The sequence below is a fragment of the Mus musculus genome, chromosome 9 (genome assembly GCF_000001635.26).
Source record: "Mus musculus strain C57BL/6J chromosome 9, GRCm38.p6 C57BL/6J".
NCBI lineage: Eukaryota > Metazoa > Chordata > Mammalia > Rodentia > Muridae > Mus > Mus musculus.
In genome coordinates, this window is record NC_000075.6 from 49045900 (window position 1) to 49189757 (window position 143858).

The following is a 143858-nucleotide window of genomic DNA, read 5'->3' on the forward strand; positions in this document are numbered from 1 at the left end:
GGGCTGCTTTGGCAACTGTGTTTATTCTACAGCGTTGGAGATCAAATCCAAGATCTTACATGCTAGGTAGATGCTCCAACCACTGAACCTCCCCAACCCTAAATAATAAAATAACAGTAAAGTTCCTCTCTCCCTACTCCACCTCCTCTGTGTTTCTGTCTCTGTCTGTCTGTCCGCCTTACTCCCCTCCTCTTTCTGTTTGACAAGGTTTTATGTGGCCTGGGCTGGCCTTGATCTTCTTGCCCCTACCTCCCAAGTACTAGGATCACAAGCATGTCCCACCACACCTGCTATTATGTAGTGTTGGAAATGGAATCCAGGACTTTGTACATGATAAGCAAGAGTGCTGAAATCCTCCGTAATAAAACATTTATAATAGGCTTTTTTTTTTTCATGTGGTAACAGACATTTTTGTGGAGCTGAGAATTCTTTGCACACACAAGCCTACCTTGGATGGTTAACAGGCACAACTGTTCTTGAGTAACCAGCTTGTCCCAGGGTAGTTAATTTGCTAGTTTTAGTAGTCAAAGTACAGAGTCCTGGACAAATCAAAAAGGTTGGGACCTTACTATTCACAGAGACCATTACCTTCAGTAAGAAACATAGGACCATTCACAGCCTCATGATGCAGCAGAAACAAATCAGTGCCCTTCTAGAACACTGGGGACCTAACAACAGCAGAGACTTGTGGTTCAAATCTCACACCTGAAGAGTCCATGCTAGAGCCTATTGTGGACCAATAACTAATTTTCCTTTGCCAACACATCAACATTTCTAGCTAGGCATACAATGCCTCTTCACACCAGATTATTTCTGGTGACTCCAATTTCTTTCTTTTTTTTTTGGTTTTTCGAGACAGGATTTCTCTGTGTAGCCCTGGCTGTCCTAGAACTCACTCTGTAGACCAGGCTGGCCTCGAAATCAGAAATCTGACTGCCTCGGCCTCTCAAGTGCTGGGATTAAAGACGTGTGCCATCACTGCCCGGTGACTCCAACTTCTTAAAACGTCTTCCTTGCCGGGCAGTGGTGGCGGCGAACACCTTTAATCCTAGAACTTGGGAGGCAGAGACAGGCGGATTTCTGAGTTCTGGTCTATAGAGTGAGTTCCAGGACAGCCAGGGCTATACAGAGAAACCCTGTCTCGGAAAAAAAACAAAAACAAAAACAAAAACCAAAAACAAACAAACAAACAAAACCCAAAAACTTCTTTAATAATAAAGTGATTAAGTATTTAAATAATACTGAGGGGTTATTATTATTATTTCAACAAAGTAACCTAGGCTGGCTTTGAATTTAGGGCAGTTCTCTTGGCTCAGCTTCCTGAATTATTGGCATTACAAGTGAGAGCCATGATCTCCTCCTCCCCACCCCCAAAGCTTGAGACAGGATCTCACCATATAGGCAAGGTTGGCTTTAAACTCTCAGTTCTATCAGCTTCTGTGTGTTGAAATTGTAAGCATGAAGCATAACCTTCAACTGGAAGGATTTCTATGTAAATAAAATTTCAAATGAGATAAACATGTTTGTAAGACACTGTCCTGACTTTTAATTCTCAACTGAAGTTCGCAGATCACCAAGATAATCAAACCTTTGCCAAATATGATAGTGGCCACTCCTTTCCAACAGAACTAGGAAGGGCAAGGAAGAGAAAGGAGACTACTGGCATTCCTTTATTATAGAGAGTCCTAGGCAGACTGTAGCTCTAGATGACCTGGTTCACCGGTCTTGGTGTGAGATGGAAGGAACCATCAAATTCTTCCTCTACTGGAGCACAGGCTTGTGGGGCCGTGGCATCAGCCATCCAGGAAGAAGATCCATCTTCATTTTCCAGGCAAGCTGAAAAGATGAGGAGGAGTCCACCCACAGCTAGGAAAAGCCCAGCAGCCCAGCCCAGGAACAAGGCGTCTCCAAACTCCCACCGGGGCACAATCTCAGGGATGCTGTCATCCCAGAAGTCTTGAAATGTGGCATAGGCCACCCAGGAGACTGGAAAGAGGGTAGTAGCTGAAGCTGATGCTTCCAGAGTCCCTCCCAGGAGGCACAGCCGAGTCTTGAAAACTCCTCCAGGCCTGTGAAACCGGAAGCATTCCAACCCGCAGCTAGACAGCAGAAGTCCCAATAGTCCCAGCCCATGGGAAGCCACCATGAGAATTCGGGCTACCTGTAGCTCTTGGGGCAGAGACAAAAACGACTCGAAGGCTTTGCATACAGTGCCAGCTTCCTCCTGATTCACGCATGCCTCCCAGAGTCCCGAGACCCAGGTTTCCATTTCATTCAGATCCAGAGTGAGAGTCTTCCACTGGGGAAGAACGGTGGTGACACAGGAGCACACCCAGCCAAGGACAGAGAGGAGCAGACCTCCAAGCTGGACTCTCCCACGGAAGCTACAGGCCATGGTTGTGCCCTCTGGAGGAGGGGATAATGAGCTCAGGGACTGGTCAGCTGGGGTGACTTTCTGGGAAGTTAGAGTGGATGGAAGTTGCAGAAAACGGTGGTGTTAATTTTCAATGCAACAGCTGAGACAGGTGTTAGGAATTTGGCAGTGTTTGGGCCTAGGGGTGTGGCCAAGATCAGATGTGAGGATGGATTCTGAAGGAGGGTCCCATGAGCCAGTCCGATAGCTAGAGATTAAGCTGTCACTGTGCTTGATAAATACTTTCATAAAGTCAAAAAAATCACTCCTTGACTCTGGGGTTACAAAATTGGTATTCTGGAAATACACCTTGGCACGATCTTTCCCAAGGACACTTTCATACTTTTAAATATATGGGGCAAGTGAAAACGCTCGGTGGATAAAGGTGCTTGCAGCCAAGTGAGACAACCTGAGTTCAAGACCAAGGTCTCACGTTGTAGAAGGAGAGAACTGACTTGTATACATGTGCTCATGCATCTGAATAAATGCGACTAAATATTTAAAATATGTATAGACTTTGACACAGAACGTATCTATAGGGATTTTATCTATGTTCTAGGTAACTATATCGAAAGATTTATTTTAAACATCCATTGAAGCTTGTTAATAATTATACATCTTGGTTAGTAGAAGTGATGTTAAGACCAGAGAGACGACTCAGCAATTAAGAGCACCGGCTCCTCTCCCAGAGGGCCTGGATTCAATTTCCAGCACCTGCATAGGGGCAACCAACCATCTCCAGCTCAAAGTTCCAGGGGACCCCAACATTCATTCCTCTGGCCTCTGTAGGCACCAGGCATACACATGGTGCACAGACACACACATACGCAGAAGAACTTTAAGTGATGTAGGGGCTTGGGAACTTAGCTAGGTAGAAGGCTTTGGAGTACAGGCCTTTGGCTGCATCCCTAGGACCACATAAAAGGGTGTGGTTGCATCACCTCTAATCTTAGCACTCAGGAGGCAGAGACCTGAGGTTTAGAAGGTCAAGGTCATTCTCAGCTACATAGTGCAAGTTCACTACATTAAACCCTCACTTTTTTTTAAAAAAGAGGTGACTTTTGTAGAAGGAAAAAACTTCTGAAAGACTTATGTGTGTGTTTTGCCTAATGCATGTATACACCCAAGTAGGCAGTAGGTCATTGAGTCCCCTGGAACTTAATTTATGGGTGGTTGGAGTTGCCATGTGGGTGCTGTAAATCAAACCTGGGTCCTGTGCAGGAACAAGTGTTCCTCGATGCTGAGCCAGCTCTTTAGCCTGCAGAAGATATTTTCATAAAGTGGGGGTGGGGTGGGTGGTGGTGGTGGGGAAGGAGCTGCTCTGTCACATAGCAGACAGGAAGCAGAGTGGAACCTGAAGTCCTTCACTGAGAAAGCAGGAGATCACGTGATGCAGAGCATTGCGAATGCCGTTTCATTCTCTTTGAAAGCTCTCTCTTAGGGCTGGAGGGATGGCTCAGAGGTTAGGTGACCGACTGGCTGCTCTTTTGGAGAACCAGGATTTGAGTCTCACCGACATGGCAGTTCACAACTGTTTATAACTCCAGTTCCAGGGGATCGGACACCTTCTTTTGGTCTCCTTGAGCACCAGGCATGCAAGTGGTATACAGGCATATACTCAAGGAAAGTACCCGGGCTGTTGGCTTCAGGGTGGAGGCCAAGAAAACTCACTTCAGATATGAAAGCTTAAAAGATGAGAGCCTCACGTGCTGAGACAAGACACGTGGTGAGGCAAGACCCGAGAAAGACTTGTGATGTTTGTCGGGAGTATAAATAGGATTCAATGGACAGCAACGGAGGCTTGAGGCTTGCTTATAGAGCTAGCTTTGTAAACCTTCTTAGTTTTGCATCTTAGCTGATCTTTGCTTCATTGAGAGAGGCACAGCAGAGAACTTTTCCTGGTGTTCCTGTTGGCCCTGGTCTCTTCCCATGATTTGTGCTGATTCAACTCAACTGAGGCCTGGCTAGTTCCTGCTAGGTCGTGCCACTGCTGCTGCTGTCCAGACACTACTGAGCTGCACTGCTGGTATATCCTTCAACTGGTATATCCTTCAACTGGTATATCCTTCAACTGGTAAATCCTTCAACTGGTATATCCTTCAACTGGTATATCCTTCAACTGGTATATCCTTCAACTGGTATATCCTTCAACTGGTATATCCTTCAACTGGTATATCCTTCAACTGGTATATCCTTCAACTGGTATATCCTTCAACTGGTATATCCTTCAACTGGTATATCCTTCAAGTGTTTGCGAGTGGACTGAGCTGCCACTGCTTACCCGTGAACTGAACTGCTGATTTCCTGACAATGCAGGTGGGATTTGCACCAAAGAACCTTTCTCAACAGGTCTACTTCCCCCATATCCTTTCTTTTCTACTACCTCTGGTGGGTGGTGGGCTAGAAGGGAGGTTAAGTGTTTTAAGAACCATCATTAGAAGTAGGCTTTGAAAAAAATTAAAGTTACAATACCTTGGCTTCAAGGTCCCTAATTCATTCTCCTAGACATTAGGTTCAGAACTGAGAGTGATATGGGGACAAAGGAGTGGATCAGCTGCATGGAGTTATTAGGGCATAGCAGGGAATTGGTTATATATTTACAACTTATGCACCTTGGTTTAGATGACAGCAGTTTCTATGTTCTTTACCAATTAACAGACAATTTAGAAAATGTTTGGAGACGTGGGATAGGAGTTTGTTCCTAGATTAGGAACAGGAACTTGTGTGACCCTGCCAGCAAGATGTCCTTGAGAGGGCGGGACTCCGACAACTGTCTCCTTACAAGCTGTCCCTGAGATGTCTGAACCCAGGGGATTGTTTACCACAGAAGCTGTTCAGCTATAGGGAAGTCCCCAGCCTCCCCAAGGCCTGGGATCTTGAATTTATTTTCTGAAAACAAAATGGTAGTACTTAGATTAAGTTTCTTTTGCTCGTTCCCAACAACACATTGTAAAATAATTTTTAACCCCTTCCATGTCCGAGTTTTGTTTTAAACAAAATGTTAATTTGTTGTTATCTTAATGTTAGGTTTGTGTTGGTGTTTTAATTTTCTTACTCATTTCTTTACACATTAGATAAGTTTGTCGTTTGATATTTTGTGATCAGAAAGCCCATTCATTTGAAGACTACTATTCCTCAGTCCAAGCGAATTTTCCTACCGCCTGGTAGACTCAGAACATCGCTGGAGAGAAGTGCTCCCTCTGCTGGTCCTCTGCTGATCCAAAGTCAGCTGCAAGTAGCTGTCAATCATACCAGCTTCCATTCTGTCTGTTGCTGCTTCTAAGCCACAGGATCTGATGGGAGAGGAAGTGATTTGCACTTTCTGATCATGGCTAAATGCCAGGCTTTGAGTTCGGTGCTTGGCACTGAATTTTTATTCTGACACTGTGTGAAACACTTTAGGGAAATTAGCAAGGTGTCCTGGCTGGTAGGGGACAGAAGTAACCTCAAGTTAAGTGACTTGGACTTGACCACTTCAGGTTCTTGTCCCCAGCCACAGCATTGACCCAGCATGTTGGCTAAGAGCTTGTCTCTATGGCAGAACACAAGAAACCTGGGATTTATTGCACCAAAGTCATAAAGGTCTGGCCAGTGTGTTCTCTTTTCATGCTTTTGGGTATGTGTGCGTAGCATGTGCATACATGTGCATGCGTATGTGTGTAGAGGCCAGAAGTCGATGTCCCGTGTTGTCTTATATTATTCATCATCTTACTTATTTAATTAATTTACTTATTTATAAAGGACACCATTATATCAGGTACATCTGATAGAGGGTTAGGTGTATAAAATATATAAAGAACCAGAAAAACTTGGCATCAAGAAAGCAAAGTTAGGGCTGGAGAGATGGCTCAGCAGTTAAGAGCTCTTCTGAAGGTCCTGAGTTCAAATCCCAGCAACCACATGGTGGCTTACAACCATCTGTAATGAGACCTGACGCCCTCTTCTGGTGTGTCTGGAGATAGTGACAGTGTACTTACATATAATAATAAATAAATCTTTTTAAAAAAAAAAAGAAAGTAAAGTTAAAAATGGGAATCAGAACTAAGCAGAGAGTTCTCAAAAGGTGAAACAGAAATGGCCGAGAAACACTTACAGAAATGTTTATCTTGGTGGTGGCGCACACCTTTAATCCCAGTAGTCGGGAGGCAGAGCCAGGTGGATTTCTCTGAGTTCATGGCTATCCTAGTCTACAGAGTGAGTTCCAAAACAGCCAGACTTACAAAGAGGAACTGTCTTGAAAAACAAAACAAACAAATAAAAAGATAAAAATAAAAATTTAATGTTCTTAGTTATCAGGGAAATGCAAATCAAAACTATTCTTTTTTTTTTTTTTTTTGGCTGGAGGTTAGCATAATCTCATTATATAGTCCTTGGCTGGCTTGGAACTCTTCATATAATCCAGGCTGGCCACAAACCATAGAGATCAGGCCTCTGCCTGCCACCAAGCCTGCCTATTTATTTATGTGTATGAGTAGAGTGTCCACAGAACAAGAAGGGAATATCCGATCCCCTGGGGCTGGAGTTGCACACAGTTGTAAGCTGCAATGTGAGTGCTGGGAATTGAATGTAGGTTCTCTGGAAGAGCAGTCAGTGCCTTAACTGCGGAGTCATCTCTCCCGCCCAGGATTTCCCGGGTCTTTGCATTTTCCTAAGAAATAATTAAGCATTGGGGCTTGTTATTTGTATGAGCTCCCTCCAAAAGCAAAATCACAAAATTATTTGTAATTTTGTAATTTCCCCTAATGAATCTTCCCCACTCTGTCTTTTCCCTCCCTTGCTTATTTTGAAAATAGCTACTGTGTTGTTTTTTGTGATCATTAAGTCACGTGACCGGGGCTCCAGACCTAGTACAGAACTCGCCACATAGTATTCCTCAGTGAAGGCACAGTGCAGGTTTTCAGAAATGTCATCTGTGGATTATTATTTTTTTTTTGTCATTGGGCATTTATTGTTTGCAACATTTCAAGTATTTAAAGTAAGGCTGAGAGGACTCCACGCAAAACTGCTTTCCAAGGACAGCCTGGCCACCTTAGAGCACAAGCTTTCTCAACCCAAGATTCTTTCTCTTCCCCCATGGAACAGGAACTACCTGTCCTATGCTCTATTAGGATGAGCTTGATTGGTTTAGGGACCCAATGTTGCAATGGACCTTGGGAGTCGGGATCTACCTAAGGTCCTCTCTCATAAGACTCCTTTTAAAGAATGAAAGATGCTTTCATCAAAGCAGTACATGTTTATTGCAGAACAACAGAAAGCAGAGAAAAGGATGCGAAGAAACAGCATAAGCCATTAAAGTCCACCCAGAGGACACCACACACACACACACACACACACACACACACACACACACACACACATCACACACCACACATACCCTAAACACACACTTTAGTTTTTGAGACAAGGTCTTTGTAGCCCTGCAGGCTTGGCACTCACTAGTAGACCAGGTTCACCTCAAACTCAGATATTCGCCTGTCTTTGCCTCCTCAGTGCTGAAAGCTTGAATCCAAAGTTGTGTGTGACCATGTATGGCCTGCACCTCTATTTTATTTTCTTAGAAAAAAAGGATCATACTATACTGTGTGAATATCTCCAAGTATGCAATACATACCAATAATGAGACGATTTTATTATTTTTAGTAATTCTTTTATATGTATGTGTCTCAGTGTATATATGTGCATCATATATGTACAGGAACCCTCAGAGGTCGAATGAAGACATTGGATTCCCTCGAATTGAAATTACAGGTGTTTTTGAGCTGCCTCACATAGGACTGGAACCCGGGTCCTCCACAAGGCTAGTTCTCTTAACTACTAAGTGATCTCTCAGTTGAAGAATGTTAAAGGTCAAGCTCTCAGTGCAAGAATTTTCCCTGCCATCAACGATAAAAAAGGACAAAGGGTAAATTAGCAAGAGAAAAGATGACATTTGTATAATAAACATCTTGTTTATTGGTTTTATTGCCTGCTCCAGGAAGGATGCTGGAGACAGATAACATCTGTTCTAAATCCCTACTGATTGAATTACCTGTATCTGCACCCTTGTCTCTGTTAATTTTATACTTTATGGTATTGCTGCACTAATGGCATTCCATTTGGCTATGTAAAACACTTGCTTGCTCTGCTGGTCAAGTAACAAAAAGTGTATAAAGGGGACAAGGATGCTCTTACAGCACGCATCCCTCTCCTACAAAGAGTGTCACGTTGGTAATAATGCCCAGTGGCTGTCTTTCAGGTCAGCCTGTTTTGCAAAGTGAACGAGTGATCTCATCTTCGCGGAACACTCTTTTGACCTTCAACAATGAAATAGTTCTAAAAAGCTATGGCTAGCTGGACATAGTGGAATAAGTGTATAATTCCTGTATACAGGAGGCTGAGGCAGGAAGATAGCTATGAATTTGATGCCTTCCAGGGCTACAGAAACCACGTCTCAAAACAGAGCCAAAAAAATCACTGAAAACTTTAAAATTAAACAACGATAAAAAGCCTTTGGTGAAATTTATTTGTAATCTCTGATAGGAAGTGATAAGAATCTTGTTCTAGGGGATTGCCCGGTGGCTAGAAGCACTCGTTGCCCTTACTCAGGACCAGGACTCAATTCCCAGCATCCACATGGTGGCTCATGTCATCTGTAAGTCCAGTTTCAGGGACTGGACTTACTTGCCTGCTTCTGACTTCCATGGACACAGCCAAAACATTCATACGTATCTTAGAAAGAAGGTTTTATAAAAGAATGTCTGTAGCACTTACAGGACCGTTACACTAAGTATAAATTTGTACCATATCCATGTATCAATATACTTAATATGAGGCACTATTAACAAACACTATTAGAAAGGTGCAATTGTGGGGATCCTTTCACTTATGTCACTCTCTCGCACAATTCCAGAGGGCAAAATTCGGGTAGACTTAGCTGCTGAGCCCAATGAATGAATAACAAAAAAGATCGAGATGATTCTGTAAGTATCGAGCTAGATAATCTCACAGGAAAACCTGAGATTACTGAGTATAGGGAGGGCCATAAAGGATTATTACCTGAAACATTCCGCAGTTTCTAGCGAAACCAACCCAACCCTACCCAAAATACAAGAAGAAAAAAACCGGCGGGAACAGACTGGCGTTTGAAAACCTGTAGGGAGCAGATGACGCCTGCGCACTTTGGTGCCTTCTAGACGCCACTGAAACAGCGGACGCCTGACGGCGCGAGGCCTCCTGGGAACTGTAGTGTGACCCTCTCCTGTGCGCGAGCGCCGGACCCCGTAGAACTCAGTTTCCCGGCAGGCCCTGCGGTGAGGCCGCTGGCGGGACCGGAGCTGCGGCGCTGGCAGCGGGGTTGACCTATCCTGTTTGTGTGGGTACGCTTCGTGGCGATGGCCTCTTTCGTGACAGAAGTCTTGGCCCACTCGGGGAGCCTGGAGAAGGAGGATCTGGGCACCAGGATCAGCCGCCTGACCCGGCGGGTGGAGGAGATCAAGGTGAGGGCGGGCCACAGGCTGCTGCCGCTGGGGAGAGCCGGGTGCGGAGCCTCCTGAGTTGGAGGCTCAGAAGTGTTGGGGGGCTGTTTGGAGCACGGCCGCAGAGCGGTTGGAGACCAGGGCCTGGGATTGTGAGGAGGAAAGGCCGTGGCTGTTTAGTGGTGGGGAGTGGGGCCAAGTTGGGCAAAAGTGAGCCGCTGATGGAGAAGACTGAAGAAACCTGCGGAGCCGGAGGTGGGACTGGAAGCCCGGATGTCCACTTAGGACAGGACAGCCGCCCTATCTGTCATCTCTACCCACTCCTTCATTTATGGATGGATGTAATAATTCTAGGAAAGTCGCGTCGTTCTCCTCGGATTTTCTTTTAACTGGTTGAATATGTTTATAAAAGTATTACTTCACGCACGGAACTTGAGGCATGCTGAGGGCTGATGAGCTGGTACCGGCATGAATATGCAACTCACAGCCATAGTTTTACTTCGTATTAGTGCTACCTGGCAAGCCAGGTCTTCAGTGGCTTTCTTTGAAAATGACGTGTACCTCACTAAGTCTGGACTTGGTAGGCGCTACCTAACAACTTTCTTCTTCTTCTTTTTTTCTTTCTTTCTTTTCTTTTCTTTTTTTTTTCCTAGACAGGGTTTCTCCGTGTAATAGCCCTCGTTGTCCTGGATTCAAGCTTTGTAGAACTGGCTGGTGTCGAACTCACAGAAATTCGCCTGCCTCTGCCTCCCGAGTGCTGAAATGGAAGGTCTCCACCATCCCACCCGCTCCTAACAATTTTTGATGTTAGAGTTCTTAATTTTATGTATTCATGCCACTGGCATTTCTGTAGTGTGGCTTACGGTTTTTTGTTTTTTAATGATCTAGGATGAGGACATTGCACTAGTATTTGTTTCATACATAAGTTTGAATCTTCAGTCAACTGAGAACTACTTTCTGTGCCTCAAGCAGGCATAGTCCTTGCACCTCCAGCTTTTTACCACTTTAAATGTATTTCTACACACACACACACACACACACATACACACACACACACCTCTTCCATCTCAGTTGTAGCCTCCTGCATAAAACAAATGCCTGACTTTTCTCCTGAGTCTTCTCTTTTGTACTGGGATGCTTTGTAACTGCTGAAGTATTACACTTCAGCCCCGTTTTTTGGCCAGTTTGGAGAATAGTATCTTTCCTACATAAAAGGAATTAGTTTATGGGCAAGCATAATTTACATCGTGCAGCGTGTTCAAGAAGATATTAAGTTGCTTTGAATTAAGGGAGATAACAAGACTCAATCCTTTATAAAAATTTATTTTATTCATGTGTGTATGTCTGTGGGCGCATGTGTGTGGTAGTGTGGGTGTGGAGGTCAGAGGACAGCTTGTGGGAGTCAGTTCTTTGGTTTTACAGTGTGGGTCCCGGGAGTTGAACTTCGGTCATCAAGCTTGGTGGCAAGCACCTTTACCATTGGAGGCATCTCCCTAGCCCTCTTATCATTTGAGAAGTTTTAAAATGAAAATTTTGTAACCCAGAAGATGGAAATTAGTAAATTAAGCTATATAAATTATGTATTTCTATGTGTAATTAGGTAGATGATTAAAATTTGTGGACAAAGTATGATACAGTTTACTGTGAAATGTTTGACTCCATCTTTCTCATTTCCGGAGTCTGTTCTGTACAAGATCTTGCCCATCCTTGGGGGTTGGGAATTGGCTTCCTACATTTTACAGATGAATGGAATGTTTTTAAAGGAAACCCATGGCTGTGGGTAACTTGATAAAGTTGTAACATTGGAAGAGGCTGTGTATTTTAATGAGGTTCCTGATTCATTTCATCGTCATGCACTTCCTGTCTTGTATTCTAGGGTGAAGTATGCAATATGATCAGCAAGAAGTACAGTGAGTTCCTGCCTACCATGCAGAGTGCGCAGGCCCTAGTTACCCAGGTGGACACTCTATCTAACGACATCGACCAGCTGAAATCCAGGATAGAGACTGAGGTAAGCAGAGATTGTTGTATCGGGTAAACTTAGGTTTCTTAGGGGAGGCATCATATTAATAACCTCTTGTTTTCCAAGGCTATCCTGTGAAACATTTCAGGATCTTCCTTTCCTTGTTGGTAAATTGAGGTTGAACTAAATGATGGTAGGGTGACTTCAGTTCTAAATTAGAAATATTTCTCAAACTCAGTCACACCACTTATTAACTTTTCTCCTAGTGAAGATAATAATGTCTTACATTTAGATGGATTATTTTTTTTTTTTAAAGATTTATTTATTGATTATATGTAAGTACACTGTAGCTGTCTTCAGACACTCCAGAAGAGGGAGTCAGATCTCGTTACGGATGGTTGTGAGCCACCATGTGGTTGCTGGGATTTGAACTCCGGACCTTCGGAAGAGCAGTCGGGTGCTCTTACCCACTGAGCCATCTCACCAGCCCGGATTATTTTTTTTTAAGATTTATTTATTTTATGTATGTGAATACATGGTCACTGTCTTCAGACACACCAGAAGAGGACATCGGATCCTATTACAGATGGTTGTGAGCCACCATGTGGTTGCTGGGACTTGAACTCAGGACCTTTGGAAGAGTGATAAGTGCTCTTAACTGCTGAGCCATCTCTCCAGGCTGAATGGAATTTTTTAAATTAAATTTTCAATATTTTCATATGAAAATGCTTAGAATTTGGTCTTTCATGTTAGAATGCTTCCCCCCCCCCCCCCCCAAGGCCTTTTTGTGCAACTCGGTCGCCCTGGAGTTCACCGTGTAGCCCATGCTGGCCTGCGTTTGCAATGCTCCAGCTTCCTCATCCCCAGAAGCTAAAATTAGAGACTGGAGGCTTGTGCCACTCGTTGCAACCACCCTTTCATCTTTTAATAGCATTCTCTTAGATCTGCAGTTGGTCCCGGACGTTTAAGTGTCAGAACAGTCTCTCTTGAATTCGGCTGTTTATGAAGTGGCTTGTGTTATTCACCATGGCTCTTCTGCTTAGCATGAACTTGCAGAGGACTCTCGCTCTCCCTGTCCTGCCATGCTCTGTGGCCTAGTGCTTTACATCTACAAGATGGAGATGTGGTATGCTTTAGGAGCCAAGGATAACTGAGGCTCAAGCTGTCTGGTCAATGGAACACATCTAGACCCTTGGCTCTTGAAATTTTAGGCTGAGTGATTCTGTCCTATACACTGTAGCTGCTCTTCTCCCTGGCTGTTATTCACTAGATGTCAGCCCTCCTTCAGTGTGGCGGCAATCAAAAACTGTCTCCAGACATGGCCAGGTATTTTAGAGAAGTAAGGAAAATCACTAGAGAATGGGACTGTGGAAGAGGGAGAGGGAGGAGGAAGGAGAGTAGGAGTGTTAGCTTGGTATTGGCGATAGGCTTTGATGGAGCAGAGAACTGCAGTGTTTTGACGAGGACGGTTTTGATAGACGGTGGGTGGGATGGGGATGGGGGGGACTAAAACCTTCCTAACAGTAAGATGTGGACTGACTGGCGTCAGGAGTTAAGACACTGTGTCACTGTTAGAAAAAGGTTATTGGGGCCTAGCAAACACAGAAGTGGATGTTCACAGTCAGCTATTGGATGGATCACAGGGCCCCCAATGGAGGAGCTAGAGAAAGTACCCAAGGAGCTGAAGGAATCTGCAACCCTATAGGTGGAACAACAATATGAACTAACCAGTACCCCGGAGCTCCTGTCTCTAGCTGCATATGTAGCAGAAGATGGCCTAGTCGGCCATCAGTGGAAAGAGAGTCCCATTGGTCTTGCAAACTTTATATGCCTCAGTACAGGGGAACGCCAGGGCCAAGAAGTGGGAGTGGGTGGGTAGGGAAGTGGGGGGGAGGGTATGGGGGACTTTTGGGATAGCATTGGAAATGTAATTGAGGAAAATACCTAATAAAAAACAAGAAAAAGAAAAAGCTTATTTGTGGGAAGGAGGAGGGAAGTCAGGTGCTTGCTCAAGTGGAGGGACTGTTTACCAAGGTGGGAAAGAGGAGGGAAGTCAGGTGCTTGCTCAAGTGGAGGGACTGTTTACCAAGGTGGGAAAAATTCAACATATTTAAATCTGGTGTGAGGCACCTTCCATGCCTGGGTGTCTAATTCCTTACTTCATGAATGAATAAAGAATGAGATACGGGGAGTGTAAGACACAGAAGGGAGAAAATGAATGATGCGTGGGCCTTGGGAGAGTAGAGTGAGAAGTGAGGTTTCCTTCAACATTAAAATAAGAATCACAATCACTTGCCGCTGTGGATGTCTCTCTAGTAATCCAAGTGACGAGCTCTACTTAAAAAGACAGCTGCTTGTGTTAGGGGAGGTGATGAGGCAGAGGCAGGCCCATCTCCTCGAGTTTGAGATCAGCCTGGTCTGTGTAGTGAGTGCCGGGCTAGCCAGGGCTGGATTGTCTCAAACAGAAAAAAGAAGAGAAGGTGACTTGACAGTTGGTGTTGATGAGATTGTTGATTTTTGTCTATTTGTTTTGTGTGTCAGATTCTTGCCACTAAAACTCAGGTCATCTGGCTTGGTGAGTGAATGGGTGAAAGAGCCTTACCCATTGAGCATCTGTCTCATTGACCTGAGAATGGCATTCTTGTATAGATAGGGTAAGACTTTGAACCAGGGTCCAGTCTCTCCTAGTCATCTTCTGTGCTTTTATTTCTGTCAGAACTGTGTTTAAATTTCAACATACATTCCACTGGGGAACTAAGGTTTAGTGATAGGCTATCCATGTTTTATTCCTTTGATGTGGTAATGCCTGAAAGTCCTTACCCTTTTGTTGTATAAATTAGGTCTGTCGGGATCTTCACATATCAACTGTTGAGTTTACAAACCTGAAGCAGCAGCTGGAAAGAGACTCTGTAGTCCTAACTCTGCTCAAACAACTCCAAGAGGTAATGAAGCCCAGCTGGCGCCGCCGTGTTAAGGTGGTGAGGAGGAGGAGGAGGAGGAGGAGGAGGAGGAGGAGGCTGTCTCTCTTCTAATTGTTCTGACGCTCCCTGACAGATCGGTGTTTTCACACTTACAAGCTGATGTTTAAAACAGACATAGACGTTTGGATGCCTGCTAACCGAGGGGTTTCCTTTTCAGTTTTCCTCTGCTATTGAAGAGTATAACAGTGCGTTAGCAGAGAAGAAGTACATCCCTGCTGCTCGGCACCTGGAGGAGGTAGGCACGCTCTGATGAGCCCCTTTTGCCCATTGCCATCCAACAGGTGGGTTCTAATGTTTTGTGACTCTAGAGGAGATGTTTAACAGTGATTTCATTTTACTACCAGGCTCAGGAGTGCTTGAAGTTATTAAAGTCCAGAAAATGCTTTGACTTAAAAATGTTGAAGTCTCTCAGCATGGAGCTCACCGTGCAGAAGCAGAACATACTGTACCACCTGGGAGAAGACTGGCAGAAGCTGGTTGTATGGAAGTTTCCGCCGGCAAAAGGTGCTGCTGGCCTCAGGTGGACGGCTTTGCTTCATCTGCCTGCACCACATGGACCTCTGAATACATCCTGAATGTTCAGTACTAACAAACAGGAATGTTTCACTTAGTCAGATATTAATCTATTCACTTTTCAGTATTTCATTTACCTGCTTCAGATCTCTTTTCAAGGGAACGTTTTTCATCTTTCTGATTAGTATATATTGTGCATAACAAAAGCATATATTGTGTATAGTAATAGACTTCATGATGATATTTCACAGAATAGATAATAGATTTTGGTCACATTTACCCCCATTCCCTTCTCCTCCTCCTCTCACTTCTGTGAGTGAGCTCACTTTGGTAATGATTTGTCTTCGAGTGAGACCTAGGAAGAGGTTTATGAAGGACATTCCTTTTCCTGTGTTGGATTTTGAAATTTAGTTCAGAGTAAACCCCATCCTGCTCTGTTTCCTGTTTCCATTTTGCCCTGACTTCCGTGTATTACATATGATATATCCCTTGGTATTTTGAAAGAAATGATACAGAAAGTTTTAGGTGCGAAGCTGTCAGGAGTGTTGAAATATTTCTTCTTCTTCATTAATTAATTAATTTATTTATTTTGGCTGTTCGAGACAGGGTTTCTCTGTATAGCCCTGGCTGTCCTGGAACTCACTTTGTAGACCAGGCTGGCCTCAAACTCAGAAATCCACCTGCCTCTGCCTCCCGAGTGCTGGGATTAAAGGTGTGCCCTACCACTGCCCGGCTAGGTACCATTTCATTTCTTACTGGCATATCTTTTTTTTGCACTTTGGACATACCAAAAAAAAAAAAAGAGCATTTTCTGTTTGGAAGCAGTACATAGGGCATGAATACCACAGTTAGCCACAGTTTAAGCGTATTGTAATGAAGCTGTTCTTAGGAATCTCAGGAGAGGAAATGCTGAGAGGAGATGATCACATTACATTGCTAAGACAGCTGATATTTTCCTCCTTTTCTTAGATACCAGCAGCTTAGAGTCTTGTCTACAAACAGAGCTTCATTTATGCACTGAGCAGCCGGAGAAAGAGGACATGACTCCTCTGCCGTCCATCAGTTCTGTCCTCTTGGCCTTTTCCATTCTTGGAGAATTACCCACCAAGCTGAAGTCATTTGGTAAGTGATTTGTTTCATTCACTTTAACTTTCAGAAGGCCTGGTGTTAAAGGGATGACTGAAGAGTTGATAAACTTCAGAGGGGACTATTAGTGACAGTGTTTGGCTTAATAATCCATCAAAGACAATGGTCACAAGTCTTTTTTTTTTTTTTTTTTTTTGTAATGCATGGGCTCTTTTTAAAAACTATTTCTTGGAGCCAGCCGTGGTGGCACATGTCTTTAATCCCAGTACTCGGGAGGCAGAAGCAGGCGGACTTTTGAGTTTGAGGCCAGCCTGGTCACAAAGTGAGTTCCAGGACAGCCAGGGCTACACAGAGAAACCCTGTCTTGAAAAACCAAATAAGTAAATAAATAAATAAATAAAAATAAAAACTATTTCTTGGGCTGGAGAGATGGCTCAGCAGCTGAGAGTACTGACTTCTCTTTTAGAGGTTCTGAGTTCAATTCCTAGCAACTATGTGGTGACTCAGAACCATCTGTAATGGGATCTGATGCCCTCTTCTGCTGTGTCTGAAGACAGTGACAGTGTGCTCATATACATAATATAAGTAAATAAATATTTAAAGAAAAAACCTAACTAGTTCTTAGTTTTTAACAGCTATTGGTTTTGAATAACTTAAAAGTTTTTAGGTAGGAAAGATACTCTGGGAAAACCTGTAATATGTAATTTCGTGGGTATATTTTGAGATTTTATTTTTATTTTTTTATTCTTTTAAAATATTTCATGTTATGTGTGTATACTGTCACTGTCTTCAGATACACCAGAAGGGGGCATCGGATGACCATTACAGATGGTTGTGAGCCACCATGTGGCTGCTGGAAATTGAACTCAGGACCTCTGGATCTCTCCAGCCCGGATATTTTTTGTTTTTGTTTTTTAAATTTACTCATTTTTATGTATATGGCTCATTTGCCTACTTATATATATATGGGAGCCCTATGTATGTTTGCTACCCATGGAAGATGTTAGATCCCTTGAAACTGGATTTATAGCCAATTTCGAGTTGTCATGTAGATGCTAAGAACTGAACCCAAGTCCTTTGTAAGAGTAGCCAGTGCTCTTACCTTGAGCCATCTCTTTATTCCTCATGATATATATTTTTGGCACATTTACTCCTTAGAGGTTTTCTTCTAGTGATGATTTTAAACAATTTTTATTTTTAGATTTATTTTATTTTTATATATATGGGGTTTTGATTGTGTGAATGTCTGCGTCAAGGGTACATTGGAAAAGAGGGCATCAGATCCTGTGGAACTGGAATTAGGAAGGTTTGTGAGCCTCATGTGGATGTTAAGAATCGAACCTGGGTACTATGCAGTAACAAGAAATTCTCTTAACCTTTGAACCATCTCTTCAGCCCCTAATATCTGTTTATTTGTTGTTTTTTTTTTTTTTTTTTTTTTTTTGTGTTCAAAACAGGATTTCTCTGGCTGTCCTAGAATTATTTTGTAGACCAGGCTGGCCTCAGACTCCCAGAGATTCACCTGCCTCTGCCTCCCAAGTGCTGGGATTAAAGGCAGCCCCCAATTTTTAAATTTTAATGTTTTTATGTTTTTGAGTCAATGTCTTACTCTTTTTCCTTTCTTTACGTTTGGGGATTTCGTATGTGAGTAGTGTGTTTCTGGTGGGTGTTGATGAGTGTCCCCATGGCCATGATTTCAGGTCAGATGCTGCTGAAGTATATCCTTAAGCCTCTGGTGACCTGCCCGTCGCTCCATGCTGTGATTGAAAGGCAGCCAAGTTCAGTTAGCATTTGTTTCGAGTCTCTGACGACGGACTTGGAACACCCATCACCACCCGAAGCTTTTGCAAAGATCCGATTGGTCCTGGAAGTGCTCCAGAAACAGCTTCTAGGTGTGTACACCAAGACAGCCGTTTACAATTAGGAAATGTGCATGCTGCGTTTACATGTGTTATTCTTAGAGCAAAAGGGCTGAAACCTGGGCTAAGTCTCGCCTTAGGAACACAGTAGACCCTATCTTCTTGCCTAATTTATAGTTTTCTCTTTGCCATCTTGGGTCATTAGTGACATCTCAGAGCCTGTATTTTAATGGTATTTTAGCTAGAGTCTAGGATGTACATCTCTTGGACATCTGATAACATATTTTGGGACACTTGCCTTAATAGTAAGAGAAATGAGCCAGGTCTGTTGTGTATGTTTCCATAGAAGAATCCCCATTAACCTGATGCAAACAAATGAGGAGGGATATCAGGAACAAATCACATTAACACTCGGCCCATTGGTAATTTTGATGTACTTGCATTAGAAATTGCCTGATTTGCTTTGAATCAGATATCCCTTCCCCCACCATCCACTTACAAAAGTTTCTTCTGAGCCAGATGGTGGTGATGCACAGCTTTGGTCCCAGCACTCGGGAGGCAGAAGCAGGTGAATCTCTGAGTTCAAGGCCAGCCTGGTCTACAGAGTGAGTTCCAGGACAACCAGGCTACACAGAGAAACCCTGACTTGAAAAAAAACCAACAAAAGAAGTTTCTTCTGGTGTTTTAAAACAGTACTGCTATTTCTAGTCTGTTTGATTTATGTTGTCCTTGCTTTCCTCAGCAGTCTTGGGGGATGTTCCAGCCAGCATTCTTCTGAGGAAAGGTTTTTTTAACACTTTAAAAACATTGCTATTCATGGGCCTTCCTAACAATCATAAATTACTGATTTTTTTGATTAGTGATTTAGATACAAAGCAAGGAATTCTTAGTGTAGCTTTGATAGGAGCACAACTCCTGCCTTAGCCTCCTAAGGCTAGATCACAGCTATGTTTTTCCATGTCCATCTCCTGATAGTTGGGAATAAATTCAATTTTGTTATTTTGTTTTGGTTTTCTTTGAGACAAGTGTCTCATTATCTGGCCTAGAACTTACTGTGATCCTGGACTGGGCCATTGGTCTCCCTGCCTTATACTGTCAGTTGCTGCTTGGCTTCAGCTAAAGAGTTTTATGGGGATACAAGTTCTTAGCAAGTGACAGGTGACAGCCACCCTCCCATCCTTTTAAAATGAGATCAGTGAGAAATACTGTGGTTGTTTATTCTTGTACTGTCAGTAGACAGTAGGCTGAGGCAGGAGGATCACAGTGACTTCCAGACTAGCCTAGACTACAGAGTAAGATCCTGTCTCATTCTGAATTACACAAATCCACATGTTCATTTTCTATTATTTGAATGTTTAGCAAGTGTTCCCTTATTTCAGTGAAACTATGACATGGTTTCAGTAGATTTTCTGAAACCCTGTAACTCATGAGCAGAGGCAAAGAGCCCATTTTTGTTGTCATTTGTAAATCAGGGATAATTGATGTTGGTATAAGAGTTTAAAAGAAAGCATCAACATCTTGGCTTTTTCTCCCCTTATTTCTTTTCACATTTATTTGGTTATTGGTTTTCTTCAAGATAGGGTTTCTCTGTATAGCTCTGGCTGTCCTGGAACTTACTCTTAAACCAGGCTAGCATCGAACTCAGAGTTCCTCCTGTCTCTGCTTCCTGAGTGCTGGGATTAAAGGTGTGCACCACCACTGCCTGGCTTTATATTTACTTGTTGAGTGTGACTGTTGGGGGACAACTTGGGTCAGTTCTTCTACCATGTACCTGTTCTGGGAATTGATGGTAGGTCATTAAGCTTGAGTGGTAAGCAGCTTTACCCACTGAGCCGTTCAGTTGGCCTTTAACTGTTACTTAAGTGGGAAGTATGCTATTCTAAACCTAATGGTCCCAAGGTACTTTGAAAAACACTAACCATGAAATAAACTGTAAAGGAGGCAGTAACTAAGACACTGCTTGGCAGACTAGGCAGTGTGATTTCATGTAACTTACTGATACTTTGCTTAGGATAAATTCCCAAATCATATACAGAGATGGAAAAGTAGAGTGTTCTTTCTTTTGTGTTTGCTTTTTTTATTATTAAAAAGAGAAGGAAGGTTTTGTAAGGCTTTATTAAAAGCTAGTTTTAACTTGGAACGCATACTTTCTGAGTATTTGCTACATAATCAGAGTAATGGCGTATGGTTAGATGATTGCAGTGTAGTGTGTATGGTGTGTATTGCCGCGGAGGGCCGGGGTGCTGTGGTGAGCAGGACCCACGTGAGCAGAGAGTACAGCAGTTCTAACTTTACACCGTGCATTGCCACGTACAGCCTGTCGAGGGACCTATCGCGCTGTCTGTGCTGCTTCTCTTGCCCACCACCCTTTCATTTTAATTTACATACATTCTTATTTTCTGTGTTACCCTGGCCATCTGGAAACCTGTTCTGCCTACCATCTTAAAACTGAGTCATTTTAGAAAACTAGGGATTACGAATTTGTCTAAAACTTTTTCCTTTGAATTCAGATTTGCCTCTTGATGCTGACCTAGAAATTGGAAAAGTCCCTGGGATCGTGTTGGCTGAGATGCTTGGTGAGGGGATCTGGGAGGACCTTTCTGAGTGCCTCATCAGAAACTGCTTGGTTTACTCTATTCCCACAAACAGCAGCAAGCTCCAGGAATACGAAGAGGTAAAGGGTGGAGAGAGAATACGCTTTCAGTCAGGAAAGTTCTATGCTCTGTTGGTTGGTTTATTTATTTATTTATTTATTTATCTTTTGTTCTCAAGTTATACCCTTAAGAAAACTGTTACTATTAAAAGTCAGGTGGTGCTGTCACACACCTTTAATTCCAGCACCTGAGAGGCAAAGGTAGGTGGATCCCTATGAGTTCAAGGCTAAACTGGTCTACTGAGTGAGTTCCAGAACAGCCAGGGCTACTCACAGAAACCCTATCTGGAAAAACGAAAACCAAAAATTATTAATGAGTGAAAATAACAAATAACTTCATTTCTCTTCTGGCTTCCTGCCTCTTTGATGAAGAAAGCCTGCTTTTTTGTGCCTTTTTAAAAAATTTGATAATTTTATCAGCTGTAATAGCTATTTTGTGGGATCCCCTTTTTAGTGCTTGCTGGAATGCTAAAATAAAGGTGTTTATAAGATCTTGACACCATTATTAGAGTCTTCAAATTCTATTGAAGAGTCTCTTCCAAATGAATCTAGGGTTGGAAGGATGTATAATTAAAATTTATTTTTAATTTTAATTCTTTAAAAGATGTACAAGAGTGTTTTGCCTGAGTGTATGTATGTATGTGGATCATGTGCCTGGTGCCTGTGGAGATTAGAAGAAGGCATCAGATTCTCTGAAACTGGAGTTACAGATGGTTGGGCGCTACCACATGAGTGCTGCCAATCAAACCCCAGCTTTCCACACAAGCAGCCAGTGCTCCTAACTGCTGAGCCACCTCTCCAGCTCTGAGGATGTATATTTTTAAACCAAGTAATTGATGACTTGAATAAATGGCCATCTTGTGTTGGCTTAGATTTTTCAGAACCTACTTTAATAATGGTTCTTAAATGCTTCAATCTCCCTTCTAGCCCACTGACCAAAGGTAGGGGAAAGAGATGGTTAATAAGACAAAAGGAATGTGGGCCTGTTTAGAAGTAGTTCTTTGGGCCAATTCCAATCTTCCTTGTCAGGATATCAGCAGCTCAGTCCAAAACACTAAACATGAATCAGTAGCAGCGGCTCAGCCCAGAAGAAACGGAGAGGCTCTGCCTAACTGGCACCAGTCCATCAGCAAGAAGCAGCCAGAATACCAGGAGATCTTAGGCTCCTTTCTCTCTGCAAAGTCACAACAAGCAAAGATCAGTGATGACCAAGGAGTGTTGCAAGGGGAACCAGTGCAAGAGTGTTGTTCATTGTCTGTGGGGCTCTATTAATATAATGCTCTTTCTAACTGTCATGCATCCTCTCAAGTGACTGCCTCAGAGAATATCCTGTCATGTGACTGCCTCAGCAAAGCGTCCTCTTCAGGCAGCTTCCAGAAAAGCGTCACATGACACAACTGAGTTCCAAAGAAACCAGAAATTTCCACTTCAGTCTTGGTTCTTATTCTTTTCATTACAGTGGGTTTGAAATTTTCATTTTGATAATGTATGCACAGTTGATCTGCATTATCTATAGGCTCAGCCTGACTGTTGACGGACAATACTTGGGGAAAATTTGTATTTTTACTAGATTTATATGACAGTTCTTCTTGTCATTTTTTATGAAACTGGAGTTTCAGAGGATGATGGTTACATAACATTTACAGTCTACTAAGGACTGTAAGCTAGGGATGATGTAAGGATATCAAGAGAGGGTGGACAGTGTGCTTGCTTATGCAGAGGACTGAACATCCATGGATTGTAATTTCTGAGGGGTATTCTGGAGCTAATTCCCAAAATGTACCAAGGGAGAACTGTAGATAATTCCTTTCTCTTTTTCTTATGTTTGTCTTTGTCAGATTATACAGTCCACAGAAGAATTTGAAAAGTTCCTAAAGGAGATGAGGTTTTTAAAAGGCGATACTACTGACTTGCTGAAATATGCTCGCAATATCAATTCTCATTTTGCTAATAAGAAGTGCCAGGATGTGATTGTGGCGGCTAGAAATCTCATGACCTCTGAGATTCACAACACTGTCAAGGTACTTGGGGTTGACCGCATCTTGTATGGGAAGCAGCTTCGTTCTGAGACATGTATCGTGAAGTAGGGAAGAGTGGCAGTTGCCAAGCTCTCGGAGACAAATGGTCCTCTTCAAGTGCTCCTGTTGTCTCCCTTTTCTTTGAGTACGAACGCCTTTAATCCCAGTACTTGGGAGACAGAGGCAGGCGGATTTCTGTGTTCAAGGCTAGCCTGGTCTACAAAGTGAGTTCCAGGACAGCCAGGGCTACAGAGAAACCTTGTCTTGAAAAACCAAAAAAAAAAAAAAAAAAAAAAAAAAAAAAAAAAAGAAGAATCTCGGGGGGCCTGGAGTGATGACACAGAAGTTAAGAGCACTGGCTGATCTTCCGGTGCTTCTGAGTTTAATTCCCAGCAACCGCATGGTAGCTCATGATCATCAATAATGAGATCTGGTGCCCTCTTCTGCCATGGAGGCATACATTCAGGCAGAACATTATATATATATATATATATAAATAAATAAATCTTAAAAAAAAAAAAGAATCCCACAGTACACATGATTGTTTCTTTCTTCCGGTGTGCTATCAGTCAAGACCAGTCAGTCCTTAGGCCACTTGTGTGAGGATCTTCTAGTCACCTGTAGGGCCATGCCTCCATCAACACGCAAGCCTTGAGTGTCTTCAGCTTTTGTTGTGTGCTTGAGTTTGCATTTTCCCAGAAACAGTCTTTTCTGCTGCTGTGTTTGAATTTTAGATTGGTCCCGATTGTAAGGAAGCCTTACCAGACTTACCCAGTCCTGATGCTGATCACAAGCTACAAGTACAGACGGTCTGCAAAGCGCAGTTCACCGACGCCGGGAACCTAGAGCCTGAGACTTCTCTGGACCCTCAGTCCTTTTCTTTACCCACGTGCCGCATCAGCGAGGCTGTGAAGAAGTTAATGGAGCTCGCTTATCAGACTTTACTTGAGGCAACAACAAGTAGCGACCAATGGTAACACAGATAACTTGATCCCTGTCATTTCCTTACAGTAACACAGGCATAAAAGCAGATGCTAGTTGGGCGTGCTGGTTCATGTTCATGACGCAGCACTTGGAAGGCTGAGGCAGGAGTGTGAAGTTGAAGCCAGCTTGGCCTACAAAGCGAGGTCTAGGCCTACTAAGGTAACTTGGTTACCTAGTACAAATCAAGTATGAAATAAGAAGCAAAGACATAGATGCAGGTGTAGATTGCTATGCCGGCTTATCTGGCATTAAAAATTGTTTTCACTTTTTAGTAAGTGACACTTTAATTTTTGCCGCACTTTGGTTGTCTGTGATCAAAGGATGTTACATAAGAAAGCACAGGCAGAAAAGGGCTAATACTGAAATGCTCCTTGCTGGATAACTGTGGTAGTTATGCCACACGCGGCAGCATCACCTGAGCCTGGGGAGCCAGAGGGACCTGGGAATGTCCCCTTTCAACTCCACATAGTGGCAGCTTGCCAGGGAGGAAGAGTCAGTTGTCTTTGGAGGTAGAACACACTGCAGATTTGCTTTCACCCTTTCAAGATGGCTCCTCTTATCCACAGTGTGTTCAGGGTACCTCAGGCTCTGTTTCACATCTCATATGGGATCTTTTGGTTTTGAAAGGCTCCTGTGTCTTAGGGAAGCAGCTCCTGTGTTAAAAAATGGCAGGCTACCCAGTTGGTTGTAGAGCTGGTCCTATAAAGGCCGTTCAGTGAGTCTGCATGGAGCTGTTGTCAGCCTTAAGAAAAGCCATGGAGTTTAGGCTTGAGTTAGTCATTGTATCCTCAGGTCTTGGGTTATTTCTGTGTGCAGATATTCTGTTTTATGTTGCTCTGGATAGAACACGTTTCCAAATACTGCCATAGCTATAATTAGGCTATCTAGTATTGTAAGTAGAAAGAAAAGTGTTTATTTTTATTATTATCTATATGCATGTGTATGTTCTTGATCTTGCTATGGCACATGTGGAGGTCAGGGGACACTTTGTGGGATCAGTTTTTCCTTCCACCTTTACGTGGGCTCTAGGGATCACACTCAGGTCACCAGGTTTGCAAGAGAGCTGTTGTTTGTTGTTCACTGACCCTGCAGAAGAGATCTGTTTCTTTATAAGGGATGAGTGTGCTCTTTTGGGAAGATAAACATAGTTGACATTATTTCCTCTAATGTGGTTTTTCTTGTAAGGTTCATTTTGGAGGCTAAGTTTCCCTGCCCCCCTCCTGACACACACAGACACACACACACACTTTTAAATGCATCTTAATAGTGATCTGTAGGTAGTTAAAGCTCAGGTTTAAAGGGCAGAGGATCTTGAGGGTTCGATTCTATTCTCAGAAGTGTTGCTTCGTCCCTTTGCGTTGGGGAAGAAGGGGAAGGGGAAAGCTGAAGGTCCGCCTGACCCGGAAAGCCCGGGAGAGCCTCTGTTGATGCCCTTTGCACAATGCTTCGGGAAATGGATGACATTTGCTTGAGGCTTAACTCTGTCTGTCACTGGAAGGATACTTTGGGTGCTGGCAGAGCACGGATGGGGAAGAGGCTTTGGGGTGTTTGTGTTCTGAAGGTTGTTAATGTATCCAGGTTCTAGAAGAGAAGTTCAGGTTAGAGGTACCGGTTGGGTGTGTCTCCACCGAGGTCCACGGTGCTTTCCTGCAGTGACCAAGGCGTGTGGTTTCTGAGCTGTGGTTTTTATCACATGACCTTCACTAATAGACTACCCGCTTCATTCTGTATTTCATTCTGTGTTTATTTTCCTTCCAGTGCTGTCCAGCTCTTCTACTCAGTGAGGAATATCTTCCATTTGTTCCATGATGTGGTACCAACATACCACAAGTGAGTATCTCTTTTCTGTGTAGTTGGACCTTGAAGTTATTAAGTCAGGTTAAAACCAGTAACTTTATATTTTCACCAAAGACAGTGATTAACATTCAGTTAGTACGCCAAATTTAGCCCTTTTAAAGGCTGTAGACATTACTGTGAATGTATAGTGATTTTTGTGTGTAGGAAGATAGCATACACTTAGAAGCTCAAAAGAACTGTGTCCAGTTTTTAATGTCCAGACATTTTCAGAGCCAATGTACCTTTCTGGGTTAGGAAATAGAAAGGTCCTCGTCCAGTGATTCCATTGCTGTGAAGAGACGCCGTGACCATGGCAACTCTCATAAAGGACAACATTTAATTGGGACTGGCTTACAGTTTCAGACATTTATTGTCATGGAGAGAAACATGGTGGCATTCAGGGCAGACATGGTGCTGGAGAAGAAATTGACTGCCACTCCCCACGGCCAAGCAGTCACGCATACGCATCTGCGGTGGCCAGACCTGCTCAGACCTTCTCTTAGGGTTACATCCTCAACTGGGTAGACACTAATTTGTGTGGAAGAATTGAAGCAGTGAATTCAATTCTGGGTTTAAAAAAATCATCTGCCGAGATTTCAAAAAGTAAAAATGCCTGGTTTCATTCTCAAAGGTTGTGGTAGTCTGTTTGGGGAAAAATCTAAATATCTTTACATTTTATATTTCTCCATGAGATTCTGATCTGTAGTCAACTTCAAAGGACTTATATGCGGTAAAGTGTAAACATCTATATATTCTTTTTTTTTTTTTTTTTTTTTTTTAGATTTATTTATTGATTATATGTAAGTACACTGTAGCTGTCTTCAGACACACCAGAAGAGGGAGTCAGATCTTGTTACGGATGGTTGTGAGCCACCATGTGGTTGCTGGGATTTGAACTCAGGACCTTTGGAAGAGCAGTTGGGTGCTCTTACCTGCTGAGCCATCTCACCAGCCCCACATCTATATATTCTTAAATCAAATTCTAATCTGATTTCAGTGTTTCATTGTATAGGTGAAATGGGAGTTGAGATGGGGGGAGGTGAACCTGTGCTTCTCCTGGCTGAATTTTAAGGGCAGAATGCACAGTTTACTGTGTTTCCTGTGCCAGAAGTAACAGTTTATTTACTTGGCTTTTCTTTTTGGTTAGTCATTGGGATAGGTTTTTTTTTAAAAACATATGTGTGTGTGTGTGTGTCCTTGAGGCCAGAAGTTGGATTCACTAGAGCTGGAATTACAGGTGGCGTGGTTATGAGCCACCTGACTTGTATACCGGGGACCAAACTCAGGCCCTGTGCAAGGAGAGCAAGCACTTGTAGTTGCTGAGACCCCTCCAGCTTCACCAGGGCAGTCTGTTGGCTGAGGCCAGGCTGGTACGGCTCACTGAATGAGAGCAAGAGCTACAGCAGGTTTTGTTGTGATCAGCACTTACGAGGTAGACAGTGGGGAAAGCCAAGGCTACCACCTGAGAGCACAGATGACTTTCCAGAAAGCTCAACTTAAGTGTACCAGGTGGTTTCCCTTTCTGCCCTTCCTCTTGGCCTAGGGAGAACCTTCGGAAGCTCCCCCAGTTGGCTGCCATTCACCACAACAACTGCATGTATATTGCTCACCACTTGCTGACCCTCGGTCATCAGTTCAGATTGCGGCTCGCCCCCATCCTTTGCGATGGCACGACCACCTTTGTGGATCTTGTACCTGGCTTCAGAAGACTTGGTAACTGATGCTTCACCCTTGGGGAAATGCGATGTTTAGAGCCTCGTATCTTTGCAGTTTAATATCGAGGTGGTTGGAGTTGGGGATGCACTAGATGTGTTAGAGTGTGGGAGGGCTTCTGATTTGTGGTATCCTATAAAACACGTGTCGTCTTTGTGTAAACATTATTTTTTCATAACATGATTTTGTGGTGTGTTGGCATGCCAGACTTTATTGTTGGTATGCATTGGCACCACCAAGTCACTTGTGACAGAAGAGAGCCACATTTGTATGGCAAATTGATATTTATTATGAGAATCCCCGGAGAAAAGTTGAGACTCTAAATATCCACCCAGCTTTTCAGTTGTAGATGTTCTCCATCAATGGTATAGACATTGGAACAGTAAACTGCATTTCCAATGAAGTGATTTTTCTTAGCTGTCTCATATCCCAAGCAAACTGCTGGAAAAGGTTTATCTATTACGCTGTGGTAGGATTGGAGGACTGGCTGAGTGGATCCAGAGTCGTTATACACAACAAACACGTTTAGTGATGTTTTCAAATGTGGTCGTTCTCGTACAGGTCAGCTGACAGTCTTATGCCCGGCTCCCCCACCCTGGTTTTGGTTCAGTAGGTTTACACTTACTTCTTTGTCTTCCCTCTGTAGGGACGGAGTGCTTTTTGGCCCAAATGCAGGCACAGAAAGGAGAACTTCTGGAGAGATTGTCAAGTGCTAGAAGCTTTGCGAACATGGACGACGAAGAGAATTACTCTGCAGCGAGCAAGGCAGTGAGGCAGGTAGGAGGCTGATGTAGCACTAAGGTCCAGGCAGCACTTGAGCCCTGTGCTCCCTGTTGGAAAGTCTAGATGCTTGTGCCAACTGTGTGTAAGGTCTTTTTCTGTTCAACCAAGACAAGTGGAAGCCGTCTTTCCATTGACTCAATGATATTGACTCGTGAAAAAAATTAAATGTAGGTTTTTTTCTCTACTCCTGTCCTAAGTGAGTCCCCTCCCCCCACCCCATTGTTGTGTATTCATCGTATATGGACTGGGTTTTATAAAGACATTTGCATACAAGTATTAAGAGAGTATTTAACCCCTGCCCCTTTCCTTTTGTTTTGCCTTTCATGTCAAGTGCTAGCCCTTTGTCCCCTTTTGCTCCACTTTCACGCCATGTATACACACATTATATCATGGGTCTGTGTAAAATCTTGGAGCCCCAAATGAGCAAAGCTGTGACCTGTGTCCACTGAGACTGACTTTGTTTTCAGTGGTCATTTCCAGCTGTGTGTGTTTTCTTGCGAATGGCATGACTTCAGTCTTTGCGGCTGAGCAGTGCTCCATTGTGTTCGCACCACATTTAGTTTCTCTCTTCTTCACTGCGGCGCTCCCTCCTCAGGACCAGTCTGCTTTTCTTCTCTCGAGGATAGCACAGAGGTTAAATGTTGAAGAGCCACAGCGTCCTCGTTACCTCACTTCTGTGTCACTTCTTTCTCCCATTTTACTCCTCACACTAAACGATGAGTGTGAATCACAGCCATCTCCTTCTCCAGGTGCTGCACCAGCTAAGGAGACTTGGGATCGTGTGGCAGGATGTCCTGCCAGTGAACATATACTGCAAGGCCATGGGGACCTTGCTGAACACAGCGATTGCTGAGATGATGAGCAGGATCACTGCTCTAGAGGTAAGAGCTGAGGGACACTTGGAGTGCAAGTCCTGTCCCATCCCGAGACTGACTTTATTTATATAATTTCATTTGTAATTCATTTTTTACACTCCATATTCCATTCTCCACCCCTCCCCATCTACACTCCAACTGTCCCACATCCCATACCTCCTCCCCATCCCCCTGTCTCCATGTGGATGCCCCCACCCGCCGCCCCACCTGACCTCTAAACTCCCTGGGGCCTCCGTCTCTTGAGGGTTAGGTGCATCATCTCTGAATGAACACAGATCTGGAAGTCCTCTACTGTATGTGTGTTGGGGGCCTCATATAAGCTGGTGTATGTTGTCTGTTTGGTGGTCCAGATCTCCGGGGTCCAGATTAATTAAGACTGCTGGTCCTCCTACAGGTTCGCCCTTCTCCTCAGCTTCTTTCAGCCTTCTCTAATTCAACAACAGGGGTCAGCTGCTTTTGTCAATTGGTTGTGTGCAAATAACCACATCTGACTCAGCTGCTTGTTGGATCTTTGGGAGGGCAGACATGCTAGGTCCCTTTTTGTGAGTGCTCCATAGCCTTAGTAATAGTCAGACCTTGGGACCTCCCCTTGAGCTGGATCCCACTTTGGGCCTGTTGCTGGACCTTCTTTTCCTCAGGTGTGACTGTAGGATGACAACCCCATCCCTCACTTGATGCCCTGTCTTCCTGCTGGAGGTGGGCTCTATAAGTTCCCTCTCCCTACTGTTGGGGCATTTCATCAAAAGTCCCTCCCTATGAGTCCTGGGAGTCTCTCACCTCCCAGGTCTCTGGTGCATTCTAGGGGGTCCCCCCAACCTCCTATTTCTTGAGGTTGCCTGTTTCCATTCTTTCTGCTGGCCCTCAGGGCTTCAGTCCTTTTCCCTTACCCAATACCAGGTCAGGTTCCCTCTACCCCCAACTGCCTCCAACCCCATCCACTTTCCCTCACAAGTCCCTCCCTCCCTCCCCACTTGTGATTGCTTTCTTCTCCCAAGTGGGACCGAGGCGTCCTCACTTGGGCACTTCAGCTTGTTGAGCTTTTTGAATTCTGTGGACTGTATCTTGTGTATTCTGTGTGGTTTTTTTTCTTTTTTCTTTTTGGCTAATACCTACTTATTAGTGAGTACATACCATGCATATCTGTTTGGATTTGAGTTACCTCACTCAGGATGATATTTTCTAGTTCCATCCATTTGCCTGTAAAAGTCAGGATGTCCTTGTTCTTAATAGCTGAGTAGTATTCGATTTTGTAAATAAACCACATTTTTTGTATCCATTCTTCTGTCATGGGACATCTAGGGTGTTTCCAGCTTCTGGCTATCACAAATAAGGCCTCTATGAACATAGTGGAACACATCCCCCTGTGGCATGGTGGGGCATGTTTTGGGTATATTCCCAAGATGATATAGCTGGGTCTTCAGGTAGATCTATTTCCAATTTTCTGAGGAGCCTCCAGATTGAATTCCAGAGCGGTTGTACCATTTTGCAATCCCACCAGCAATGGAGGAGTCTCCTCTTTCTCCACATCCTCCCCAACATGTGTTGTCACCTGAGGTTTTGATCTTAGCCATTCTGACTGGTGTAAGGTGGAATCTCAGGGTCGTTTGATTTGCATTTCTCTGATCACTAAGGACTTTGAACATTTTTTTTTTTTTTAGGTGTTTATCAGCCATTCGAGATTCCTCAGTTGTGAATTCTTGGTTTAGTTCTATACCCCATTTTTTGATTGAGTTGTTTGTTTTTTTATGTTGCAGTCTTGTTTTAATGGGCACAAATGGTACAAGAGATTGGCCATTTCGTGTCTTCCTCATGCTGTTGGTTTGGTTGGTTGGTTCCAGGCTTATCTAAATTCTGTTTTGCTGGGAACGTGTTCATCTCTTTTATTCCTAGATAAGAAAGTAGGGTTGTGTGACTTCTTAGTCTAGCATCTAAATTAGGAATGGGACATTGGAAACTGGGCAGTGGTCCCAAGGCATATTACTTAGTATGAAGTCATTTGTTCTGCAGATGAACTAAGTAATTTAATTTAGCAATGTGAACACGGTCTGTGCCGGTACCACTTTGCCAGCACACTGTGCAGTTGAGTGGACTGTAGGTGATACTATGAGGAAAATTGCCTGGATGTAGCTAGCTGATCCTTCAAAGCATAGGCCAACCAAACCCTTACTTGTAGTAGCACTGTCCTTCATAGGACAGTGTGTAGCACCTTGTGTTGGGGACACAAGCTCCTGTGCAGAGCCCATGCTGGCCATTGGCTGACACACAGCTTATATCATTCTAGAGTCAGGAGGGGTTGCAGAGAGCTGATGGATCTAGTGGCTAGTAAGATGTGCTACATAACTGGATAACTGGGAGAACATCTGATCTGCCCTGCCCTTTGTCTCAGTTCTATTCTGTTATGTTCCCTTTGTGTAACACTAGGACATCTCGACTGAAGATGGTGATAGATTGTATTCCCTGTGCAAAACAGTGATGGATGAAGGTCCACAAGTGTTTGCACCTCTGTCTGATGAAAACAAAAACAAGAAATACCAAGAAGAGGTTCCCGTCTATGTGTCCAAATGGATGCCTTTCAAAGAACTCATGATAATGCTACAAGCTAGCTTGCAAGAAATTGGAGATCGGTGCGTATGTGTTTTCTATAGAGGCCCATTTTGTACATGGTCAAGAAGGAGGGCTGGGACCACTGGTGGCAGTTGCCCCTCCCCCCACTGCACGTGTGAGAGTGTGTGTGTGTGTGTGTGTGTGTGTGTCTTTCCTTCTTTCTTTCTAAAGATTTACTTATTTTATGTGTATGGGAATTTTGTGTGCATGTATGTCTGTGTACCACATGTGTGCCTGGTGCCCATAGAGACCAGAAGAGTATGTCTGATTCCCTTGGAACTGGAATTACAGATGGTTATGAGCTGCCATGTAGGTTCTGGGAGGTGAATTCTGGTCCTCTGAAAGAGCAGCTAGTGCTCAGTGCTCTTAGCCGGAGCCGTCTCTCCCCTGCCTCTACTCTCTGGCTGTGCTGGTGCCAGATACAGCCATGAGCAGCAAGAGCTAAAGAAGAATGGGCCTCACAGGATTTATTTAATTCCACTTAAGTGTTTGGATCAAGTAAGACAATTTAAGGTATGGCTTCTCCCAGACATAGTAGGAAATAGAACCTGTCTTGTTTTGCAGGTGGGCAGATGGAAAAGGGCCCCTGGCAACTGCATTCCCTTCCAGCGAAGTCAAAGCTTTAATCCGTGCCTTGTTCCAGAACACAGAAAGAAGAGCAGCTGCCCTTGCTAAGATTAAATAGCTCCTCCTTGGAGAAAGGCTCTCCTGACTCTGGGTTCCTCCTTTGGTGTAATTATTTCCTTCAAAACCTCTCGGAATTACTTGTTGGTTTTGGTGAGCCAGTATATCATGGAAGCGTAACTTCACATAAGGACATCCTTGCCTGGACGAAGGTTTTCTGAACTGGACATTACGATGATCAATTTACGCAAAGCACTGGTGGGTTCATTGACTGTCGCTGCTGTCCCTTGTCAAGTATGAGTCTGCTCCGCAGTGTGATTTGTTCCCAGGCCCTCTTGAGAGTTGTATACATTATAATTTTAGACCCTGGCTTTGGACATTCCAAAGTTAGGGTTCAGAATTTGTAAAATACGTTTTTTGAGGGGGGTGGGCATTAAGGGCACATTACTTGTTCTTACAAGAATTACAGAAACCTCTTAAAATATTTCTTTCCAGTAAATGCCTTTCAGAGTTGAGAGTGAGTGTCTTTAATAACATGTGCTAAGGCAAAAGAGATCAAAACCCAGTTTTCTTCTCTTTTCTTTTTTTCTTTTTCTTTTTTTCTTTTTTTATAGTTTACACAAAACAATTTATTAACAGAAAATAATTTGAGAAGTCCTGTTCACAGACGGCGACCTTTGCGTGCTGTCAGGGGGATGGGGTGGCATGCTCAATCTGCCTAGTCTTCATCCCAGAGCGAGCGAGATCTCTGAGGGCGGGCTGCGCTCCAGGTCCTGGGGTCTTGGTCCTGTTTCCTCCTGTGGCCCGGAGTTTGATGTGCAGGGCGGTGATGCCCAGCTCCTTGCACCTCTGGGCCACATCCTGGGCAGCCAACATGGCTGCATACGGAGAGGACTCATCTCGGTCAGCCTTCATCTACGTCCCGCCAGTCACTCGGCAGATGGTTTCCTTGACAGATCGGTGACCTGGGCAAAGGTGTCATTGAAGGATGCAAAGATGTGGCAGACACGGAACACATTCTCTCCTTCACCACCTGAGGTCCCAGGCTGGTGACCTGCTTTTCCTTCCCCTTGCGAGGTGTCATTTCTGATCGTCGTCTCCAGACTCCTCCTTCTCTTTGCTTTTTAAAGAAAGTTAGTTTATTTCATGTATGTGCTGTCTTCAGATACCCCAGAAGAGGGCATTGGATCCCATTACCGATGGTTGTGAGCCACCATGTGGGTGCTGGGAATTGAACTCAGGACCTCTGGAAGGACAGCCAGTGCCCTTAACCACTGAGCCATCTCTCCAGTCCCCAGACCAAGTTTTCTTCCATGCTTTTTTCTCTTACTGACATCTGTGTCCCTTACTGAGGTCTCACGGATGTGCCCTTCCTTTGAGCTAGACTCTGGCTCTGTAGTCCAGGCTGACTTTGTGCTCTCCGTCTGCCCTTGGCTTCCCAAGGACAACCATGTCCCACCATGACTGCACATGGCCTCTACTTATGAGATTGCCTCATACTGCTGAGAAATTTTGGGCATGTTTTGCTATTGTGACTAAATTCTATTCTCTTGGAAGGATCCCTCTCTCCCTGCCCCCTCTTCTGAAGTACCATTCTTTCCTTCAAATGTCAAAGGGTCTGTATTGCCAGAATGCCTTTGGCATGCTATATGGGTGAAATCTAGCACCAGGCTGTGTTGTCTAGTCCTTCAGTTGGTACACATAGGTGATTTTTATTTGCCTGTATATGTGTGTGGCTTGTGTGTGTTCACACTTGTGTGTGGAGGTCAGAGGCTGCAGTTGGGCTTCTTCCTCCATTGCTCTCTGCCCTGTGTTTTGAGGCAGAGCTTGCTGGTTTGGCTAGTCTAGCTAGTCGTCTCATTCTGAAGATCCTGACTTGTCTTCTGAGTGCTGGGATTACAGGTGGGTCACCTCAGTGGCTTGGCATGGCATTTATGTGGGTGGTGCGCATCCAACCTCCTTTCCCCACACTTGCACACAAGTGCTTTACCCGTGGAGCTATCTCCCCAGCCCCAACACAGGTTTTCAGCTTAGCTTTGTGTTGAGTTTTTAAAAAAATATTTATTATGTATTCTTTTTAAAATATAGGAGTGCTCTGTCTGTGTAAACACCTACATGCCAGAAGAGGGCATCAGATTTCTCTCTAGATGGTCATGAGCCACCGTGTGGTTTATGGGAATCGAACTCAGGACCTCTGGAAGAGCAGCCAGTCTTCTTAACCGCTGAGCTATCTCTCCAGCCCCAGCCCAGCTTTGTGTGTTGAGATCTTGGTGACCATTGGCACTGCATCCGATGACACATTATCCCAGCGAGTGCTCTGGTTTGTGTCCTGTCCCCTTCAAAATGGAGGCCAGGCAGGATTTAGCTTCATGTGCTTCCAGGCAGGGACTCTCTGAGGGGTTGCGGTCTGCCAGCCTGCAGCTTCGGTCTGCCAGCCATGTCCCGAACCCTGGCCTACAGGAAACCTGGTTTTCCTCCTGTCTTGTGTTCTCTGTCTTTACCCTTTCCTTCTTAGTTCTGATTCATTCCTTTTAATCAAATCATTCTGTTTGCTTAGTCTTTCTGATCATAGAGCTAAAATTAAAAAAAAAAAAGTATTTTCTTCAGTATTCACTTGAGCTAATCTGTACTCTGCATAGTCTTCTATGAGAGGAGAGAGAAAATGGTCTGAGCCAGCTATGGTGGTTTGTTGTTAGTTGTGTTTGAGAACAAAGAAGTGGGTTTATTAAAGAGAAAAGAAGGAAGGGGCTGTTTGCACAGGGGGGAAAGTACTGTTGCTGAGAATTCACAATTTGAGGTGGCATTCTTTTCTCAGTAATTGAAAGAATGAGCTAAGGGAGGGAGCTGAAATCGATACATTGCAGGACCATTCCGGAACAGATTTCTTTTGTTCATAGAGGCTGTTCCTGTTGTCTGACAGAGACAGCAGTTTGGAGGTGGGAGGCACCGAGTCTCCTCATTCCTTTCACAGTTAAATAGAAAACCTCATCTGTAGTTTCTCAGTTGCGTAAGCTGAGCCTTGGGGGACAAGTTCCCCTGAAGTGAGCAGTCTGTAAGCCAGGACAGTGCAGGCACTTAGCCTCACCAGCCAGTGTCACTGGTAAGTGTTTTTAGTTTGCTTAGAGATGAATCATCTGATTGGACACATGGGAACTGTGGTCTAGGGGCTCATACTCAGTCTTGGAAGATCCGTGTTGGGATTGGGAGTATTGTTTGGCCTGGGTGGAGAAACTAAGAGTGTCCATTGAGGCAGTAAGGGGGCTGAGAAGGATTCATTGAGAGGATCTGTGTCCAACCAAGTGGGAAGACCCTGTTTCTTAACCAGGAGTACACAGAAGACCTTGAGAAATGAAATCCTTGAAAGATTTCCCCAAATCATCACAAACAGGAAGTTGTTCAAAAGGTAAATGCAAATAGCCTAAATCAGTGAGCCGCTTCATTGGAGCCTGGATTCCTAGCTGAACCGGCAGTCTCTGAAATGGAGACCCTCCAGATGGCGCTGTTTCCTCAGGCCTGAGCACCACAAGGCTCCCAGCTGGTGAAAGGGACGCCAAAGAACCTGTCTGCTTTCTCCTGAATTAACATTTTGGCCTTGGACAGCTCTAGAAAGGTCATCTAGACTCTGAACAGCACTTGCACTCTAAACTATTAGCTCATTTGTGAGTAAGTCAAACAATTTGATTACTGATATTATTGAAGATGAGATCTATAATTCCCTTCCCATGCTTGCAAATACTTATTAATTGAGGGTTTTTTTTTTTTGTTTTTTTTTTTTTGAGGATGGATAAGTTCCCAAGTTTTTCCCCTGCCTTTGGAAGTACACACACAAATACAAAATACTTAGGTGATCTAAATATATAGTTTGTTTAAGCTGTATGGTTGATTTTGTGCCATGGATAAATGAAAGTCTGCATAGGGGTGACAGGAGGTAGCTGGAAACCTGGGGTGGAAGTCTGCTGTACATTGGTGCAAAGTTATGTGGTTTCTGCCTTGGCTTTTCCCAATCACCAATCTGTTGTGAATATTTGTTGCCATTTTCTCCAAAAAATCAAAAAAAAAAAAAAAAAAAAAAGATAAAGCCCTAGTTTTGAGGAAATTTAGAATTATTATGATTTGGATCAGTTCTTTCACTGGGAGAAGTTTGGTTATGAATTTTGTGAAATCACAAGTTATGATAATCAGAAATAACACTGGCTATCTATCTGTAATCGCGTTCTGAAGTCTACCTAGCATAGGGAGAGAGCGGTAACTGGTGAGCTGTCTGAGCATTTCTCTCCTTCAGAAATCAGGCATCCTAGTTTGTTTAGGGCAAGAGTGGGTAGTAAGGTCTTTGCTACACCCACTGTTGAAGAAGAGATTGGCACCAGCGCTAGTGGCATGTACTCTTGCATGCTATGGACCTGCCTTTTTGTGTTTACTAGGTAGCAGATACTGTAAGTGCTGTACAAAACTCCAGAACAAAACTGTCCTGCCCTCTGGTGATTCAATTTCTCCTGGAAAAGAAAGAAGTAAATCAGGATGCTTAAAGATGGTGCTGCAGGAGCTGCCGATGCCCATGCCAATGCATGCAGGACCGTGAGGGTCAGGCTCAGTTCTACACTGCATGGAGATTCTGCCCTGCCTTGGAGCTAACTGAGCCCAGTGCATATTTAGGTGCTGCTACTGAGAGAGGAAGAACTCAGGACGGCAGAGAGGGAACAGTAGGGACAGAGGTAGCAGAAGATGGACAAGATTGGCCCTTGTAGGCATTTGAATGGTTTTCTTTTGCAGTCAGTCTCATGTCTAATGGCTTCCAAGAAACTTGAAGAAATACACTAAAAATAGCATGATGAACCTCTGTTTGTCAGTCACCTAACTTCAACAGTTACCTCATGCCCAGCCCTCTGCCATCCGTAGTGTTCCTTTCTTCTTCTACCCTTGCAAACACTGGAACACGGAAGTGAGCTTATTCCATCTGCAAGTTTTGTTTTCTGTGAGGCTTTCTCATTGTGCTCACCACAGTCCCTGTGAACTGCCTGTACCCTCTTTCTTCAAGTTTTCCTGGCTCGCCCTCTACTGGAGCACTGGCTGTTAAACCTGAAAGCAATTAACATCTGGCTCACACCCTGGCTTCCTTAGCTGTTTACTTCAGCTAAACTAATCCCATTGTTTCATAAAAGAAGAAAAGAGGGACTGGCAAAATGGCTCAGTGGGTAAGAGCACTGACTGCTCTTCCTAAGATCCTGAGTTCAAGTCCCACCAACCACATGGTGGCTCACAAACACCCGTAATGAGATCTGATGACCTCTTCTCATGCGTCTGAAGTCAGCTACAGTGTACTTATGTATAATAATAAAATCTTTGGGCCTGAGCGAGTGGAGTTGACCAGAGCAAGCAGGGCTGACTGGAGTGAGCAGAGGTCCAAAAAATTCACTTCCCAACAACTACATGAAGGCTCACAACCATCTGTACAGCTACTGTACTAGCGTACATAAAGTAAATAAATCTTTAAAAAAAAAAAAAAGAAAAGAAAAAAAGACGTACTGAGTTACAAGAGAGAACTTTGAAACACAGACTTCACTGGGATACCCAGAAAACATGGCTGCCCAGTCAGGACAGTGCTTCTGGAATCTGGTATTTGATTTAAGACAAAGCAATGGCTTTCCAAAAGTGGGTCTGGGTGGCACATTGGCAAAAGGAGTGCCCCTACTTAGTTCCAGTTTCCCCTTCCGTCCTCTGCTTTATGAAAGTTGCTTTGAATGCTTACTGGCATTTTTCACTGGCAGGGAAGCCTGCATTCATACTTGATTACAATGCTGTATGTTAACAATATGGATAACATCAAATATGTCACTGACATTGTTACAAATTACATTTCACTACCATTCTATTGCTAAGTATAGTCTCTTTCTTTAGACTACTATATCTGTATATTGTTTAAAAGATGAGAGCTGGGTGGTGGTGGTGCACGCCTTTAATCCCAGCACCCCAGAAGCAGAGGCAGGCAGAAATCTGAGTTCGAGGCCAGCCCGGTCTACAGAGTGAGTTCCAGGACAGCAAGGGCTATACAGAGGGACCCTGTTTCCAAAAAAAACCAAAAACAAATAGTCAAACAAAAAGTTTAGGACCTGTGCTTACCAGTGTTTTGAGACTGGGTCTCATTGTCTAAGCCTAGCTGGCCTGGAACTCACAGATGCCCTGGCTCTGCCTTCATATGCCACCATACCTGGCACCAACTACTTTGTAATCAGCTCTTTTGTAAAATTGACTGCAATTGCCTTGGACTGAAGTCACAGTACATCTTTTATCAAACTCTGAAAATTAGGGCACTCACTCATCTCAAGGACTATGTAATGGTTTTTGGATTACATCTGCAGCTTCTGTTATTTTTAAGTCCCAGGAGATAAAATTCATTTGGGTCTAGAATCATGAACTCATTTAAAACTCAAGTTTTCTTTTCCTATCTTTTCAACGATCTTAGACTTTGTATTCCTTTTTACCGCGTTTGTTCTGTCATTTCCAGGTTGAAGATAATTCTCTTTGATAGGGAATGTGGAAGCAAAATAGTAGCTGAATTGCCAATGTCTGTTATTTCTAAAATATCACATCAACTCTAAGCATAGCCTGGCCCTGTTTCTTCTTCTTTCACTGATCTTTAACACACACACCCTTAATAGAAATAGTTTTTAAAGAAATAAGCTTGGGCATATTCTAGACTTTTATCCTCCCAATGCAGTTTTTTACATGTCTGATGCCACTCTTATGATTTTTGCATACTAATGGCCTTTTGTAGAATTCACTGTTGGCTCCCATCTGCAGCAACACTACTATTTTTATTATGTTTTGTAAGGTCAGGTGTTTCCTTTTCCTTGGTCTTTTTAAAACAGAGCCTTGCTATATAGCTCAGGCTGGCCTCAGTCTTGTGGCTATGCTCCTGCCTCAGACTCCTAAGTGATGGGGTATAAGCATATGCTACCATGTTCTGCTCCTGGTCTACAAAGTGAGTTCCAGGACAGCCAGGGCTATACAGAGAAATCCTGTCTCAAAAAACAAAAAACAAAAAACAAAACAAAACAAAACAAAAAGCAGGGCGGTGGTGGTGCATGCCTTTAATCCCAGCACTTGGGAGGCAGAGGCAGGCGGATTTCTGAGTTCAAGGCCAGCCTGGTCTACAGAGTGAGTTCCAGGACAGCCAGGGCTACACAGAGAAACCTTGTCTTGAAAAAACCACACACACACACACACACACACACACACACACACACACACACACAAAACAAAACAGGAAGGTAATGAAAACAACTGATTTGTCATGTTTCTCTTGTAAATAGGGCTGTGTTATATGACTTGGGTTTTACAGTTAGTGCCCCCCTCCCCGTTATTTGTTTTTTTGTTTTAAGGAATAAGCATTTTATTTTAAATAAGGCAAAAATATTGCAAAGCTACTAGCAGGGTTTTGGTAGCATCCATGTGGTCATGTCAGAGTGAGCAGGAGGGGGATGGGAGGAAGGCCCTGCAGCTGTGAGCACCCTCCTCCTTGGGCCTGGTCTGGCGGGACAAATGAAGGAGAGTGATTTCTGAGCATAACACTTCTGTCAGAGCCACGTAGCAAAGTGGGATAAGTTCAGCGTGGCAGACAGGACACAGAGCGGAGGCATCCATGTGGTGAACAAAATCCCATGGTGACAAAATCCGGTAGAGGGGGAGGCTGTGCAGTTATTTTACAAAAGGGACTAATGCATCCAAGTTTGCAGTGGACCCAGAACCTGCATGCTAAAGGATCATGGGAGATCCAGATCTGCATGAGCAAAGATTGTATTCATATTTAGTCCAAGGAATCCTGTGAGGTAGCTATTGCCAATTTTGTCTTACTGATGACATAGCACAGAGAGGTGGAGTGTTTTGATGGAAGACTCACAGATGGCCATGTGATATCAAGTTCCCAATCTAGGTGTGTTTACTTCTATAACCGATGCTTTTTGTTGTTCTGGAAGAGTCTGCCTCACAAAGAGGTCTCGATCCTTTTCATGTCTCCAGATATATGAGCTTAATAATTAAATAGTAATGAAATGCCACAGGCTGGACAACTTAAAGACAGAAAAGGAAAAGAAAGCTGGGGTGATTTGCACAAATTTTTAATCCAGTACTTGGGAGTCAGAGGCAGGCATCTTCATGTAAGTTCCAAGCCAGCCAAGTCTACATAGTGAGACTCTGTCTCAAACACACACACACACACACACACACACACACACACACACACACACACACACCACCCCACTACCCTCACCCCTGATGCAGTAAGTCTCCAACCCCAATAAGCCTGTGTAAAAACCACAGAACCCAGTTATTATCTTTATAAGCTGTATGCCTAGATTGGGCAGCTCTATCACTATACTAATCTATTCCCCAGCTGCGAGATCTCTTGCTACCTGCAGCTTCTCCAGGCCATGTGTTTCTGCTCCATCCTCCTTCCACCTCTTCCTCCATCTTCCCTTCCTCCACTCTCTAAGACCTCCAGCTTCCACTGCCCAGTCACAGGCGCTCGCCTTTATTTGACCAGTTACAATGCCCATAGTTCCGGAAGCTGCAAGTTCAAAGTTAAGATGTTCACAAGTTTGGCTCTTACCGAAGGCTCATCGATGGCCTTGTTCCTTTATCTTCTTCACATAGTCTTCTCTCTCACTGTGTAGACTTTGCTGGCCTGGAACTTGCACGAAGATGCCTGTCTCTGTCTTCCAAGTACTGGGTTAAAAACATGTGCCATAGCCGGGCGTAGTGGCACATGCCTTTAATCCCAGCACTTGGGAGGCAGAGGCAGGTGGATTTCTGAGTTCGAGGCCAGCCTGGTCTACAAAGTGAGTTCCAGGACAGCCATGGCTATACAGAAAAACCCTGTCTCAAAAAACCAAAACCAAAACCATCCCCCCCAAACAAACAAACAAACAAACAAACAGACAGACATGTGCCTCAGTCACCTGAGCAGTCCAAATGTCCTATACTTAGAAAACTTTGATTACTTCTGCAAAGATCTCATCTCCAAATAAGGTCCCATTTTGAGGGAGGGAGGACTTCTGGTATGCCAGGACAAATGTAGGCAAGGGACTTACGTGAGCATGCCACGATAAGTGGTGGGGGCACAATTCTGCTCACAATGCCTCACAGATTTAGACAGCACCGCTCACGTGCCTCGCTTTTCCTACTGTCCCTTATTGTCTGTCCATTGTATTCAATCTGTTAGTGAGCAGCTGTGGCTACCATCACCTTCAAAGCAGGCCTGCTCGCTGGAGTGAGCTCTGGGTCAATAGAGCATTCAGCGGACGCTAATTTAATTAGCTGAGTTGCTGGGACAGCTGCTCCGTAACTAACTCATGTAACTAACTCACGGACTGAGTGAGCCTGAAGGAGCGTTTGGGAGTCTCTGTCTTGAGCATTGTGTATTTTGAAAGTAAAGGGCCTAGATTACAAGGGAAGCCCTGCAGTTTCTGTCTCCTTTCCACATATCAGTTTAGCTCTCTTACATTGCAGAAGGTCTCTAAAACTCCCTCACTACAAAGCCTCCATATTCTGATGGTTGGGTTTTTCCTCTCAACTGGTTCAGGTGAGCATGACTGGTAAGCGGTCGGCCACTTGTCCTAGATCCAGCTTTTACTCACAGGAACATTGACTGTCTACATTTACATCTGCTGTGGATCTTTCTCCTGCTGTGGACGTTAGCCCTGGAGAAGAGAGAGCTCTCTGGATTTGCACTCAGAACACCGGGCTTCACATTTACACGTGTCCTTGACTGCTCTGTGGGAACTTGGGCAAATCATTTAGTCTCTGTACTCCCAGTGTGCTCAGCAAATGGAGAAAGAAAGTCTGGCTCTGCTTCCTTCTCAGGAGGGCTTATCGGTGTGTGTGTGTGTGTGTGTGTGTGGTGTGAATACTTGTATGTTAGCATGATTGTAGTTACCCGATGGCAACCCCGAGTGGTGGTCCTCAGGCCTCCTTTTGAGACAGGGCCTCTCATTGTCCTGGGACTTGACAATTAGGTTCGTCTGGCTGGCCAGGGATTCACTTGTCTGCATCTCTGGCTCTGGGGTTCCAAGCATTTCCCATCTCACCCAGCTTTTTAATATACTTTTATTTTTTCAAATGTGGATCCTAGGGATTGAACTCAGGTCAACAGATGGAGCTCTGTCTCCATCCTTTGGGATAGTTCAGAACACTGACAAAAGTTTAAGGGACTGAGACAAGGGCTAATAGAACACAGAGGAGACTAGGATCTTACCTGTGTTGCATCTCTCTCTCTCTCTCTCACACACACACACACACACACACACACACACACACACACACCCTGTGTTATATTGGCATGATTGATGGAAACCAGTCTTGGGGAGTAAAGCAAAGATGTGGGGTATCAGAGAAGGTGGCCTATGAGCAGTGACTGATTTTTTTCTAAGTCACAGGAGCTTCACACTCATGTCAGTCCCTGAGCAGTGATGGAAAGTTTTAGACTGCATTTACTGACCCAGAGCAGATGTTACGGAAGTTGCTTTTAATTAACCACATGATTAATATTTTTTTTTGTTACTTCTTTGGGTCTTAATTAAAGTAGATGGAAAATGTTCTATGTGTCTGGTACTGGTGCCACCACCTCCCTCAGGAACTGCTCTCTCAGTCCATCTTCAGCTGAGTTTATTTTGCATGTCTTCACATGGAGACCTGAATGATTTTTCAAAGCAAATGTCTTTTCCCCTTTCCTATCCTTTCTTTTTTTTTTTTAATTTTTGAGATTTAAATTTTTGAATACAATTATAGCTTTCTCCCTTCCCTTTCCTTCTTCTACACATGGCTTTTAAACAAACTGCTTTACAAAATGAGCAGGTATGAGGAAGACATTTTAATTTGTAGTATGCAAATTATAAACTTCATATTTTATCTCAGAGCTTGAGAAATAGTCCAGGGACAATGAATAGATCTTTGTAGGCTTTGAAACTATTTCCTAGAATACAGCTTGGGTCTTTTTTTTTTTTTTTTTGTCTGGGTTTCAATAAGGGCAGCCTTGTGCTCTGGCTGCTTCTGGTCCTGCGTAGGGAGGAGAGAGCTGTTCTTCTGTCCTTCTCTTCTTGTTGCTGTGGGGTGGCTGGCACAGGAGGATGGAAAGGGCCAATTTTCCCCTCAGTTGAAGATTATGATGTGTCATTACTGCCATGGATGAATATCTATATACAAACAGAAGCCACCAATTCTGGATTTGGGGCATTACAAGTGCAGTGTGAGATGTGTTGAGAGTTGAGCCGCATCTTGAAGCACCAGTTTAAAACAAATGTGAGGGAAGGACTGTGCAGAGGGAGAGCACAGACTAAATTCAGGTCAGGCGTGGGGGTGCACCATCTACCTGACTATTCTGGGGTCTGGTCATTAGGATATAGGGTACGGGGAAGACAGAATATAGTGAGACTCAAACCCAAAACGATTGGTCTGGGACTGGGTCATGAAGTTCATTGGATGGTTAGCCTGAAGCATTGTTAGTGTATGCTGCTAACGAAAGGAAGACAGAGAAAGTTCAGATGAGAAGCAGAGTGGTCAGGTCTGCACTTGGTGTAGGAAGAAACCCTGGTGGCTGCCTGGAGGATGGTGGTGTAGAAGCGAGAAGGGCGGCAGGGAGATGGTTTAGGAGGCCAAAGGTGATGTGATGATTAATACTGATTTCCAACTTGACAGGACCACCTAGGAGATAAGCATGTTTGTAAGGGAGCTCCTAGATTGAGTTTTATTTTTAATTTTTAAAATTTTATTTATTTTTTATTTTATGTGCAGCAGGGTTTTGCCTGCACTTGTGTCTATGTGAGGGTGTCAGGCTTTTGGAACAGGAGTTACAGGCAAGTTTGAGCTGCCATGAGAGTCCTGGGAATTGAATCTAGGTCCTCTGGAAGAGCAACCGCTTAACCATTAAGCCATCTCTCTAGCCTCTAGATTGAGTTTATTCAGGTGGGAAGGAACATAACAGATTATCTTGACTGTGTATGCTGATTGATTGACATGACATACTCTCACTGCGCACTTGGCTAAGATTATGTGTTGAGATTACCATGATGAAACGAATAGGCCTCCACTCTTAAAAATTCTACTGTTGGCTCAGAACCAGATACACATTAATTTCCCCGAGTACCGAGGCGGCATGTGCTCCACCAGTGTACCACAGTCCTGAGACATTGAGAAACATTTAATTTGGTCTTAAGGGATGGAGGCAGGCTGATCACGTAGCTTATTAGAAATGCTTGCCCTTGCTCAGGAAACAAAGACAGATGTTTGGCATGGCTCTGTAGCTTTGCTTGGTCCATCCTATGTGCTCCTCCAGCCTCTGTGTGTACCATCTCCTCTCTCTCTAACCCTACCTTCTTTCAGTTCTTCGCAGGTTCCACTCTCTCTAGCCACAAGAATTTGACTGCAGCCTTTGCCTGGAGCATGCTCTACCATCCCAGACCCTCTCTTCTTGGCTTCCTTGAGGAAGTATTCCCTGTATCTTCAGACTTGGTCATGTCAGTGGCCCAGGCTTTCATTAGCATCTTGCATCTCTCTTTTTAGCACTCTTTCAGTTAGGACTTTCACATTGTGGGTACAGCTTTTACTGCGGGAGATCTTGTGTTTGGTTTTTGTTCACCACTGTATATTCCGTATTTACACTTATGCCTAGTGTACACATTGTGTTTTATCAATAAATATGATAGATTCAAATAGTCAAAGGGAGGAAGGCATCTGGGAATAGGAAACAGTAGGAACAAGAGCCTGTGGTTTATTCTGGAGATATTCAAGGACAAATGAATGGCTGGTTTATGGGACAAGGTTAAAAGAAGGAGCAAAAGATGAACCTTTGTGGCAGACAAAGGCACCTTCTTTTTAAAAAAAAAAAAAGATTTATTTATTTATTTATTATGTGTAAGTACACTGTAGCTGTCTTCAGACACCCCAGAAGAGGGCTTCAGATCTCATTACGGGTGGTTATGAGCCACCATGTGGTTGCTGGGATTTGAACACAGGACCTCCGGAAGAGCAGTCAGTCCTCTTAACCATTGAGCCATCTCTCCAGCCCCACACCTTCTTTTTGAACACTGGAGAATGTATATGAATGGCCATTTACCCAAGCTAGATAATGAGTCTTCTAGGGCAGACTTTGCCTTGACTGTTCCTATAATATGTCTGGAACAGTGCTTGGTGAAACACCAAAAAACACCTGCTTAGTGAATGAAGAGTAGGTGAGCGTACACCAGGCTACGGCAGCCGTGAGGCTCCATGGAAGGTTAACACATTTAAGCTTGGCAATGCTGCTTTGGCAGCAAGGTGTGAAAGAGAAGAATCCATCTTCACTTATTTATTATTTCACATTGGTAGATTTGCTTTTTAATTTTTAAATTACATTATTTTGTGCACATGTCTGTGTATGTGCATGTGTGTGCATATGTGTGTTTTGTATATGTGTGTGGTGTGCATGTGTGCATTTTTATGGGCCAGAATTGACTCATGCTAAAGTCTGACCTCTTCCACCACATATGTCCTTTGTAGGAGATTGAACTCAGGTCATCAGGTTTGGTGGCAGGCGTCTTTACCCACTGAGCCATCTCTTTGGCCTGACAGATTTTCTTTACAGGAAAGATGGTCCAGACTGATGATGAAAACTAGAAGCAGAAGATAGTAGGTGGTTGTTATGGTAATGCTGATGGGTGGCTAGGATAGCCGTGGGGCTGGACAAGGGGGCAGACTTGAAATACTGCCTAACTGAGGTGGCCCAAAGTTTGTTCCCCCCACCCAAAGGGACTTTTGGAAGGAGAGGAAGCCCTTGAGGAAGAACAGGATGAGTGGGAGTCACACCCAAGCCTCTCAGAGCCTTTCTGAGGAGACTACTTGCCCTCCCAACTCAATTGAGCACTTCTTTCTTGTAGGATAAACAAAGCAGAATACAATGTTCAGAATGCAGCACGCTAACAAAAGAGCAGCTGATTACCGCATGGAACCACCTGGGTTTTCTTCCTAAGTACATTTTTATCCATTTCTTTATAGTCTAAGCAGGGAAGGTGGCAGCATTCACTCAGGGGGTCTCCACCACCTGTTCGCACATAACAATGATGTAGAATAAATTAACTAGCATTTCCCCAGTTTTTACTAATTAAAGCTTTTCTTCTATGAGACCCGGGAATCATTCCTTTCTTTGTTGAGAAAACTTCTCTCCAAGACGTCTGGATGGAAAGAGATGTGTGTTTGGGCTGCATCAGGTTGTGTGGTGGTGGGAGAGGGTCTGGTGGGTTGTATGAACCACAGAGGGATTCCCATACCGAGCTTAGAAGGGATGGGGTGGTTGTATGAGGAGACTGGAGGACTCTATGGATGCAGTGGCCCCTGTGGCAGCCGAGGCTGGATAAGAATAAGGGATGCGTTACTTACAGAGATTAACCTGTCACAAGCTTCATCATGAAGAAAGAAAAAGCACATCTCCAAGCCTGCATCCCTCAGGGCCATGCGGTCTCACCAACATCTCCTGGAAAACCAACCTTCCTCTCTCTGTCAGAGAGAACGAGCATAGTGAGGTGGAGACATATTGATTCCATGAGGAGCTGATATGATTGAGGGAGCTGTCTAAATATGTCTGAAATCCACAGAGCAGTCGGGAACACAAGGTGACAGCCAGCCTTGAATCCTCAGTCACGGAAGAGGAGGTGGTGAACACTGTGAGAGTCCCTGGGTGTTGACCAGTGTCTACAGGTGGCGTTTCTTCCTTCTGAGCCTGGTTGTGGGTGAATATATGACTCATGCAGTATGTGCATGGGTTGGCATGGGGAACGATTCTGGACAGGAGGCCTGGGCTTGTATGCTATTTATCCCTCTGAAAGGAGAGAGCTTGGACTTAGCATTTTTTATTCTTTTTTTTTTTATTAAGATGCTTTCTTTATTTACATTTCAAATGTTATCCCCTTTCCCGGTTTCCCCTCCAAAAACCCCCTATCCTCCTCCCTCTCCCCCTGCTCACCAACCCACCCACTACTGCTTCCTGGCCCTGGCATTCCCCTATACTGGGGCATTGAGCTTTCACAGGACCAAGGGCCTCTCCTCCCATTGATGACGGACTAGGCCATCCTCTGCTACATATGCAGCTGGAGCCATGAAGTCCTACCATGTGTACTCTTTGGTTGGTGGTTTAGTCCCTGGGAGCTCTGGGGTATTGGTTGGTCCATATTGTTGTTCCTCCTAAGGGGCTGCAAACCTCTTCAGCTCCTTGGGTCCTTTCTCTAGCTCCTTCATTGGGAACCCTGTGCTCAGTCTAATGGTAGGCTGTGAGCATCCACCTCTGCATTTGTCAGGCACTGGTGGAGCTTCCCAGGAGACAGCTATAACAGGCTTCTGTCAGCAAGCACTTGTTGGCATCCATAAAAGTGTCTCGGTTTGGTGATTGTATATGGGATGGATCCTCAGGTGGGGCAGTCTCTGGATGGTCATTCTAGCATGTTCATTCTTTATAAGTTCAAGAATGTTATATGAATTAGAATTTGGTATTTCTATTTGGGTGGAAGGGAAGGACTTCATACTATCTTTCTGATACCAGATGCCATCTGGAGGAGTTGAAAAGGGCCCTTGATGCTTATGACAGTAGTGACTGAAGGAGGAAAAGGAACACGAGTAAGAGCCATGAGTGGAGGTTCGTGTGTTGAAGTAGGCCCGGAGGACTGGTTAGTCATCAGTGGGAGCAGGGCCAGGACTTGGTTGAGGCCATGTCAGCATCACCAGGGTGGAAACATAGGCTTCTGATCCTTCATTCAGAGGGTTGTGTGTTCGGTGGTTTCAGGTAGAGCACATCATTTAAGGCACTGTCATCCTTCAGGGATTCACATGCCTGTACACTGGGCAGTGTCACCTTCACTTTTATACTCTTGGCTTGCTATTGCTTCAACCTAGAGTTAAGCATTCTCCCAGTGTAGGAAATAGCCAGGGTAAACCAGACTGGCTCTGAATGCTAGGCAGAGAAGGGTGATGAGGGAGACAAGGTCCATTTGATGTGGAATTTACTCTGTAAGAGATCAGAGATGGTCTCAGTAGGCCTGATGTCCTATCATTGCTCCAATGCACAGCCATACCACTGACTCCAATGGGAATATAACACCAGGGAACTCAAGCCACTAGGCTGCCTCCCTCCAGACCCAGAGCTCTTGGAGAGAGACAAGAGCCAGTGAGAATCCCTAACTGATGTGCCAACTGGGTGACAGAGAAGTCAGTCTTTGCTCTTGTTTTTATTTACTACTTTCTCATCCCAGGGGGAAGAAATTGTCATTGGAGTATAAATGTGAATTTAACGACTCTCTCTTGCAAGGGACTTTCTACCGCTCTGTATTTTAAATAAACATTTATTGAATATTTACCATGGTAGTTACTAATGCTTCTTAGTAGACTGCAGGATTACATCTTTATGGTTGCCTCATGGTTGGGGGAGCCATGTAATTCTGGAGCAATGAATGGTGGGTAGTCCAAGTAAGTTCTAACAACCCAAGCTCCTCTAGAACTTACTCTCTCATCATTGTGACTAATGACCTTCCAGATGGAGACTACTCTTTTGGCTTTTGTGTGTGTGTGTGTGTGTGTGCACGAGTTTGTGCATTGTGCACATATGAATGCTGCTATACACATGTGCACATGTGGAGGCTGGGGGTTGACATCAGATGGTTTCTGCTATCACTCTTCACTTTATTTTTTGAGACAAGGTTTCTCGTTGAGACTGAAATCCCCTGCTTCACTAGGCTGACTGACCAGCAGGCCCCAGGGATCCAAACTCAGGTTTGGATGGTGTACAGCAAGCACTTTACTTACCAAGCCAGCTCCCTCGCCCAGCTTGAAGTCTCAATTGAGGATACGTGGAAAGAATGCGTTAGTTTGACCCCTTGTGGAATTGAAACATTAATAAGAAACAAAGCTGTATTGTATACGCCAAGAAGGATGGTTAGTTGTTTCCTACTGCAGCCCAGCCTGCCTTAAAGCATAAGCCTCTGTAGGATGCTGCAGACACCATGGCTTACTCCAGTCTCCTCCGAGGTACCACTGGGTCATGCAACAGCTGATGAAGACATATACCTGTCTGGTTTATTTATTTGATTCTTCTGGTGCTGGGGACCAAATCCAAGGTCTAATGCATCCTAGATAAGCACCCAACCACTAAGCTGTAGTCCTCTTTTTCTCTTTTTATTTTGGGATAGGGTCTCTCTGTGTTGCTCAGGCTGGCAATGAACTCACTCAGTAGCCCAGGCTGGCCTTGAAGTTGTGATCCTCCTGTCTCAGCCACCCTAATGTCTGAGAGCCACCTCTGAGCCATCAGACCTGTTCATAAGGTGGCTTATTGGGTAAAGGCCCTTGCCAAGCAAGCTTTGTGACCTGAATTTGATACCTTTAACCCATGTAAAACGGTGGAAGGAGAGAACTACCTCATGTGTGTGTGTGTGTGTGTGTGTGTGTGTGTGTGTGTTTGTGTATATATGTATATGGAGAGATATATAGAGAGAGACAGAGAGAGACTGACAGACAGACACACAGAGACAGATACAGAGTCAGAGAGAGACAGATTTCTCATGTCTTGGACTACAGATGGACATTTACAGGATTTAATAATAGCTTGTTAATGACACAACTTTTTCTTCCTCCATTCCTGCTGCTGCTTCATGGGGCTAAAATGACTAAGAAGTTAATTGAGATAACATAGTCCCAGAATCATCAGGCTAAAAACACAGACGGGGCCTCTGTCCAGAAGGTCTGTTTCAAAGGCTTTAGATGGATATTAGAGACATTGTTTTAACAACAGTCTCCTCAGTTGATTCCAGCTCTCACCCTTAGAGGAAGGCACCCTGTGCTGATCATAACTTCGAGAAAAGACCAAACCAGATAGCGTTATCTTTTCTTGGTGACTGGGGGTGGGGTCGGGGAGGAGCCAAGGCTAGATTAATGACAGGGTTCAGCAGATATAGTTTGCTCTGGAAAGTTTAGAAGTAGACCTGCTTTATTCTACTTTTCTGTGTGCACCCATTGTCCTGTTGGCAGCCCAGATGTCCCTTATAACACAATGGATTATTAGCATTCCAAACATACTAACTTTCCCAGAGCCTATCCTGTCAGAGCCTGGCTTCTGAGCTGTTCCTTCAGGACCTGGTTAGTGATGCCGCCCTTTAGAGTCAAGTACAGGAACCTTTACTCAGGGTCAGGGTAGTCAATGTAGTTACCTCACACCATGTCTCAGCATGGCATTGCTGGACTCAGGGCTGCTACCCCCAACCCCATCTTTCCTATGCCATGTCTCAAGTTGTTCCTCTGTGTGTGTGTGTGTGTGTGTGTGTGTGTGTGTGTATGTGTACTGTCTCCACAGCTGGGTTGAAATATATGTATTTCTGCCATCCTCTAACCTATCTTTGGATGGATTAAGAGATCCTGCTGGGCGTGCTGGCGCACGTCTTTGATCCCAGCACTCAGGAGGCAGAGGCAGGTGGATTTCTGAGTTCGAGGCCAGCCTGGTCTACAAAGTGAGTTCCAGGACAGCCAGGGCTCTACAAAAAAACCCTGTATCAAAAAAAAAAAAAAAATAGAGATCCTTTAATTTTATGTGAATATTTTGCCTGCATGTATGTGTGTGTTTACCACATGAGTACAGTGCTCATAAAGGCTAGAAGAGGGCATCAAATCCCCTGGAGCAGTTGTGAGATGCCATGTGGGTGCTGAGAACCAAACCCAGGTCTTCTGGAAGAGCATTCAGGACTCTTAACCATTGAACCATCTCTCCAGCTCTGTACTTTGTTTTAAACATGATTTTTAGAATCTTCAATGATTTCTTACTGAGGTTACTAATTAAACTATGTATAGCAATTGCTTTGAAATATCATTATTAAAATCCAAGGTTTTTTTTTTTCCAACTGATTTTGAACATTTATTCAGACACACCAGAAGAGGGCATCGGATCCCATTTCAGATGGTTGTGAGCCACCATGTGGTTGCTGGGAATTGAACTCAGGCTCTCTGGAAGAGCAGTCAGTGCTCTTAACCACTGAGCCATCTTTCCAACCCAAATCCAAGGTTTTCTAGACATAATGGTACATCCCTGTAGTCCTAACACTTAGGAGGCAGATGCAGGAAGATCACAAGTTTGAGGCCAGACCTGGCTAGATCTGAGACCCAGTTTCAACATTCCCATTTTCTCTCACATACACAAATCCAAGGTGTTTATTAATATCATGAACGATATTACAGAGTGCCTGATGGCAATAGGCATGAACAGAACTTGAACCTGGCTTGAGGAGGATGCTGGCTATTACAGGGTTATGTAAAAATGACATGAGTTCTTCCTTCTAAGCACACAAGCCATCCATCCACAGCCTTCTGGAAGATGAAGCCATACAGAAGGCAGAAGAAGAAGAAGAAGAAGAAGAAGAAGAAGAAGAAGAAGAAGAAGGAGGAGGAGGAGGAGGAGGAGGAGGAGGAGGAGGAGGAGGAGGAGGAGGAGGAGGAGGAGGAGGCAGAACAGGATGGGAACTAAGTTACCAGGTTCAAAAAGGAGAAGACAGGAGCCTGAACCAACTCACTAAGACTGATGATGGTGAGGTAAGGATGGTTGGATGTCATGGTCACGTGCAGTCAGAGTGAGCTAGGCCACAGTTTGATTAAACAAACTTTTGTTTTTTTGTCTATGAAGCCTTGGTTGTCCTGGAAGCTCACTGTGTAGATCAGGCTGACCTTGAATTTGCAAAGATCTACCTGCCTCTGCCTACTGAGTGCTGGGATTAAAGGCGTACACCACCACATCCAGCCACTCCTTCTTTGTTTAATTGAGAATTTCATGTATTGTACCTAATGTGTTTTAATTGAATGCATCCCACATTTCCTCTCATCCAATTCACCTACCCTCCTATTTTACCCTCTCAACTTCATCTTTCTAAAACCTCCTGGGCCTATTTTATAAGTGCTGCTTTTATTTCCTTAGCTGAAGTGAAGAGATGAGAGCCTTACCCAAGCTGTGTAAACACACAGCTTGGGCGGAGCCTGGGGTATTGTCTCTTTCCTTTTAACTATCCCTCCGCCTAGGCCTGAAAACCTCTAGTCTCCACACAATCTAATCTTCCAAGCTGACTGATTCAATCCAGCTTCCCCCAGATTCTGACTGAGATGCTCTGCCTGGTCTCATGCTACCTTTGGCAATCTGTTCTCATCTTCTGGCTCCTTCTCATGCTCTGCTTTGCTCTGTCTTCACCTGGGTTTAGCTTGCTCTCTCTGTCGAACTTCCCTGGTAAAACGGCCACGACATATACAACACACACCACACATTGACCCCACTCCCACTTCTTTTTTCTCTCTCCATGTTCTTATTTATTTATTTAGTATATATGAGTACACTATAGCTGTCTTCAGATGTACCAGAAGAGGACATTGGATCCCATTACAGATGGTTGTGAGCCACCATGTGGTTGCTGGAATTTGAACTCAGGACCTCTGGAAGAGCAGTCAGTACTCTTAACTGTTTCGCCATCTCTCTAGCAGTCTTAGAGTTTTATTGCTGTGAAGAGACACCATAACCACGCAAGTCTTATAAAGAAAAAACATTGAATTGGGGCTGGTTTATAAGTTCAGAGGTTTAATCCATTATCATCACTGAGAGAAGCATGGCGGTTCACAGACAGACCTGTGCTGAAGAAGCAGTGGTGAGCTCTGTATCTGAATTGGCAGGCAACAGGAAGAGAGAGTGACACTGAGCTTGGCTTGGGCTTTTGAAACCTTGGAGCCCACTGCCAGTGACACTCTTCCTCCAACAAGGCCACACCTACTCCAACAAGGCCACACCCACTCCAACAAGGCCACACCCACTCCAACAAGGCCACACCTACTCCAACAAGGCCTCATGTCTTAGTCCTTTCAGATAGTGCCATTCCCTATGAGCACGTGGGGGCCATTTTCATTCACACTGCCATACCAGCCTCAAAAACTGGATTCTACCTGATACAGTGCAGGAACTTGGAAGTCTTCCCGGTCTTTAGAGAACGTTCTTGCTGTTGCTTGTTTGGCAAGTGACTTTTCAGATCCAGCTTTATAAGGCTGCATTCTTATCCAGAGAGGCCTGGAAGAGGCGCAGGAAGGTACAGCTCTACTTAGCCATCCCTGCTTGTGCAGAGCCTAGAGAGTCACCAGAGTGAGAGCGCAGACGCTCTGGATGCGTGCGCAGGTCTCAGCGTGTTATGTGGCTTTCTGGAGTCCCAGAATACATTAGAGCTCTTCAATCTCCTATAAGCATCTCATACCCAGATTCTTCTTAGAGGGTTTTAATATAGTTTATTTTGTGATCAACTGTTGTCCACTACCTCAGACATCCATAAGCTCTAACAACTGCCCCTCCCCCATGACTTTAAGTTTAAAAAAAAAAAAAGATTGAAACAGGTCAAGCTCCAAGTTAGATCAGATGAAGACAGTGTGGCAAATGCTCTTTGCCAGGGACCCACTAGGCAGGTCAAAAAAGTGATAGCTCGCTGAGAAAGTTGTTCAGGGCTACAAGTCTGTGTTCTCCCTTCTTGCGGCTGTACATCACACCTGTGGGATATTGGTCTTCATCCTGCAGAGCTGGGGTGAGGGGGATGGGATCCCAGGATTCCAGCCAGTTAAAATGCATAACACTCACTGAGCATTGCATCTTTTGAATAATACCTTCCAGATTGCTACAAGTCTCGGAGTAATTTCCAGGACTTTGCAAGACTTGATTCTAACTATTTTTTCTTCTGGTTGTCTCATTGCATTTGTGAAGAAGAGAATTTTCTCTTTCAGTTTCACAGACATCACCTGGGACTATTTGAAATACCCTTTTCTGTAGTTGCCACATCTTTTTCCCTCCCTCTCTCAAATGTCTCATCCTCTCTGGGCTCTCTGGGCAGACGAATCCACTCTTCCCTCACTCTCCTATGCTTCTATGTCATTGTAATTTCACTTTTCACAAATAAGTTATTTTTATAGGTTCCTAGCCGAGCCTATGGGTCGGATAAGTAAGCTTGTAACTTACTTAACCACCATACCCAGGCTCATTCAGGACACACGGTAGGTGTGACTTCATAGGCTAAAGAGTGCTGCTCTAGAAGTCCTCAGTGCCTAGCTAGGGAGTCTCATCTCTGGCCACCAGTTCTCTCCTCTGTGTCTATAAGTCAGTCATGTAGGATCTCTGTGTCTTCACCATTGCTTATGGGTTCAGTAAGTAGATGAGGAAAAGAAGTGAGAGATAAGATTATGGTTGGTGTGGGTGAAGTTCAACAATAATAATGGTGGGGTAGGCAAGAGGTTAGGGAGATGAGAGAGGAGGCAGAGTCTCAAACAAGCAACTCAGAATTTTCAGTGACAATATTTTAGGAGATGATGCTCAAACTGCTTGTCTCTACTCAGCTAAAAATGAGCCAAGCCAGATGTGGTGACACACACCTTTGATCCCAACCCTGAGAAAGGGCAAAGGCAGAGGCAGAGGCAGAGGCAGAGGAGGCAGAGGCAGAGGCAGAGGCAGAGGCAGAGGCAGAGGCAGAGGCAGAGGCAGAGGCAGAGGCAGAGGCAGAGGCAGAGGCAGAGGCAGAGGCAGAGGCAGAGGCAGAGGCAGAGGCAGAGGCAGAGGCAGAGGCAGAGGCAGAGGCAGAGGCAGAGGCAGAGGCAGAGGCAGAGGCAGAGGCAGAGGCAGAGGCAGAGAGGCAGAGGCAGAGGCAGAGGCAGGAGGCAGGAGGCAGGAGGCAGGAGGCAGGAGGCAGAGGCAGTGGAGTGCTATGTGCTCAGGACTGGCCTGGTTTTATGTAAATAGCGACAAGTCATTTAAAACTACATTTCTCAAAAAAAAAAAAAAAAAAAAAAAGCCAGGAAAAAAGAGAACCAGAAGAGCAGCTGGGACCCGGGCAGCTAGAGGAGAAGCTGATGATAGTTAATACGATTAGTGGCGCCTTTATGTGCCCACGTTAGCAAAGCCTAAGAAGAAAACACAGGCAAAATACAGGTAGGGCTGGCAGTTCAGAGTGCTTCCTGTGCTTGCAGAGGACCTCAGTTCAGTTCCCAGCACCCCACACTGTGGGGCTCACAACCACGTGTAACTCCAGCTCCAAAGGACCAGACACCCTCTTCTGGCCTGTGTAGCACCTGCATACACATAGCATTTACTTATACAGACACGTATGTGGGCATAAACCTTAAAAAGAATACAGTTAGCTAGCTTCTTTCTCGAATATTCATTCTAAGTTTTGAGCCACTCAAAATAGCCTTTAGCTTGCTGTAAAGTTAAAAGCAAGAGTAATAAACACAGCTAAGTTCTACTGCCTTGGCTGGCTCAAGGAAATGGAACACAGGCTCAGATCACCCTGGGGAGAATGTTGTCTTCATGATTGCGTCAATCAATGCATCGGCAAAGGCTCAGGAATATCAGTGATTTCTTCTTTTCCCAGTCTACCAACCAGCTTCAGCAGTCCTTGTAAGATGTACTATGCTATCTTTTCTCTGAACTCCAGCTTCATTTGTTCCTTGAGCGTTCCTTTTTGGCCTTCTTTTAGTTGACTGGGGAAGGTGCTCTAGGGTAGATGTCCCTAACCTTGGGTCATCTACCATAAGAACCATCTCTTCCCTTCAGTTCTCTGGCCACCATAATATCAGTAATCTAAGCGAGTGATACTAGAGAAAGAGTTCTATATTCAGCATCTCATTTGGTTTGAACCTCAACACTGTGAGGTGAGTATTACGACTCTCCTTTCACAGGGAGGCTGAGTGGGAGAACTGTATTCTGGAGAGATTTGACTCTAAAGCCTGTGCTATCGAATTGATGCATCAGAGGGATCCATGAACGGCAGACTGGAGGAGAGCACCCCACTCTAGTGCCTGCTTCCCTGGTGCCCCTTGGCTTCTCCTTTTAAGAGACATGGCTCCAGGTGTGTCCTGATCCAGCCCGGGATCGGCTGCATTATCTTGAACACTGAAACAAGATCGCACCAATGGCTACTGGATCCCAGGGGTGAACTGGGTGAGGTGGCCTCACTTCCTAGCAATCAGGAGAAAGGTGCACCATGGATACCTCATGGTCATTGTCAGCTCTAACATGGTGACAGCCTGAGACTGCTGGGAAGCTTCCATAGAACTCAGAGACATTTCCACACATGCTAATATCTATCACTCTTTAATGCAGCCCTGTCAGCAAGAAGGGGAACTGTGCTAGTATATACAGGAGACACATTTTTTGGCACAAGAGACCTGGTTGCTAAGCAACAGTAGCCTGCCCCACCTCCCTATTTTCTGTTTCCAAGCTTCCAGTTAGCAGATAGCAGGGGCTGGGGCTGCCAGGCCCAGCCCAGCCCTTGCACTGATCCTCTACAACAAGGGGGCCTATTCATGGGCCCTGAGCATAGTTCATTGTCTCTCTGGTGCGTGTCTATGTGTGTAGGGGTGGGAGACAAGGGGAGGGGCTATGTGTGAACCAGGAAGACTTCATCCTCCAACCACACTGGCTGGGCTGTTGAATCAATCCTGACATGAGGACAGGAGCCTCACCCTGCCCAGCAGAACTTACTGCCTTATATCAGTGCAGCTGACTCATATGGTAAGGTGACGCCCCTGCCATCCCTCCAGTCCTGCTCACCCTCTACCCTGTGGGATGCAAGGTTGTTAGAAGAGCCTCTTCTGGCAGCTCTGGGATAGGAATTGCATCCTAGCATGAGCTATGAAGCTATGAAGTTTTCTCCAGAGGATGCCTTTCTCTTGCCATCGCTACTCTGGGCTGATAAAGCAGTTTACACATGGCTGTACTGAGCAAAGCATTAAAATGGACTCCTACTTAGTATAGCAAAGAGATGTCTTTCCATCGGAGGCCTGAGTTTTCAGGCTATAGCATGAGTTTGGGCAGGTTGTATTTTGAGGCGGGGCAGTGCATGAGACAAGGTGATTAGGTGAGAGGCTGGGCTTGAAGTCTAATGTCTTGGATATTAAGACAAGAGGGAAGCCTGTGTGTGTGTAGAAAGTGCTACCTATCTTGATTCTTCTCTTCCTTTCCTTCCTTGGTTCTTTGGTTCCTTGGTTCCTTGGTTCCTTGGTTCCTTGGTTCCTTGGTTCCTTGGTTCCTTCCTTCCTTCCTTCCTTCCTTCCTTCCTTCCTTCCTTCCTTCCTTCCTTCCTTTCTTTCTTTCTTTCTTTCTTTCTTTCTTTCTTTCTTTCTTTCTTTCTTTCTTTCTTTCTTTCTTTCTCTCTTTCCCTCTTTCTCTCTTTCTCTCTTTCTCTCTTTCTCTCTTTCTCTCTTTCTCTCTCTTTTTCTGGAGACAGCATCTCTTATTGGTTTCTTATTGGTTTGGCTAGGCTAGCTGGCCATCAAGCCCCAGAGATCTAGAATTAATATCAAGTGCTACCAGGCCCTGGGTTTACATAGGTTCTACAGATAGAATTTAAGCTCTCATGATTTCATGGAAGCCCTTTACGGAACTATCTTTTTATGGAGCTGTTTTCTGGACCTTTTCCTTTCCTTTCCTTTCCTTTCCTTTCCTTTCCTTTCCTTTCCTTTCCTTTCCTTTCCTTTCCTTTCCTTTCCTTTCCTTTCCTTTCCTTTCCTTCCCTTCCCTTCCCTTCCCTTCCCTTCCCTTCCCTTCCCTTCCCTTCCCTCTCCTTTTCTTTTTCCCTCCCTCCCTTCCTTTCTTTCCTTCTTTTTTAAAGATTTATTTATTTGTGTGTATGAGTGCTCTATTTGCATGCATGCCTACATGACAAAAGAGGGCATCAGACCCCATTACAGATGGTTGTGAGCCACCATGTGGTTGCTGGAAATTGAACTCAGGACCTTTGAATGAGCAGCCAGTTACACTTAACCTCTGAGGCATCTCTCCAACCCCAAATTATTTTTAAGTTTTTGTTTGTTTGTTTGTTTCTTCATTTTTTTTTTCATTTTTTTGGTTTTTGGCTTTTCGAGACAGGGTTTCTTTGTGTAGCCATAGCCTTCCTGTAAGTCACTCTGTAGATCAGGCTAGCCTCAAACTCAGAGATCTGCTTGCCCCTGCCTCTCTGTCTTCTTTTCTTCCTCTTCCTCCTCCCCCTCCTTCTTCTTTTTAAATTAGGCTTTGTTGTTGTTGTTGTTGCCAAGGCTGTCCTTGTGGATCTCCTCTTCCACCTCCAGAGTGTTGTGATTTCAGGCATCTTCCATTACATCCAGCTAGAATCTAGTTTTGAGATGCTATATTTATTCTATTGGATTACAAATTCATTGAGGAAGTATTTACAGCCTATATGCATTTCTTATTGATATTATTATAATTAACATGTAGCTTGTGTTTTATCCATAAAGCCCTTATTTTCCTCTATTCCTTCTTGTCTTCACCCCTCCTCCCTCCCTCCCTCCTTCCTATTCCCCTCCCTGTCCCTCTCTTCCTTTCTTCTTTCTCCTTCCTTACTTCCATGCCTTTTTGTGCCAGTCCTTGGTATGTGTATATATATATATACCAGTGCAGAAAGAAAGAGAAAGAAGTGAGGCCCATATAAGTGAATAATAAGTTTTCTTTAGTTAAGGACAGTCCCTGTAGAAATGACTGAAGTGTCAGAGGGAGGCTGTGAGGCAGAGGCATCAGACACAAAACCTGTGTAATGAGAGTGCCTGGAGGTGCCAAAGAATGGCATAGTACTATGGAGAGGGCTGGTGCTGGCAGCAAGAATGGAGAGATGTGGAAGGGCAAGATCTCAAAAGCCTTGGAGCGCTGACGTGAGGCTTAGCTTTATGCTGAGGCTGCAGAGATTCACTGGATACTTTGAAGATTGGACCACCATCTTCATAATCGCATCTTAGAAAGATTACGCAGGCTTTACAACATGGAGACTATGGGCCAGGCCAGTGACCTAATCCTTTCCTGAGGATTGGGTTGACCACCCTATACCATCTACAACTAGTAGACACTAGGATGGGAGTTTAATCACTGGGAGGCAGGAGTTATCACTCTTATTTTATGGATGATAAATGATTAAAGTTTGGAGTGGTTGTCTGAGTTATTTAAGTTCACAGGATAGATGAAGACCTAGTTATGAACATTTCAGTGTTTGCAGTTATGCTATTTCATTGCTCATCATGGGTCAGGATCTTCTGGTGTGCATGTGAACTATCGTGCTCCTTTCTTTCTTAACCACCCCATCTTTGCTTCATCAATATCTTTTGCCCAGACCACACAATGCCTGACAGAAATAAACCAATGCAAGCCACACTCACTGAAGAGGACCCTGCTTTAGAGACTGTCCCCTCTAGAAGCCTTCCTTGATTGTCTTGGAGAAAAACCACCTCAATCTTTTGAATGCCATTGGTGCTTTTACTTGAACTCTTTGTGGTAATTTGACGTGTACCGTGACTTGTGTTTGGGAAAAGAATGAGAATTCTTTGAGGAATGATGGTTGATACTGAATTACTTAGCAAATCTTCTATGGTGGCTTATGAACTTTGGCCAAATACTTTTGGGGAATGATTGATGTGCGTGTGTGTGTGCATGTGTGTGTATATCCATCCTCTTCTTCTGAGACAGGAAGGAATGGAGGTATCTAGAGCAGGACATTGGCATGCCTCAGGGGGTGACCTTTTGGATGCTCACAGGAGCCAAGAAGAGAGCATGGTTAATGGAGAACATGAGCTCTGCAGTGGAGCAATCTGGATTCCAGTTTTCTCCTGGCTGTTGCAGCTGGATGAGAGCGAAGTGAATGGGTTAGGGGTTAGGAGAGCAGAAAGGGCCTGGACAGGCATCTCCAAGCTAAATAGAGACTTAGAGATAACCTTGGGGGCAGGGCTGAGATTAGACATGGGAATTTGGTGAGAGCATAGTCTTCTCTTGGCAGCCCTGGTGTGGGGCTGCTGGATCTTCAACCACTATTTCTCCAGAGTCCAACACTGGATGACCAAAGCCCAATGGAGATTCGGTGCACGGAAGAGGGTGCTGGGCCTGGGATCTTCAGAATGGAGTTGGGAGACCAGAGGCAATCCAGTAAGTCACACTGGCTGGCTACTAGGGAGGGACAGGATGGGATCGGCAAAGGATGCTCTTCCTCCATCCCTTATGCTCTTCTTGGATCAGTGTGAGGATGAGGGGCATCTCATTTTTTTATCCCTCACTTGCTGTTTCCCACTTTAAGACCGAGTGGGGTCTGGGTTTCAGAGACCATAGCCAGGCTCTATCCCTTGGGGGCAGGCTCCTGTTAGAACCTCAAGGTTGAGTAAAGCTTGCTGGCAGGAGGAGACAACCCAGACAGCTCTCTTCTTCCCTCATAGTTTCTCAGTCCCAACGCTGGTGCTGCCTGCAACGTGGCTGTGTTATACTGGGCGTCCTGGGGCTTCTGGCTGGAGCAGGCATTGCTTCATGGCTCTTAGGTCAGTGCTGGGCCCTTCTGTCTGAGGGGAAGACAGGATCTGGGGGGAGCCTGGAGACAGAAGAAGGTGCTGAAAAGGCACTATGTGTAGATGGATAAGCTTCTCTGTCATCTGTGCTGTGAAGACAGCCAGACAGAAAAGGGCTTACCCATGGAATGGAGGGATTTAAGGGTCATAGAGAGAACAGCTTAGCCTTACAGTCCTGTCACTGTGTGGATGATCCATGGTTTTGGTAGAAATTGTTTTTATTGAGAGACAGACAGACAAATAGAAACACAGGATAATCTAACAGACAGTCCTGTGCCCCTCTTACTGATTAATTGAGGTCTGTCTATAGGCAATGTGGCTGGTAGAGACTCTTTAGGAGGCAGGCCTACCCCTACTGCAGTACTGACTTCCTAGGCACGTTGAGCCTTTCTGGAGAATGTTCCTCCCCATTCCCAGTCTCTCTGTGACTTTCTCTGCACTTTCTTCAAGTGTTGTATCTATGGCCAGCTGCCTCTCCATCCATCTCTGGGACGTTGCAGGAGGAGGAGATGACTTTGAACTGTCCAGGAGTGAGCCGTGAGGAAGAGCTCCTTCCATCTCTTCCCAAAACAGGTGGGCACTGTCCTCAAAGCTACAGGATGCAGTCTTGCTCTAGCTTAGGGCCCTTTACTGCTTCAGGACCGAAATGAAGGACCAGCAGTTTGCAATCACCCATCTGTCTCTTCCTCTACTGGAATGGGGCTCAGCTCCTTGTCTCTAGAGGACAAGGAGCTGAGCTCTGCAGCACTGAGCTCGGATTTAGGGTTTGCAGGCTCCCCTGAGGAGTCCTCTAACCTTTAGCTGGTGTGTGGTTAGGAGGCCAGGCCAGTAGAGAAATGGAAGCTTGTCATTTGGGGTAGTGTGAGCTAGCAATGAGGGGTTGGGGGGAGAGGAGCTAGTGGTACGGGGTGGCAGTGTGTGAACAACAGGGCCACTAGAACATCTGGGGACATCACTCCATATTGTCTCCTGACTGCCTCCACTGTCCATTCTTCCAGGTAAGAGGTGGGGTTCACAGAGTACAATGCTGTCCAAAGACTGGATGCTAGAAAGAGTTACAGAAGTTAGATCAAGCCTGGGGTTTTCTCATATTTTTTTGCTAGATGCATGGCCTTGGGTACATTATTTCTTTGAGCTTCTATTTCTTTCTATGCACAGTGAAAATGAAAAGTATTTACTGCGTACACTTGTAGCAAGAAAGCATGAAAACTCATAAAAGAAGCTTAGTTGTGAGCTTTTGTATCTGTCATCTGGCCTGCCATAACAAAGCACTACAGACAGGGCAGGGTGTGTGTGTTTATTTTCTCACAGAGTGGATGCTAGACATCCAGTTACAAAGAGCCGGTAGCTTGGTTCCTGGCTCCCCACAGAATCCTCCTATAGTATCTTCTGTTCTGGGAAGTGGGGAAGGAAAGAATGAATGAGCTGATGTCTCCTATAAGGACACTGGCCCACCTGGACCAGCACCCCAGGTCCTCATTTCATCTTTAAGTGTATAATGCATCCAAGCTGGCCTCTAACTCAGTATTCAAGCCGAGGATGGGCTTGAATGCAGGATCCTCCTGCCTCTACCTCCAGAGTGTAGGGATTACAGGCAGGTTCCACCACACCCAGCACTGGGAATTAAATCCAGGACTATGTGCATGCTAGGGAAGCATTTTGTCAATGAAGCTGTAGAACAAGGCCCTTTGTTTAATCTTAATTATCTTATTCAAGACTCTGTCTCCAAACACAGTTACACTGACTGAAGGAGAGGGGAGGGAGGAGGGAGGAAGGGAGGGAGGGAGGGAGAGAAAGAGATTGAGAGAGAGAATCTATAACAACACGGGGGAAAAGTAGTTTATAAATATTAAATATTATTGTCATAATTTTTGGCTTATGTCCTGGTTCCATCCCTTGTTGATCTTATGGTTGCCTTCACCTTTGTGCCTCTATATCTGCTCTGTTGAGGGAGGTAACTGCCTTCTTGTAGGGCTGTTGTGGTTAAGAGTATGGCAGGACACCCCCCTTTTTTTTTTTTTTTTTTTTTTTTTTTTTACTTTGTGTGTGTGTGCTTGTGTGCATCTGCCACTGAATGAATGTGGGTGTCAGAGGACAATTTGTTGGCTTTCTTTCGATCACCTGGGCTGTGGGGGCTCAGTCCAGGTTGTCAAGGTTGACAACAAGTGTCTTTATCTGCTGAGTCATCTCACTTGCCTCAGAGCACCTTTTAAAGTGCACGGTCAAAACACGGGACTGAAATATCTACAACAAGGTAGGTTTTGTTTTCAGAACTGACCAGACACCCAGGGGAGCAGGGAAGCAGACCTGGGGTGACCCACGTGTCCAGCTCCTCTGGACTGGGCGGCAGGAGGGTTTTCACATGAGGGTTTTAGTATCTTTCAGAATAAATGGAGAGGATCTTCTGCTTCAAGTACAAGTAAGAGCTCGGCCAGACTGGCTCCTGGTCTGCCACGAGGGCTGGAGCCCCGCCCTGGGCATGCACATCTGCAAGAGTCTTGGGCATATCAGGTAACAACCAGACTTGCAGGGCTGGATGGCATGTGGGGGGGGGGGGCTGGAGTTGGGACTATGCCTTCAGAAATCGCCTTCATGCTCTGGCCCATTCACAGTGCTGTCGCGTCTGTCTCACGCACAGTGTGGTTCTGACCTCCTGACCTCACTCATGCCTTAGTTGGAAGCCGACTTCCTCCTGTTTTCTCTTCTTCTGCCCAGGCTTACTCAACACAAGGCCGTGAATCTGTCTGACATCAAGCTCAACAGATCCCAGGAGTTTGCTCAACTCTCTGCTAGACCGGGAGGCCTTGTAGAGGAGTCATGGAAACCCAGGTAGGGCTTCTGTGGGTTAGGTGAGTGGTGGGCAGGCTAGAAAGATCTTCCTGCAGGGGAGCCTGATGGTGAGGGTGTGGGCAGAGAAGAACATTTCCCAGTCAGAGGCAACAAACCTGGGTCACATGCCCTGTTATATGGTATTTATCTCACACGAGAAATGCAAGGCTTGGCATGTAACTCTGAGGCTGTAGAGTGCTTGCCTAGCATATAAAGCCCTGGGTTCAATCCTTAACTGAATAAACTGTGAGGTGTTGTTGCTTAAATTCTAAGCAGGAGGTAGAGGCAGGAGCGTCAGCAAGCTCATCACAATAGAGTTTGAGGTTAGCCTGGGATTCAGGAAACTATCTCAAAACAAATAAACAAACAAACAAGCAAGCAAGGAAGCAAACACACACACACACACACACACACACACACACACAGAGCCTAAAACCAAAGCCAAAACCACCCTCCTCCCAAGATTGTTAGTTCCTGGGACAGGATTCAGAATGGTCCCCTTCCACCCCCTCTGTTGGCTTTATGTTGCTTTGACCAAATACGTCGTGAAAGGCAGTGTAAGGGAAGAAAAGCTTCTTTGCTTCACAATTGTAGATGGTTCAGCCAGTGATTGCTTGGCTCCCTGTGCTAGGTCAGAGCATCATGGCGACAGGAAAGGGTACAGGAGGAGGCTGCTTATGTGGACAGAAGAGGGAGGGTTCTGGGCTTAGGATAAGCTATAATTCTCAAGGACACGCCTCCAGTGACCCGCTTCCTCTAGGTAGGCTCTACTGCTTAAAATCGCCAGAACGTCTAAAAACAGTGCCACGGGCTGAGGGCCAGGCACCCTGCCGGTGAACTTTTGGTGGGTCATTTTGTATTCAAACCATAGTTCACTTTTAAAGGTAGGGAAACTGAGGCTCAGCGAGGTTAAACAGCCTTATCCAAGGCAGTATGACCAATAAACAGCCAATCTGGGGCCAGGCTCACGATACCAGGTCAGGGGACCCATGTGGCTATGCTTGACTTGCATAATTCTTCTGTCTCAGCAGAAAAGCAAATGAGAGCATCCCAAAGAAAGAGTCTCAGAATGGACCACACCTCTCACTATACCCCAGGCAGCACAAGCTGGGAGGTCTTTGTCCGGCTTAGGCTCCTTCAAACTGCCTGAAGCCTCGAGGGTGTGGGCAGGCAGAAGCCTCAGCTCCACTCTTAGAAATGCACTGGAGGCAGAGTGACGGACCCCAGCTGTCCCTTTTTCTTTGTGGAATTCCCAAGTCCTCCAGGAGGGCAGAAGGGCTACAGGGTTAGGAAAGCAGAAGCCAGGGAGTGAGTTGTCGGAGGGAGGGAAGAGATGGGAAGGGCAAGGCAAGAATGTAAGATCAAAAAAGGCAGTTGGGTTTTATGCTAAGGGGCAGGAAGGAACACAAGAAGAAAAGAATGTCTATGCAGGCCCTGGATAAAGGGCCTGGGACAGAGAAGAGGCCCGGCCTGGAGGAGGCCTGGGTGGAGGGCTCTTTTCATTCACAACACCATGGCCATTCATGAGCACCTATTTACTCAGAGCAATGGAAACAGCTGGACTTTCTCATCTGTCAGTTCTCTGTGGTAAATATGGATCCTATCCAAGCAGATCTTCCAGGACTGTGAAGGCTTTCTGTTTCCCTCTGGATGCTGGGGTGGAATGGGCAGGCTGCTGTCCTGGGATGGACCCGGTTGTTTGTGAAGGGTGGGAGAAAACAGTAAAAATGGTGGCATCTTAAGGTTGGGACTACAGGATGGCTTTAAGAACCACAGAGCTAGGACGATTGTGGTGGTAAAGGCCTGTAACCCTAGCACTTGGGAAGCCGTGGCAAGGTCAGACCATTCTTGGCTAGAGAGTGAGTTTGGGGCCAGCTTGGGCCCCATGATATACTGTCTTAAGAAGGCAAAGTAAAACTGTGAGGGACCCCCTGACCACTCCCCATACCCTTGGGTATACGTGGCCTTTATGTGGCACCACCCAGCATCTTAGGAACACCCCTATTTTGCAGCGCTAACTGTCCTTCTGGCCGAATTGTTTCTCTCAAATGTTCTGGTGAGTCACATCCTGTGATCAGGAAGTTGGTGGTGAGAGGGAGGGAATCTTTCAGTTCTCCCGAGTGCGGAATTGCTGTATGGAGGGGCTCACTCAGGTTCCTGTGTGTGTGCATATGAGTTGGGTTGGGGGTGCCCTTGCCTTTCTGTTGGGCTCCTTTGCAGATACAACCTGCTTAAATAGAGTCCTTTGCTGTCTCCATCATGTGTCCCATCAGCCCCTGTGCTGGGCCGATGGTCTCTCTACTTCACTTCTGCCACTCTCTGCCCCTTCCTTCTGAAGAAGGATGCCTCTAAGTGGCATTATTACTGGTTGCAAAGATGCAAACTCTTAGTGGCTTCAAGAGACTAAGGGGTGGGCAGTACATTAGAGCCAAGTGATAAACATTGCACAGGGTTCCTTCACTCACTTTCCCATACACCTGCCTATTCATCAGTCTGTTCTCAAACCCAACATGCCTGGGCACTTTGATTTGTACAGTGGGATGGGCATTAGAGCTCCATCGACCCCATAGACATGGTCCCTGCTCTCCGCAGGTGCACAGGCGAAAGTAACCAATATAGTTATCTTCCTGTCCCCCTATTTATATTAAGAATAATAGAGATGAGCTGTCTACCCCAGCCCTCCCTCTGCACTCGGCACTTTTTCTTTCTATCCCAGCCTTTTCTGTTTGCAGAGTGTGGGGCAAGGCCTCTGGCTTCTCGAATAGTTGGCGGCCAAGCTGTGGCTTCTGGGCGCTGGCCATGGCAAGCTAGCGTGATGCTTGGCTCCCGGCACACGTGTGGGGCCTCTGTGTTGGCACCACACTGGGTAGTGACTGCTGCCCACTGCATGTACAGGTGAGTCTTGGTGGTGGATGGGGGGTGGGGGTGGGTGTGAGTCACAGTCACCTTTCTGTTTGTCACTTTGTATGTCCTGACTAAAATCTCTGTTTCTAGCTGTCTGTCTCCAGGAAGTGAGGGCAATGTCCTTGTTTAATGCCAAGTTCAGCTCTGCATCAATAGCAGCCATAACACAAAGACTGGTTCCTTATGTTCCCTGTCCTCTATGTGTGTATGCATATTCCCTTGTATGTGCATGTATATGCATGTGTGTATGTGTGCTCTTGTGGGTATGGATGTGCACGTGGAGGCTAGAAGTCAGTGTCAAGTGACTCAATTGCTTTCCACCTTATACTCTTTAAGATTTAATTTTAAATTATGCGTCCATGTCTACATCTTTGTGTGTGTATGTGGGTCGTCCAGCACACTCCAGGAATCTGCCTATCTCTGCCTCCCTAGTGTTAGATTATGGACATATACAACGGTGCCTGGCTTTTTATGTGGGTGTTGGGGGATCTGAACTCAGCTCCTCACGTTTGGATGGGGAAAGCACTTTGCTGACTGGACTGTCTTTCAGTCCAGCACCTGAGCAACTTCTGCATGCCCAGTGTCTTGCCAGCCACTGGGGATAATATTAAGAAACATGATTTCTGGGTTCCAGGAGCTTCCCGGCTTGAGACAGTGGTCATTAATGGTTTCCCTAGGGAGTTCCCTCCACCTACCACCTTACTTCTATCCACCTTCCCTTCACCTTTCCTCCCTCCCTGGGCTCAGTAGGTTTCTATGTGCAGTTTCAGGCTGTCCCGCCTATCCAGCTGGCGGGTTCATGCAGGGCTGGTCAGCCACGGTGCTGTCCGACAACACCAGGGAACTATGGTGGAGAAGATCATTCCCCACCCTTTGTACAGTGCCCAGAACCATGACTATGATGTGGCTCTGCTGCAGCTCCGGACACCAATCAACTTCTCAGGTGAGGCTCTGGCCTTGGAATGAGCAGGCTGGGTGCAGTGGTGTCTAAGGCACAAAGACTGATGGGAGGAACGGTGAGCCGACTCCCAAGACTTCCTGTAGCACTGCAGATCTTAAGCCCATCATGGGGATGATAGGGTGTGTGTGTTTTCCTGAGAGTGAAATCACACTTACAAGGCCCTTTCCACAGTAGGGCTGCAGGTGGCATTTGCTTTGAGTCCTAAGCAGAACTTTACTTGTGCTTTTGCCACCAGTAGCTGGCTCCACTCATGTTCCCAGGCTGGATCCAAGTCCAGCCACTTTGTGACACATTACAGGAAAAGAGATTTCTTATTTATTTATTTATTCTCTCAAACCGCATAACGACTTCGATGAAGAAATCATATACAGACAAGAACACTGACATTTCGAGAAGGGTAAATAGACCCCTGAGTCCAGGGCCAGGGCTCTTCCTGCCACAGTACTTGCCCAACAAGGGTCTCCCTGAAACCACCTGCCTGCATGCTCTGACATACCTTCTCAAGAAATACATAAGTCGATAGAAACACGCACATGTGCACGCACTCACAGTCCCAAACACACACATTTATGAATTCACAAACACAGATCTGTAATTTGAAAACAAGATAGTCTTAAAATTCTAGGTTGGGAGACTTCTGTAAAAGTTGAGGAGCCAGGGTTGCCTTCTAGTTAGATGGGAGAGTGACAGCATCATGATGGGTGTGGTCCAACACCAACTGGAATCTTTCTCCCCGATGCAGTTACAAGGAAGTGTGTCTATGTTGTGGAATGCCAATGTACGACTTAAAATCATATTTGGTTCCACTCATAAAATATGTCACACACTTCTGGAAGTATAGTCCCAAGAAGGGCCAGTCATTCTGGAGGAGACAACCCATTCTCACAAATGGTCTTGTTAGAAATTTGGTATTCAGCAACAGAAGAATCTCCATTCTCCCTCCAGCCCCCAGGTTGGGGCAGGGCAGCGAATTCACTGCCCACCTCTAGAGGGTGCCATACTGTCACCCCCCTCCCCAAGGTGGTACATTGTTCAACCTCTTTGTCTAGTAAGCTTGGTGGTAGAGGCTAGGTCCCAGGACGGTTGAGAAGCGGAGGAGGAGAGTCTTCACTCAGGCTCTGCAGGAGAGAAGCCTAGCCTGAGCCAGGACCAGAACTATGTGTTTCTCCACAGACACCGTGGGCGCTGTGTGCTTGCCGGCCAAGGAGCAGCACTTTCCATGGGGGTCGCAGTGCTGGGTGTCTGGCTGGGGCCACACCGACCCCAGCCATAGTGAGTGAGCTCCCAGGGCCCTCAGTATAAAGTGGGGAGGGAGAGGCATCTTCTAAGCTGCAGCACTTCCCCCTCCCCTGGTCTTCTGACAATGGCGCCTTTTTCCCCCCTTGGTGACTCTTGAGTATTCCCCTGCCTGGGTATTCCTATGGAGAGCAATCACTGAACACTTCCCTCAGCTCAGGCCCTTTCACTCTCCTGCTTTTGGCCCCAGGAGCACCACAGCCTCAGAATTTGGTAGACTCCATCTTCCCCTTGGCCTCCTCATTCCCAGCCGGGAGTCTGGAAGACTCTTGTCCTTTGGCCCAGGTCCATAGCCCTGCCCAATCTTCCCTCTTTGGGTCTTTGTGTCCTGAGGAGCTATGACTCTTCTCTTCCTTGATCTTCTGCCTTTTTGGCCTGGCTTGGTACCCTGCAGCTTTTCTCTGTGTCTCCTACAGCTCATAGCTCAGATACACTGCAGGACACAATGGTACCCCTGCTCAGCACCTACCTCTGCAACAGCTCATGCATGTACAGTGGGGCACTTACACACCGCATGTTGTGTGCTGGCTACCTGGATGGAAGGGCAGACGCATGCCAGGTGTGGCTGGTGGTAGAGGGAGGAACAGGGGACTTGCTGGTGGTGGAAGGAGGGGGCAGGAGACTCGAGGCAGTTTGGTCCCCTGGTGAGTGCACATGGACTGGGGAAGCCAGACTACCCAGGGATTTCATACTACAGTGTTATGGAAGGTGAAGTCTGCAGGTATAATGTGAAGAAGCAGGAGCCTCCTTCTCCTCCAGGAGAATTCATTCCTTATGGTAGACTGGTGCTGCTCCACCAGGGGGGTCTGACTTTTGTTTCTTTGTGTCTTCATACCTGGATTCCTCAGGGAGACAGCGGGGGACCCCTGGTATGTCCCAGTGGTGACACGTGGCACCTTGTAGGGGTGGTCAGCTGGGGTCGTGGCTGTGCAGAGCCCAATCGCCCAGGTGTCTATGCCAAGGTAGCAGAGTTCCTGGACTGGATCCATGACACTGTGCAGGTGAGTGTGGGGCAGGAGAGCAGCCCTAGTTTCGGAAAATCTGCCCCAGGACATTGGGGGGCCTTATGAGGGCTGGAAATGGGGCTAGGGACTGTTCACCAGAGAGGGAGGAGAAAGAAAGGGCACGTATAACACAAACCCACCAGATTTCTAGTAGTTTAAGCACTAGTTGGGAAAGGGTAAACTGAGTCTGGGACCTAGATCTGCCTTTTGGGGGGTGGCAAGTCCCTACTCTTAGTAAGCCCATGGTTTCTCGTCATAAACACCCTGGTTGTGTTTTACTCTTTGGTGGGGCTTAGAAGAGAACTCGTTCTGAGCCTGGCTAGGCTTGGGGTGGGTAGCCACAGTGTTACCGCCCTATTATCTCCTCCAACATCATTCATCCATGGCTTCGAAAGCAGATACCAGCAGCTGCATTTCATACTCTACAGAGAGAGCTCAGGACTTAGCATTTAAAGTCTTGCATGACTCTCAGGTTGAACCCGTTTAGAGAGAGGATGGAGTGTGACAGTGCATGTCAAAGCATAGTATTTGGTTGACAAGGTGGGTAAAGTACTTGTAATATAAGTGAAAGGACTTTGAATCCCCAGAACTCATGAAAAGCTGGGGTGGGTCATAGGAGGGTATGGTATGTATATATACTCCTAAGCAAGATGGTAGGCGGAGACAGGAGGATATTTTGAGTCTCAAAGGCTGTTGCCTGGTGTACCAGCAACCAAGAAGAGAGTATGTCTCGGATGGATGAATGGTGCAGACTGACACCTGAGGTTGTCCTTTGACTCTTACAGGTGTACCCATAATTTCCCCATCCCCCACACCACAGAAAGGTTCGAAAAAGCACAATATTTGTATTATGTAGTCCCTCACAAGCTGTGATAGTGGACAGCTTCCTTCCCAAGGTTGGGGTGCAGAACCTTAGCACATAGCACACTCTAGAGCTTATGGGGTGTGTGTCCATACTTAAATATGATTTTTTAAAAACCTAGAGCAGCAGATATGTGTGGGCTCATTTGAAAGACAGAAGTCTACCTTCTTAATGTGATGTGTTAATAAAAGTCACTTAAGGGGATTTAGCTCAGTTGGCAGAATGCTTGCCTGGCATTCAAGATGTCCTGGGGTTGAGCCTCAACACTTTGTAAATGGAATGTGGCGGTGCACATGTGTATTTGGAAAACTTAAGAGATGGAGACAGGAGGATTTGAGGTTTAATATCATCTTTGGCTAGAGTTCCAGAGCAGTCTGGGGTACACTAGATCTTGTCACCCGCCTGGCATGAGGTAGAGTCACACGGTGACTCCTTGCTAGATGATATTGCTCTCTTTAGCCTTATTACTCTACAGCCTCTGTCTCTTGACTCTACGGCAGGTCCGCTAGCCGAAGAAGAAGCAGCAGCCACCTGTGACGCCGAGCTGTGGATCGCCCATGGATCACCCCAGTCTGGGGGCCAGCATCTGGGTCACTGGGCCTCTCCCCAAAGGCTCTGACTTCGAGTTCATCTTTCTCATCTGAGAACCTCCACAACAGGAAAAGGAGTCTGCGGCTAGATTGGGAATGATGGTGAGAGGAAGGGATAGGAGGACAGAAGAGACAGCAGAGGCTTCTGGAAGCATCTGGGAGACTGCTCCTCTGCTCCCCCCACACCCCACGTGCATCCACTGGGGGATGCTGGAGATGCCCAATCCTTGTTTCTTGTGGGGCCACTGGAAGGCTAAGTCCAACTTTAGAGGATGCCCTGTCTCGAGAGTTACTAGGCAGATAAGGTTAAGGTTGGACAAGCTCAGGTAAAGGCACGGAAGTCGAGATCCCCTCTCCCCTGTGCGGTCCTGTTCTGAGGTAAGCTAATAGCCCCGCACCAGGCAGAGGTCTACAGGGTAAGAAGGATGCAGTTGGGCTACACGATGCTATTTTTCAAATGATGTTTCTGTAAATTGGTTGAGAGAGTTTTGTTATTAAACAGAAATTATGTATAATCTGGGTTGCGCTCTCCCCTCTTTGTATTAGCTAATGTGACAAAATTCACAACCAAAGGAACTTATTTTGGCTCAGAGGCAGATGTTGCTGTCCACTGTGCTGAGGAGTGTGAGGTGCTACCGTGTCACGAAGCAGGGAGATAAGATGTTGGGGCTTTTGTCTCAGTCCTCAGCCATGGTGCAGAGGCACTAATGTATAGGACAAGTCTCAGCTACACCTCTCAGGAAAGCCCCTCACAGATATATTTAGAGGTATGTCTCCCAGGTGATTCAAAATCCAGCATACCTGACAGTGAAGACTAGCCATCACTGTCACACGTGTTACTGAATAGAAATAAAATTTTCCTCCTATACATGTTTCTTGAAACTTAGATTCTGACTTCCACTCATCAACTCTGGAATTTTGGCAGGTTCCTCCTTATTAAATTCTTTAAGTTAGCTAGATATATATATGTCACCATCTGCAGCAAAGAGACCGAGTGTTTAGGGGGTCTGTGGCTTTGAGTTTGAGTACGGAGGAAGTCAGTGCTCCTAGGTAAGGCTGGCTTCCCCACAAGGTTCAGCTTTCCCCCTTAGCTCTGTTTTTGGGGGAACTAAGTCTTTCAGCTTGGGGAGATCACTTCCTGAGTTTATTCCCAGTTAGCATTTTCCCAGAGAAGCCTCTTCCTTATTTGCTGGTTTCTAGCAATTAAAATGCAATGGCTATCTTCTTTCCAAAAAAACCTCAATGAATTTTTCATGGTGATTACCCAGGGAAATGCAATTAGCACTGAGCAATAGCAAGAACTTTGTGAGTTCATCAGCATATTTGTTGAGGGTTTATCCAAGTAATTATTCTTCCTGGAGGGTCTATCTTCTTTCTTTACATGCAATGCACTGAAACACAAAGGCCTCCATTTACTTTTGGCTTCATTACCTGTAGAAAAAAGTTGCCTTGAGTCAACTCTCACATTGCCTATGCAGAGAGAGTTCCAGTGGGCGGCACAATGCCTTCATCCTCCAGCCAAGCCCAACATTTTCTCCCTGGCTCCTCCCCTAATGAGGCAGTGAGCAGACAGAGGGTTCCCCTGGGAAGGGAGGAGTTAAAAGCAAATCCACAGGCTATGCTCGTTTTTATATTTCATATGACAGCTACAAACATCATTTGGTTAAAGGGAAATGGTTATGATTATTATAGCCCCATGGCCTTCCAATTATCAATGACATGTGAGCATATTTGCCAGTCTAGAAAACCGGTTGATGTGTGTGATCTCACAGCATCTGTGTGGTAAAGGTATTATTTTATCCACCCTATTCTGCAGACAACAAGATTAGCTCAGGAAGATTTAGTGTCTCCTATAAAAATACTAGTTCCTAGGCACTAGAGAACTAGGAGGTGAATCTGGGTCCCTTTACTCTATCAACCCACATTCTTAGCGCACACATGGGTAAGTGAAATGATCCAGTTCTGCACAGAAGTATAGAACTGGAAGGTATTTGATCAGATCACCTGACCTAGTCACCTGCTTACCTACAACAACCTGTAGGATCCTGGGGGCCCAGAAAGATGGCTCACAGGCAAAGAACACTTAACACTAAGTCTTATGGTCTGAGTTTGATCCCTGGAAGCCAAATGGTGAGAGGAGAAAACCAACTCTGCATCCATTCTCTAACCTCCACATGTACCCCATGGCATCTGTAAATAAATAGAATTTAAAAATATTTATGGTGGTGGTGGTGGTGGTGGTGGTGTGTTCACCTACAGACACTAAAAGGCATTGGCTTCCTTGGATCTGGAATTACAGGTATTTCTGAACTGCCTGGTGTAGGTAAAGTGCTCGTCATGCAAGCATGAGGACCCAATGAGGACCTAAGTCCAATCTTTATCACCCACATAAAAAGCTGAGTGAGGGGGCACATCCTGTACTGGAGAGGTAGAGGTAGGACCCCTGGGACTTGTTGGTAAGCCAGTCTAGCCTGACTATCAAGCTCCAGGTGCAGGAAGAGACCTCGTTTAAAAGGAACAAGGAGAGGAAATATTAAGGAGAATATCTGATGTCAAGGTCTGGTCTCCACATGTACACATGAAAAATTACACATGCTTGTACACACACACACACACACACACACACACACACACACACACACACACACACACACACGGAAAGGCTCCTGCCTGAGACCTTTGGAACCCTGAGTTCAAGGTTTAACGTAATCCTTACAAAAGGCCCTCTTGCCCAGGAGAACCATGAGAATGTGCTATCGCAAATTCCTGTTCATCAACAGAAGCTCTGGTGGCTTTTGTCAGGCTGCAGGTCCCATCTGTGGCCTCGGAAGCTCTTGCTCTCCTTTATTAGCATCTGCTAGACAGGTCCTTGGGAAAGAAAGAGAAGTGAGCAGCCTGTACCAGCTCTGTTCCCTCGGGCCCCCCCTTCACTAGTGTGCAGGTGGAGATGGCTGCAAGGAGGGAAAACTCAAGTCCAAAGAGAGAGAGAGTAATGAGGACCATTTGGGAGCCCAGATGGGTTAAGCTCTGTAGGGAATTTGGAGGTAGAAAAGCCAACTCTCTTTTTGGAGCATTGAGACTTATTTGCAATGAATTATTAGTGATGAGTCAGGGATGAGGGCGAAAGGGGAAGTAGTAATTGCTGAAGGAGCACAAAGGGCTTCCTGATGAATAAATCAGAAAGTCTGTGCCCCCAACCCCTCTCGAAGGGATTAGCATCCTTCCCCAGGCAGAACTTTGGAGCCTCTGAGTCTTCTCAAGAAGGTGTCTCCTCCCACCTTGGTAGGAATGAGTCCTCCTATCTACGTGTTCATGTTTGGTCATTCCAAGGATGCCAGGGCATGTGAGATGTCTCTCCCCTGCCACATTTTCTTTGGCTCTTTTGCTTTTCTAGAATGGTTGCTGGGAACGATGGAGGAGTTCTGCTCTTCCCCAGGGACATTCGTAGGTCCTTCCCTGGCTTCTCTTTCTGGAGGCATTGAGCTTGTCTGCAATGGAAGAAATGTGGAAATAAAACAAAACATGGGTGCAGTAGCTGCGAGAAAGGCCCATCTCCCGGTTCCTCTTGTTTTCCTCCCCTCTACCCTGTGTGCCATGTACTTCCAAACCCCCTTATTACTCATGGCTGCCCACCATCTGCTTCCTCCATTGTCTCAACAGCCCAGATCTACTGCTCTCTTTGCAAGACACAGCAAACGGCGCTGACTGGGCTCTACTCAGTTTGCTTCCTTCTGCATGGATCAGAGTCCAGTGTGGTTAGTGGCTCTTGTGACTGAATCTTATATCCTTCCATCATCTGGCAATCCCTAAGGAAGCAGAGAGGCGAAAGCTCCCATTCCTGGGGTCTGGGGATGGGTTTGCCCACACACTCCAAGGCTGGGAGAGGGGGAGGAGGAGTAGGCAGGTATTGGCTTGGGGTTTACACTGATGGGAGGACTCTGGAAAGACTTGTGGCTTTTTTTTTTTTTTTTTTTTTTTTGGTACAGGAAGGGACTAAGCTAGAGGACCAAAAAGGAATTGGAGGGGTGGGTAGGTAGGGAAAGGGAGAGAAAGGTCCCTTACTAACATCCTTCCTCTGGAACAGGGCAGGACTCCAGCATAACAGAAATATCACCCTGGGCTTGCCTTCTGAACTCACTTTTAGGAAGCACCTGCACACGATACTTGGAAATAATATTCCTGCCAGAGTTAGCTCTGGGCTTCGAACCCCACGGGGATGGGCTGACCAGAGTGACTTGGTCTTCCTGGATTTTGGTTTCCTCCTGTCAGTGCAGGGATCTGAACAAGGTGGTCTGCCCACGTGGAATTGCCCTTGCCACATTAACTCAAACCTCCGTTGCCTCTTGAGCTATCTGCCCTCCAAAATCCCTTGGATCGCCTTGAATCTTGATCACCTTGGGTAGATCCAAAGGAATCAGCTTGCTTATGGCTTCACAGCACCTTAAGAACCACGTCCTTGGTGGAACAGAAGGCACCAGGCAAAAGGCTGTAAAGACAGCTGATCAACATTTGTGCCCCAACACAAAGTGTTCAAGGGTAGGAAAACCTGAGACTTAATGCAGGCACTCCCCAGATCTTTCCATGATACTCTAGACTCTGGGATCCCTCCCCGCCAAGTCAGCTGAATGAGTTTTCTCTCTGCATAAAGACCACAAATACTTTCCTTCTTCCCATTTCCCTTGGTCTGGCATGGAGGAGGAAGAAGGAACCTGTGCTCCCATATCAACTAGACAGACCTCGTCCCATGTCTTCTCGGGGTGATCAGAGGGGAGGAGGAAGAGGCTGCCAGACTGTGGGCTCCTCGGGGATTTCGCAGGGTTTGCTTTTCTCAGCACTGTCTGCAGAGGTGAGGACATGAATTAAAGAAAGAGCAAAGATTTACTGTTCTCACATCTTGGCGGCGAGTCTTGTATTTGTACAACAGATCCACAGAGGAGGGGTGGGCGCAGGTGAGAGGGGTGCTGGCTTTCATGGACAGTCGGGCCCTGCATAGTTTCTCTGTGGAGAGTTGGCCCTTGTGGTGCTGAGGGTGAGGTAGAAGAGGTGTATGTGGACTGGGTTTCTCCATCACCACCCAGTCTGCCTACAAGTGAGATGGGGCAGTGAGGGGGTTGGGGGATCACTGGAATCTGGGTGTCTAGTAGTGTGTTACCATGGAGACCCCCAAAAGAAGGCTTGTCTGTCACATAAGGTCCTCATAATAGGTATGTTTAGGAATGACTTTTTTTTGAGACAGTTTTGTTTGCTAAGTAGCCCAGGTTACCCTTACATCCAAGATCCTCCTGCCTCAGTCTCCCAAGCGCTAGGATTATAGTTATGAGTAACCACACCAAGCTAGTCATGACTTTATCTTGGCCTGGCCTGGGCCTGGGCAAAGAATGGGAATTGTGATCTTTCAGCTGACTGTGCTGTTTTGTACAGTCCAATGTCAGCTTATGTGTGATCAAGCCTGTTATACATCCATGTTCTGATGATATCTCATATCTCTTAGACTACAAAAATTGGCTTCTTCTTCCTCCTCCTCCTCCTCCTCCTCCTCCTCCTCCTCTTCTTCTTCTTCTTCTTCTTCTTCCTCTTCCTCTTCCTCTTCCTCTTCCTCTTTTTCCTCCTCCTCCTTCCTCCTTCCTCCTTCCTCCTTCCTCCTTCCTCCTTCCTCCTTCCTCCTTCCTCCTTCCTCCTTCCTCCTTCCTCCTCCTCCTAACAGGTCAAAACTGTTTTTGCAAGATGATTTTATCCATGGTGTGTGTGTTTCTGTATACACACATGTACACATGTGTGCATGTTGTGAAGAGCTTAATGGAACTAAAGAAAGAGGGGAGAGGGCATGAAAGACAGCTCAGTGATTAAAAGCTCTTCCAGAGCTCCTGGGATCAATTCCCAGTACCCACATGGCAGATAACAATTGTTTATAACTTTAGTTCCAAAGAATCTGGCACTCTCTTCTGGTCTCTTCAGGTACTGCACACACATGATGCACATACATACATGCAGGCAAAACACCCATACACATAAAATAAAATAAAAAAAAAAGCAATCAAGAAGAGAGGAAGTTTGAGGAGAGAGACAGCAGAGGCAAGACCGTATAGGATCTCTCCCTGTGACAGATGTATAACACTTTTAGGCCTGGTCAAGAGGGTAGATTGAGACACACACACCACACACCACATGCCTAAGAAAGTAATGTCAAGTTAGTATGTTTTTGAATTTGAAGTATTTTATCTTCTAACCAGAGCAAATGTACCCTTTTAAGGATATGGACAGCTAGGTTCAGATTTCAAGCTCTGGCATGAGAAATGCTGGCTGGTGCCCAACTTCTATCCCCAGGCCCGCTCCAATCTTTCCTACAAAGGCCTCTATATCACTCTATGATACTCTGTCCTGCTCAAGTGACTGTCCTCTGGTTGAGTCCGTCTTTGGGGAAGAGCTCTGTGCAACTTTGCTAAACAGACTCAGGACCATTTGAATCCTATGGTCTAGGTAAAAATAACCTGGCTTCTGGGTAGCCACATGATTGCAACTGTGTGAACTGATCCTTAGAGAGGGTATATAGCCAATGAGGGACTGGGGCCACAGGTCCCAGATAACAGTGTGGCTAGTTGGGCTCTTCTGACTTAACCTTTAAGAAAGCATAGTTTTCAGGATTATCCAAGGGCGGGCTGATTTCTACCTCACCCAGCAACTTGGCTCTGCAGGGTAAAGAGCCCTGTGCAGTGACCTGTCATTGTGTGGAGGTAGGGCTTATGCTCCTCTGCTCTTCAGAGGGCTTGATAGCTGCTCTTGCACAAAGGACTAGATGGAATGGCTGCAACAGACCTCGCCTGTGGCTCCCAGCCCCCTAACATACCACAAAGCATCCCTGAATCCAGGGAGCTGCATTTCCACACAAGCCCCAGCCTCTTAGCAGTCCCTGGATTAATTTTCAGTGGAAAAATACCCAGAGTGATTCATTATGATCCCCACTCTCACTGCCGCCCAGAATTTAAATGAGATAAACACGGAGGAAAATTCTAGTGTACAAATAGACTGCACTCCAGAACTCTCACAGAGCAGACTTCAATAAATGCTAGGGCGAGTGAAAGCTAATTAGGAAAACCGGGTGTGCAGGGTCAAGGAAGGGGGTTGGCTGCGAAGCCATATGCATTTTGAAGAAGTCTGGGCTAAGCCAACTCACCAAAGGGGGATGCTCAGAAAAGAGGAGAAAAAATGAGAGCCGGCCAGGGCCAGGTGGGATGTGGAACCTGTCATCACTCATGCACAAGTTGATGTGGGGCACAGGGAATGTAGGTGAGGAGGAGAGAGGGGTGGGTGCTGATGCAGAAGCCTGGAGCTAAGTAACCAGCCCAGTGAAGTCCAAGGACGTTGCTGTGGTTCTTAGATCTTTATGCAATGGACTAAAAACACATGCCTTGCCTAACTTACAGAGCAGGTGGGAGAACAAGCCTTCTTGGGGCTATTATAACAGCATATCTGAGACGTATAAGTAAACACAGTTTCTTTGGCTCATGGTCATGTCATTGAGAAGTCCAAAATCAAGGGGCTAGTTCTTTTTTTTCTTCCCTCTCCTTTAAAGACGGTCTCATTGTAGCCTAGGCTCACCTCAAATTTGTTATCTAAGTAGTCAAGGGAGACCTTGAACTCGAGGTCCTTCTGTCTCCTGGTCTACTGAGTGCTGGGGATAGAGGCTTATTCTACGATGCCTGGCTTATGTGATACTCATAATCCTCAGGTCTCCTGTACACGAGGAGACATTTCAACGGGACAGTTCTGGAGAGACCGATCCTCCTGTGTCAATCTGTGGCAGAAGTTTGGGTGGGTAAAAGGATGTAACAGGCTGAGATGGGCCATACACACACATTTCCTTTTATTGAAAGCACTGATCTATTTGTGAGGAATGAGCCTTCCGGGTTAGACGTCTCCTTAACATTGTTCACTGGAGAATAATAGGTTTGGCATGGATACTCTCTTGGGGGATGGGCATTCAAATCACACAAAGAGCAAAGTCAAAGTAAGAAGAAAGGTCCGGAAGTTGGGTATAGCTGGGCAAATGTAAAATGTGGCTGTGTCCAGCCTCTATCAGAAATGCTGCCAGTTGCCTTGTTTATCCTGGAAAACTCCATTTATTGAATGTGCATATTTTGAGTGTCATACCAAACTTAAGCCTTGAGCACTAGAAATAGTAAAGTAACTCCCGCAGAGGGAGGGCAGAGAGGGAGAGGGATCCAGTGAACGAATTTACCTAGGAAAGGACCGTAGTAAAGCCTAGTCATCGTCAACAGAGAGAGGCACGACAGGGCTCAGAACTCGAGACCAAATGCCCAGCCCGACATAGAAAGAGCATCTGTGCCACCACCCCAAGCCTCTCCGCAGGATAGGCCACGGATCATTGTGGAAGAAGAGGCAGAAGGAGAGTAAAGCCATGGGCCGGGGAGGGTGCTGTACAGTGTTGTCTTCTGGACATGGCGTGGCTGCTGCCGCCATTACTCACAGCGGCGGTGGTGGCCCACCCAGGATGAACCAGTCAAAAACTCAGCACAGAGGAGGTGACTAACCTTCAGGGTCTGGCCCTGGCTGAGAAGCTACCAGCAATGGCTAACAGAATAGGATATGGCAACTGGTAGGCTCCCCATGCCCCAGTGAATGGCACCATGCCTGCACACACATGAGTAGCACTAACTGGAACTGGTGGGTTATATCAAAAAGATACAAAGTTGGGAGATGTCCTGAGGAAGCTATGTGGGGGTTGGGAGGAGGAGAGAAAACCAGCCTGGCCTCAGAGGTCTGGCTGGCTAGCTGGAGCCAATGCCATGGTACATTGCTTACTCTCAGCAAGAGCATGACCGTGACCATGGGCTATTTAAGACCTCGACAGAACTCCTTTGCAATCATTTACAGAGAAACGCTTGTTGACAAGAAAGACCCGACACAGTAAATGTGGAAATTGCCCACTTATTATCAGCAGGCTTTAAGAAAGCCGGGAGAGGTAAACAATGTTTCCATCGTAACCCCAGAGGTGTGTTTCCACTCCGGCATATCTGCACAGGATAAAAAGACAGACTGGTACCGCTAATCCATGACTTGGCTAGCTTTGGTAAGACTATTTTTAATAGAGAACACGAAGAGTCTCTTCTTGTATTGTGGTTCCCCCTAAATGTGTTTCTGTGCACACACACACACACACACACACACACACACCCCACAGTGGGGGGTGGGGAGGAAGAGGGAGGAGAGGGAGAGGTAGATACATTTGGCTCTCAGAATGTTGAGACCCTCAGTTGATGCCTAGAGCCTAGCCCTGGCCCTGGTCCTTCCCTGTGTGCCTCTGGGTCTCAGGTTTCTCACTTGGACAATATGGGCAATAGGGCCTTGTGTTATTGCTGCAGAACTGAAAAGAGATCAAAGGTATTACTTTAAAAGCACAAGAAACAGATGACTTAGAAGCACAATTTCCTTTGGAAGGGCAGCCTCTGTGTATATGGGAGGTGAGTAGCCATGGCTACTCATTCTCTTCCCTCCCTCCCTCCCTCCCTCCCTCCCTCCCTCCCTTCCTCCCTCCCTCCCTCCTTCCCTCTGTTTCTCTTCTCCCTGCCATTCCTTTTATATTGCTGAACTCCAGTGTGTGCCAGGACATGCAGATAAACATCCCACTATCTCAACAGGCACTGGCAACCCGCTGAGGAGCATGGAGGTATAGGCCAGTAATTTTGGTTCAGGACCAGGTAAAAGGTACCACAGGGGCTTCAGAGCTGTTTTTGGACACTCCATTTGATTTGGGTTTTGAAAGATGAAGGTCAGAGCTGAGCTGAGCTGAACTGAGCTGGAGAATATGGTAAGGGGGAAAAGAGAGAACAAATGCATTTGGGAATAGCTTGAGAGTTCCTGACGCTTTCTAGGAAATAGCAGGTATGGGTGGCATGAGACTGAAGGCTGGGGACAGCCATGTGTGGAGGCAAGGTTGCTTTGCCCTCGTCTGCTGTGTGGAATCTTTCTTTATTATATGGGTGGGAAGAGTTCCTGGAAGCTTTCAGGAGAAAAAGCCATAGTCATGGGTATAAAATCTCATCTTTTGTGGAGTTTTCTTGCAGGCAAAGAAAAGCAGCTGGAGGAAAAAAAAAAAGTGTACAGAAGTTACAGGAGGATGTGGGCATGGAGGAAGCTTCCTAACGGGAGCTGGGCGAGAGAGGTGTGAAGGAGGCGCAGACAAACACAAGCTTGCCACCACCATTGCTACAGAGGGTTTCAAACACCCCTGGGAAACAAAATGCCCATTTGGTGTTCTTAATATGTAAGAGGTAAATACAACAGTTATTACTGTGTTTCTGGTTTGTAATTCCTAACTGATGGACTGTCATGTTGGTGCATGCTGTAATCCCAGGATTTGGGAAATTGTGAGTTTGAAGTTAACCTAGACTATAGAGGGAGACTCTAATTTAAACAACAACAATAGCAGCAGCAGCAACAACAACAACAATCAACAAACCAAAAGAAAAAAAAACAAACCTTAATTAATGATAATTACCTTGGATCAGTGTGGACAATGAGAGCACAGGAAGCTGAAGTTAGGGGTGCAGGGTGACATATCAGATTCTACAGCTGCATCGGCCTTCATACTCAGCTTGTTTCCGGAGTTTGGCTTTGGTCGCCGAGCACCCAGAAGTTCTGATTTACACATTAGGTAATTTCTGTAATAGCAAAGGGATTCCACAGCATGCCGTTTAGTCTCAGGATACACTGTAATTAAAAGGGAAACCTGGGCTCAAAATCCTGCCTAAGGACGAGTTAATGTCTCATCTTAGGTTAAGGAACTGGTGATTTCTATGTATTGTGGTTTAGATGATTAAAACACATGTGACATAAAATTTAAATCAAACCGTTTGAGAAGCCCCACACCATATACGGAAGCTGAAGATAAGCGAGCTCTGTATTCCTTTTGTATTATTGCGACAGAATAACTGACTCGGATTAAGAGAGGGGGGTTGATTTCAGCTTCAGGTTTCAGAGGGTCTTTAATCCATCACGACTTTGAAGGAAGGGTGGGGCAGCTCTGTCGGTGGCGGCAGATGCACCGAAGCTATTTGAGTGCTCTAACCACTGAGCCGCCTCTCCAGTCCTGAGGTGACTGATAGCCTTATTGTTTTTATTTTGTAGATGAGAAAATCAAGTCACAAAGAGAGGTCAAGCAGTTGCTGAAGTACAGCTGGGGAGTGGCCAGGCTGGAGTTTGAATCCAGCAGGCTGACTGCATCCTTAATTGCTGTGTCCTGCTGTTATTTGTCCTGGCTCACATTAAACCTCCACATGAGGAGTGTCTTTCCATTGGGAATGAATACTGCATCTCTCTTTTATTTTTGTCCTACGATGTCTCAGTGCTAGTTATCATTTGTGAATATTTATGATAATGTCCAGAAGAGGACTCAGTAGAAACGAAAGTCTGTATACATATATACATACATACATTCACAAATGGCAGGTCTGTATACTTATACATACAAATGTTACAGTCTGTACACACACACACACACACACACACACACACACACACACACACACATTTATTTATTTAAAAAAAATGACCTTCCTGGAGCTGGACTTGAGCCACTTGAGGCCTAGGTGATGCTCCCAGGTGTCACAAAGTCAGTAACATCTATGGGGCTGTAAGCTAGGTAGTCTCTCTTTTCTCTTCTAGCTACAGGATCGAGGGTACTATAAGACAGGTCTGGCACAGAGAGTAATGGAATGCTCTGGGTGGGGTGTGGCCCGGGCTTCTGACTCCTCCTTAGATTTAGTCTCAGTTGCCGTTGGCTTTTCCAAGTTAGAGACACACCCCAGTGAAGCATCCACTGCAGGAGGCTGGCAAACGTAGGGAATGGGAATCAGAAGCGGCAAAGCAGCTGAAGCCGACAGCATGCACTGCGTAGCCCCTATGTATGCAGCAGTCTATTTGCAAAAGGTTCTGAGGCCGGGCAGACTTCCTTAAGGCGAGTGGACAGAGTAAATGAAGATGCAGCCACTGGAAATGTTCTGATTGTCAGGAAGAACCCATTCTGGAAGCAGGCCATGGTCGGTATGAAGGCTGATGCACCTTTCTTGTCTCAGAGTGGCCACCAAGACTTTGAAGTTGGAAGGAGTTTATTTTCAAAACTAACATAAGGCACCTCCTGCCGGGAGCAATTTATGGAGCTTGTTTCTCTGGTGTCGAATCCATGGAATGAGGAACAGTGTACCAAGGAAGGATTTAATGAGTTCTTGGAGAATTAAATCAGACAGGGTTATTAAAGGAAGTCAGAGAGGCATGAGATTGCACAAAGTTCAGGGGGCCTCCCCATCCCCAGGTGCTACTGCATGTCCATGCTCATAAGCCATGATTTTCAAGTGATCTTTAGGGATTTCCTTTTGGTATCAGCATGCTGTGCCCCCCCCCCCATTCTCTCACACCTGGGGTTTCATTTGAGTACCACACCTCTGAGCATTGTATCCTTCATTCAGAGCTCATCAATGTCTCAAGGTCTTTGCTTCTGCTGATCCTGCCAAGCTCAGCCTCTCTATAACTTAGAGTCTGGTTTCATGGTTCCAACTACAACATGGCTCTGGGAATGAGTATTTGGCTTGTATTCAGTGTGGTCTAACTTTTAGCAACCCACAAAAGAGCAGAGAGGGAACTAGCACTGTTTAGACAGCTTATTTGTATCAGTCTTTGAGCAAGTTGTGTTACGGAGGTTGGTTGATATTGTCTTCAAAGGCTGTGAGGACACACTATTTTACATTGGGCAAATGAGGAAATGAGGCTCAGAGTTTAGTAACACACCCATAGCTAGTGAGTGGGGAGGGCAGTATTTTCTGACTTAAATCTGTATTCATCCATTCTTCCTAAAAGAATATATAACATTCCACTTTTATATCCTAAACTCCAGGACAGTGTTTCCTAGCAGGATAGAGATTATTGTATAGCAGTCTCCTCAGAAATTAGCCTTCCATCTTGGAGGGAATCTCTGTAAGATGCTGTATGTTCAAAAGGGAGGCTAAACAGTTCATCTTGACAGGAAGCTTGGTAAAACTCAGGAAATGTACAACTCGGTAACCTCAGAGAGTTACTGAAACTGAGTAAATTTACTAAGCCCCTCTTCCAACAAGCATATATAATTAATAAGGACTGCTAAGGGACTCTCTCAAATAAGACATGGCATCCAGAGGAAGCAGAAATCAGATGAATAGCCTAGAAGTGACAGAGACTAGTCCAGTGCCTGGAAGAGACAGAGAACAGCCAGCTGAGTTGTATGGAAGATGCTTAGTCTATGTCAATTGCCTGGAAGAGACTCTGTAACCTTTTGAGCTGCCTACAGACTGTGCAGTGTGCTGCAGGTCTTAGCTAAACATTCCCCCCAGGAAGAATGTCACACAACAGGAGTCAAGCATTCCCAATGACCTTCAGTAGTCTAAGTTCTTACCCTGGTCTAGGGTGAATTATTTGATTTAAATCTCAGTTTTCAACATGGATAAAATGGGAAGAATAATGTCTCTTCTGTCAGGGTCATGACTAAGACAAGACAGCCCCCAAGCACTTCACCATAGTCAGCGATAATCCTGATGTCAGAATAATCAGTGGTAAGCTGCATAATGAGGTAACTCCATTCTTTCTCTTTTGTGGCCTACTCAGGCTCCCTGGGTGAGTGCTGGCCCCAAGCACACTGGGCCTGGACAGATGGTGATTTTACTATAAAGCTAAGAGTATGTCTTTTGCAATTTCTTTGAGTCCGGCCATTGATATAGAGAGAACGCACAACGTTCCTTGGTGCCAACTCAAGAAAGGAAGTCATTGTTTAGATTCAATGCCTGGGCTTCCAGCCAAGCTCTAGGAATAACGGAAGCTGCTAGGGATGGATTCACTTACCTGGGCTGAGTCTGGTAGGCAGAATTCCAGGCACTTCAAGGCTTCTGAGATGAAGAGGAAGAGGCTAGAGCTGAGAAATATAGGTGACCCTGGGTCTTTATGAATGATCTGTGGGCTCAGCTCAGCCCTGCAGAAAAGGCCACATGCTGCTACTCAAGTCCTCCTAAATGTATCGCCTCTCTCCTTGTGCTGGGGTCCCATTGAAATTTCTGCTTTTGAAGCACATTTCCCCTGGGAAGAGCTGTGACCTTGTCAGAATACTGCTTTCCATCTGTCGGTCCCTCAGGCTTGTTGCCCCCTGCCTTCAGGGATGGAGAGCAACTAACATCTCCCACTCCCACCTTTGGGTCCTTCTAGGGACAAAACTATTATTTTTTTCCTCTGTTGCACCTGTCTTTTTTCTCTTAAAAATGTTTAAAATTATATTTAACTTATATACCATGCATTTGCACACATGTGTGCTTGTGTGTATCTATGTGTGTGAGCCATGCATAGTACTTCTTCTATTTTTTTTTTAAATTTCATTTAGTTTATTGTGGGTGTGCACACATGCCATGGCATACATGGAACACAGAGGATAACTTGTGGGGTCGATTCTTGCCTTCCATGCTATGGGTCATCGGACTTGACGGCAAGCACCTTTACCTTCTGAGCCATCTCATAATCCCTCTTGATTTTTTTTTGTATACACCATCACTGGACATCTGCTGTGTGTTAGGTGTGCTCTAAATGCAAGAGGGAGAGGCAGATGAATTGGCACTTGTATTAAAGCCATCCTTCTGTTTTCTGCACACTCGGCCCCCACCTTTCATATTCATGAACATGTGGCTGGAGTAAACCAGAGACTGGAAATATTGACAGAAAAATCTATCCGTATTAAACTTGTATAGGTTATCTTTTCCTGTTATTATTCCGACATGTTTCTATAACCAATATTTACATAGCATTTACATTGCATTGGACATTCTAATTAATGTGCCCAAATATACAAGATATACAGGAGAATGTGCCCAGCTTCTATGCTAATGCAATGCCATGGCATATAACAGAATCGAGCATTTGTGGATTTAGACCTCCATGCAGGTACTAATTCTCCATGGAGACTGAGGGACAACTGTATTTCTTGCTGTTTTGACACAAGGCCTTGCTAATCCTGAAGATACTGTTCTCAGTAAGGCTGTCCAGTTCCTAGAGGCCAAGAGAGATGCTGCAAATATTTCCCGACGATTGGTTTGAAAAAATACTGTTGAGTTGGATTCTACTATGGATTGAGTGTGGGCTGAATGTCTCCCCAAGGCTCCACATATTGAAATTTGGTCCCACCCTGAGTCATTGTAATCTGACTGTGAGGTTTAGAGGTGGAGAGTGTGGGGAGGTGATAACTAGGGCTAGATAAGGTCACGAAGGTGGAGCTTCCTGATTGGATGCTGGTGGCTTTTAAAGAGCACTCATCTCCTCACGTGTCTCTCCCCTCACTCCTTGTCCCTGTCTCTTGTCCTTTTGATGTCCTGTATCACTTTAGGCTTATGGCAGTAAGAAAGCCACCTGTAAGTGTGGTCCCTCCTCCTTGTATTCTAGAGCTGTCACACAAAATTATCCTCTTTTCCTTATAGAGTAGCCTATCTCTAATGTTTTCATACAGTAATGAGAAGCAGACTAGCAGACACTTCTAACTCAGAATAGCTTGGGGAAAATTAGATCTCACATTCCTTACCATAATGGTCTCAGTGGCTTATTAGGAGAAAAGGAGGAAGAGGGGGGAAGGAGGAGGAGGAGGAGGAGGAAAGTGGGGTGGGAGGGAGAGATGAAGTTTAGAAGGAAAAATGTTGAGGGGGACTCTGGGGGTGCTGGAGAGGGAGAGTGAAGGGGTGGATATGTTTAAAAATACATTATATATGCGTGAAAGTCTCAAAGAATAAATAAAAAGATTTAAACATACTTGTTCTGTAGACATTGATTTTTCTCTCATTTCTGATGTCCTTGTCTGTCTGGCTCTTGTTAGTAATATCAAGCATTCTAGACTACTTTATTAGTTGGGTGTGACAGTATGAGATCTGGGCCTGGAATGTCCTCTCTGTTTTTCTGTCTGGCTTTTTAAATTTGCTTCTTTAAGTCAGAAGCGGCAGACATCCTCTTAAACTGATTTCCTTTTGACATTCCCAAAAACTCAGAGGATTGCAGCAATGACCAGAAGAGGCACATGACTCTGCTTTCAAGGTGACAAAAGGGGTTCCAAAAGCAGGAATTTGTATGGCCACTAAGAGATTGATTCATTAACTCTGGACCCACTCCTTATTCCACCCAACTCCCACCCTCTGGGACGCTGCAGCCCAGCTTCCAGTCTCTATTTGTTGTTTGCCAGATAGCTTCTGATTGCTTTTCCTCATCTGACTCGTGTCTCTTTGCTTGCAACTCTGGCTTGCCATGGCATGACATCTATAATACATCATCGGCGTTCTTTGAGACAGAACTGCCATTGGGATCTTTGGGGTCCTCTGTTTATAAAGACAGCTCAAAGAGCTTCTGGGATTACAGCCTGTGGACCTTGGAAAGTCTTCATAAATTTATGGAGAACAGCAGGGAAACTGTCAAAATGAACTGTTTCAAAATCCTGAGAATTAACTCTAGGCTCACAACAATTTAAGAGCCATTTACTTAAGGAAAAGTTAAAGGCCGTCAAGAACAGCATGTTTTTCTTGTGCGTCCGCTTAATCTTTCCACCTAATTAGGCAGTAAGTTTGGAAAACAGCAGCTTCATAACTATGCTAGAGAGTTCACTGAAGAGGGCAGTGAGTTTAGAACTCTTCCAAAAGCTCTTTCCCCACCGTTTGACCTAACTGATGTTCTCTTGGGAAGATGCATTTTCCAAACTTGTCATTATTTTATCCACCCAGCCCTCAAACCCTTGGATTGTGAGCACCAAGCCGCTAGTCTAGGCACAATGGTGGTCCCGGAGGAGGAGTAGGAGAAAAGGAGCAGAAACAATGTTAGAATGAATAATAATCAGAATCCCCTCCCCACCCCCAATTTTGAGGGAAATAAGCCATTAATTTATGCGTTCAAGAAACTCAGAAAGTTCCAAGCAGCCTATACTTTAAAAAATTGTCCTAGTTAAAATATGGGAAAACAGTATTATCAGCCAGCGTCTTGTCAGAACTCTCAGGGGCCAGAAGGCAGGGAGACAATGCAGCCAAAGTCCTGAAGGCAAAAGACTGTCAACCAACAGTTCTATGCCCCAAAGAACCATTCTTTAAAAATGAAGGTAACGTTAAGAAAGCCCTAAAGCAATACAGTGAGACAATATCTTGCTAGCAGATGAGTCCTGTGAGAAATACTAAAGGGGATCTTATTTGTGTCTATACACTCTGCCTAGTGCAGGCAGGTAGTGCTTGGTAAATATTTGTGGCATTTCACTGCAAACTGATTGGTGAGAAAAATGTAGAGGGAATAAAATACCCTAGCTAGGAGGAGGAAAGGTATATAGGGAGCTAGCTCTTATGTTTGGAAGTCTCTAGGAGGGCGTTAGAGGAAGGAAAAGAGGAAAGGCAGGGGATATCAAATGATAGCATAGAGGTGGATGGAAGATCTCATAGGGATAAGATAGATGTCCTGACTGGCATTCTGCAGGCCATAAAGATAAATACACAGAGAAGTTCTCTAGGTCTGGACTCCTCTACCTACCAAGCCCTTCCTTGCCTGGGCACATCAGTAATTACAGGAGAGATTGTGCCTCGAGCTGACAACTTTGCCAGCATGATCACTCAGCAAGGACACATTCACTGCGGATGTGTGGTTCTTGGACCAGTTACCTGGACATCATTTGGTGTGCTGATTATCTGTGGCTGTACTGAGAATCATTTACATCATTTGGTGTGCTGATTATCTGTGGCTGTACTGAGAATCATTTCCAAACACAATGACTGGCCATTGCCATCCAAAGCTTTTGCAGTTCTGGCTTAGGCTCTCCATGAAATGTCAGTGTCATATTAGCTGGGACTTCACTCATCGAAATGGTGGGTTGGGCCTGTGGCTCTGCTGCTGACATAACTCCTTCTATTGGCTGGCTAGCTGATGCTGGTTCCTGGTAGGAGGCTTCAGTTTCCTCCCTAGGGTCTCCCTACATGGGTGTTTGAGTGTCCTCAAAACATGGCAGCTGAGGATCGGCGGGAGCCATCTTGGTTCCAGGACTCCGCCGAAAGTAGTCTGCACAGATTGAGAGTGTGCACACAGAAAGCGAACAGCTTCTGGGACAGACAGGAGACACAGAGCTTCTGAGGCAGCACCCTTTTCGGGCTCCAGACATCCGACCACCTTCCTGGCCAGAGGACAGGTGTCTGCCCAGCCTGGGAGGCTTTTGCCTCAGGATCGGTGGGAGCCATCTTGGTTCCGGGACTCCGCCAAAGTAGTCTACACAGGTGAGAGTGTGGACTACAGAAGCTAACAGCTTCTGTGACAGGCCAAAGCAACACACCTTCTGGGACAGGTCCTGTTTTGGGCCTTCATCTTCGGCCAGGAGGGAGGTCCGAATGCCAGATATCTGTGCACCTTCCCTGTAAGAGGAGAGCTTGCCTGCAGAGAGTGCTCTGACCACTGAAACTCAGAGGAGAGAGCTAGTCTCCCAGGTCTGCTGATAGAGGGTAACAGAATCACCAGAGGAACAATCTCTAAACAGAGACAACTATAACAACTAACTCCAGAGATTACCAGATGGCGAAAGGTAAACGTAAGAATCTTACTAACAGAAACCAAGACCACTCACCATCATCAGAACCCAGCACTCCCACTTTGCCCAGTCCAGGGCACCTCAACACACCCGAAAAGCTAGACTCAGATTTAAAAGCCTGTCTCATAATGATGGTAGAGGACATCAAGAAGGACCTTAGTAACTCACTTAAAGAAATACAGGAGAATACTGATAAACAGGTAGAAGACATTAAAGAGGAAGCACAAAAATCCCTTAAAGAATTGCAGGAAAACACAACCAAACAGGTGATGGAATTGAATAAAACCATCCAAGACCTAAAAAGGGAAGTAGACACAATAAAGAAAACTCAAAGTGAGGAAATGCTGGAGATAGAAACCCTAGGAAAGAAACCTGGAACCATAGATGCGAGCATCAGCAACAGAATACAAGAGATGGAAGAGAGAATCTCAGGTGCAGAAGATTCCATAGAGAATATTGGCACAACAATCAAAGAAAATGGAAAATGCAAAAAGATCCTAACTCAAAACATCCAGGAAATCCAGGACACAATGAGAAGACCAAACCTACGGATAATAGGAGTGGATGAGAATGAAGATTTTCAACTCAAAGGACCAGCAAATATCTTCAACAAAATTATAGAAGAAAACTTCCCAAACCTAAGAAAGAGATGCCCATGAACATACAAGAAGCCTACAGAACTCCAAATAGACTGGACCAGGAAAGAAATTCCTCCTGACACATAATAATCAGAACAACAAATGCACTAAATAAAGATAGAATACTAAAAGCAGTAAGGGAAAAAGGTCAAGTAACATATAAAGGCAAGCCTATCAGAATTATACCAGATTTTTCACCAGAGACTATGAAAGCCAGATTTTTCACCAGAGACTATGAAAGCCAGAAGAGCCTGGACAGATGTTATACAGACACTAAGAGAACACAAATGCCAGCCCAGGCTACTATACCCAGCCAAACTCTCAATTACCATAGATGGAGAAACCAAAGTATTCCACGACAAAACCAAATTCACACATTATCTTTCCACGAATGCAGCCCTTTAAAGGATAATAACAGAAAAAGACCAAAACAAGGATGGAAACCATGTCCTAGAAAAAGCAAAAAGGTAATCCTTCAACAAACCTAAAAGAAGACAGCCACAAGACCAGAATGGCAACTTTAACAACAAAAATAATAGGAAGCAACAATTACTTTTCCTTAATATCTCTTAATATCAATGGACTAAACTCCCAAATAAAAAGACATAGACTAACAGACTGGCTACACAAACAGGACCCAACATTTTGCTGCTTACAGAAAACTCATCTCAGAGAAAAAGATAGATACTAACTCAGAATGAAAGGCTGGAAAACAATTTTCCAAGCAAATGGTATGAAGAAACAAGCTGGAGTAGCCATTCTAATATCTAATAAAATCGACTTCCAACACAAAGTCATCAAAAAAAAAACAAACAAACAAACCCCCAAAAAACCAAAAAGGGGCACTTCATACTCATCAAAGGTAAAATCCTCCAAGAGGAACTATCAATTCTGAATATCTATGCTCCAAATACAAGGGCAGCCACATTTATTAAAGAAACTTTAGTAAAGCTCAAAGCACACATTGCACCTCACACAATAATAGTGGGAGACTTCAACACACCACTTTCACCAATGGACAGATCATGGGAACAGAAACTAAACAGGGACACAGTGAAACTAAAAGAAGTTATGAAACAAATGGACTTAACAGATATCTACAGAACATTTTATCCTAAAACAAAAGGATATACTTTCTTCTCAGTACCTCACGGGACCTTCTCCAAAATTGACCATATAATTGGTCACAAAACAGGCCTCAACAGATACAAAAATATTGAAATTGTCCCATGCATCCTATTAGATCACCATGGACTAAGACTGATCTTCAATAACAACATAAATAATGGAAAGCCAACATTCACGTGGAAACCGAACAACACTCTTCTCAATGATACCTTGGTCAAGGAAGGAATAAAGAAAGAAATTAAAGTCTTTTTAGAGTTTAATGAAAATGAAGCCACAATATACCCAAACCTATGGGACACAATGAAAGCATTTCTAAGAGGGAAACTCATAGCTCTGAGTGCCTCCAAAAAGAAACTAGAGAGAGCACACACTAGCAGCTTGACAACACATCTAAAAGCTCTAGAAAAAAAGGAAGCAAATTCACCCAAGAGGAGTAGATGGCAGGAAATAATAAAACTCAGGGGCGAAATCAACCAAGTGGATACAAGAAGAACTATTCAAATAATCAACCAATCGAGGAGCTGGTTCTTTGAGAAAAATCAACAAGATAGATAAACCCTTAGGTAGACTCACTAGAGGGCACAGGGAAAGCATTCTAATTAACAAAATTAGAAATGAAAAGGGAGACATAACGACAGATCCCGAAGAAATCCACAACACCATCAGATCCTTCTACAAAAGGCTATACTCAACAAAACTGGAGAACCTGGATGAAATGGACCAAGTTTCTAGACAGATACCAGGTACCAAAGTTAAATCAAGATCAGGTTAATGATCTAAAAAGTCCTATATACCTTAAAGAAATAGAAGCAGTCATTAATAGTCTCCCAACCAAAAAAAGTCCAGGACCAGATGGGTATAATACAGAGTTCTATCAGACCTTCAAAGAAGATCTAATTCCAGTTCTTCACAAACTATTCCACAAAATAGAAACAGAGGGTACTCTACCCAACTCATTCTATGAAGCCGCAATTACTCTGATACCTAAACCACAAAAAGACCCAACAAAGATAGAGACCTTTAGACCAATTTCCCTTATGAATATTGATGCAAAAATCCTCAATAAAGTTCTCGCTAACTGAATCCAAGAACACATCAAAGCAATCATCCATCCTGACCAAGTAGGTTTCATCCCAGGGATGCAGGGATGGTTCAATATACGGAAATCCATCAACGTAATCCAGTACATAAACAAACTCAAAAGACAAAAACCACATGATCATCTTGTTAGATTCGGAGAAAGCATTTGACAAAATCCAACACCCATTCATAATAAAAGTCTTGGAAAGATCAGGAATTCAAGGCCCATACCTAACCATGATAAAAGCAATCTACAGCAAACCAGTAGCCAACATCAAAGTAAATGGTGAGAAGCTGGAAGCAATCCCACTAAAATCAGGGACTAGACAAGGCTGTTCACTCTCTCCCTACCTATTCAACATTGTACTTGAAGTCCTAGCCAGAGCAATTTGACAATGAAAGGAGATCAAGGGGATACAAATTGGAAAGGAAGAAGTCAAAATATCACTTTTTGCAGATGATATGATAGAATATATAAGTGACCCTAAAAATTCCACCAGAGAACTAAGCCTGATAAACAGCTTCAGTGAAGTAGCTGGATATAAAATTAACTCAAACAAGTCAATGGCCTTTCTGTACACAAAGGATAAACAGGCTGAGAAAGAAATTAGGGAAACAACACCCTTCTCAATAGTCACAAATAATATAAAATACCTTGGCATGACTCTAACTAAGGAAGTGAAAGATCTGTATGATAAGAACTTCAAGTCTCTGAAGAAAGAAATTAAAGAAGATCTCAAAAGATGGAAAGATCCCCCATGCTCATGGATTGGCAGGATCAATATAGTAAAAATGGCTATCTTGCCAAAAGCAATCTACAGATTCAATGCAATCCCCATCAAAATTTCAACTCAATTCTTCAACGAATTAGAAAGGGCAATCAACAGATTCATCTGGAATAACAAAAAACCTGGGATAGCAAAAATTCTTCTCAAGGATAAAAGAACCTCTGGTGGAATCACCATGCCTGACCTAAAGTTGTACTACAGAGCAATTGTGATAAAAACTGCATGGTACTGGTATAACGACAGACAAGTAGACCAATGGAACAGAATTGAAGACCCAGAGATGAACCCACACACCTATGGTCACTTGATTTTGACAAGGGAGCTAAAACCATCCAGTGGAAAAAAGACAGAATTTTCAACAAATGGTGCTGGCACAACTAGCGGTTATCATGTAGAAGAATGTGAATTGATCCATTCCTAGTTCCTTGTACTACGGTTAAATCTAAGTGGATTAAGGAACTTCACATAAAACCAGAGACACTGAAACTTATTGAGGGGAAAGTAGGGAAAAGCCTCGAAGATATGGGTACAGGGGAAAACTTCCTGAATAGAACAGCAATGGCTTTGTGCTGTAAGATCGAGAATCGAGAAATGGGACCTCATAAAGTTGCAAAGCTTCTGCAAGGCAAAAGACACCGTCAACAAGACAAAAAGGCCACCAACAGATTGGGAAAGGATCTTTACCTATCCTAAATCAGATATAGGACTAATATCTAATATATATAAAGAACTCAAGAAGGTGGACTCCAGAAAATCAAATAACCCCATTAAAAATGGGGCTCAGAGCTGAACAAAGAATTCTCACCTGAGGAATATGGAGTGGCAGAGAAGTACCTGGAAAAATGTTCAACATCCTTAATCATCAGGGAAACACAAATCAAAACAACCCTGAGATTCTACCTTACATCAGTCAGAATGGCTAAGATAAAAAATTCAGGTGACAGCAGATGCTGGCGAGGATGTGGAGAAATAGGAACACTCCTCCATTTTTGGTGGGATTGCAAGCTTGTACAACCACTCTGGAAATCAGTCTGGCGGTTCCTTAGAAAATTGGACATAGTACTACCGGAGGATCCCGCAATACCTCTCCTGGGCATATATCCAGAAGATATCCCAACCGGTAAGAACGACACATGTTCCACTATGTTCATAGCAGCCTTATTTATAATAGCCAGAAGCTGGAAAGAACCCAGATGCCCCTCATCAGAGGAATGGATTCAGAAATTGTGGTACATTTACACAATGGAGTACTACTCAGCTATTAAAAAGAATGAATTTATGAAATTCCTAGGCAAATGGATGGATCTGGAGGGCATCATCCTGAGTGAGGTAACCCAATCACAAAGGAACTCACACAATATGTACTCACTGATAAGTGGATATTAGCTCAGAAACTTAGGATACCCAAGATATAAGATACAATTTGCTAAATGCATGAAACTCAAGAAGAACGAAGACCAAAGTGTGGACACTGTGCCCCTTCTTAGAATTGGGAACAAAACACCCATGGAAGGAGTTACAGAGACAAAGTTTGGAGCTGTGACGAAAGGATGGACCATCTAGAGACTGCCATATCCGGGGATCCATCCCATAATCATCTTCCAAACGCTGACACCATTGCACACACTAGCAAGATTTTGCTGAAAGGACCCAGATATAGCTGTCTCTTGTGAGACTATGCTGGGGCCTAGCAAACACAGAAGTGGATGCTCACAGTCAGCTATTGGATGGATCACAGGGCTCCCAATGGAGGAGCTAGAGAAAGTACCCAAGGAGCCAAAGGGAACTGCAGCCCTATAGGTGGAACAACATTATGAACTAACCAGTACCCCCGAGCTCTTGTCTCTAGCTGCATATGTATCAAAAGATGGCCTAGTCAGCCATCACTGGAAAGAGAGGCCCATTGGACTTGCAAACTTTATATGCCCCAGTACAGGGGAACGCCAGGGCCAAAAAGTGGGATTGGGTGGGTAGGGGAGTGGGGGTGGGTGGGTATGGGGGACTTTTGGTATAGCATTGGAAATGTAAATGAGGAAAATACCTAATAAAACAAAACAAAACATGTCAGCTATCTCCTCTTCCGCAGAAGGAATGATCCCAGAGAGTAAGATTCAGTTCCTTTTATAATCTAATCTTAGACAGTCATCACAAAAAAATGTGGCCATAGCAGTCACCTCTGTTCAGTGAGAAGGAAATACTATGCATATTCTGCAAAGCTATGAATCTCAGGAAGCAAGAAAAAGAATTACCAGGCTGAACAATAAATCTGAAAAATGTGTTTCACATGCAATGTCTTAGGCCTAACCCAAGATCCCGGCGATCAGAAGAAACCCTGAGGGGCATGCCTTACAATGGTAGCAGCATAAACCCTGCAGGCACTTTCAACAATTCCATAGTTTGAGAATTAGTTCAGTGATGCATGAAATGGTCCCCACCTTCAAATTGCTCCTGGCATGTCCTAAACGACCAAGCATCCTGGAGTCATACCATATCATATCACCATGTGGGGAGAAGGTAATGAAGATTCCCCTGGCCAAGCTCTTCCTGCTCCGTCTTTTTCATTTCTCTCTCACTCAGACACTGCTGTGGCCTGGTCTCTTTGATGCTACCGTTAGCTCCCAGTGTGCTTATTCCTGCTACAGAGTGAGCTGATGATGGATGTGACAGTGTCCAACATGCCCTGACACAGGATGGCTGCTCAGACAATAATTCTTCGCTTCCTTTTACTTTGCTCTGTGTTTCAAAATTGGAGGCTCTAGTCCCTTCACCTAAACTAACTAGAACATCTCTATACGGCCTGATTCAGGGTCCCGCTTCCCAGAGGCATCTCAGATCCTTTATCTGCCTTGATGTCTTCCTCTAATTCTCCGGACACTGACAGTCTGTGTAGAATAATCCAAACTCTTGATTTCATTGGTGCATTTTTGCCTTTTATTTTTTCCTCCTGATTCTCCACTTAGGATGATCTTTGCAGCTTTCAACACAATGTAAAATTGCCTAGTTAATTAGGGTGATCTCTGACGGTGTTTTCTTGTCTCTTGCCACTTTCCTGTCACCGTTGCTGCCCCATCTCCACTGATATATTTAAATCACCACCCTGTCACTGAGCAAAAACAACCTCCCTTGTCAGATGCCTTCACACTGGTTTGTTTTAGCTTATGACAGTTGTAGACGGCTCTGAACCAGTAGGACAGAATACCAGTCTACACTCTGATCTCTGCACAGCACAGTTAGGTTAGGCACCTTATAGGCTAAAAGACTGAAATTTCAAGGCATAAGACCTGGATCTTTTTTTTTCCTAGCTAGCCAGTTGCACAATCCTTTTTCAATGACTCAAACTCCAGCTTTGTCACTGAAAACCGGTGCAGATGGCTGTCTACAACAGGAGAGGTTGTGTCCTCTATGTAAAGAGTGGCTGTGACAGAGTTCAGTATGGTGGCTCTGATCTCAGCACTTTCAGAGGCTCATCATCAAGTGGTGAAGCCCAGCCTGGGCTAACACTGGGACTTTGTCTAAATCCCAACCCCACCCAACAAATGAACCAAGAGGGTGTAATCAAGTCAACTATGAAATGGTCCTGGAGACAACGCCAGTGCAGAAGGACAAGCAATCGCATGTTAGGACTAGAATCAGCCCCTGGATAGGAAAGGCTGGAAGTGGTTCCTAACTATAATTTGCAGCTTTGAAATGGTTGTCAGAAAAACCATGTGGACCTATACAGACTGCCTTTGAAGAAAGCGGTGGAGATAGTATGTGGAAATGGAGGAGGTGAAGGGTGGGCTATATCAAAATAGTGTCCACCAATGGGAAGGACCCTAAGCCCTCAACTTGAACAGTCTTCACTCTACCAAGGACCAGAGTCACACTGGGTCTTCTCAGACAAGGGAATGAGGCAGGAAGAGAGGGGAGACAGGGTCAGTGGAGAGTCCTTTGAATTTGGAAAGCCTTTTCTTAACAACTTTTTCTAAACCCTTCCCTCCCTCCCTCCCTCCCTTCCCTCCCTCCCTTCCCTCCCTCCCTCCCTCCCTCCCTCCCTCCCTCCCTCCCTCCCTCCCTCCCTCCCTTCCCTCCCTCCCTTCCCTCCCTTCCTTCTCTTTCTCTCTCTTATAAAAAAAGATTTATTTATTTAATGTATGTACACTATAGTTGTACAAATGGTTGTGAGCCTTCATGTGGTTGTTGGTAATTGAATTTTTAGGACCTCTGCTCACTCCAGTCAACCCAGCTTGCTCTGGTTGGCCCCACTTGCTCTGGTCAACTCCACTCACTCAGTCCCTGCTCACTCCCTGCCCAAAGATTTATTTATTATTATATGTAAGTACACTGTAGCTGACTTCAGATGCGCCAGAAGAGCGTGTCAGATCTCATTATGGGTAGTTGTGAGCCACCATGTGGTTGCTGGGATTTGAACTCAGGACCTTCAGAAGAGCAGTCAGTGCTCTTAACCACTGAACCATCTCGCCAGCCCCCAGCCCTTTCTTTTCTTACCCTCCTCCTTTCTTTATTTTTTTTTATCATCAAAAGTAGGTGTCAGCTTTCATTGCCTCCAGAGGTAATTTCCCTGTACCAATGTCTTGGTTGGGTATGCAAACACACTTAACCACCTCACTCTGCCAGAGCAGGCAAATCTTAGGCAGAGACAGGTGAATGGCGCTGCACAGACATGCTGCTTGGCGGGATCTGTCTGAGGGCAGCTATCCCCTACGGCTGCCTTCTAGCAAGGAGTTGTACCTGCCTGTCATTTGCTAAGTGATGCTGGGTCCCTCTGGTCTGCTTGGAGAGAGTAACAACCATCTGCCTGCCTCAGATGGATTCCTGTTCAGAGAAGGAGACAGCTGCTGTGGTTGGAAGATCTCACAGGTGGAGTCAGGAGAGCATATTTTGTGAAATCCAGTCAGTAACATCACTGATGGTCTTGACCATGTCAGAGAACCTTTTTTGTATGCTGCGTCTTCACCTGTCAGATGGAAGGCACAGATGATCCCTAAGGTCTTGCCTACCTTTATAGTGTGGGACTAAAGTTGGAGCCTTCACATTTGTTCTGTGCCCTGTGGCTTCGTTGATTGGTTTTGGGGATAGGGACCCCTCAATCCTCTTCTTGAAGGGAAGGATTTAGTTAAGAGGCACATTTTTTTTTCTTAGCAGAAGTTTGTTTACCAAAGCAAAGAGTGCCTTCCATAAAGGGGCATTCTGTTTGCTAGGAGCCACTGCTACTGAGATGTGGCTGTGGTTTTTTCTTGGTTCCTTCTTGTCTAACCTTGCCTACCTGAGATCAGGTTCTGCCTAGCTCCTCTTCAGTACATCTCCCTTTCCTCATCATCTTTGCAGACCAACATTCTTCCAGACAGATGGGATTCAGTATTGATTGCACAAAGGAAAACAGACCAACATTGTAACATGAACGCCTAGCTGCCTACATGCAATTCTTTACATTCTAAAACTTTTATAAACCAAGTGCTCGAATCTTCAGGGCCCATCTAAACACACACACACACACACACACACACACACACACACACACACACACACAGACACACACACACACAGACACACTTATATTTATATTTTACCATCTCTTCAGTCCAGTTTGGTCAGTGGAGAATTTTAATCTAATTTATCAAACAACTATAGCTCCTATTGTGTGTGAAGCCCAATGGCAGATATGCCAGGCAATGAAAAAAACATAACATCCTCATGCCAAAGGTCACAACTTTTTCATGTATTTATTCTATATTTGTATATCTCTTAAATTTATTTATTATTCAGGATGATTTTATACGTGTATAATTGAATTTGGTCATTTTCATCTCTCATTGCCTTCTCTTATCATCCCTTACTCCCAGAACCCATGTCAGGTGGCTCACAGCCATCTTTAACACTACCTCATCTATGAACTACTGGGGCAGAGCATATGAAGGGGTGGGTCCTGCAGACCCAAAGCTGAGGGATCTCCATGACACAGAGCAACAACAGGATACATGAGAGGAGTCTCAGTGAGGATCCTGTACTGACAGTATAGCAGAAGCCAGAGGCTTCGAACCAGCCCAGTGACTCATTGCAATGGACATCTGCAAGTAAAGATATACGGACACAAGGGTATCCTGTGAGACACTCTATGACTCACTCGAGCTTCCACGATGAGATGGTTTCTTAAAAATATAATTTATTTGTATTTTTAATTTCTTTCGTAGGGGAGGTTGCAAGGGTGGAGGGTGGAGATGAAGGAATGAAGGGATGGGTGGGATTAGAGGGCATGGTGGAGACTCACAAAGAATCAATAAAAAGTTAACAAGACAGAGCTAAAAAGAATAAGCAAAGGGAAGGCCTTTGAAGGAACTCCTAGTGCATCCCAGGAATTATAGACTACTCTCTCACACCCACTGCACAGGACTCAGAGCTGTGTCTTTTCAGTTCTGGACTTATTTTGCTTCATGAAGGACACCCCAGACCATCACTTGTATCACACCTTCATCTACAGATGTGGCCTTTTGTCTGAGTGGAACCTCAGCTTTGTGTCAACTGGATCATTTCACTTCCTTTTACCTTCGCACCCACCTCCAGCCCTGGCCTGCTTCCAGCCTGGCTATTACGCAGTCCATTTCCTGGCCCGAGATACCCTGAGATGCAGCCTCAGGATTACGTACTTATCTCGCTTCCAGATGGTCCAGTATGGGGACCAGCCAGAGGAGCAGGGAGGCAGTTCAGTTTATTGATTGCTGGTCCGTCTGCTCTTGGCATCCTCATCCATCTGCAGAGGTGTGCCAAGCTGAGCTGATCCAGAGCAACCCTCAGAAGAGACTCAGGCCTGGGAGGCACCAGTAGTGATACGCTTCCTGCTGAGTCTTCCAAATGCATGACCACGAGAGGAACCCTATTCAGTGCCCATTGATGCCAGTCCTCAAAGATGTTACAAAGGGAGGGATGCCTCTGAGTGAGGGTGGATGGGGGCAGCTGTGAGCTGTCTCAGGCCAGGCAGCCACAGTGCAGTGTCTAGCTCCTCTTTCACCTCCTTCCTGTGGTGCTGTGTTTATGCTCCCATTGGGAGCTCAGCTCACCTCAGGATCTCTTCAGCCTCTGAAGTTCTCAGTCCTGTCACAAGGAAGACCAAGCTACAGTAGAAATGTGAGGCCATAACGTGGCATACTGACTTAACCAAATGGATCTTCTGTACCTGCGGAAGGAGAGGAGGGGAAGAGGAAGGCAGATTTGTTGAGAGCCTCCTATGGTGTACCAGGGCTGTAACTGTGAGTGGCCACCACACGTGGTTCATCCTTTCACTGTGACAACTGTCTTCTGAGTTGGGTCTGATGAGTCCCATCTTACCAAAGAGGAGACTGAGGCCGAACTGAAAAAAAAAAAAAAGAAACACAAAACAAAACTCAAATTGGAAGCTGTGCTGTTTTCATAGGAGTGAATATTTCATACCTGGTTCCTTTTATTTCAGAGATGTGGATCTGTTCCCTTTCTTTCCCCTGCTTCCTGGACACCTGTACATACATGCGTCTATGCTTTTACTACAGCATACATTAACAGGATGAGGAGAGTGGAGCCGAGGAGGAAGGCTGCAGCCCTCGAATCTGTGGCAGGGTCAGCAGAGATTTCTCCTTTCCATGATGTGGCCACTTCCTGTCCTTGTCCATGTTCCTCTCTTCCCCAACTTCAGGCTCTAAGGATGCTCTCTGCCAGGCTTGTGTCTTGTCTCAGGAACCTCTTTCTTTATAGAGGGACAACTGCAGAAGACCCTCATGTGCTACGGGATCAAAACCAACTTGCCTTATTCAGTCCCTGTTTTTTCATATGTAGAAAAGCTTTCAGGGGGAGAAAAAAAAATGCTCTTCCAGAAAATTACACTCTGCATCTCCTTTTCTGACGCTCCTGGGAAGTCATTTAAGATGGAAATTAGAGCCCATTGTGGCACATTTAATTACCCACTGAATGAGTGGCATGTTTAATGGAAATGGCAAATCTTCCAACATGCGTGAGATTTCTAGTTCATGCATTTCCAGACATGTTACAAAATAATTCATTAACTAGAGATATGAGTTGCTTGAAGGGAAAACAGGGACAAGGGAAGGGGCCTAGGATCTAGAAGTGCATTAGTGGGCACCCCTGACCTGCAGGCTGTAACAATGAAACAATGCAGGGTTTGCTAGCAGTGTGCTTTAAGATGAACACCCCTTGTCTTAGTCAGGGTTTCTATTCCTGCACAAACATCATGACCAAGAAGCAAGTTGGGGAGGAAAGGATTTATTTGGCTTACACTTCCATGCTGCTGTTCATCACCAAAGAAGTCAGGACTGGAACTCAAGCAGGTCAGGAAGCAGGAGCTGATGCAGAGGCCATGGAGGGATGTTCTTTATTGGCTTGCCTCCTCTGGCTTGCTCAGCCTGCTCTCTTATAGAACCCAAGACTACCAGCCCTGAGATGGCACCACCCACAAGGGGCCTTTCCCCTTTGATCATTAATTGAGAAAATGCCTTACAGTTGGATCTCATGGAGGCACTTCCCCAACTGAAGCTCCTTTCTCTGTGATAACTCCAGCTGTGTCAAGTTGACACAAAACTAGCCAGTACACCCCTCTTCACTAAAGAAAGATCCTGGTCTTGGGACCACAAAGATCCTGAGTGGTTAGCCCTCAGAAGAGTGGTAATAAGAGGTTGAGGCTAGCTCTTGTCCAGCTTTTCTCCCCATCCCCACGTTCCTACCTCACTATGAAGTCCCAGACAGTCGACAGAAGCAGGTGTCTAGTGCATGTGTTGGGGATGGGCTTCAGGAGTGCCAGGGAAAAGGGAACAGCTTTAGGGGCAGTTATGGGGGTGGGGGTGGGGCAGATGGAACCAACCTTCCCTCTGTTCCGTGCTCAAGCTACATGGCCATTTAGCATGAAATTCAGGCTACTGTTACATCTTAGGGGCATTTGCTCATTCATGCAACCAGACAACATTTATAGAACATCTGCTATTTGTGGAAAAATCTGTTTGTTAATTCAGCCATGCAACCATTCAACTTTCTCATTAAATATCTATTAGTCATTCATTTCCTTGTTCGTTCATTTGCTTTAAGCAGTGAACAAACCAGACAATATGTATTGACTACTTAGTCACCTACTCACACAGCTAGTTAGCATTTTTTGGAATACCTATCCATCTGTCAATCCACATGCTGACCCACCCACTCACCCACTCACTCAAATATGTGCTGAATAGTGAATGCATATTCATTCATTCATGACATCAACCATCATGCATAGAGCAGATACCAAATAATAGACATTGATTTGGCAAACAAAAATTCAAGACTCTAGAGCTGCCTTCAAGGAACCTAGAGGCAAATAAAAATTTTAGATGCCAATGTCAATTCTGCATTTGCTATATGTGCCTGGCTCTAGGTTAAGGGCTTTACCGAAACACTTTTCCTGTGGTAGGTAGGTGAAGAAATTGGCATAGAAAATTCCAGTGAATTTTCTCACAGAGTTCAATGATAAACTCTTAGGCTTTGAACGAAGGCAGAGAGATTGGAGAGTAGATAACTCCAGCCAGAACACTCCTCCTTGCAGGAATATGTGCGCAATGCACAGAATGACGGCAGGAGGAAAGGAAGATGAATCGGTTCTGTGAAGTGGAAACTTAAGGGTCCTCTGGAGAGTCAGTTGTGTTGGATGGTGTTTTGCTAGGGCAAACATGTGAAGGAGTGTTTTCCAAGTGTTTTCCTGAAGTGGACACAGGTGAAAGACTAAGGCAGACTTGAGAAGAAACGTCTCCCTGAAGCAGACAAAAGAGAGAGGACATTCTGCCAAAGCAAACACGTGAAAGGACATGTGATGAAGGATTCTCTGCTAACGGCACACATGTATTGGTCCACCTTACTCTGTGTAGTTGAGCTGCATTTGTTGGGACTCCATGGACTCTGGATGATTGGATGCACATGCTGAGGCAAGACTCGAGGAGGACATGTGATGTTTGGAGGGTGGAAATAGACTCCACAGAGTGACTTGGACAGAGCTTGGCTTGCTGGTACAATTAGCTGTGTAACACTTGTGCGTGTCATGCTGATCTTCACTTCCTGAGAGAGGCACAGCTGAGAACTTCTTCTGGTGTTTCTGTTGGTCCCTCCTGTTGATTTGAGCTGAGGCTGAGGCCTGGCTGTCCCTGCTAGGTCATGTCAGCACTGATGCTAACCTGATTCTACTAAACTGGTGCTGTTGTATCTGTGAAGTATTTGCGAGTGGATTGAGATACTGCCGCCTGCTAACCTGTAAACTGAACCTTTGATTTCCAGACAACACAGTTGGGAATTGCTCCTAAGAACCTTTCTAAACAGGTCCACTTCCCCTGTATCTTTTCTTTTCTACTACCTCTGGTGGGTTACGATGGAGGTTAAAGCGTTTAAGAACCATCCTTAGAAATTAGGTTGAAAAATTAAAGTTATAGTTCTGCTTGCAGAAGATGGACGAGTTATCATTTGAACTGTGAATTAGAGAAAGAGATAGGATGTGTCTTAAGCTAGTGTACCATTGGGCAATGTAAGACATTCAGGATTCTGTGCTTAAGTAGCTCCTAGTCTAATAGATGTACTATATATAATACCAGGACACACAGGACTTCACCACAGGGAAAATGCTGACGGGTGGCTCACGGAGATGGTCTGAGGGGAAGTACCCATGTGCCATAGATGCAGTCTGTAGCAGGTAGCAGAGAAGGAGAAGGCTCTTCCTAGCTGGAAGTTATTAATGATGCATTCATGAAAGTGACAAAACTTAAGACAGACTTGGAGAAAGGCTGAATAGTCTCTCAGGAACTGGGCCTATGGAGATACTCCAACAGCCAGAGTGACACAAGAAGAATCCATGGTCGAGAAAAAAACATGTGACCCCATTTCAGTCTTAGGCTTGTGAGCCGTGAGTGCCACAAGAGTCTAGGAGGATGCTTCGATTATGGAGGGACTTCGACATTTTCCCCGAGGAGTTTGGGCTTTGCCACAAAGGCAGTGGAGCATCACAGGTTAGGAGAGTGTGGGTTGCTCTGTGTTTTCGGGTGTAAAGGGCCTGGAGAACAGGGATGGAGCTCCCTACCTGGTTCCCTTGCTGGCCAGCCCCTGTAGGTTTGCCAGCAGAACAGTGGTGGTGGACTGGAACTAGAGAGGAAGAGAGAGGTCAGGAGTCATCTTCCCTACTTCTGCCTTTTGCCTTTGACTGTATCTCTCCAACTTATTCTTGGAGCATTTATTCCAGAAGATTCTAATGTTCCTATATATCTGGGAATCACTGATATATACTGTTTACAAATCGCTTTCTCATTCAGCCTTGTAATTGAGAACAATATTTTTCCCCATGGAAAACCAAAACTCAAAGAGTGTTGTGATGTGACCCATGCCTCTAATTTTGAGGCAGAGTAGGTGATATAAAAACCCACATTTCTGATTTGATATTGGGTCCTTAGGGGAAGCGGGTGTCGAGGACACTAATTAGAGTGCCTTTGTAATGAGTCATTGCTCCATTTTCTCGAGTTTGCTTCCTCCAATGCTTGCTTTGCTGAATATTGTGCGTATTTTAATTAGTATTTGCCCCTCATAACCCTCCCCTGGCTCTCCAGATAATCACAAAGCCTGGCTGTCCCTGCTTTGGGCATTCATGCCTTCTCTTTTTCATGTCTGAGCATTTTAGAAAAGGTGGTGTAGACAGCAGTTAGTGTATGGTTTCTGAAATATTTGATCCCCTGATTTCATAATCAGTCATGTCCTCTGTCAAACCACGTGCTTTGTTATCTGCTGGGATAGCTCTGCTGGGATGCTCAAGGACATTAACCTCCAGTTCTTCCTATTGCTCCAGGGGATCGTTCACTGTTTTCAGATTCCCCTGTCTTTCCCATCTTCCACGGTCCTGATTCTTCAGTCTCAGTCTGTCATCGCACTCTTGACTCCATTTCAGTTTTTACCTGGCAGGGAGTTCTCTGTCACTGGGTCTTGAATCGGCAGCCATCATGTACTGCCTATGTCTTTCCTCTTGTCAGCATCTTGAAAGGTTTCTTGGACCCATTCCCTTCTCCCAACTTGTCCCACAGACCAGTGACTTCATCATTCTATTCTCAAGTGTACATAAGTACCGAGCTGTGCAAGTTGGGTTTGTTGCAAATGTGGTTCTAAACTCAATAAAATATTCTGATTTACTCTCTGAACTTTTCTCTCCAAGACCCAAGATAGTTACTCCACTGTCGCCAGGCCACCAGAAGGAAACACTCCTTTTCACGAAACAATGCCTTTGTCATTTTCCATGGCATGCCCTCCTGTCTCTCCAAGAGCCAGGACTTTGCTAATACCTCAGCTATCTCCTTCCACTCACAGTCTAGTCCCTTAACAACAGTGTTTTGTGAGCTAAGGAGGTGGCTCTGTGGTTAAGATTTTACTGCTCTTCCAGGGGACTGAGTTCAGTTGCAAGCACTCATGGTGGACATGAGTACAGGTGCTTGTAACCCCAGCTCTAAGAGATCAACATACACACACATACACACGCACACACACGCACATGCACACGCACACGCACACGCATGCACACACACACACACACACACACGCACGCACGCACACACACACACACACACACACGTGCGCGCGCGCACACACACACACACACACACATACAAGCTCCCAAACACAGGCACACACATGTGTGTACACATATGTATGCACAAACATACAAACTCTCATACACATGCACACACACAAACTCACACACACACACACACACATATACACAAACTCACATACACAAACTCACACACACTCTTACACACAAACACATGCACACTCACATACATTACCAAACATACACATATTTGTGCACACATACGTGCATGCACACACGTACACACAAACTCACACACACAAACTCATATGAAGATGCATATACACACACAAAGACACACAAAGGCTCATATGCATACACATATGCGCATGCACACACAAGCATACAAACATACAAACACAGAAACATACATACAAAATTTACACACACACACACACACACACACACACACACACACAAAGATTTGGGAAAAAAAGGTTGGGACAAAAATATAAAGTTCAAAGAAATGAAGTAAATTTCTCTGGTTCCTGAACTCATGATTTTTATGTGACTTGAATTAGAATCTGTGATGCAAAGATCTGTTTTTCCTCTACTCATCCTCTGGCTGTAGAGGGCTAACATGGAAAAGTCTGAGGCAGAAGGCCTGATAGAAGGTCTCAGATCCTACCTTGTTCATGTCCTGAGTTTTATGCTGTGGACTCCCTGTGATCCCTCTCTCTCCTCTCCTCCCCACTGCCTGCTAATTTCTCCACAGTGGCAACTGGGAGCTGCCCAGTGCTACCTTCTGGACATACTGGGAGAGACTTGTGAGTTTAGATGATGGCTTTCAGAATGCAATGGGACTTAATGCACCCTGTATGCTCACCAATGTAGGCCCTGTTGTGTGTGTCTTGAGGCAGCTGAGGACAGAAATTCTCAAAAAGGAATGTCTAAACCAAGGCAACAGTTACTTTTCTGAATAAATTCCACCAGGTTTAAGCTATCTAGTTATGAGGACATCTGTGGCCTCCATGACTGATGCTGAGATTCCAGGCTTCCAAGAAAAATATCTGTTAACCCTTGGCAGTGGCAAGTAAGACCTTTTGTGCTGATGACCCTTCTATTTCTCTGTGTCCCCCACCAGTTACTTAAGGTGAGACAAAGCTGCAAAGATCTGTACGGGAATCTCTATGGGTGTCAGCTGCACTTTTAAATATTAATGATTTTTTTAAAAATGCCACATGCTGCTCAGAAGAAAGAACTAGAAACAAAGACTTGTAATAAGAATTCTTCAGCATTTAGGATGTGAGCTGGTCTCATAGTGGATCGATGGGTTTGTGGTCATGCCACATCTTAAACCTCATCTGAATGAAGCTCAGAGGGAAGATGCTTAAAGTGCTCACAGGTCGGTCTTCACTTTACCCGCTCCCAACTTCTGACACCAATCTACCCGCCTCTTTCCTCCTATACCAAAGCTGTCACCAAGAGGTTCTACTGGCTTCAGGGAAGTCACCCTCCCTCCCCTTCTCTGTCACTGAAGCCAGATTTCATCATTACTGTTCCAGAGACAAGAATGTGACCCGGATCTGCTGTCACACCTGGGCTGTAGCTGCAGGTACCTCTGTGATTTGGGGGGAACCACAAGTAGTCTCTGAGCTCACTTGAAAACTTCCCCTTTAGATAGAGTTGTGTGTGTGTGTGTGTGTGTGTGTATGTTTGTGTTTGTGTTTGTGTGTGTATGAGACAAAGAGAGAAATCCCAATGTTTGACAGTATCTAATGCTAAGAAGTTCCTTCTTTGAGTCTGTATTTGAGAGAACTTTGCTCTAGGATGTGGGGGTCAAGGCATTTTATGCTGATATGTGGTGAGCCACCAGGAGTGTATATTTATGGGATATAACTCAAGCAAATGAAAAGGTTGGATGGATGAGGAAAGCTCCTCTGATTCCAGGGTGACTATGCAGAATGGATACAACACTGGGCCTTGAGACCTAGTCTCTGAGTTACTCACTTTGACACTCTGCCATGAAAGAGTCAGAGGAATGGTTGTGACATATTGGACCAGCAAGCCACAGCTTTGGCTCATATCTGGCTATGACATTTAAGATCTTCTGAAATACTATCAGTCTATCTATGTTTCAGTCCATTTGGACTTAAACCTTTTCAATGATGTATTAGCGAAAGTGAAACACATCATTCTCAGAAGAGTCTGAGTTCTGTGTGTGTGTGTGTGTGTGTGTGTGTGTGTATGTGTGTATGTGTGTGTGTGTGTGTGTGTGTGTGTGTGTGTGTGTGTGTGTGTGTATGTGTGTTGTATATATGTGGATGCTGGCAGCTCATCAGTATGTGTGCCATAGAGGCCAGTTGAGGATGTCGGGTGTCACACTTTATCTTACTGCTTTGAGACAGGGTTCCTCTTTAAATCTGAACCTCGTCTGGGAGTTAGTCACCCGCAGTGATTTTCCATCTTTACCGCCCTCTAGTCAGCACTGGTCTTGAAAGCACACATGATCATGCCCAGCATTTTATTTGGCTCCTGGGGACTTGAACTGAGATCCTCAAACGTGGACAGCAAGCACTGTTCCCTTCTGAGCCATTTCCACAGTTTCATCTGTTTTTAAAGCTTAGTTTCCTGTAAGTTCAGGCTAGTGTTGGACTCTTTATATAGCAGAGGGTGTTCCTGAACTCTGGATCTTCCTGCATTTACCTCATGAGTTCCTGCAATTGTGCACCATCACACTCGGGTTCTGCGCTGCTGGGGATCCCCTAGAGCTTTATGGATGCTAGGCAAACACTACTTAATGAGTTACATTCCCACCCCAAGTCTGAGCATTTTAAAAGGCTATTAGGTGCTTCAGTCTAGGCTGTCTCCTGTCTAGTCTTTACTGACCATCTGCTTATGGTGTATACCATGGTGTGTAGGGTATGTATTTACCCTGGTGGTGGTAGTGGGCACCTATTTTCTGTTATCTTCACTGTTGTGTATTTTGACTTCTCTATCATGCTTACTTTCAGTCACTTTCCTTTACATACTCTTCATACATTCTCCCTATTGCCTATTTCACACACAGTCAAGAGCAGAGAGAAACAAATGCTCCTCTCATACCTACTTGCTTGCTGTTTCATCTGGCTTTCTCCTGCCTGAGGAATGGTGTCACCCACAGTGGGCTGTGTCTTCCTACATCAATTAACAGTCAGGTCAATTCCCCATAGATATACCCACAGACCATCTTGATCTAAATAATTTCTCAATTGAAACTCACTGCCTAGGTAATTCTGGCTGTGGTGAGTTGATATTTAAGACAAATCATTACAGCTGGTATGTTTGGAAAGATCATATTTGTTGATACCATTAGAATGATAACTGAATTTTAACATGAAAGTTTGGAAACAACAAAAATTCAATGCACAACATGAACCCTGAGCACATTTGGCCTCATCTCTGGGGAGATAAGTGTTTTTATGTAGTAAATTGAATATGCTAAGGAAGCACAGACAATGAGGAATACTTACCCATACCACCTTACTTATGGATCTATGGCTGATCAAGTATATGTCAGCTACTCCCAAGGCTAGAGGGTCATAGTGATTTTTCCTTCTGTGGATCTAGAGGGACAAGAGTCATGGCCAATCTGGCCCTTTAATTCATATGAAGTAGAGAGATCCATTAGGAAACAAACCCCTATCCAATTCCTTTGTATTGGCTCCTTCTGTAAGGAGAGGGAGAGGGGGAGGGGGAGGGGGGGAGGGGGAGGGGGGAGGGAGAGAGATTCTAAGAGGCATGGTGGGTAGGACTTTGGACAAGAAGGCGGGCCATCTTGTTGTCATCTGCCCAGGTTTGCTGGAAAAGGTGCTTGTCACATCTTCCAAGACTTTGGGACTTACCTTCCCTGGCCAAGTGGAACAAAGAACACAGGAAGAGAGACAGATGTGTCACAGGCTTTGCTATCCTATTCATTCTTAGCATTGTAATTACCTTATCTTCACACTATCATATATTTACATATTCTAATGACGAGATTACACATTTCAAATTAGTATGTAATTACCAGTTCTATTACTTAAAGAAAAATAGTCAGGGATAATTACACAATTATGAAATACAATTACAAAATGACATATAATTAAATTTAGAAAGGCCTTTGAAACACTCCTCCTTCCCTCCCAACCCCCTCTTGCACAAACTGCTTCTAGTATTTATTCTTTCTCTTCTTTGGGTATAAATACAGCCCAGTCTGCCCCAGCATGACCAAAGGAAGTGCCATCATGGAGCTTGTCCAGGAGGGTATAGGACATTTCTTCTTGCAGATGTAAGCCCTTAGGATTTTTTAGGGTTGGGGGAGTTTAGTAGCATCTTGGTTTTAGAAACTCAGCACAGAGTCCTAGAATTATTGGGTCAGTTTTTTTGCAGATGCTATGTGATCATTAGATAGACAGCTTTCTTTCCTGATCCATAGGCTGAACATGTGCGAAAGCGGGGATCGGAATGAAACCTGAGCCTTTGAAGTCAGCTTCTGTATTTTAGAGTTGGATTTTCTCAAGAGGCTCTTCTCTTCTGCTCGTATGCCAGTGTCTTCTAACTGGATCAGCCATACCGATATTTATCCAGTCACCAAGCTTGAAAATATTGGTACCATCTTTGTGTCATTCCTTCTCCAGCAGACCCAGTGGAGTACCAAGTTCTCTAAGGACAGTTTGTAACTAGATTCATAGCTTAGCTCTTCATCACTCTCCTGGTGGTCATAACCTCATCTGGACATCTTCATTTCACCTAGGCTCTCTGCTTCCAGCCTCACTCTCTCAAATCCATCTTTCATAGAGCCACATGCTAACCTCCGTACAACCCAGATACTCATTCTTTGGCTTGATGTCTCTTCATTGGCTCCACCCTGCCATCTGATCATAAGATTTGACATCTTTAGCTTGGCATTCAAAGCTCTTCACATTTGGGTTTGGACATCTACCCTAGTCTCTCCTACCACAGTTTCCTTCTTTTTTACTGTAGTCTCACTGAGATCTGCTCAGCTCTGAGCACATATTTCTCCATCATAATTAGAGGTTTTTCTGCACATATAACTCCCTATTCAAGATGTCTATGATCCACTCTCTTCAGCTAATTTTCTGCTCCTTTTTCTTTAAGTTCTATTGCATAGTTTACCTCACTGAAACCTCCTGCATACTTCACCAAGCGACACACAACCTCACCCCCCGTTATCCACCGTGCATGCTTATTACCTTATTGAATATCTTATCGAATTTCCATTATTTGTTTATAAATCTCTTTCTAGCGCAGGATGACAAATACCTTCCAGCAATTCCGGCAGTATTTATTTATTGAACATTCAGAGTGTGCCAGACAGTGTGTGGGTGCTGGAGGGAGGAGATAAGGGATAAGAGCACTAATTAACACTCATATACTCCTTACTACACAGCAGACACTGTTCAAAGCTCTTTGCATGTATTAATTTAAGAGGCAACACCTTGGGGAGCCAGGGAAGAGACGTGATCTATATTTGGTTATGAGTGAGGGCCAATTCCCTTCCCAAGAATTTGGAAAGAGAGAAAATACAGCCACACATATATACAACGATTGTTGCAAATCTAGTAGGTGGGAGAAGGCAGAGTGTGGATCCCAAACCTTTGACCTTCAACTCATGTGTCTTTTGTTCTAGTCTCCACCTGTCCCAGCTTTATTATTTGTCAAGTGGCAACGATAAGAGCAGCTTTCTTTTTAAAATCTTGTTGGCTTTATGAAGAATATTACAAGTACAGAGCTATATACAGATGTGAATTGGTGCCTCATTTATGCACATGCCTAAGGAGTCACATGTAACATCTATTTCTGTCCGAAATAAAATACCTCTTAAGGCCACTCAATGTCTAGATGCTGTCCTCATGGCGTCAAGAGCCTTCGGTTGCTTGCAGATTTCTCTCAGCACCTGTAATGTAGCTATTGCATTTGAGCTGAAATATCAGCTTAGAAGGGGCGAGGGGAGGCTCATAAGACCGAGGAAGTTAGCCGAGTGTAGTGGCGCATGCCTTTAATCCTAGCACTCTGGAGGCAGAAGCAGGCAGATTTCTGAGTTCAGGTCTACAAAGTGAGTTCCAGGACAACCAGGGCTATACAGAGAAACCCTGTCTCGAAAAACCAAAAAAAAAAAAAAAAAAAAAAAAAAAAAGACCCAGGAAGTTAAGCAAAGTTTCATGAGTCAGAAAGTTACAAGATTCATAAGTCCCTTTCTGAAGGTCCCAGCTAGCTTTCCTTAAGGCCTGGGAGTGAACTCCATGGAGTTCTAAGTATTAGAAGCTTGATTGAGCTACAGCAGGGACTAAAATACTGGTTTGAGAGGAATGGAAAGGGGGCAGCAGCTAGGTGGCAGATTACAGATACCACAAGGAGACTGGACATTGTCCTGTGAATACAGAAGTGGGAGGTGATCTTCTGTGGAGACATCTGTAAATCGGGCAGGGATTTCTAGGGATGCAGCTTTTGGTGATGCAGGTGACTCTGAGACATCCATGTCCCTATAAGTAATCCCCAACCCATGCTCCTGTGAGTAACTCCAATAGACTTATTGGTTCACCAAGGTGGACATATGTGGAACTGTTTCCTTCGGTCTGCAATTGGTATTCTACATGGTGCAAATGAATGGGGGGTGTATTCTCATCTTCCCAGGAAGAGTCACATGATGGCATACAAACCATTTGGGCCATTTGCAACCAAGTGTAACATTTGAAGTGCCTTTACTTCCAGAGCACTGGCCTCTGTAGCCTTCTCTTACCACCGAGCATACCGAGAATATTCTTACCCCTCTTGTAGGTAAGATGGTCCTGCATCCCCATTGTAAGACACTTTCTGTGAGAATGGGACACTCCATGGGAGTTGATATTGTTGACCCATGTAAGGGCCTAACCTGGGCACCTCACTCCTGACTTCCATTCTCAGTCTAGGCACCCCCAAGCTAGGAAACCAAGTCTTCTCAGAGGCAGTGCTTACACTCTTCCAGTTGTCTGTGTATGAGTATTCATCCTTGGTACCTGTGGGTGACAGAAGAGGACGTTGTATCCCCTAGAACTGGAGTTACCAATGGTTATGAGCTCCCATAAGGGTGTTGGGAATGAAATCTGGGTCCTTTATAAGAGCAAAAAGTGTTCCTAACAGCTGAGCCACCTCACCATCCCCTGTACTCAAAGATTTTAAAGGAGCCTCCCTATCTTCTACTCCCTACAGTCAGTTTTATGTATTTTGTTTAATAATTACCATGGCACATATCCAAAGCTAAGGTCCTTATTCTAAGGGGCAGCATCCTAAGTCACTTTGCTCCTCACTTCTTTGCTTGGAGGACATGTTCCCATATGGCATATGCAACCTGCCATTTAACCCCTCCTGCCCTTCCATACTTCTCTCAGTCATTCTTGTTCTTATTATCCACTCTAACTCAACCAAACTTCCAGTGACTTGTAAACTATGGAGCTCGCTCCAGGCCATAGGACAAGCTCCCTAGGACATCCATCCTCATCTCTCCTCTTGACCTATGGTTTTCCTCCACTCACCTTTTCCTCCCTTTCTTGCAGTTTTAGTACCTCAACTGACTTGTGCTTCTGAAATATTTTTTACTAGATCTCTGAAGAGCACACATTTATTTCCCCACAAATGCAGTTATATATTCCAGCAAGTGCTCACACTCCTGTGGCTTATTAAATGCAGGAATGGATGAAAGAATGGATAAATGCAAACTGTCTGCTTCAGAGCTGTTGGGAATTAGAGGGATTCGAGATGTAAGTAATAACACCTCTCTCTGCTTGGCAGTCAGGTGGTTCTTAGATTTCACACCCTTCCCTCTGACATTTGGTTCTTTACTTTGCTCAGAGACCATTATGCTGCCCGAAGAAACTCCAGCATCCTTAGTGTTTCTTGGAAGCTTGGGAATTGAGTGTTTTTATTTAGTCTCTGAGTATTTATAAAATAAAATGCCCTGGGGAGGGCCTTGCCTCTGGGCTTCAGAATAATGGTTTGCTCAGAGCTCCTTGGGTAGGCTTGAAACAGAACAACCCACTTGATATTTTTCTCGCTTGCCATTCTCCCACTTCCTAGCAGTTGTGTTCTTTGCAAAATCTTAGGGGGAGAGCGGCCCTGTGGCTCCCCGAGGTTTCTCAGCCAGTCTAGCTTCTGAGATGTGAGAAGGAGGGCTGGGATGCCACTCAGGAATGGCTGGCTTCACAGCCATGGTCCTGCTCTGCCTACATTGGGGATGATAGCAGGCCTTGGGGAGAAATAGCTGCTTCTCTGAGAAAATTCTAGAAACAAAAACTGATGATATTCTAACAGACACCAAAATGAAAGGCTATTGAATTTCTCTTTTTCTTTTGTCTTCTGTCATACATTACACCCCATTTGCAGTGTCTCCTCTCTCCTCTCCTCCCAGGCCCTCTTCCCACCTCCCATCACTTCTAGATCCACTCTTCCTCCACTTCCCTTTAGAAAAGAGCAGGCCTCCTAGGGATATCAACCAAAACAACAACTACAAGAAAACAAATACAGAATAACAAGATACATTAAGACTAGGTATATTCCCTCATATCAGGGCTGGATGAGGCAACCCAGTAGGAGGAAAAGGATCCCAAAAGCAGTCAAGAGAGTCAGAGACAACCCCAACTCCCACTGTTAGGAGTCCCACAAAAACACCAAACTACACAACTGTAACATATATGCAGAGAACCCTAGGTCAGACCTGTACAGGCCTCTTGATCCTTGGTTCAGTCTCTGTGAGCCCTTACAAGCCCTGCTTAGTTCTTTCTGTGGGCTGTTCACTCTTGTGGTGTCCTTGACCCCTCTGGTTACAATCCTTCCTCCCCTCTCCAAATGATTCCCCAAGCTCCATCTAACGTGTGGCTGTCTTTTCATCTGCTCCTATCACTTGCTGAACGAAGCTTCTCTGGTGATGACTATGCTAGGTTCTGGTCTATGAGTATAGCAGAATATCATTTCATTGACTTTTTTTCTTTCCTTTTCTTTTCATTGCCAGGTGTGTTTACTTTTTAGTTCTTTGGGTTATCAATCCTCTGGTTCCTGGTCCTCCAGGCAATGTTAGGTGTGGACTCTGTCTCCTGGTTTGAGTCTCAAGCTGGACTACTCATTGGTTGGCTACTTCCACAAGTTTTGTACCACCCTTACCCCAGCACATCTAGCAGGCAGGTCAGGATCGATATCCTAGTCCTTTCCCTGGAAGCCTTGCCTGGTTACAGAAGATGGACAGTGCAGGCTCTGTGTCCCTCATTCCTAGGAGTCTTCCTCATAGATTCCAGGAAGTTCCCATTGCATTAAGTTTCTGCCTCACCCGTGGGATGTCATCTCTCCCGGTACTCTCTCCCTCCCCGAATTCCAGTCATCTCTGGAAGTACTTTCTCCTTCCATTCCCAGAGGCTACTGCATGTTCAAGGTTTGAAAGGATGGATGGAGAGACCCCGTCAGAGACTACAGAGATCTGAAGCACCTGGGCCTTCACATGTCACAGTTCCATTCATACCACTGCTCCGGCTCCTCAGGATGTCAAATGCCTACACTTGATGCCAGGCACTGGCAGGTGACAGGCTCACCACTGATTGCTCAACACCGATTGCTCTGATGTTTGTGCTCAGTGTCCAGTGAGGGTGGGAGGATACTGAACTTATAAATATTTATGGGTTTCCTTTTCAAATAAAGGGTTTTATATAAATGTACATGCATCTAATATCTTCACACTTGATTGTAGCTGAAAGGTGGAAAAGCAATGATTATCTGGCGTCTGCTGTGGAACTGTGAGGTCTTGTCACAAGCTGTCGTCTAGTTTGCTGTACACATTTTTCCCACCAGGTGTTCCTGTTTATTTTTGTGTTATTGTTGGGAGCTCCCTGTCACATCTAATGAGGAAAGAATGCAGAGACACTCTACAGCAAGTTATTTTCTCCTCCTGTTACTTCTTGGCTGGTAATGGGATACGATGGATGCCAACTGTTGGTGCTTGTGGCCAAGCACTGATGGTCCTTTGATAAGCACGTCCTCTAGGATTCTTTCCCTAATGGTAATAAGGTTAATGACTTATTGAAGAATCAGCATTGAGTAAGGTAAGGACTGTGCTGTTTCAGGATGGAGCAGTGAGCTCTGAGCCTGGGGATAAGAACTGAGCAGAGCTGCCTGCAGGCAGTGAATGCCAAGAGGAGGTGAAGACCCAGCTTAGAGGATGAGTGAGATCGGTCACAGAGTGACCGTTTTGGAGGCAGGAGGATAGAGCAACTGATTAGTGTTAGAGAGGAAAAGGGGAAACCTTGCCTAAGCATGGGCATGAAGACTGGGTAGAGCTGTCACGGCAGTGATGGAGGCTCCCAGACTGGAAAGCTGCAGTTGTGAGACTAGACAAGTAGGGAACTTCAAGGTCACACTCTCCTTCCTGCCTCCCTTCTCTCTGCCTCCCCTCCCCCTTTCTTTAATAACCTTACTACTCTTGTTAGGGTATTTGTGTCCCACACTAGATTCATATGCTGAGATTCTAATCCCCAAAGATGCTGGCATGGGAAGCTGAGGCCTCTGGGAGGTCCTTAATCCAGTCAGTTGTGAACCTTGAGAAGCGTTTGTCCCTCCCACTTTTGTAGGACACAGGGCCTTTTAGATCACAGACCCTCTGGCTGTGTCTCTCAATCAGAAATTAGACTGTGGCCCATGTAACTCTCTCTAGACAAAGAGCCGATAGGCAAGACCGCAATGGCTGTGCAGTCTCCTCTCTAAATACTTAAAACCAAGACAACCTGAATTAAATCTTAACTTTAAAAGCATTTTTATTTATCCTTTGAGAATTTTGCAGATATGGACAGTATGTTTTGATGACATTTATCCTCCTCTGTCCCCTCCCACTCATTCCGGACTGATGCACCTCCAACATAAGTCCCTCCAAACTTGATGTCCTCTTTTTTCCCTTGCTAACCCACTGAGTCCAGTTTATACTTGCCCATATGTGCACAGGATGTGGGGCCATCCACTGAAACATGGGCAGCCGACCAGGGCCATGTCCATCCTCGACGATAAGTGAATTTATCATCTATCAATTGTCATATAGTTCTGCATCCTGGGATGGAGGTTTGTGTGCCCTTCCCCACCTATGCTGGAGTATTGACTGGTTTGATCCTGTGCAGGTTTCACACAGCATACCACAGTGGCTCTGAGTTCATACATGCAATGGCCATATCACTCCCAGAGGATGCTTGCTTCATAGCATTCATACCCAGCCTCTGGCTCTTACAACCTTTCTGCCCCCTCTCTGTGGTGATATCAATGTCTGTTTAGAGCAGAGCACGCCACTGGCACTTTGACCACTATGAGCATCTACCACCCACTGCAAAAAGAGCGTAGGGTCCTTCTGCCTTGTGACTCCTAGAATGTAGGCTGCGTCACATGGTATGGAATTTCTTGCTTTCCTTTGGAAACATATAAGATCCAGAACATTCCTTTGTCTTTTGGACCTGAAGCCTTGCTTTCTGTCTTTAGGACTCCATCATAGTGACTGTGGTATGATTTGATATGGGAGATGAAATCTCTCTCCATAAAGGACCCCATCTTCCTCTTCTCTGGGACAGTGATCTCTTTTAATGAGGCTCTTCTTCAGATTGAAGGCTTGTTCTTTCCATTCAGGGTCTATCATTGCTGTAGGTAGTCATGATAATAAAGCTCTTCCAAAGGATGGCTCATGTCAGCTGTTTTCCAAAGACCCTCTGATACTTCTTTAAAAATGAAATTTTATCAATAGGTGTGTGTGTGTGTGTGTGTGTGTGTGTGTGTGTGTGTGTGTGTAACTAGAAGAGAATGCCAGGAGCACAGAAATACACCACCACACATCTTGATTTTTACATAGGTGCAAGGATTTGAATTCACATTCTCAGACTTACACAGTGAGTCCTCTTACCCACTGAACTGTCTCTCCAGCCCTGTAGCATCTTTTATACGTTAGGACTAGTGGAAGATCTTGTCTATGAACCAGGCAATGGAACCTCACTAGACACTGAATTTCTCTCAGAGTGGGGGTGACTTAGTGGCACCTTTAGCAGGAAATTTCCAGCACCAGAACTGAGAGCAATAAAATAATATTTCTTTAAAAAAAAGAAATGCATGCATATGAGTCTTTTCCCTGCACATATGTGTATGTACCACGTGTATGCTGGATGCCTGAGGACGTCAGTAGAAGGCGTCAGGTCCACTGAAAACGGAGTTAAGGATGATTGTGAGCCGCCATGTGAGTCCTGGGAACCAAATCCAAAGTCCTCTGCCAGAGCAGCACATGGTTTTAACTTCTGAGCCATCTTTTCAGCCCTATGTGTTGTTTCTAAGCCTGTCCCCCACTTCTAGGCTAGGCAGAAGGAAAACCACATTGATTCTGCCTTCCTATTGGCCTTTTCCTTTATGGTAAGAGCCTAGAGAGTTCCCAGTGTGGAAGAGGCAAATGTCCAGTTAATGTCTCCTTTCTAGGATCCTGACTGTCGGTCAAAATGAATACAAGAGGACTCAAATAGTTTAACTTTAAAGACTTGACTAAATAGCCCAGTATTTTCTTTTGGAGTGGGAGTGACTTAGTGGTATTTGGTCTTCTGTGAGTCTTTTTCTACATGCAGCCAGTCCAGATGCCTGGCAGTGTTCTCTGGTAACTCAAGCTGACTTTCCAAGAACAAGGTTCTGTGGGGAGCGGGTGTGGCGGCAGTCCCAAAGGCGCCAGGGACTGTAGCTAAGTCATATGACTTGCACCTGACTTCCTCATTTAAGACACAAACATCTTGAGTGCTGCGCAGGTGTACCAGGATACAGGTGAATCCAATTTGGTGGAGATTTGCCCCTGCTGCCCTGATTAGCTGAAGCCTCGTGACTGGCGAGGGGGCGTGGCCTGCGGTGCGTGGATGAGAGAGAGTATAAAAGGAGTGAGAGGCCCAGGGTTCGGGGGAGATATAAACAAGAAGAATCAGGACTGAATAAACTGCTGTTAGAAGGACTGGTGGTCGCGTCGTTCTTGCTGGTCAAGAGCGGGCGCGACAAGGTTCAAGCTCTCTGATAAAGGCTATTGGTTATGCAGAGCTGGGTTTATTAAATAAGCCAGGAAGAGGAGTGTGTGGTCCTTGGACAGAGTCCCAGTAATGGCTGAAATGGGGAAGCTGGTGGGTATCTGTGGTAGGTTAGTTGTAGTAGGATGGAAATGTTGTTAAATGAGGTCTGAGTTGGGAGTGGTTCGAATTTGCAAACCAAATGAACTGCTGGAATAGTCAGCCATCTTGTTGTCTCTGCATCCAGAGAGGAGCTAGTCACTGCCAAGTCATTTCCCCACGGTCTTAGCAGAACCCATTTACATCTGCGTGAGCTGGTGTTAAAATAGTTATTAAATTTCCCTTTTTACAAAAATGAACGATATGATTTGCTACAGTTGGTCCATTTTGCAAGCCGTAGCACATTTTTTGCAGTTTATAGTTTCAGGTTCGTTTATTTTTCTTATCCTGTGGCACATAGAAGAGTTTAAGCCCTGAACAAATCCCCAACAGAAGCAAGGACGAATGTTTGATCTGTTGGAGAAAGTCCCATTTGTTGCTTCCTGTTGCTCTAGAAGAAGCACAGCCTTCTAGGACTTGGTCTCTGCCATCCATGATCTCTGTCTGTTACCCCTTGACCCAACCTCTGCCATCACTGACAACCCCATCCCATTCCCACTATCCCATCACTTCAAATCAGAACCACATACTAAGTTAGCTTTTGATGTCCAACTACTGTGTATGTTTGCTACGGTTGTTCTAGCGTCTCTCTTTCAGTTTTCAATGTGCAGTAACTGTTTTCAGTAGAAAAGCACTGAGATAAGGATGCTTGCCCAGAAGAACCGAATCAAAATTCCCAGACTAAGGCTTAGAAATCTACACCTTCAAAAATATTTTGCAAGTTCTGCGGGGGATGATGCTCAGTGGGCAGAATGCTTGCTAGCATTGATCAGCACTATACCAAGCAGACATGGGGGTGCATACCTATACTTTCAGGATTTAGCCAGCGATTAGATGTTCAAGTTCTATTTATCAGCTTCAAGGCCAGCCTGGTCTACTTGAGATCCTCTCTTGAAAAAGAAAAAAAAACCCAGTTTATAGGTGATTTTGATTCATGGATTATATTTAAGAACTATAGATTATATACTCTATAACTGGTATTTTTGTTTTAAGCTAGTCAAGGGGAAAAGGATTTCATCTGTGAGTTCAGGAAAGGCTGTCTCTAAGATCGATTTGGGGAACACTTTCAAAGAATCGACACAAAATAATTATTTCTTGTTTAATGGACATTTAACCTGTAGTTTATCTCATTTTGTGGTGGAGAATACAGAAGTCTTAAAGGAGTTGTCCAAGGTCTGCCAGGCAGAGCTAGGATCTGGAAACTGGTCCCTCTGACGCCATGTGCTGTGCTTGTCCCTGGAAGGCAGCACTGCTGCCAGAAGCATCTCTCCATCTTGTCCATGCATCTCTTGGTTTCTGTCTTGCTGACAACTGGCTCTGGTTCTGCTTCTACCCAGTGGGTACTTTGCTTCTCCTCTCCTGGCAGTGTTCTGTGCGCTGTGTGCTGTGTCCTGTGTGCTGTGTCCTGTGTGCGGTGTGCGGTGTGCAGTCCTAGCCTCTGTGAGCTCAGCACCTCCTCTAGCAGCTTTCTCTCTCCCAGCAGTGTCTCTGTACACCCACCAGATTTCTCCTCTTCTTCCTGGCACCCAGGCTTAAAGCTGTCATCATTTTCTCCTTTTCAGGTATCACTTCCTATCCCCTATCTAGGTCCATGATTTTCCTGTCTTCAATCTAGTTCTATTGTGGTTGTGCTGGGTCTCCTCTCTTCGAGTCCCTAAAAACAAAACAAAACAACCCCCCAAAACAAAAACAAAAACCACCCCAAAGCTCCCCCAAACTAACAATCTCAGCTTCTTATCATGTCATCCATCCTGTACTTGATAAAAATTTAATCCTTCAAAAAGTGTTTACTGTCACGATTTGCTCCCAAACTGCTCATCTAAGGTCCTCATGGGGTCCCATGGACTCTACAGAGACACTGAAAAATTATAACAGACATGTAATTGTTTTAAAAGCAAGCACTGCATTAAGTAAGTGATCCAATATTCTACTCAATATCTGGTGGGTCAGCAAAATATGAGTGGGTTACAGTCAACGTACCATCCATGTTAATGAAAATCAGTGTGAATGTAGACATTAAATCTTGCTCAATCAGCCAGAGAGATGGCTCAGGGACAACGGTGCTCATAGCCAGGCCTGACGACATGAGTTTGATGCTCCGGGACCCACAGAGTTGAACTGAATCCTTCAAGTTGTCCTCTGACCCCCATATATATGTTGTGGTGTATGTGTGTGTGCATGCGCATGTGAACACATGCACACACACACACACACACACACACACACACACACACACACACAGAGAGAAAGAGAGAAAGAGAGAGAGAGAGAGAGAGAAAATGAATGAATGAATGAATGAATGAATGTAATGAAGCCCATGGTAGATACCTTCAATAGTTTTCTAACATTTGTTTTCCCCCTTTAGACATCAATTTCTTTCTATGTAATGATTGCTTTTTTTGGTGTTCAATATCCAGTTCTCAGGAGCGTTTTTATCTGTGAACTTCTTGCATTTGTAAGAAATGATTGCTTTGCATGCTATAATCCACTTGAGATGTGTTTTCTAACTTGGTGAAATAATGTACACTTGCTCATGTCTGCTAAGTGTATAGAGCAGCACCATTAATGTTACAAAAAAATCTAGAATCAGCATTTAAATAATATGCTTGTTTTGGGTAGTATCTAAATATTGAACGTACCACAGTCTTGCAAATAACTGCTTGCTTGTACTGACAAATGCCTAAATTCACATGGCTTTTATTTCTGAGTTTTAACAAGTTTTCTTCATTTTTGAGAGTTTCATAATGCATATATAATATTCCCCCAGAACACCCTTTCTAACTTTATGTCACTCTTTATAAAAATATTTATTTTTATTTTATACAGATGGGTGTTTTGCTCTGTGTATGTCTATGCACCACTTGTGTGCAGTGGCTGTGGAGACCAGGAGAGGGCATAAGGTCTGTAACTGGAGTTTACAGAAGATTGTCAGCTGCCATGTGAAGGCTAGGATCCAAACCTGGTTCATCTGCAAGAACAACAAATGTTCTTAAGTGCTGAGCCATCTCCCCACCTCCCCACTTGCTATAACACAGTAGGTTTTGTTAGTGTTTCCTTATAGGCATGGGTGTAGGACCATCTACTGGCGTATGGGAATCCTACCAACTACCGTAAGGCATCTGGAATGTAGGGAGCTTTCCACTACTGTAACAAAACATCTGACACAGTCAACGGACATGGAAGGATTTACCTTGGCTCATGGTTTCCAAGCTAGCCGACCATGGTCAGTTCAGTTCTGTCTGTCACTTTGAATCTGTGATAAAGCAGAGAACACTGTGGTGGAGAAATCACAGCAGAATAAAGCTCCCACTTCAGGGTGGCTGCAGGGGAGGGAGGAAGGGAGGTTACATGAGTAGAGGAAGAAGCTAGGTACCATATTCTCTTTGAGCGCCACTCCTAACAACCTCATTTCCTTATCCTAAGTTTTGCTTCCCGTAGGTTGCACCCCTTCCCAGTTAGCACAGTAAGACAGTGACAAAGCCCTGTACATGACTTTTAGAGGACATTACAAGTCCAGACAACAACAAAGATAGGTAATTTTTAGATAAATCTGCTTCTGGGCTAAGTTAGGAGAGTTGGATTTCACAGAATTAGGAAGGCTTTGCAGCCAAGGTGGGAGATTTCGTCTTATGTAGGGGATCAGTTTCTCTGGAGGCTCAGGCAGGAGGCCAGACCAGAAACCCAGATCACTTGCCCAACTCACACATTGGTAGATACATTCTGAAATATTCTTATTGCTAACTTTCTTTCTTGTCAGTTATCTGGTGGATGCAGGGAGTTTTCTGCTTTTCAGATTTTGCTGATAGCAGTGCCTTTGGCATCATTGTCTTGTTATTTGGATGGCTACATTTACTGTGATTTAGTGTAAAGGGATTATTGGATCTAGGTACCATTTATTTGATAAGAATACTTCCTACATGGTGCTGGTTACCTCCACCAGGAGGCATGTGACCCTTGTTTGGGGTGTGTTGTTAGTAGCTACTGGTGTTTGCTACCTAGATCTGGGCTACCCAGTACAGATATAATCTACTATGCAATTCAAAAAACTCTAGTAGCATTGTCAAAAGTAAAATCCTATTAAGTTAGAAATTTAAGAGTTTATTGTACATCAAAGCCCAGTTGCTAATCTGGGAGACTTCAAACCAAAAATGGTAGGAGGCTCAGCTCACAGCAGTGGGTTCAGCTTATAAAAGAGAAAGAGAGAAGACTCCATCTTTGTTGTGAGTGGCTGTTGCAAACTTAAATTCTTCAGGATGAGAGGCACAGGGAAAGCTCTTCCACAGCTGACAGCCAGAGTTATAAAAAGGAGATTTATGTTTCATTTATGGGTAGAGCTAGCAGTTTTGAGAAATCAGGGTAGATTTGTTTCATTGGTGCCGGGTATGGGTATATTCAAATGGTGACTTACATTTAAATCTTTGATATTATACTTAAGAATATAAATAAAAAGGTAAAATCAACAACATATTTTATTTAACCACATATATAGTTAAACAAATAAATATAGATTACACTCTAAAATGTAGCTGATCTGAATATTGTTGCGATATTTTACATTTTTATATTCAAAATCTTTGAAAGTCAATGTTCATTTTACATTCAAATTCAGCACATCTAAAGTGCTTTTGTTTAGTGATAGCCATCCATACGGACCAGAACAGGTCTTAATAAAGCATTTCTGTCACTAGAGGTTGCAAAAACGGTGAGACTGGAATCCCATCATTTCTTTTTTCACTGTTTAGTTGATTTGCATTTATAAAAAGGAAGATTTCAGACCACTTGGATGGCTCAGGGGGAAAGGAAGCTTGCCATCAAGCCTGGTGACTTGTGTTTGTTCTCCAGGACCCACATGGTAGAAGGAGAAAGCGGACCTCTTAAGGTGTTCTCTCTCTTAAGCTTTTTATTGATTCCTTGTGAATTTCACATCACGAACCCCAATCCCTCTCATCTCTCTGCCCTTGCAACCCCCCAAAGAAAACAAACAAACAAGCAACCAGAGGAAGCTGCTGTGTGGGGTGGTGTGTTCCACAGCACACCCTTTTGTCCACACATCTTTGCTTGCAAATGTTCAATGAGTGAGCCATGGGTCTGGTTCGAGGTCTCTGGCTTCTGCTACCCTATACACTATACTAGCTTCTCACTGGGACTCCTCTCAGATATACTGCTGTTGCCCTGTGTCATGGAGATCTCTCAGCTTTGGATCTGCATGAGGGGTCTCTTCAAGAGCTCCTGCAGTTCACAGATGGGGTAGATATTGGGGTGGGACAACCCAGAACCCTGGATGTAGGCCTGGGTGGAAGCTGAGTTGGTCATCCCACTTGAACCCAGACATGGCCCTTGGTGGCAGCCTGGTCCCAGACATCACCATGACTTCAGGTTGTTGTGTGGGCTCCTCATATCTGCCTGTTTCTCACCTTCTACATCTCCCCATTCTGCTTCACTTTTTCTCCCATCTCTCTACCACATACTCCAGCTTTCCATCTCTCCAGCATCCATCACTGTAGTAGAGCCCAATTGGGGTGGGATGGGATGGGTGTCTGGATGTCTTTCTTCTGGACACTGAGGAATGAAGGGCTAGGGTGGTCCAAGTTGTCTTCTTACATGTGTGTTGTGGTACATGTGCATTGTGGTACATGTGTATTGTAGCACATGGACATTGTGGCACATGGGCATTGTGGCACATGAGCATTGTGGAACACATGCCCCCATGCATATACATACAATAAATGAAAGTGTACTGACAAATAAAAAGTTAAAAAGCAAGAATCTTTTATCAATAGATTTGCTTTTAAATATAACTTATCACAGAAAGGTGAGCTAGCTCTGCATTCTATTTTTTATTTGCCCATTTCCAAATGTTGAGTTTGTTTCTTAGCATCTTTAAACGACAATATCTGAGCTTTAGGGGAAAAAGTAAGACTATAAGTTCATGGTTTAAAGACACTGGATAAGTTTAAATCATCACATTTTTTTCTAACTGATACTCCTGTCTTTTACCCATGGGGCCTCTTGGGTTGGCTCTTGAGTTTTCTGGTTTTTGACAAAGTTTTAAAATAAAATTTAAGTTTTAAAATAAAATTAATAATTGTACTTATTGATTGAATTTTTCTTAGCAATGAATAGTGCATATGGATGATAAACTAACTTACTGACTTAGGGGAGTGTGAACCTCAGCCACGTTTGTGCCCTGCACTGATTAGACTCACCACGAAGAAATACTAATGTCAGCCACAATTTAGTACTGAGAAAAAAATTGACCTGTTCTTTTTTCCTTTTTAAAAATTGGGTATTTTATTTATTTACATTTCAAATGTTATCCCTATTTCCAGTACCCCTGCACAAGCCCCCTATACCCTCCTTTCCTGCCTCTATGAGGGTACTCCCTCCTGCACCTACCCTCCTGCCTCAGTGGCCTATGGTTCCCCTATCCTGGGTCATGACGCCTCCACTGGACAAAGGGGCTCCCCTCCCAGTGATGCCATGCCAGATAAGGTAATTCTCTGCTACATATCCAGCTGGAGCTATGGGTACCCACTCTGTACTCCCATCACATAATAGTCAAAACACCAAACGCACAAAACAAAGAAAGAATATTAAACGTGTAAGGGGAAAAGGTCAAGTAAAATATAAAGGCAGATCTATGAGAATTATACCAGAGTTCTCACCAGAGACTATGAAAGCTAAAAGATCCTGGGCAGATCTCATGCAGATCCCAAAAGACCACAAATGCCAGCCCAGGCTACTATACCCAGCAAAACTCTCAATTACCATAGATATTCCATGACAAGACCCAGTTGTCCTTTAGAGGCTTCAAACGAACTAATTAAGAAAAAAAAAATCACACTTGTACCCAGACACTTGGGTTTAGTTACTTCCAGATGTAGTCAAGTTGACACCCCAAAATAGCCATCACCAAAACACTTAATAGTTTGCTTTGTCTTTGCACTACTTGTGTACACCGTGGACCAACATTTGTTATGTCAAAGCCCTGACTATCACTGAAGTGGGGTCTTTGGGAGGTAGGGAGGAGAAGTCCAAGGCTAGAAGTCTGGCTGTGGGATAGGTGCCAGGAGAGACACCAGGCAGCCTCTCCCTTTCCCTGTTCACCATATGATAGTACAGTATAAAGAAGAGTGTTCTCATGTTGGAAGAACCCCTCTGTCAGAACCTGAGCCCTGCTAGGCGTTGGTCATGGATTGTTTAGTTTCCACGATTGAGACAAATACATTGCTCATTCGAATCACCTAGCTTATGATGCTTCATTTTGACAGCCCTGGCTGGCCACCAGCACCACAGTTACTAAGGGTGTGTTGTTCTTCTCAGCTGTACTCCATGCTGTGCTTCAAGCTGAAATTTAAAAAGAGGAAAAGAGATGGGTGCTGTAGAAATTTTAAAGGTTTTTTTCCCCCTGAACTTTCAGTATTTACCTTAAAGGTAAACCCAATCTAATGTAGGTTGGAAATGAGTTTCTGTTACTTCTGAAGCTATTAATGCAAAAGGCTGGAAATGCAAATACTTTGTAAGATCTTAGTTTACAGAATAAGTTGCTAGAACTGTTCTAAAAGTAATTTTGTTATCTGAATCAGAAATTAATACTAAAAAGAATATGCAAGGGCCACACTTGATAGTGCATGCCTCTTGTTCCAGCACTCAGGAGGCAGAGATATGAGGCTCATGAGTTCAAGGCCATCTGGGCTACCTACGAGATTTTGTTTAAAAAAATAGCAAAGGAGTACTTTGTCAGTAGATTTTTAATTTTTAAAATATTAAAAAATGTTAATGTGACTAGTCAGTAGAGTGATGCGTGTGAATCTCAGGGGTGGATGACTCAGCACGGAGGTACGTGCACATGTCCATAGAACACATGGGATTTTATTAGTCTAGATTGTAAGGAGCAAACTGAAATGATGACCTTCTCAACGGCGAAGAGCTATCTAACGTCTGAGAGAGGACGTAATATGTAGCCATATTAACAGTGTAGGCTCTGTGATCAAAGAATGAGAGCCTTTCTTTAAGAGACTACATTGATTGGTTTGCACACAATTCTACATTGTTTGGCTTCCATGTTTCTTGTGGTTGATAGTTTAGTTGAAGTATCTAGGACTTTTAACAGCTCAGCGAAATCTTAGTCTCTAATTTGAAGGCAGACTTAAGTGAAAGGAAATTTAAGTCTAGAATGAACTTCTTTGCAGAGTCTCCAAATAATTTCAACGAACCCAAAGGATATTTGTTCTGCTTGCCATCTTAATTTCAAAACTTTTTTTTTTGGTCCATGCAGTATAAATGGAGGGTTCATTACCTGAGTTATAGTATTATTTTCAAGTAGAAATAATCTAAAATTTTCAATTTTTACTTACATGATATGGGCATGTATATTAGAGCCAAAGTCGAGGTCAGCTCTCTTTCTCAATTTTGTCTACCATACATTTTGTCCAACAGAGCTTGTATTTGACCTAGTCTGGCTAACAAGTTTCTGCTATTTTCTAATTGCTCCCCCTCCTAAGGCTGATGGGAATATAAACAGACACCATGGCCACACTGTTTTAGCTTTGTGATCTCTGATCCTCATGCTTATGCCAATGAGAAATCTCAGTGTAAAAAGTGTCCAGCTGAAGTTTGAGAGAAGAGAAAGCAGACTAAGATAACTGCATCTCACATGAGAACAGCATTAGGCTTGCCTGGCCGCCCTCTGAGAAAGCTGGCAACTGCCTGTTCACTCAAGCTCAGACTTAGGGTTTGATCCTTGTTTTAGTGTTTTACCCTGTGAGCACTTGTTCACAATGTTGGTAGACCTATAGGCTATTAGGGCTAAAAGGGAATTAAAGATCTCACTCAAGCATCGTTTTTTTCCTCCCTCCCTCGCTCCCTCCCTCCCTTTCTTCCTTCTGTCCTTGACAGTCTCTCATGTAGCCCAGGCTGGCCTCCTGAATACTGGGATTCTAAGCGCATACCATCCTCCATTTCACATGCTTTACTTTATGATAGTAAAAAAAAAAAATCCCAAAATGATGACAACATTTTCTAGAGATTCTAAACTTAGCTGCCTTCAGAAGCCAGATCTATACCATCAGTAACAAAGACTATATGAAATTGAAGACCTTGACACTGGGAGTTGGCTTAGCGGCTGAAGAGCTTGCTGTGCGGGCATGAGGATCTGAGTTGGGTGAAAATCCAGATGTGATGATCACACCTGCAACCCCAGCACTCAGGGGACAAGATAGGTAGACCCTGATGACTGGTTGGTCAGCTAAAATGTGAGGTCCAGGTTCATTGAGAGACTCCGTCTCTAGCAATAAGGTAGGGAGCGATAAAGACAGCCCATGTTGATTTCTGGTCTTCATGTGTGTTCACATGAGTGTGTGTAACTCTGTAAACTCAAGAAAATGTTCATATGAATGATATGTTTTTAGACAGAATTATTAGGAGCTCTGGAGAGGTAGAACGTACTGATTCCAAGTATGAGGTACCAGTTGGGTTTAGGGTTTATGACGGAAGCCTGTGTCTCACCTGACAACACACTAGGACTATACGGAGCTAAAAGAACAGTGTTTTGTCATCTGAATCGACATTAGCAAAGTTAGTTCATTCCTCCTGATGTTTAAAAGCCGGCATTCACCTCTGATAGCAGGAGTGGCTTATCCCCAAGGTGAATGGAAAACCCAGGACATGAAGGATAGCCATAACTTTTATAGAAAATGAATGATAAAGTGGGATGCCATTTTTATAAAGAAACCTAATGCTTGCAATTTTGAGCCAAGGTATTATGCAGCCCAGGCAGGACTTAAACTTGCTATTGTAGCAGGGGCTGGCTGGCTGGCTTGAACTCCTGATACTTCTGCCTCTGCTGTCAAATGCTAGGGTTGCAGGAATATGCCACTATACCCAGCTTAATATACTTTCTGTATATAGAAAGATCATCCTAAATATAAAAGAATAGGTACCGGAGGGCTGAGGAGATGGCTAAATGGGTAAAGTGCTTGCTGTGCATGGGGAGCTGAGTGGGACCCTCAGCTCCCACGTATAAGCTGTGTGTGGCAGTGCATGCCTGTAACCCAGCTCTGAGGATGGAGGCGGGAGGACACAGATCCTGGGGGCTCAGTGGCCTGTTTGTCAGTCTATCTAAAATAGTAAACTCCAAGCTTAGTGAGAGAGACTGTCTCAAAAATAGGGTGGAGAATAATAGAGAAATAAGTACAGTGTTGACCTCCGGCCTCCACACACATGCACAGGTGAGCACACCTTCATACACTTTCACATACACAGGAGCACTGCCCTCCCACACAGGGTAAAAGAATAGATATTAAATGTGAAAAGTGTAATATATTCAGGGGAGTAATAGCTTTCCCGTTCTTGTGGCAAAATCCTTTCCAGATAGCCTTAATCCATTTATTCTCTAAAACTTGCACATGGAGGAGCCCTTAAGAGAAGAAGCTTAGAAGGAAGCTGACTCTAATCCTAAGGTGATATTGGGTTGTGTCTGATGAGAAACTCAGCTCTTACAGATACAAGGAGAGTCAGAAACTTGCGCCATTAAGCCTGGAGGGTAGCGGTATCCAGGCAGCTAGAGACAAGCAAGACACAGTCCCTGAATTAGGCAGGTCCAGACCAGATAGGATGGACTTCCAATTCTTAAGCTTATTTGACAAGCTGAGTTTCTGTTTAAAGGAAGTGTTCACTGCATACAAAGGGCTTACAAAAGATGTGCAAATTGTGGGGAGGGTGGAGTGCTGAACCTGCCAAGTGCTGTGTGCAGGTCAGGGAGGTGCATCATTTGAAGCAAATGCAAACGAAAGAAGCTTTGAGGAACAGTTTCTGTAATGTAATAATTCTTCAAGTGTGTGTGAACATGTGTGTGTGTGTGTGTTTGTAGAGGCCAGGGAGTACCTTTCAATGCTACTTTTTAAAATTAAGGCTCTCTCACTGGCCTAGAATTCACCAAATAGACTAAGCTGATTGGCCAGTGAGTTCCAGGATCTATTTGTCTCTGCCTATCTAGCACCGGGATTAGAAGCAACCACGTCTATGCTCATTCTTTTTTTTTTTTTTTTTTTTTTTTTTTTTTTTTTTTTTTTGGAATGCATTCTGAATTCTGGGAATCAAATTCAGGTCCTTCTGCTTGCAAAGGAAGCATTTTACTGACCAAGTTTCCACTCTGGCCCATTAATACAATAATTCTTAAACTTTGGTGTGTTTAAGAATTATCTGGAATTTTAAAAAGTTTCACATTTTTTAGGGACCATTCTTAGAAATTCTGATTTTTGGGGCCAACATAGTGTTCACAGCTGAGTATTTAAAACTCATTTCTCAGGCGATTCTTGAGGACAGGGGTCATACTCTGGAAGACTGTCATAGAGATGGCTTTGAGTGAGCACAGTGAGTGGTAGAGGCAAGGTGGCTAACAAGAGTGGGGTAGGGAGAAGGTGTACAAACATGGCCTCTGTGCACAGTTTGCCAGTGAAATAAAGAAGAAAAGATAAGAGAGTTTGGTAAAGGCATTTATGAGACTGGAACCCTGAGCTTGTTTTCAGGGGAGAGGGGAGAGGGGAGGAGAGGGGAGAGGGGAGAGGGGAGGAGAGGGGAAGGGGAGGGGAGGGGAGGGGAGAGGGGAGGAGAGGGGAGAGGGGAGAGGGGAGAGGGGAGGAGAGGGGAGAGGGGAGAGGCAGAGATTGGTTTGGTTTCAACTTCTGATTACAAGGGAGGGAATCATGAACTCAAAATTTGCATAAGCCAAAGGGTAAGCACATTAGATCATGAGGCATAAGAATTTAAAGAGGTAAGTTCTGTAGAAATGAGGCTTTATTTATATCTCTTGTCTCTGTTCATTTTTGGCTTCATTACTTGGTCCTTAGTGATCAAAAGATGACTACAAGTCACTGAACATGTCCTCTCAGGTTCGAATTCAGTACAAAGATGAGTCTCTTTTTCAACGGTATCAATAAAAAATGTCTGCTTATCATAAGTAACCTCTGAACCAGTCATCCCAGTCTGAGTCTCATGCTCCTGGCTCTGGGATGAGCAACCTAAAGTCTGAACGCTGTTACGGTTTTATGCTCTAGGCTAAAATCAGGGCAAGTTTACTAGAAGAACATGGACAGGTATTGAATAATGTGTGTGTGTGTGTGTGTGTGTGTGTGTGTGTGAGAGAGAGAGAGAGAGAGAGAGAGAGGGAGAGAGAGAGAGAGAGAGAGAGATGGGGGTCTTATGATGGCCTATAACTTAGTACATAAACCAGGGCTGGTCTCAAGCTCACACAAAACCACTTACCTCTGCCTCCTAAGTGCTGGGATTAATGGTATGTACCATCACATCTGCCTGAATGGTATTTTTAAGAGTTGGGTATTTTTTAAATGAAGATAATCATTTAAAAACTACGTTGTTTAGTTATTTAAGAATTATTAAGAACTAAGTTTAAGGGCACCATTGCATTATTAGTCTCATTTCTTACTCCTTAATTATAATTGTTACATATGCATGCACATAACTTTATAGCATTGCTCATATGTGTTTATAGAGATGCCCTGGGATTGGCTAACTGGCTCCTCCCCAGAGAATGGTATGAAGTAGCTCAAGTGCCCTCTACAACCATTAAACTCCCAGCTCCCCTCTTCATTCCTGGGTTTGGAGTCCAGCAAGCTCATAACTCCACTCAGGATCAATATTTTAAATGTTTTACCCTGTTTTTAATCAGCACAGCTTATCTCATATTTGACCCTGATTGTTTATTTCTACTGTGATTTATTTTCAGTTTTCTTTATGCTGTGTTTGGAGTAGGAGGATTTATCAAGCATATTATCTCACTGCGCATCCTGACCCATATTTCTTTTCTTGGAGAACAAGGAGGCAGAAGATGAGAAAAAAATTTCCTGTTCATCTAAATGTTACTAATACCAATTTATGAAAACAGCAGTTTTAAGAACTCTTTGGAAAATGGGCAAGATGAAAGTAAAGAGTATATTAAAGCTGAAGTAATGGGGGTTTGGGAGATTCGGAGCTGGGAAAGAGGCAAGGGATGAAGGAAGAAGATGGCGTCTGGATTCCTGCCCCTGTTTGCCTATCCTGAGTTCTGTCCTTTCTCTTCAGTGTGAGCAAGAGTCTTTCCTTCCCTCCCTGCTGGTCTACTGCCTCAGTCCTTCTTCTCTTTCTCCTCACCAAGGGAACAGACGACAGATTTCTTTTTTTCTCCTTTTCTTAGAAATGTTCACAAAGCAAAGACCACAAGATTCTCCTAGGATTCATTGTGGTTAGGGAACCAATCAGAAACCAACTTCTCCTTACAGCTTAGTTCAAGCAAATTATACTGATACTTCTGTCATATGGTGGACTATGTGCGAAGCTTGGGCATCCCAAAGGGATGAACATTTTTTAGATACATGAATGGTCACCCTAGTGATGGAGACTCCCTCTGAACTCCCCTTACAGTCCCCTCTTTCCCCAACACTGTTACCAGCCTCTGAGCCGACGGGGAAGAACAACTCCCTCCTCGAGGGGACAAGAAAGCTGCTCATTCCTTATTCTCTCATTTCATCGGAGGACTCTGGCTGAGAAAGCATCTCTATTTTGGCTGTTGGTCACTACCTGATGAGGTCGCCTGAAGAGGTCATGGCCACCAGTCTGCTAAGGCCTGTCCTGAGGCTCATCCAAGTCCCAGCTCCAGTAGGCAAATGGCAGATGGTTCTTCTATTTTTAGTTCTGGGATGCTGTCCATGAATGAGCCAGTGACCTGGAAAGCCATTGCTGTTTCTGAGTCCCTCATTGTCATTCATTGTTTACCAGAAGGTCTAGGGGTGTGGGGACTGGAATGGTACAGAGATTACTGAGAGGGACCACGGTCTGTGGACACAGACCTCGACGACTCATCTCCCTGATAACAACACTATAGCCATCAAGAATGATTCTGGGCATACCAAACTAGACTGTTGAGTAATGATGTCTGCTTTATTATTATTATTATTTTATTCAGCATTGACATCTCCAGAATTTCTTTATCCTTCTTTTCTATCACTAAAACTTTTTTTTGAACACCCATTCCAGTTTTTTTGCTTGTGTAATTAATTATGCATTTACTTTATGTAAATATATTTGTATTGATGTATATTATAAAGCTTATACAGAAAGATAGGGGATTTCTAAGCTGAAGTATTTCTAAAAGTTCAGAACATTCCATAATTATTTCTGGCTACTCATACATTTTCTGGCATGTCAGATTTTCAGTTGATTATTCTTCTTTTAGACAGAGTCTGGCTTTGTAGCCCAGACTGGCCTCAAAGTAGTGATTCTTCTGCCTCAGCCTCCTAAATGCCTAAACTCCACACTGGTCAAAGAGTATGGAATAGGAGTCTGTGGGGTGTTCAGCCATAAGTAGGACATATCTATATTGCATGGCCAGCCACAAGTGGGACACAGCTGTATCACATGCACACCACAAGTGGGACACATGTGTATCACACACCCTCATGACAAGGCTCAGGGGCCATTTTGGAAAATCGGGGTGGGAAGAATGGTAAGACCCAGGGTTCTTGGAGATTCAGAGTCAAACGGTGTCTCTGATCGTGACTGGGATGTTGCACTCTTGAACACAGAGCAGCTGTGGTTGCCTGGGCAAGATCAATCTAGACAACATTCCAGGGCTTATTGAACATGCATCCAAGCTGAGGAGCTAATGACAGTTGACTGCAGCTAGGGGAGAGTCAGTTGTCTTTAAAGGGTGTGAACACCACAATTCAGTGGGGCCTCGCACCCATTATGGGCAGCACAAATGGGACTTGTCAGATTACGAAACCACAAAACAAAAAAACAACAAAACAAAGCAAAACAAAAGCAAAACAAAAAAGGAGGTGAACTTGGAAGGGGCACGAGGGCGGGGTTGGACCTAGGAGGAGTTGGAGGGAGGAGTGAAGATGAATATGATCAAAATATGATGTTTGCATATATGAAATTATCAAAACATTAGCAAAATATTATACATTAAAAAAAGAAAATGTTAAATACTTTCCAGAAAAAAATTAACACATGTGTCAGGAATCCATGTTCATATAGTTGTGGAGGCTGGAAGTCTGAAGTAAGGGCTGTAAGGCAGACTTGCTTCAAATCTTTGGGAAGTTTGTCCTTGCCTTTCCCTAGGGTCTGACTGTTTACAGGAAATCTCTGGTCTTTCGCAGCTTGAAGCAGCACAGCTCTAATTTCTGCCTGCCGTGCCTCAGTTTCTTATCTCTGCCTCAGTGCGATATTTTTATTCTTTCTAAATATCACTGGGCACTCTTCCTCCCAACATGACTGCCTTCATCCTTCCTACCTCTGCTACAGCTCTTTACAAAGTTAGATTATAGCCTATGGGACTAGGGCTTAGGATGCCAAGTTTGTTTAGTATTATGTATTATGTTTGGGAGGAAGGACACAACTCAACCCAAAACACAAATTGTGTCCTTCACACTGCGTTAACTTCGTCTCTGTCTCTTCTCTCCTCGTTGTAAAGTTCACTGTCTATGCTACTCATATGCTTAATATTACAAAAACACATTTATGTTTATTTGCCCCACAAATCTAAGTCAGTCTTTATGTGTTTGTTTATTTGTTTATTTTAACCATAAAAAGCAGAAAAAGAGCCAGGCATTGGTGGCACATGCTTTTAATCCAAGTACCCGGAGACAGAGGGAGGCAGGTGGATCTTTGAGTTTGAGGACAGCTTGGTCTATAGAACAAGTTACAGGACAATCATGGCTATACAGAGAAACTCAACAAACAAACAAACAAATAAACAGACAGCAGAAAAAGGAGATTTACTCATTGTGGCCACATTGGGAAGAAGGACAAAGAAATACAGTGAGTCCCCCAAGTTATTTTGAGGTCCTAGTGTGGAGGTAGGCTTGAAATAGATGCACTCCTTTATCTGGTTATCCAATACGAATGTTGAGCCCTAAACTCATAAACACATAATCAATGGATGGACTCAGCAGGTTGTATTTATATATTTGTGCATACGTACACATATGTATGGAACATATGTAACCATAATAATCAAGGGAAGACCTATATGAGAGTGTAGGGGGCATGGAGGGCTCCAAGGGAGGAAGGGGATGTAATGGTGTAACTCTATTTTAACTTAAAATGCCTGTAAGGAAAGAAAACAGGCGATGTGCATGACTGAGCAGTCCAGTAACGCGTGGTCTCTGCACAGCACCCATCCCCTGCATCCCCTGCAAGCTCACCCGGGAAGCTGTTAACCTTCCTCTGCCACCCAGGTTCTGGATGCTCTGGGGCGTCGGTCATTTCATCTCCCAGCAGGAGATTTGGGGAGAAATTCTAGTTTCTGGAACTCCATCCTTTCAATGGTCTGACGTGCTAAGGAGGCGACGCTATCATCTATATCTTTCTCTATGACGAGGTAGGAGTACTCCCACAGGTCTCCGGGCCTCTCCTTGGAAAGGCCATTTATTTAGTTACTGTTCATTGGGTTAGACAGAGTTTTATTTCCAGGGGATTGTGAATTCTTTCCATCGCTGCTTCTGTCTCTCCTTCTCTATTTCTCTGTGCCTGTCTTCCTTTTCCCCTTTCTCTTTCCCTCCTCCTCAGCAGCACTGAAGTTATCCTTTCTTTATGTACTATGCACCTCCCAGCCCTCACCCTGTTTCCTTGTTCTTACCCAGTATTTGCACTTCTGTGCAATCTCTCTTCTCACTGGAGGGATTTCTCTGTTTTCAAGGAAGTTTTATACCTCAGCTCCTTATGCCTGGGATCATTTTCATGGCACCTGCTTATTTCATGCGAACAGAGCACAGGTCTGGTTTGAAGTTCTTCAGCACTTTGGAGATAGAGCGTCCCTGTCTTTTTGTCTGCTTTGTCATTGTTGAACAGCAGTTGGATGTCCATCAGGCAGATGCTCGCTTCCTCGTGAGCGATTGTCTCCTTTTCTTCAGCAGCTTTGAGAGGTTCGCCTTTTTATGGTTTTCATTTTCCCTATAATGTATCTGGACACAGGTTTGTCGCACTAACCTTATTAGGCGTTCCACGCGCTCTTCCAGTCGGAGGCCTCTCATTTCTCTCTAATCCCTAACCATTTTTATGACATTTGCCTTTCTCCATTTCTCTTTTCTTCAAGACCTCCTGTTAATCAGACGATGACACATGTATTTTAGCATCCAGAGCTTCAGTTCTGCTGAAGCTCTGGATGCTCAGTCCTCCTCAGCCCCAGCTAGGAGAGCTCACCTCTTAGAATCCACGTGGAGTGCTTATTATATCATTCACTGAGTTATTTCAGGGCTTAGAATGTCCACAACCAATGTTTTTATTTGGTCCTCCTTTTAAATTTCATGTTATTTAACTTCCTTTGTTTACTTATGATGGATATTTTAGATTATTAATCCACTTCACTCCAATATATCTTTTTGTATTTATCTAATGTAGCTCATATAGATTGTATAGTGCATGGTCTTATTACTAGGGCGAGAATTTTCTTTTTTTTGTTTTTTGTTTTTGTTTTTTTATTTTTTGAGACAGGGTTTCTCTGTGTAGCCCTGGCTGCCCTGGGACTCACTCTGTAGACCAGGCTGGCCTCGAACTCAGAAATCCGCCTGCCTCTGCCTCCCAAGTGCTGGGATTAAAGGCGTGTGCCACTAAGCCCGGCGGGTGAGAATTTTCTTAAGTAGCTGGCAGTTTCTGAGTATGAGTTCAGTTCTCTCTGAGGTGGCTTGTTTTCTTGGCTTGAACTCTTTTTATTTTATTTTATTTTATTTTATTTTATTTTATTTTATTTATTTTTTATTTGATTTTTTCTTTTTCTTTTTAGATTTATTTATTTATTTATTAAATGTAAGTACACTGTAGCTGTCTTCAGACACACCAGAAGAGGGCGTCAGATCTCATTACAGGTGGTTGTGAGCCACCATGTGGTTGCTGGGATTTGTACTCAGGACCTTCGGAAGAGCAGTCAGTGCTCTTAACCACTAAGCCATCTCTCCAGCCCCAGATATTTCCTTTAATTACATTTCAAATGTTATCCCTCTTCCTGGTTTCCCCTCCAAAAAACACCCTTCCCCCTATTCCCTCCCCCCTCCCCCTGCTCACCAATCTACCCACTCCCGATTCCTGGCCCTGGCATTCCCCCACAATGGAACATAGGGCTTTCATAGGACCAAAGGCCTCTCCTCCATTGATGTCTGGTTCCATTTAGTTGAAGGGGAGTGTGGGAGTGACAGGCGTTCACAGAGTGGCCTGCCTGCCTCCCTTTGCCAACCTCTCACCAGCATTGCTGCTTGATGTGCGGAAGGACATATACCCGAACACTCTCATTTTATGGGCACCACGATTCCCTTGTTTGTACCTGGCTAACTGTCCCAGCATGAGGGCAGTGTGCAGAAGAGGACCCGTGAGGGCTGGTCCCCTGAATCTGTTGTCGCCCCTTGTCAGCTTCAGGCTTAGTTGCTCCATGTATTAGGGCCACAGTCTCTGAGACTGGTGTGGTAAAATCAGAGTCACACTCAAATGGCCCCTCCAGGCTGGGTACCTGAGCCTCCTATGATCTGTTCTCCCTCCCCAAATCATTTCATAACCACCTTCTCTCTCTCAGTCCCAATGACATCATAGTTTTAGATGATGTGACTTCCATGTTTATATGAATGATCATTCTAGTGTTTGCAAAGTGAGATCACCCAGTGATGAATTTCTCAGGATGTATTCTATCTTTAAGAGGCTCACGATTCTATATGTGATATGTGGGAAACTGTCTCCAGCTGTGTGCCTATATTGTGCACTGAATAGGAGACACACATGTTGCCATCTTCAGGTGGTCTTAGAATCAATGCCTCTGAAGCCAAGTGAACACTGACTATATTTATTCTATAAATATAAATGAGAATTTCAAATGTGAAAGGAAAAGATGAACTTTTTGGTATTTACTGCTAGGAGAACAAGCTCTCTTTTCAAAAATAAAATTAATATGGAGCACTGTCATTAGTTAAACTAGAAAAGATGCATACTAGTTCATATTGAAAAAGATATGCATCTGGATCCTGTGACTGTGACTGTAATGCATAATATTGGGAATGAACTGACTAGGCTATGCATCCAGCTAGCTGGACAGGCACTAGTCTAGACATTGCTTTGAAGGTATCATGGAGATATGATTCATCTTTCAGTCAGTTGACTTTAAATGAAGTGGATTATACTCTGTGGGTGGGACTCATCTAATAAGTTAAAGGTCTTGAGAGCAAATCTGCTATTTCCTGGGGAAAGAAGAAGAACTCTGTTTCAAGACTGTAACATCAAAAACCTGCTTGTGTTTTCAGCTCTGCAGCACCCTACCAGTCACTGGACCCAGTTCCTTCAAATCAATAGTCTAGGGAGAGTGTGGTGACACACAGCTTTAGACTCAGCACTCAGGAGGCATATGGATGTGGGTTTGAGGCCAACCTAGTCTACATGATGAACCAGCTAGGGCTACATAGTGAGACCTTGTCTCCAACAGTATTAGCATTAGCAAACAATAACTGTCTGTCTGTCTGTCTGTCTGCCTGCCTGCCTATCTATCTATCCATCCATCCATCCATTTATTTATCATCTATCTATCTATCTATCTATCTATCTATCTATCTATCTATCTATCATCTATCTATCATCTATCTATCCATCATCAATCTATTTATTCATCATCTGTTTATCTATCCTCCATGTATCGACAGTACTAGTATCCATCATCTATCTATCATCTGTCTATCTGTGCCCCCACATAGCAACATATTCATGCTATTTCTGGGAAATTCTGGTGACACAGAGACTGGGTGTTAGACCAGATAACTGGTGACCTATAAAAGCAAAGCACCGTATGAAGGGCTGAAGCGTGCAGGGGGGACAGTGCCAGAGGCAGAGATTAGAGTGACACAGCTCCAAGAGAGGGATGCCTGCCACCACCAGAGAGATGCAAAGACAGTGTCTACACAAAGGCTTGGAGGCAGAATGGCTAATGCTGCCAATGGCTTGAATTTGGACCTCTAGCTCTGGAAGGCGTCCAATTTGTTTGCTATTACATCAGTCCTGGGGAGCTAATGCACTTCCTTACCTGAGACCACAGGTAATGATTCCTTCCACAGGGATTGAACACATGTATGTATATAAGATATATGTACACACACACACACTGTATATATGTGTATATATATATATATAATATATATAAAATATATATATAAATGCATATAAAATATATATGTATATACACACATGTGTATGAAACCAATTGGGCTGTAGTAAGAAGAATCTCAAAAATATAAACCATACAGTTGCAGAGGGTACTTTATATCAGGAGTCCTCATCTGCTTCCCAGTTGAGAAAATGGGCATGGATCCAGCAAGGAGCAGAGGCAGGATTTGAACCCACAAAGTGTACATCCAAAATTCGTAACAGAGAAAGAGTTTGCAAGTGAAAGGGTTTGCTACAAAATCAAAGCCAAAGAGAGGAAGAGATGTCAGTTTAACTACAGGAAAACGCAACAATTCATTCTATCACAGAGGTAACACAGAGAAAACGTGTCAAAATATCTCCTAGACAAAGGGAAAAGCTATTGTAAATCAAGGGAGCAAAATCAAACAGCTTAAGAACCACAACAAAGGACATGTGAGATAATAAAGAACACAGGAACAATGGCCAATGAGCCCAGAAAGGGATGCTTAGATTCATTAATAATCATTGAAGAACACATCAAAACAGCACATCACATTGTACATTTTAATTTGGCAGAGTCACATGACTATGTTCAATTTTTTTTCCTAATTTTTATTTTTTTATTTGATATTTTCTTTATTTACATTTCAAATGTTATCCCCTTTCCCGGTCCCCCCTCTTGGAAACCCCCTATCCCGCTCTCCCTCCCCCTGCTTCTATAAGGGTGTTCCTCTACTCTCCCACCCACTCCCATCTCCCTGCCCTCAGTTCCCCTACACTGGGGCATCTATCAAGTCTTCACAGGACTAAGGTCCTCTCCTCCCACTGATGCCTGACAAGGCTACCATTTGCTTCATATGCAGTTGGAGACATGTGTACTCCTTGGTTGATGGCTTAATTCCTGGGAGCTCTGGGGGGTCTGGTTGGTTGATATTGTTGTTCCTCCTATGGGGTTGCAACTCCTTCAACTCCTTCAACTCCTTCAGTCCTTTCTCTAATTCTTCTTTTGGGGACCCTATGCTCAGTCCAATGGTTGGCTATGAGCATCTGCCTCTGTATTTGTAAAGTTCTGGCAGGGCCTCTCAGGAGACAGCCATATCAGGCTCCTTTCTTTTCCTCTACTTCTGGTGGGTGGCGGACTACAAGGGAAGTTAAAGCGTTTAGGGAGAGGGGATAGGGGACTTTCAGAGAGGAACCTAGGAAAGAGGATAACATTTGAAATGTAAACGAAGAAAATATCTAATAAAAAAACCCCACCAAACTACAAAAAAAGAACTATCATTAAAAATAAGGTTTGAAAAAATTGAAGTTATACCTGGTCTCACCCATGCCCAACCATCTCCTAGGTTTTTCTTTTACCAGTGAATTACATTTCTGACTAGGTAAGAGAGCTCACCTTCTGATCGTCTCTGGAAACATCCCCTGCCCCACCAAGACACAGACAGAGACCCTTTATCAGTCTTCTAGTCTACTAGACTAGTCCTCTGGTCTAGTGCCTTTCAGTCTACTCACACTGACAATTAGCATTGACTGTCACATTGCTTCAGTATTTTTGACTTTCCTGAATCTGTGTTCTTGGTTTTAGTCATACCTATTGGATCTATGGTGGAAATACAGCACAATGGCTCTGACAACCACAATGTAAGGCTATGTTCAGTGATATCAGGTTAGTAGCATAAAAATTGGTCACAATGTAGGCTGGGCATGGTGGTACAGGCCTTTAGTCCCAGCACTCAGGAGGCAGAGGTAGGCAGATTTCTGTAAGTTCTAGGCCAGTCTGGTCTACTATGTAGATAGCAAGCTCCAAGCCAGACAGAGCTACATAATGAGACCCTGTTCTTTTAAAAAAGTTAAAGTGGGAGTGTTTATACAGAATCGGGCAAATGCTTCAAATTAAGGCTGGTTTCTTATTTGTTTATTTGTTTTTGAATAATATTTAGAGTTAGGAGAGTGACAAAGAAAATGTTAACAGTGGTGGTCAAATGTAAAAGTACATCCTCCCTAAAGCTGTTACCTTGTGTGCATGCACACATGTGTGTTTGTGCATGCACACATGTGTGGTGGCCAGAAGACAACCTTGGGTGTCATTCCTCAAGTGTAGTCCGTGTTATTTTGAGACAAGTGACCTGGAACTTGTGACGTTATCTAAGCTGGCTGGAGTCAGTCCCAAGAATCCATCCACCCTTACCTCTACAGTGTAGGGATCACAAGCATGTGCAACCATGCTGTGCTTTTCAAATTAATTAATTAATTAATGAATGTATTTTTATATGTGAGTTCTGGATATCAAACTGCAATTCCAGAGCTTACAAGGAAAGCATTTCACAGGCTGCACTATCTTCCAGCCCAAGTTACATTTTAAATAGTACAAGAATTTAGAAACAGTTGATGCTATTGAAAACTGCAAGGAGATCTATCATTCAGTCAACAAACAAGTAAATGTCATATCTCATAGCTTTATAGCTTTGCTTCCGTCTTATTTGTTAACAAAAATGAAAATGTCTACAATCATGTTGAAACTACACAACTTCACAACAGTCAGTCACAGATTGGTTAGGGACACAGAAGGTAACAAATATCAATAAAAGTAGGCTATGCTGAAATATTAATAGAATGTGGCTTAGGATTACTGGCAAATCATGCATAACACATTTTTATCAGTAAAATTTACAATAAACTTATGCATGTGTGCGTTTTGTTTCCTGGAAAGCTACTTGTTATAAGTTTGCCTGCACGTTATTTATTGCCTATGCACTAAATTATAAAGTTCACCATGATGTCACTATACATGAGACTCTTTCTTCCCTCCTGAGATAAATGTAAATGTTTTTTAAATTACATTTAAGATTATAGTCTTCTTAGAAGGTTGTAAATAATAGAAAAAAGAGAGACAAGAACACATACAAATGTGAACATATAAAACTGTCTAATTACATTTTAAACTTATTTTTATGTAGGCTATTGTTTTTTATTGTACTGTAATTCGTGTGTGTGTGTGTGTGTGTGTGTACTTGCACATGTGCAGGTCAGAAAACATCCCCAGGTGTCAGCCTTGGCCTTCAGCCTTGTTTGGGACAGAGTCTCTTGTTTGCTGGCGCAGACCCCAGGCTAGCTGGCCTGCAAGCTCCTGCTGATTTTCCTGACTCTACTGCCCATCTCTCTGTAGAGAGCAGACATTGCGGACTCCCGTGCTACCATGCCTGGCATTTAAGTGGGGCTGGAGTTCTGATATGGCTCCCTTACTTTCACAGCTGGTGCCTTGGCCGTTGTGCCATCTCCATACCCCAGGGCTCTTTACATATTCAGGCTATATTCTTCCAACCTGGAATGCCTTTATATCTTCCCGGGCCTTTGGGATTTTGCCTCATCTTTGGAACTTGAGCTAGGTGCCTCTCTGGAAGCAGATTTCCTCCTTGCAGCGTTCAAGGTTTGGAGGAAGCCCAGGATCTCAGGAGGGAAGAAAGAGTTAACCTCCATCTGAGGGAAGCAGCACGGTTCAGGTGAATGATAATTAATTAAACAAAAGTTCTGAATTCAACCAGGAATCAAATTTGGCATCAGCTGAGACTTAATTAGCCTTAATTACAGCCAGAGATTGTAAATGCTCTGTCCCTGGGCGCCTCCATCCCCAGTGCACGGGTCAGAGTCTAGAAGCTCTGGGTGTGGGTGGGAGCACTTCCTTAAGCTCAGTCTCTGTAGTGCTGGGCACAGGAGACAGGGATGCTGCAGACTTCTGCAGCCTGGAAAGGGAAGGGGTCACTTTCCTCTGCCTGGCCTAGGCACCTTCGAAGGTTCTATGGCCTTCTGTGGATTGGCTGAGCGGTTGCTCTGCTGAATGGAAGCCAGCTGCTTCCCATCGCAGACCTGTGTGTGTTTCTTTCTCTTTTTCCTGAATTTAGTAAGGATTTATTACAGGCCACTGTTTTAATTTCCACATAAGTAGATCAAAATAATTTTATAAAAGTGTACCCAGTATTCATGTTATTCTTGCCTATTACTGGAGCAAAGCACCCAGACTTGAGAGTATGTATTTACATACAGTAGGCATTTCTATGACAACTGTCTATTTCTGCATTAATATAATTCCTCAATGCTCTGTCTTGCCCATGGATGTATGCTTTTATAAATCATACATTTATAAATGTGTGAAGTTCCTGATTCTATTTTATTATCATTCAATCCAAGCCCATGTTTTTAGCAGGACTGTGAGGGTGAAGTTTATAATATTGAAAACACCAGAAACAGTAGATCAGAGCATGAGGAAGCATTGGGCCAGCCATGAGTGGGTGCCGGGGTTTAGAACTCTCTGTGTAGCCCAGGGAGGATTCAAACGTCTGGCAATCTTCCTGCTCCAGCCTTCTGAGTGTGGAGATTACTGACATGAGTCAGTATTTAAATATGCCTTCATGCTGGGCATGGTAGCACATACCTGCTGTCTCAGCACTTGGCAGGCTAAGGCAGGATGATCAGGAATCTAGCCCAGCTTCAGCTACAGCTCCACAGTGTTTGAGGTCATCCTG

At 44.5% G+C, this 143858-nt stretch overlaps 3 protein-coding genes across 9 annotated transcripts; 2 read left to right on the forward strand and 1 right to left on the reverse strand.

The window, feature by feature from the left end:
• Positions 1-1657: 1657 nt before the first annotated feature.
• Cldn25-ps (claudin 25, pseudogene) lies at positions 1658-2443 on the reverse strand. The gene has a single exon (NM_001384265.1). The coding sequence runs from the start codon at positions 2393-2395 to the stop codon at positions 1703-1705; it is 693 nt and encodes a 230-aa protein (NP_001371194.1). The 5' UTR covers positions 2396-2443; the 3' UTR covers positions 1658-1702.
• Positions 2444-9676: 7233 nt separating this feature from the next.
• Positions 9677-32876, forward strand: Zw10 (zw10 kinetochore protein). Of its 2 annotated transcripts, none has more exons than XM_006510371.3 (16): positions 9677-9888; positions 11744-11878; positions 14671-14772; positions 14969-15046; positions 15156-15331; positions 16294-16446; positions 18111-18302; positions 20780-20943; positions 22761-22943; positions 23675-23913; positions 25683-25754; positions 27304-27473; positions 28120-28250; positions 29006-29137; positions 31553-31755; positions 32300-32876. In XM_006510371.3, exons 6-16 carry the CDS (start codon positions 16365-16367, stop codon positions 32418-32420), a joined length of 1689 nt encoding a protein of 562 aa, XP_006510434.1. In that variant the 5' UTR covers positions 9677-9888; positions 11744-11878; positions 14671-14772; positions 14969-15046; positions 15156-15331; positions 16294-16364; the 3' UTR covers positions 32421-32876. The 2 variants fall into 2 exon arrangements, with proteins under 2 accessions (XP_006510434.1, NP_036169.1); NM_012039.2 differs by having other exon boundaries at positions 9682-9888; positions 15156-15315; positions 32300-32874.
• Positions 32877-33374: 498 nt separating this feature from the next.
• Tmprss5 (transmembrane protease, serine 5 (spinesin)) lies at positions 33375-71692 on the forward strand. Of its 6 annotated transcripts, none has more exons than XM_006510708.4 (13): positions 33375-35459; positions 60215-60317; positions 60602-60700; positions 61178-61300; positions 63103-63238; positions 63443-63556; positions 65569-65612; positions 66289-66451; positions 67225-67403; positions 68595-68693; positions 69134-69276; positions 69566-69718; positions 71084-71692. In XM_006510708.4, exons 2-13 carry the CDS (start codon positions 60242-60244, stop codon positions 71090-71092), a joined length of 1338 nt encoding a protein of 445 aa, XP_006510771.1. In that variant the 5' UTR covers positions 33375-35459; positions 60215-60241; the 3' UTR covers positions 71093-71692. The 6 variants fall into 6 exon arrangements, 4 of the variants coding, with proteins under 4 accessions (XP_006510771.1, XP_006510772.1, NP_001346389.1 ...); XR_001779076.1 differs by lacking the exon at positions 33375-35459 and adding an exon at positions 56796-56924 and having other exon boundaries at positions 68595-68697; NM_001359460.1 differs by lacking the exon at positions 33375-35459 and adding an exon at positions 56829-56924 and having other exon boundaries at positions 71084-71688.
• Positions 71693-143858: the final 72166 nt, after the last annotated feature.

What these genes read in the sequence shown, in the direction of transcription:
- Tmprss5 (NM_001359460.1), top strand. An exon ending in TCCATCTCTTCCCAAAACAG is followed by an intron (nt 61,301 to 63,102) that starts GTGGGCACTGTC and finishes TGAGGGTTTTAG; the next exon opens with TATCTTTCAGAATAAATGGA. An exon ending in GAGGAGTCATGGAAACCCAG is followed by an intron (nt 63,557 to 65,568) that starts GTAGGGCTTCTG and finishes CCTATTTTGCAG; the next exon opens with CGCTAACTGTCCTTCTGGCC.
- Zw10 (NM_012039.2), top strand. Translation starts at nt 9,784, where the DNA reads ATGGCCTCTTTCGTGACAGAAGTCTTGGCCCACTCGGGGAGCCTGGAG. An exon ending in GTGGTACCAACATACCACAA is followed by an intron (nt 25,755 to 27,303) that starts GTGAGTATCTCT and finishes CTCTTGGCCTAG; the next exon opens with GGAGAACCTTCGGAAGCTCC. An exon ending in GCAGGATCACTGCTCTAGAG is followed by an intron (nt 29,138 to 31,552) that starts GTAAGAGCTGAG and finishes GTGTAACACTAG; the next exon opens with GACATCTCGACTGAAGATGG.
- Cldn25-ps (NM_001384265.1), bottom strand. Translation starts at nt 2,395, where the DNA reads ATGGCCTGTAGCTTCCGTGGGAGAGTCCAGCTTGGAGGTCTGCTCCTC.